At 35.4% G+C, this 133,605-nt stretch overlaps 2 protein-coding genes across 2 annotated transcripts; both read right to left on the reverse strand.

The window, feature by feature from the left end:
* Positions 1-34,584: 34,584 nt before the first annotated feature.
* On the reverse strand, positions 34,585-84,714 carry LOC138706206 (uncharacterized). Its single transcript, XM_069835232.1, has 4 exons — positions 84,556-84,714; positions 41,156-41,211; positions 36,985-37,149; positions 34,585-34,808 (listed from the first exon to the last, which is right to left on the reverse strand). Exons 1-4 carry the CDS (start codon positions 84,683-84,685, stop codon positions 34,626-34,628), a joined length of 534 nt encoding a protein of 177 aa, XP_069691333.1. The 5' UTR covers positions 84,686-84,714; the 3' UTR covers positions 34,585-34,625.
* Positions 84,715-110,583: 25,869 nt separating this feature from the next.
* Positions 110,584-124,659, reverse strand: LOC138706207 (uncharacterized). The gene is made up of 3 exons (XM_069835233.1): positions 124,564-124,659; positions 115,865-116,029; positions 110,584-111,594 (listed from the first exon to the last, which is right to left on the reverse strand). The coding sequence occupies exons 1-3, from the start codon at positions 124,645-124,647 to the stop codon at positions 111,040-111,042; spliced, it is 804 nt and encodes a 267-aa protein (XP_069691334.1). The 5' UTR covers positions 124,648-124,659; the 3' UTR covers positions 110,584-111,039.
* Between the last annotated feature and the right edge of the window lie 8,946 nt (positions 124,660-133,605).

Genomic DNA, 133,605 nt, shown 5'->3' on the forward strand with positions numbered 1-133,605 from the left:
GTCTAAAATTTATTTCACACACGTTTTAGATAAGTAAACATGATTTTAGGTAAAATGTTACAAGGTATTATCAACAGTAATCTCACTAGAGGTTTTGATTATCTGGAGAAAATCAAAACTTGAGTGGGATTTAATTGACTATTACAAGATTAGAAGAAAGTATATAAAGATTAGAAGTAACAAAGTACTCCAATACAATAAAATATTAATTGGCTTACGAAAATACAACTGTCTTCAAATGTATTATTGTACCATCTCAACATTACGCTAGATGGCAGTAGTGTGTTATGATTAGCTGTTTTCTTGTTATCAGGTGTGCCAACTATGGAAACTTCATTGAACTCTGTGGACGGTTACTAGTCAAGACGGCTTTGCTGATTCAGTTTCATTTTTATTAAAACATTCGCATTCCACTTCAATCATCCGGATCCCAGTAATCAACGTCACTTGACAGATGATTTTCAATAAATCTTAGTATTAAACAATCTCTGATACGTGACTATCCATAATATCATATAGCAGAAGCTATAGGCCCTAACAAACATAACCTAAATAATATAAACGAGTGTTAGAAAAGTTTTAATTAGGGATGATGAAATAAAGAAGAAACGTTTTAATTAACGATGATGAAATAAAAAATAAACATGCATAATTTTAAAAGAAACAATTATTGAAAGTATAATTTTCAAATTTGAATGTTTTAGTGGTTGGTGGTTCAGTTGATGTTGTATTGGACGTGTGCGTAAAAGAAGTGAACTCGTTGATGTACATGGTGTATCCCTCAACTTATTCAGGATTTCCAAATGGTGCTTTTCATTTATTTGTAAATAGGATTTCAGGGAAGATGCATAATCTTTATTAATTATTCTTGTTCTTGAATGCCAATGCGAGTCATATTTGAAAGTGCTGTGCATCGACTGGAGTGGTTTGTAATTTTCTGTTTTTTGACGTCCAGACCAGTGCAGTTTGAAATGTTGGCAAACAAAGAAACAAATGCTAGGGTAGTGATAAAAATAACAAATGCTAGGGACGCGATAAAATTAAACAAATGCTAGGGACGCGATAAAATTGTGCGATAAGCAGCCATGATTGGTTGCAAGACGTCCTTTCGTACAGTTTTATTGGTCAAAAGTAGTGTGACGTAATAAAAATGTAATAGTCACTACAAAAGTTTGAATTACATTTCATCTAATTACTCAAAAAACTTGGGTGATAGAAAAACAGCACAAAAAATGCTATAAGAATCACGTTATCTTTTAACAAAAAATATGTTTAATTTTGTTGACCAGTGTAATTAGCGCGCTGGTCTTCCATCCAGAAGGCCCAGGTTCGATCCCCCTCCAAGTCATGGTGGAATATGGTAGACACAGTGGACGTTGCAGTGGGTTTTTGTAGTAGTACACATGGATGTAAGTTCATGTATCCGTACCCGGGTTCGGTTGTCGAAAAGCATATCAAGTCTAATGTACTTGTAGGAGTACCTACGTCTACGAGTTCATATGATTTTACACGTCTTTATCACCTCCCTCGCATCTTATGTTTCTAGGGCGCTAATTTCAAATTCCCTGTTTGGTTACAAAGTGTCCTTGACATGGAGGTATAAAAGAATTCATTTGCAATATACGTACGTTAATGTGAGTTCCAAGCCCGCAAACAGATATGCATCATCATACCGCATGATACACATCTTATACAGTAGTAATCAATAAACAATTTACCGTTGAAAGAAACGAAGCTCTGTACAGACGTTGGACATTAACGTCTCCATTAAAGTAATGTATAAGTTTAGTATTCGTAAGTCGCTGTGTTGTTAGTCTCTTGGTCTCAGACTACGTGATATAAGGTGACACTTTTACAAAGCTTAATAGTCTTTGAGACTGAGAATATAATCTTACACCTACTTCTTACAAGAATTCCATCATGTTGAACTTTGTATTACAAATGAACAAGCCTCAAGACTTCAGTTTGAACAATTTTAAACAGTTTTAATTCTTCAACACTGGCACACTGTTTGCCATTTAAATATATATACTTCTCCTAATCGCAGCCATATTCATTTGATTGTTTTTATCTGAATGTTTTTAATTCAATACTATGCTTGACGTCATGATTTATACCCTTTTTTTTAAATGAGCAAGCAAGGTTAAATTTTACATGTGTTTTATATGTGTGTTTTTATCATTGTCAGTGGCGAAGCCAGTTTTTAAAGAGTGGGTAGGCAGCAAGTCTTATCTTAAATTTTTTGTACAATAGTTCCAAACGGCGAGTTTTCTTGGTGGCAAAATTGTCAATGACACGATCCTTGAACATCTGGTCACTCATCAGTTCTTTCACTAGCTTCTTCTCAATGGCAATGGTACTAAGACAGCTGAGTCTTTCATTGATCAAAATTACGCAAGTATGTTTTTATTCTTTTCAAAGTACTCATACTTCTTTCAGAAGACTGTGGTCACAGGAAACGTTAAAAACCAACGAATTAATTTGAACACTTCCACATATACACTTTCCAGGCCATTTAGGACAATATAATCTAAAAGTCTTTGAGGGGACAAATACACCTAATTCTCACAAAATAATACAAAAATGATCTTCACTCACTCATTATTTCGGGCACATTCTAGTAAATTCACACTTAATTCTAACAAAAAAAAATGGTCTTGAGTAACTTTTGCGCCGACTAAATCAAAAGGAGCATTTCCCACTAAAGCAGCGTTGCCAACAGTGTTTGTGATAAAGTCCTTAAACAGCAGTAAAAATTCACTATAAATATGCCATCAATGGAGAAAATTTGTATTCCTGTCGCTAAGAGGGCTTTAAAAACTCGCTAAATTAACAAAAAAAGATAAATAATACAATACAAGACTTTCATCCATATTGCCGCTGAAAATTTGTTAAAAATAGCTATATCTAGCTACCATAAATTGGCAAAACTATAACTGCAAGCGAGAGAAAGTCCGAATATTCTTTGTTGGTCACTGTGGTTGGTCGTGAGACATGCTCCTTGCGACATGGAGAGGGTTGCTAGAAATTCAAACAACCTCACGCTTTTTTCCGTCACCTCCAATCCCTGCCGTAAAGCCAAAGCCTGTTGAAGTGGCAGAAGAGGCAAGCGAGAAATTGTCTCACTCGCAGATGCCCATCACCCTGGCCGACCACAACAGATTTTGTCGTTGACATGTGCCGATGAGCGAAGAATCCTGTATAAACTGCTGATTTTCTCAATCACAACAATTATTACAGTCGAGAAATTTATGTTAGTAGGCTTATTTATAATTCTTTATCTTGAGGTTTTTTCTGGGTAGGCATTGCCTCAATTGCCTCCACGTAGCTTCGCCACTGATCATTGTATCTTTTCACCTATGTTCAATTGTATTTGTCAGCAAATCACATCACCTGAAGATGACTTACTTGAAAAGTCGAAAATATTCGTGATGCATAATTTGACATATTGTAATTGATGTAACAAATTCATTTCTGCTTCCATACCTTGATAAGTGATAAACTGAAAATTAAACAAACTATTTGATATTATAGTAGTCTTTGACTTGCTTGTGGAATAATGTTGGGTTCATTCAAAATTTTGGTGAATGTTACTTATGTCCCGCCCACTATAGGAGACATAGGTCAGTTTTACACTAATCCTAAACATATTTGTTGCTTGTGGGCCATCCCAAACCCCGACCTCCACCCGTAAGAGCGCCAGTCCTTATATACCCGTCAGCAACAAATTCCACAATTTGGGACATCTGGCCTAAATCTATGGCTGACCACTAGGATCCAGAATACAAAGCAGAGGTTAAATGAAAAATACAATATGATTGCGGAGAGAATACGGAACAATGATAAATTTAAAAATAAAGTACAATTTGAGTTCGGAGAAACATGAGATAAAAATACATTGAAGAGTAATGAAATGAAGTGAAAAAAATACGTACTATTATACAAGTGATTGTGTAAAATGGATAATGAATCTCTCAATACCATTAGACAAATTTTGTTAATGTCCTCATTAGAAAATTTAAGAGAAAGGAGAATGGTTTTGGTTAACTGAAATGAAGTTCCCCTAGCGCCAAAAAGAAGTCCTTTCACTTCCCATGTATTAATATTCATTTTGTATCTCTTACTGAAGTGAGGAATACATGGGTTGTAATAGACTTCTTTTCGTTGTTAACGTTATTGGCTTGTTGATCATCCTTCTCGAAACGGACAGTGGGGTCAAGAATGAGGCTTCTTTGATTCCGGCGATCGATGGCTATAATGTCTGCTCTTCTCGTTGACCCATTCTCAGCCAAGCAGTGCACTTCTTCGTAAACCTCCCACTTTGCCTTCCGAAGAGTGGTTGCGATGGAGCTTCTCACTTTATGGTGGCGATTGTTCCTCAGTAGTTCTCCTTTAGGGCAATAACCCAAAACATGCCCAAGGGCTTCTACTTCGCTGCATCCTGGATGACGACACTTTTGATCTTGAAAGGAACGACCTGGCACCGATCGTACTGCTGCAATGTTTGTGGACATCTTTATGGCATTGGTCCACTCTGAGGATGATATCCCTCTTCTATTACTAATCCAAGAGTTGTTTTTTTGGATCTTCACTGTAAGTTACCACTCCTTTGCCTTTTTGTGGAAGACGACACCAATTACTAAACGACCTCCGCCGTAACTCAGATCTTAAACTTCGGGTCTGTCATCGAATGAGCTTCTGCGTTGTTGGGAATGTTTAGTTGTGAAAGAGCTGCTTGTTTTTCAGTTTCAAGATTCCTGCAGAAATGGAGATGTTCGTCATTTATTTTTAAAAGACTTCTGGCAATGTTATAGTGTTGGATGTGTACTTCCCATTCAGCATTAAATAAACTAAGGCCAGGAAGATTCTTCGGAGCATATAGCATGTCATTCGGACAATCGTGCGGTAAACCCACAATTTCCTTAGCACCTGTCCGGACAATTTTATCAATATCGTGTAAGAAAGATTTTGGAATCTTATTCATTGGTGTACTTTAGAGCAAATAAATGATCTTAGGCCATATATACTGATTCATAATATTCAGTTTTTAGTTAATTGGTGGTGGTTAACTTGTCAATATCTTTACCAAAAGTTCGAATAATACTTGGTTGATCAAATACAATTTCTGCAGAAAATGTAATTCCCAAATATTTGACGATTTCACCCGGTCCAATAGAGTGAATTATATCTCCACAATTCAAAGTGATAGTGTCTTGGCTGAGTTTACCATGTTTAATGTTAATGAGACTACGTTTTTGGGGGTTAATATTCAAACCAATTTTTGATAAATTCTGAATCGTCAAATCCGTTAATATAGAAACTGACTCGAGGTCCTTACTAATAAGGGCCAAATCATCGGCGAAGGCAAGAATTGAGACAGGGCTAACAGTAGGAGATAACTGGTAACCGTATTCTTGGGCTATTTCAGGTTCAGTTAATTCTCTAAGAATATTATCAATAGCCAAGTTGAAGAGAACCGGGGATAAAGGAGAACCCTGAGCTACTCCTCTATTAAGGTGTATGTCACCACTTTTATTTAAGCCTGTTTCTATTTTGATAATGTTATCTTCCATTAAATTAGTAATTAAGTCTCTGAGATTGTTTGGCATATCCACATGGTAGAGAGATCGTTTTAAATGCTCATGTCCTATATTATCGTAGGCTTTACTTATATCAAGGAAAGCTACGCAACAGTTCTTCTTCTCCGATTTTGCATCCTGAAGACACTCGTTGATAACTGATGAATTTATATGAGTGCCAGGTATAGATATAAACCCCCGTTGCTGATTTGTCAAGTTAACAAAATTGCGGAGAAATTTATCAAGAACCTTCTCTATTATTCTTCTCATTAGTACTGAAAATATTGATATCGGCCTCCAGTTCGCCAATTGGTCTTCTTCACCACCTTTAAATAGTAAAATTGTCCTAGCTGTCTTAAGAACACGAGGACATCTTTTAAACTTCAACATGGCATTAGCAAGTAAACAAAGTACTTTACTCGTCTTTAGTTCCTTGATTGTTCTCATGATTACATGATCCGGACCAGCAGATGTGTCAACTTTAATTTTTGAGATTGCCATGTTTATATCATGTTCAGATATCTGAATATCCTCTTCTGAAGATATAGGATCAATAAGCGCTAGTGGTGTTAAATCATTTGTTTTACCAAACCTATTTGTAAAATATTCAGAAATATTACTAATAGGTATTTTACACATTTTATTATGTTGACTATTCATTATGTTTCTCACTACTTTACGCCGTTGATTAAAATACTGATACTGGGCCACTTCATATTGATATCGTTCTTTATGTTGTTTTCGTTTTCTTGCAGCTAATCTACCAGGATTTTTCGTGGATAAGTGGGAAATATGCCTTGTTTCTTTATGGGCTTTACGTTTGTTATAATAACGTACTGCAGGATGTCTAGGACCTGGCAAGGTGTTAATAGCATTTGCCAAATATTGAATGAAATCAACGACGATTTTCTCAAACTCTTCCACGTCACCATTATTAATAACAGCCGTAAACTTATTTTCAAAATCTACAATATCTCGAGATTTACCATTTGGTGGGCTTGTGTGTGAAGACTGTAACTCAGTATCCCGAAGATCATTTCCATTTTCCTCTCTCCCAGGACTAGATGCATAGGAATTTCCCTTTAACTGGTTAGGTGCTTTGTTCACATCATATTTAGATATAATGACCTTGCGATGAACTTCAGGGTGCGCTTTACTTACATGAATGGTTACACTTTTGAAGAGTTTACCACAATATTCACACCGTTGGATATTTTGACTATTATTGATTAGTACAGTATAAGTTACATGGCTGGTAATAAATAAGCGTAAATTGCTCACAAATAAATTGAAGATATCATTAATGAACTAAGTTATTAATAAAGCATGTTACACTACAAAATTTCACTTCCAGAATCTTGATAAGTACGCAAATATTGATTTATATAATTGAATATGTGGTAACTAAGTAAACAAACAACTAGTCCTGATAAGAACTATTATTCCTGTTGTAAATTCCGATAAAGATGTTAAATTTCCTTATACCAACACTAACACAGGTAGATAAGCGTTTATTCTAACTCTTGAAGCCATTATAGAAATATATTAGTTCCGGGAATGTTAATTATATCACAAAATTATATGCTTACGAACGTATTCCATCAAACTAATGTCAAGGCCTCCTCTAACAAAAAAAATAAAAATAAAAAAAAAAATAAATAAATAAAAGCAATTGCCAATAGATACTTCAGTCATGACAACCTCATAAAATATCCTATCAATTGAATAATCGATCTTGCTACGTACAACATAATTATATTATATTATTACCCATTTCAGCGAGTACTGACGACCACTGCAAAATACGACAATTTGGTCCAGGGAGCATTCTCTTTTGGCACAAGGATGATTTATGTAACATGTTTCTAAATTATTCTTTTAAATACCGGTACATTCTTTCATATAATTTGGTCCAGGGAACATTCTCTTTTGGCACAAGGATGATTTATGTAACATGTTTCTAAATTATTCTTTTAAATACCGGTACATTCTTTCATATAATTTGGTCCAGGGAACATTCTCTTTTGGCACAAGGATGATTTATGCAACATGTTTCTAAATTAGTCTTTTAAATACTGGTACATTCTTTAATATAATTTGGTCCAGGGAGCATTCTCTTTTGGCACAAGGATGATTTATGTAACATGTTTCTAAATTAGTCTTTTAAATACCGGTACACTCTTTAATATAATTTGGTCCAGGGAGCATTCTCTTTTGGCACAAGGATGATTTATGTAACATGTTTCTAAATTAGTCTTTTAAATACTGGTACATTCTTTAATATAATTTGGTCCATGGAGCATTCTCTTTTGGCACAAGGTTGATTTATGTAACATGTTTCTAAATTATTACTCTTTTAAATACCGGTACATTCTTTAATAAATCACTGAAAAACAAATGTGGATATAGTGATGTGGAGTGAGTACGAAATTATCATTATTTTTTGGCGCATCATTTTTACGTAAATAACGACAAATAAAAATTAAAATATTTTAATACATACATATTTAATACATATTTTAAGAAATACAGGAAACAAGCATGAATATTATTCACTATTCTTAATGATCTTGGGATAGGAAAAAAAAGTATGGAATAGAAATTACATACAATGGTGTAATAAACAATAAGCAAAGCATCTTCGATTAATCATTTCAAAACAACGTGAATATAGCGTGGATTGTGTAGGAAAATAATTTCTTATATGTTGCTCCCAATATGGATCATTGTTAACTTATGAAAACAAATGAAAATTAACATGGCATATAAACACTATTTGAAGAAAGATAGGAGATATTAAGTAATATTCAGCGTTCTTAATTATCTTTGGATGGAAAATAACAATGAAATATGTATAAAATAGAAATTACATACAGGTGAGCATATAAAAAAACAGTAAGTAGAATCATATCTGATTAATAAGCTTAAATTACTCCAGGTTTAGTGTAAGAGTGGTCTATATCTAACGATGTCTCCCAGCAAATTGCTTAATTCATAAAAACAAAAAAATCGTGTTAGAAGATTGGATTTGTGTATTTTCTCTGAAACTTTCCAAATATCTGTAGGCAGTCTTTTACATTAGATTTCCGAAAATTGGTTTATAACGCAGCATTGGCAGTGATAAAAGTGTGAAATATTCGTTCAGTGGGCAGTGGATACTCTACATTGACCTACAATAGAAATAGTGTAACAAGACATTTCTTTTCATCTCCCAATGAAAAAGATGAGTTTGGGAAATGGGCCAGAACGACTACGCGGAAAAATAGGCAGCTTTCGGTAAATAATCGTATTTGTGGTGTGCATTTTTCCGAATACATGATTATAAAATCAGATTGTCTTATTACAAAAAGTCATAAGTAGGGAGCAGATTTTTATGTGCTAAAAAATTTAAATATATTTATTTTTATGTGCTGAAAAGTACGAAAGTATTTGCTAAAAATAAAAAAATATATATATTTTTTAAATATAACAAAAATACCATACTTAGCTTGAAAAAAAATGTTACTAGGTACTCACCAACCAAACTTGAGTGCTAGTAGTTGGCCGAGAATTGCAGTGAACAACAAAGATCATCTCCAAATTCTCCATCACAAATGCATGCCGACTATCTCTAAACAACGACTTATACTGTGAAAACGATCTTTCCACATTACAGGACGTCAGACATGTATATTTAAAGAGAGGAATGTCACAAACACATACACTGTCAATTTCACCTACAGGCACATCCTCCAATACTTGAGCAACTTTACACTTTTTTTTTTATATCCAATGTTTTTTGCAAACACATTCTGGAATTTGTCCCTTAGTAATTGTACTTCTGAACCTGGTAGCGGGTCTAGTATAATTTCCACGGCACGCACCTCCCTGTTTCAGGCAACAGGTTTTTGGATGTTTCGAGTTTTTTTTATGGTGTCACACAAAAAGCTTAAATTTGCTAATAGGAAAGCCAAATCGTTTTTTAAATAACCATCTTTCAGTGTATCTTGAAGGATATCGATTGACGAAGCCCGATAACAGGGAATCACAAGATATATTGCCTTACTTGATAGACATGAGCGAGAGGCGAGAGTTTTGTTTAAATTAAATAATGTTCATACCCAGCTCTTGTCTGTTGTGCTTCACAAACAAAGCGTGGAATGAAATCATCTTCAGCAACAATAAACATTCCTAATTTTGTGTAACAAGATCTCTCCTACTTGTCCATGTTAATTTATTCTCTAATAACAACACTGATATGCTGCCTAATAGTTCTCAGAACTTGAGGCGATACTATTACGAAAATGGATCACTGATACAACACACAGCGCTTAGAAATACGAAGAAACCAAGAAATCTTAAAAAAGATAACGTACAGTACTTCTGACAATGAGTGATATAATTGATTTAGTTTTAAAATATTTAAAAGTTCTTGTAAAAAATTATTTAAGTCAAAAAACTCCAAGATTTATGTGTTTATAATAGATTGCCTGAAAATATGTATTTACATAATTTTTTTTGTGAAAATATGTCTTTTTATGTGAAATAAAATTCTGGTTTTAAACTTAAAACTTCATGTTCGGAATTTTTAACTTCGTTAATTGTGTTTTATCACACTCAAAAAGAATATTTAATTACATAGGAATCTGCTCCTTAGTCATAAGACATAAATACCGCGAGTGCATTGAAAATTATAACCAGGAGCTGTACCTCACATTTTCCCTAATTTACCGAAATGATGAAATAGATGAGAATAAATGTTACGGAGTGGTAATATTCGATGAGGTCAAACTCAGAGAAGAAATTCAATTTAATAATTATTCCCTTAATGTGGATGAATTCGTTGATTTCGGAGATCTCATGACTGATGTCCAAAAGAAACAATTAGCAAATCATGCATTAGTATTTATGTTTATGCCATTTATGCAAGATTGGATTCAACCAATTGCTATTTACGCTAGCAGAAACGCTACTCTAGGTGATACTCTCGCTAAAATTCTTATACGAGTTATACTACAATTAGAAGCAGGCAACTAATCATGGTGAGTAATTGAATTAATTTATAGACACGTAAAATATCATAAACTTTTTATATACTAACATTTTGTGGGTTTTGTTTTCTGTCCCTGAATTCGCAACTTGTTACGAAAAGGTTACTTAAATACTGAACTTGTAATTGCTTTCACAACGTTTCAGATCCCATTGTATTTTCTGTTATGAACGTTCATAATAGTATTACCTAATAGAAGACTATTAATTGTGAATAAGAGACTATAGAGGTATTTCTTAAGTTACGAATAGGCGCGTTAAATGGAAGAAATTTGCCTTTAAAAAGGACTACATTTTAGCGTAACAAGTACTGTGAACTCCTTCCGAGTCACACTCATAGCGTTAGCAGCGCCGCGTTGCGGCAGCTCCGTGTAAACTCACAGAGTGCGTACACTATTTCTTTTATTCGTCCTGATAATAGTAAGGTATTTGTTAATAATCTATTTAAAATTGTACATACATAACTTGGTAAAAGGTCAAGATTCAAAGTTTTTTAGTTAGCCATACTATTGATTTTATTTGTATAACATTATATTACAGAACTTGTTTATATAGGTTCTAACATCATACAAGAAGAAATGTGAGAAACAAAGCACCAAACAATTTCTAAACATCCAGGCAGTCCAACACGGCATCGACTGTGAACTCAATAACTGCTGTGATAAGACCGAAGGATCCAGCAGAGGGGCGGAGTTCGCGCGTCGATGATTCAAGGCCTGGATAATCTTTTGAATCTTCTATGAGGCACACTATGGGCAGACCAGCATATTCTGAAACAGATTAGCTAACTAGTGAGTGAGTGGCAGCATTAATTACGTCGATACTACAGTTCAAAAATTAATATTTGCATCTACGTTTTCCTTTATAAATACAGAATGTCCGGGCTAAAGGTAAACATAAGTAACAATGTACAATGTGCGTTGCGCGGCAGGTGACGCAACAATCACCTTACAAATGTAGCAGAACAAATCTTCGAGATATTTTCTATCGATTGCGCTTTACATTATACAAATGTAATGTACAGTTATCGTATTATATGCTGTTATTTATGTTTATCTTCAACCCGGACACACTGCAGTATATAAAGTGTGAACGTCAAAGTCCTTATCCAAGAAACTTACGATTATGAATTTGTTTCAGGGGTGAAGAAAAATAATTTTAGGATTTGCAGATGAAAAAAAAAATTAACGACGACGCTCCCAATTGCCTAGGTTATATCAGCGTCGCCGGTGTGCGGGAATTTTGTCCCTCAGGAGTTCTTTTACATGCCAGTAAATCTACTGACAGTCCAGCGCCGTGGCATCGTGGTCTGAGGCATCCTGCCTGGGACTCGCGTTACGGAATGCGCGCTGGTTCGAGTCCTTATGGGGTAAGAAATTTTCTCATGAAATTTCGGCCAGTGTATGGAACCGGTGCCCACCCAGCATCGTGATGCACTTGGGGAGCTACGATAGGTAGCAAAATCCGGTTACGCAAACCAGCTATTACGGCTGGGGGGCTCATCATGCTAACTACACGGTACCTCCATTCTGCTTGGATGATCGTCCACCTCTGCTTCGGCATGTGGCCGTGAGGCCAACAGCCGGCTGGTCGGTCTTGGCCTCTTGTGGGCTGTTGCGCCACGGATTATTATAAATCTACTGACATGAGTCTGTCACATTTAAGCACACTTAAATGTCATCGACCTGGCGCGGGATCGAACCCGCAACCTCGGGTATAGAAAACCAGCGCTATACTAACTGCGTCAACCAGGCCGAAATTTGCAGATGATATAGTCATTGTTGGGAAAACAGAGAAGCTGCCATTACCCTCACAAACATAGCATTCCAACGATTTCAAGAGATTAGTCTATGTGTAAATTGTAACAAATCTTTTTCCATCTCCACTGAAAATAACCATTTAGATGACAGGCCATTATGTATTAATTCATGTACAGTAAGAAAGACCTGTCCTGTGACCTTATCATGTACCATGGCTATATATCATCAATGAGTAGAAGGGAGATAGTTTTTAGTCTGAGATGAACTTCTGTGTCCGTAGATTCACCCCTAGCAAAGCTCACAAGACAGTTCTCACCACCTCATCTGTACTAATATACGCTCTCTCATTATTTTGGGATCGATTTTTCCGATAAAATAGTCTTGTGAAGGCGTTGAAGCGTGCATTAACACGATGGTGATAGCATTGTGGAAGGAAGGACTATGCAGTTGTTATGCATTGGGGGCGATTGACTTCTTGTGAAGACGTTGAAGCGTGCATTAAGGGGAGAGGATGGTATTTTTTTTAACTTTTTTCCTATTTGGTGTAAAACATTATATTTTGGTATGTAGAGAGATCATAGCTGTGGCAACTCAACCAAATAAAAATAGTTTGAAAAAAATATTTGGGGGTCCAAATTTGAAAAAAAAAATATACCCAATGCAGGATTGTACTAAAACCGATATATCTAAGCCGTTTTCAAAGACAGATTCAAACAGTTTTTTGCAATGTATTTGCAAAAGCATGTTCTACAAATTCTCTGTAACAAAATTTTGATATTAGTCTTTACGTTTGTAAAATAAACAATTAAAATTTAATAACAATTTTCTGATTTCCTTTCTTGCAAACAAACGGACGTATTTTAAAAATGAGATCAATTAACAAAATTCTGTTACAGAGAAAAGTTTCCTAATAGTCAAAAGGATGTGTTCTAAATTTAATGCATGTATCTTTAATAGTTCAGAAATTATATCCATTTTTGTCTGGCAATGTAGCAAAAAAAAAAAATGAAGTTACTGGAAACCGATAAAAGCGGGCGTGTCATTTAAAAATCCATAGCGCAGGAAGTTTAAAAATGACGTCTCAACATCCGATAAGGGCACAAATACCCACAAAATGTTATGCAATGCATTCCACACATATCAAAGGGTATTTTACAGAAAAAAATTGGAAATTTAATTTACCGGAAACAACAATAAAAATGGGCGTGTGATTTAAAAATCCATAACGCAGGAAGTTTAAAAATGACGACTCAACATCCGATAAGGGCACAAATACCCACAAAATGTTATGCTATGCATTCCACACATATCACAGATTATTTTAAAGATTTATTTTTGAAAATGTACTCATTTTTCACCAAAAACTACCATCCTCTCTCCTTAACACGATGGTGGTAGTATTGTGGAGTGTTGTCGACGTGGAGCTTAAAGGTGGAAGGACTATGCAGTTGTTATGCATTGGGGGCGATTGGCTTCTTCTTTGGAGTCTAATAGTAAAATCACAGTCTACTATATACAGTCGCGAAGCTTGAGGTGTTTTTTTTTTTGCAAATCTCGTGATAAAGCGCTCCAAGCGGTTAGCAACTAGAAACAATAGACTGTCCATGGTCGACTTTGGACTGTGTCGTATTTCTATCGAGTGCTAGCTCGTTGCGTATTTCACATTGATGCTTGTGAAATGTTCGTTATTGGTTATAATGAAAATGTTAATGGCTAAAACATAATAATTGGAATAATAATATGGGACAAGGAGGAGACGTTTGTAGTGCTATAAATTGTAGCAACAGTAAGAGAAAGAGGCCAGAGTTATCCTTTTTCCGATTTCCGAAAGATTCAGAAAGGTTCCTGGGTTTCCACAAGAATGCTGTGCAGAAACAAAACTGTTAATTTGAAGTTCTTTGTGACTGTTAGAATACATTATATCCTTAAATTTCACAATGAAATGTTTCAGTCTAACCGAAAGGACATTAGATACCGGTTAATGTTCTGTCACTTAGGCTGCTAAATTTCCAGAGAAATAAAGGTTAGGTCTACTTTTTTTCAGAGGATATATTTTTATCTGTAGCTATTAATTTTGTTATTATTTTTATGTGTTATTTTACTAAAGACGTAGAAAAATTACGTTTGTCTTAATGAAATTTATTGATCACGTTTTATTTTCAATTCTGGTGGGATTATTATTGCTTAGGCCTACTTTTTTCTTCAAAGGATATGTTTTTAATTATAGCTGTTAATTTTGTTGTTATTTTTATTTGTTGCTTTACTAGAGACGTAGAAAAAGTCTGTTACAATAAAATTTATTGATCACGTTTTATTTCCAATTCTGGTGTGATTATTATTGCTTAACCTCATCCCACTTTGTTAACTACGTAAGCCTACACTACAAGTACCGGTACACGTAAGTCATATTTCCATTATTATTGTTGTAAAGAGAAATGCAAATTAATATTTATTGGTTTCATAGTTAATTATCTCTATAATCTTGAATGCGTGAAGCTATTATAGTAATTTTCAGTTCGTTTTGCACAAACAAAAATTATATTAACTTATTTCTTGCAGGTATCTTCGAGTTTATGGTGGAATTTAATATACTTCATTAAAATAATAAATTAACTTTATGCATTTAATATTTCAATAATGGAAGGAAGGTGTTAATTTTTCCAAAAGAACACGACAACGAAAGTGTAACATATTTTGTCGACTGCTAGAGAGAGATCTGCGATGATTAGGCATAATAGCGATCCTAGTGGTGGGCAACTACCCATGTTTGCATTTTTACTACATATTGAGCTTCGCGACTGTATATAGTAGACTGTGGTAAAATGTCACAAATGCTACTGTGGCTTAAACTCTGTGTCATACATAAATTGACAAAGTAATAATTGTGAAGATGAGTAGGCCTACACTATCCTGAATGTAAGCGCGAGAATGTGCTGCTAACTTTGTCAAATGCAACGATCTCATGACGCTTAGCTACAATTTTCTGAAATTCACATCATAAGGTCATAACATTTAATAAGAAACTTGTGTTGTCTGTTAGGTAAAGTGAGAGTTAGCGTAGGACTAACGCATGGGTATGTATTCTGATTACAACATGTTTATCTTGAGGCCATAACTGCATAACGCTAATAACGACATTTGAAAAAATGAGTGTGTTTAGAAAAAAACAGTGGCACACCCTCTGGGGGACTACGAGGGATCAAGTTTCCTAAATAATAATAATAATAATAATAATAATAATAATAATAATAATAATAATAATAATAATAATAATAATAATAATAATTGTAATAATAATAATAATAATAATAATAATAATAATAATAATAATAATAATAATAAAACAGGAAAAGTATAAAAAAAAGAAAGAAGAGGAAAAGTTTTTAATAATGTATCTATTATTGTGGGAAATGTGTGATGTTTGAAACATTTTATTTTTAATACGCTTCTATGTGAAAAGATCTTTACAAAATACTGTTAGCCTATTTTAAAAAGCTCAAACTTTCGATAATGTCCGAAGTTCTGTAACTTTTATTTGAATAATGTCTCATAGCCCTAAACATTCCCAGCCAGCCAATCACATACAGCGACGCTGTCTGTACTTCTGAGTCCATCCACGCTTTGCGTAACGGTACAGTTTTACAGCTCTAATGTTCGTCTTTGGCATTGATTATGAATAGCCTCCCCACAAACCACATTTTTGGGTGTGCCACTGGAAGAAATCAAAAATGGTAAATATGAACTTACCATAAATGTTAAAGGCGGGGATGTCTCCTGTGCACCGTCCTGTAGAGGAAAGAAAAGACAAACTGTATTACAATTCAAGTCATTATATCATTTATTTAAAGCCAATAAGTAACACTAATTAGGTGAGTACTCTTTGTTAGGAGTGAGGTACCATACCGGGTATAATAATTTCCTCTTGAGCATCTGTAAAGAAATTAAGTGACAATCTGTAACATAATTAATTTGTTTAAAGCCAGCTAAGTGATAGGCCCTATTATTTAGTTGAGATGTCTTCGTTTAAGTGTTTGGGTGTCTTGTCCAGGTAGGTATATTTCTCCCGCTCCGATTGAAATAATGATCAGACCTTTTGCTCCCGTACGTTTCGTGTTTAGTTACGTAAACACGTTCACACAGTGAGGGTGTAGCTGTATACCGTACATTTGAAATGTGGATATGGAGAAGGATGGAGCGTGTGAAATGGACAGACAGAATAAGAAACGAAGCTGTGTTGGAAAGAGTGGGAGAAAAAGAATGATGCTGAAACTAATCAGGAAGAGAAAAAAAAATTGGCTGGGTCACTGGTAGAGAAGAAACTGCCTTCTGAAGGTTGCACTGAAATGAATGGTGAACGGGAGAAGAATTCGGGGCAGAAGAAGATATCAGTTGATAAACGACACTAAGATACATGGATCATATGCGGAGACTAAGAGGAAGGTAGAAAATAGGAAAGACTGGAGAATGCTGGGTTTGCAGTGAAAGACCTGTCCTTGGGCAGAACACTATGAATGAATAAATTAATCAAGTCATTTTGTTCTTGTTTGCTATGAATCAGAATTAGAAGTAATAATTCCAAAGCAGCTGTTGTGAACAATGTCTTGCGACGGGTTTCATTTTATAGAGGAAATGTGCCAACAAAGTGTTCAAGTTTGAGTAAATCGCTGTCTGATCGTCGTAAATTTTCACTGAGATGCCGATTTAAAGTGCGGCTCGACAAGGGATAGGCTCTCCTCAAAGACAATAAAAATATAGGCAAGATTCTCAGTGGTGAAAATGCAGAGTCTGTGAACATAGGCCAGTTGATCATTGCTTGTTTCAAGTATGCTAAAAATACGACATTTTTCTTTATGTCGAACGTTTTTTTTTTCTGTTCCGAAAACTGTATTATCTGACAAAAGACACAATTTCAGTGTTAATAATTTCAAGAAACGTCTTTTTTAAATATGTGCATACTTACTCACTAATTTACAAATGGCTTTTAGAGAACCCGGAGGTTCACTGCCGCCCTCACATAAGCTCGCAATCGGTTCCTATCCTCAGCAAGATTAATCGTCATCATATCCCACCTCCCTCAAATTCATTTTAATATTATCCTCCCATATACTGTACGTCTCGGCCTCCCCAAAAGTCTTTTTACCTCAGATTTCCCAACTAACACTCTAGGTATACGCTTTTCTGATTCAACCATACTTGCTACATGTCCTGCCCATCTCAAACGTCTGGATTTAATGTTCCTTGTAATTGTGTGCAACAAATGATAAACACCATTAAAAGAGTAAGTATAATATTTTTTTAGATTTTCCTTCGCAAACACTATTGTTTCTTAAAAATATAAACATAAAAATATAATTTTAAGTGCCTTATCTACAAAATTAAAAGAGAGCACAATGTTTTTTCATCACTGTACAGTACAGTGACATGTTCATTTTTCGAACATCCGAATTAGAACGCGCTGTTACAAAGTAACGTTTCCATGCCTGATACCGGCGTATAGGGGGACAGTGTCCGGTTTGTTCCTAATGTATGGTCCCGCGAATAATTCCAAAGAGGTCCGAAGAAACAAGGTATGTTTTCAAATGCTATTTCAATTAAATTTAACTATAACCTGTATTTGATCTTTCCAAACTTTTGTACTACAACAGAGTTTAACAGAAATGAGATCGCTTGAGGGATTTCTCTTGTCTTGCAAGTCTTGCCTAACAGAGAGCTGCAAAATAGCGCTTACAACCGGGTTAGATTCGGCCGGTTAGAGAACATCCGCCAAGGTCGGGCAACCGACCGAATATCCGATTTTCAACCTGTTACCCCTTATGTTTTGCAGGTAGACAGAACACTAGTCGCACATCATACATGAAACTGACATTTTCTGAGTACACAAACGGAGTAACAATTGAAGGAAATTTTCTTTGTCTTATTAAAAATGTTTGCTTGATATAGGTCTACAATTATTATTATTTGGACACTTTAATATCCTTATCTTCATAGCTAATACATAAATGAACAAGTGGACACTGTTAACAACAAAGGAAATAAGTGTAATACAGAATATGAAATCTGGTGCGAAAAGAAATGCAAGAATAAAATAAATTACAATTACTTACTAAAGAGAGGAACAAATAAGTACAAAGGCCTACATTCTAATGTAATATTCACATTTTAAACTCAAAATGCATACCTCTAAAACAGCAGTTATTAATATATAATGCTTTTTAATTACTCTAAAGAGCTGCATTATTATTTCATTAATGAATAATTTTTAAGAAGCCACCGGCGTGGCTCAGTCGGTTAACGCGCTTGCCTGCCGGTTGCGCTCGGGCGCGGGTTCGATCCCCGCTTTGGCTGATTACCTGGTTTTGTTTTTTCCGAGGTTTTCCCCAACCGTAAAGTGAATGCCAGGTAATCTATGGCGAATCCTTGGCCTCATCTCGCCAAATACCGTCTCGCTATCACCAATATCATCGACGCTAAATAACCTCGTAGTTGATACGGCGTCGTTAAATAACAACTTAAAAAAGACCTTTTTAAGAAGATAGAGTGTTATTAACAAAAAGAAAAGTACTCTGAAGCTCAAATGCGTGTACTTTCACGAATCATGTTGTTGCCCTTGAAGATGCCCAACTGGAATATCAGGACTGGATGAATAAATTAATCAATAAATCTATGAATGAATCGGTGAATTAATCTGTCAGTGAATCAATTAATGAATCAATGGATCGATGTATGAATGAATCAATGAGTTGATGGATAGATGAATTGAATTGATGGATGATTGATTGAATGTACTGAGAGAGGCAAAATTATCAATTAAATGGTAGGCTACACGATAAACTTGTCCTTGAAAGGGCTCTCGTAACTCCTACAGGGCTCAATGTGGTCTGCCTTTGCCGTCCATCCTCAAATAATGAGAAAGAACTCGAATATTCGATAAACCTAACCTGAGACACTCTGCGAGATGGGAGAGCTTTGGATAGTGACACTTTCATATTGTCTCACGATCTAGATATTAATGTAATAACTATTGTAAGCCAATTGCATTCAATTAGAATTGGAGTCTGGCTGGGCGGAAGAGAAGGCCTTCTGGCCTTAGCTTTGCCAGATTAAATAAAGAAATTATTATTATTATTATTATCATCACTATCACTATTATTATTATTATTATTATTATTATTATTATTATTATTATTATTATTATTATTATTATTATTATTGTAGTGTCAGGCGTTCAATAGCAATATATAATTTCTATTTTTGTAACCGGTTCGCACGACTCTATTGCCTACCTATCTGATATTTTCAGTTTTTGAATTCTCTAAATTCAGTTCTCAATGTCCAATGTTAACAGTGTTCGCCGTTCAGGATAAGATTGAAGCAACAATAAAGAAGTTAAACTTGTGGCCTCCCTAATCGATAATTCAATTAATTTCCCACTCTAAGTGACTTTTTAGCAACAAATGATGAATTCCTATTGAAAATATAAACAATATCTCTACTTTTTAACACTGAAATTAATGGTATATTTTCTTCATACAATTAAAGAAACAATTGGGTAAAAACCCTTTCTTGGTGATAAAAAATAGTTTGTTCGACAAAGAAGAAGAGAAGCTGTTAGATACTCTTCTTGAATAACAAATTGTTGTTTAGTCATCTGTCTGAAGACGGTCTGAACCTCATGAGTGATACCTACAAGGCACCACATAATGAAAGTAAGCCAGGAGATAATGGGATAGAGTGGCCAGTTCCTTTCCCCCTCCGTTGCATACATCGCCGACTAGCTACATATTACACTAATCAGACTTCAAATGTAAGCCTACAGGCTACAAACAATTGTTCTTCCTCTGGATAACAAATATAGGCCTAGAAGTAAATTTAATGTTGAACTAAACTTGCCTACAGTTCAACTAGACTTCTCAAAACTGACAGCTGTAAGGCAATGTCAACCATCCCATTAAAGGCTGGTTCACAATAAGCCGGGAACGGAAACGACAACGAGAACGAGAACAAAAATAATGTTAAAATAAATGTATTTAAATGTGATGCATTCACAATTAACTATTGTGAATGCTAATAGTTGATTGTGAATGCTTACATTTAAATACATTTATTTTAACAATATTTCGATTCTCGTTCTCGTTTCCGTTCTCGGTTTATTGTCAACCATCCCATTAACTACCTTATGGCAAATACGAGTATAAACAAACTTCATTTTTCTCAGAAAACGTCATACAACGTAAAATAAAGTTTTATATTAATTTCAAATTATAACCAAAGCTGAAATTAATTTCGCTACATAGTTATTAAGGATGCTTACTTCATTACACCATGCAAAAATTTAATGACTAGAAACGTCTGTGACCCTAAATTATGCAAAACATTTTAGAGGGCCCGCCAAAATGAAATATGAACCTTTAAGGGTCCTGACACCTCAAAAGGGTTGGAACCCGCTGGTCTACTGTAAGTAATAAGAGTACAGAAGCTACTACAAGATAGAGACAGGAGTACAATATTAGCTAAGTTTGATACATAATATCATACTTTTGCTTTCGGGTGCGTTTCTCCGGGGTGTTAGGAAGACTTTTGTCTTGTTTCTTTTGCGTCCCTTTTGCTGCCTCTGCAACTACTCTCTTCTTCTTCTTCTTCATCATCATCATCTTCGTCGTCGTCTATTATTACTGTTGGCGCAATCTCCTCGGGGTCTGGCAGCTCAAGCAAAGGGGGCTCATCTTTAAAAGCTTCTTCCCCCATTACTCTCTTGTAAAATTCCCTTATGTAAGCGAATTTCCCTGGCGGGACTTTAAGGGGTTTGTATTTGTCATAATCGGTCACTTTCACCACCTCTTCGGAAGGGGACTCTAGATTTTCTTCCTCTGGTGGATGCCGTCTCGTCCTGTGCTTAAACAGCACGTCTTCAGTCTCCATGTTTGACCTTTGCTGCTTACCGGCATACAAATTATAAATCATATAGCCAGTCAATCCCATGCTTCCGTAGCCAACAACTTGGCCGACATTGGCCAATTGGCTCGACGAAATAACGCTTTTACCCAACTTGCTCAGCAGGCGAAACATTTTCTCTCTTTACTAAACGAACAATGTCCGTAACACGGCAACGACACTGCTATTGTTGTCTTAACATTGTCTAGAGTCTCGCCACGCAGAATAGTTTCAGCGATCTTAGCTGTTGTTACGTAAGTATTGTTCATGTAGACGCTTCCTCTTTCTTTATAATATTCGTATTAGAGTCTATGTTTTGCTTGTGTAGTAAAATTAAATGTTATGGATCCATTAACACACGTAACGGCTTATATTCCAAGAGTAGGCCTACATATTAATGAGCAGTTTGCTACTTCGCGAACCTGAGTTGTTAAGATAAATGGATCTGTTATGAGTACAGTACTTGAGAATATCAATTTCAAGTTTATCATGCTTGAGACATTTGTAACTTGTTTCTAAATCCCGTTTTCTTCGTTCCACAACACTGGAATGAGTATATGTGTGTACGGGGTATACAATATGGCACATGTCCTTCAGTACTAGGTGACCAATTTGAATGTGGAACGTGAACAGCGGCGTTGCGATCTTATGATTTACTCTGTGGGTAAAAGAAAGATTTGGCCTGGTTGCAGAAACATTGATCAGATATGACCAATGATCAAAGAGGATTAGATTGGCCATCAGTTCTATTTTCGTTGCATAAAGAACAATCAGTATTTAATTATTGGAAAACAATCTTCCATCAGATTTGATAGACAGTTCTTTGCTGATCAGTGACTGATCATTGATCAAGAGTATAATTATAGTAATTTATAATAGGAAATAGTTAAAGTAGGAGCTGTATTGCTCTAAAATGACCTAATAGATTCTTATGATGAAGAAGAAATATTCGGTAAATATCCATAAGCGATGTCTGACGTCATATGGTGAATGAAGTTATGATTTCCGAGACCGGGATTTTTTTTTTTTTTTTTTTTTTTGCGTCACTCAAACACCATCCGTGTTATTTCTGTTACAGTCACAAAGCCCTCTACGACGTTTAATAAGACGGCTGTATTGTTATATGAAAAATTTGGTTTCTCAGATTTATAATTTTATTATTCTATAGTCTATACAGGTAGAATCCGCCTGTTTTACTTCTACAAAAAACAACAAAACAATAAAGCATTAATTTGTTTTCTTAATCAATGCCCACTCGATACATTCGTTTTCTCCTCTTAAAGAGCGATGTCTTGCTTATTTACCACATCTCATCTTTATGCTGGGGATGTGTCTGCCTTCATGATTATATTAATGAAATTCTTGCGGTTCTTGTACTGAGCAGCACAACCGTCTGAGAAGTATTCTACAGTTTTAACATGGGAAAAAGAGAGCTCTGTTTCAAGAAATTGATTATGATCTTTTGAGTTTGGTAAACAAAAGATACATCATGATCAGTGTCATCAGAAAGTAGACACGAGCACTTTGAATAAAGTCTTTCATCTTTCTTGTAATATACCAATGCATAATAAAGTGCACAGCAACCTGTGTTGCAATGAAACCCTTGGGCCTCGTCTTGAATTATATATAACTGTAGTTTTCACTGAAATCAATAAAATGATAGCTGATTCATTATCCGGGTTCTCTTTTAAAAATTTCAAGTAAGAAGACTGTGCTTTTGCTATAAAAGAATGTGCAATGAGTTACTAAATTTTCTGTAATAGTAAATCACAAAATTCAGTTAAAGGCAACTAGGAACAATAAGGCATGCGACCCCGACTTAATATTCACCGAGTACCTGAAAGACACGATCACAAAATCAGAGAAGAGTATAACCATGTTATTCAATGCATGCTTAAGACACAGGGGGGAAAACAACGGTAAAAATGATATGCAAAGGAAAGGGAGACAGTAGAGACCCAAACTCATATAGAGGGTTTGCCCTGGAGTCTGTGATGCTGTAACTATTAACTAGGTTGTTGTGCGACCGCCTGACAAAGATAGTAGAACCGCAGATACTATTTACTCCATTATTTTAATAGAAGTCTAAACACGAAAAAATGAATTAAAATGTGAAATGGTATTTCTATTGATTACCCAAGGGCATGTATCACACTAAATATAACTTATTATATTTACTTACACTTAGCTTACCTGACTCTAATCTTGAAATTGTAACCATAAAGCAACACATGCAATAACTATTATGTACAAATATTAATACTTACTTACTTACCTACTTACTTACTTACTGGCTTTTAAGGAACCCGGAGGTTCATTGCCGCCCTCACATAAGCCCGCCATTGGTCCCTATCCTGAGCAAAATTAATCCATTCTCTATCATCATATCCCACCTCCCTCAAATCCATTTTAATATTATCTTCCCATCTACGTCTCGGCCTCCCTAAAGGTCTTTTTCCCTCCGGCCTCCCAACTAACACTCTATATGCATTTCTGGATTCGTCCATACGTGCTACATGCCCTGCCCATCTCAAACGTCTGGATTTAATGTTCCTAATTATGCCAAGTGAAGAATACAATGCGTGCAGTTCTGTGTTGTGTAACTTTCTCCATTCTCCTGTAACTTCATCCCTCTTAGCCCCAAATATTTTCCTAAGCACATTATTCTCAAACACCCTTAACCTATGTTCCTCTCTCAAAGTGAGAGTCCAAGTTTCACAACCATACAGAACAACCGGTAATATAACTGTTTTATAAATTCTAACTTTCAGATTTTTTGACAGCAGACTGGATGATAAAAGTTTCTCAACCGAATAATAACAGGCATTTCCCATATTTATTCTGTGTTTAATTTCCTCCCGAGTATCATTTATATTTGTTACTGTTGCTCTCAGTTATTTGAACTTCTCCACCTCTTCAAAAGATAAATCTCCAATTTTTATATTTCCATTTCGTACAATATTCTGGACATAATCATATACTTTGTCTTTTCGGGATTTGCTTCCAAACCTATCTCTTTACTTGCTTCCAGTAAAATTCCCGTGTTTTCCCTAATCATTTGTGGATTTTCTCCTAACATATTCACGTCATCCGCATAGACAAGCAGCTGATGTAACCCGTTCAATTCCAAACCCTCTCTATTATCCTGGACTTTCCTAATGGCATATTAATACTGATATTAATTAAGTATTAGTATGTTCAAATTTCACTAGCTTCCAGTAATGGGCTCAGAAATCTAGAACAATTTGAATTTTTTGAATTTAAACTACCGAGACAACTTGTGTCACTGCTGCCAACATAACAGTTCGTCAAATAACTGTGTTATGTGATCCTTATGTAACGTTTGAGATTATCTTAATTTTAATCCTCCCAGACGGATCAAAATAACGGCAAACATTGTAGTATCTTAATATAGTTGGATGAGTCCTTCATAAAAGAGACTATGCGTATTCTCAAGAAAGAAGAAAAAAGCTAACCGGAAGTCAAAAGAATTAGTGTATTATTATTAAATTATGGTTTATTTAACGACGCTCGCAACTGCAGAGGTTATATCAGCGTCGCCGGTGTGCCGGAATTTTGTCCCACAGGAGTTCTCTTACATGCCAGTAAATCTACTGACATGAGCCTCTCGCATTTAAACACACTTAAATGCCATTGACATGGGCCGGGATCGAACCCGGAACCTCGAGCACAGAAGGTCAGCTCTATACCAACTACACTACCGTGGCCGACGAATTAGTGTATAGAACTTTTGTTTGCCCAATAAGGAAATATGGAGCGGTAGGTTAAGGTCCTTAAAGACAAACCCAAATTTATTCAGTAGAACAATAGAAAAGGTCCAACGCAGAGCAGTAAAATATGTCAAAATGAGGAAGGAAAATGGCGAAGAGATAATAAGTAATTGCTCGAATCAGGACGATGAAAAGTCAAACTTAGCGCATTGTTTAAGGCACAAATGGAACACAAAGCATGGACCGACATCAATACTAGATTAGTAAAACCATTAGTAAATTTAGATACAGGTGATCATAGTATGAAGTTTAAATGCAGAAAACAAAGAACAGACGTAAAATTTTCTTTTGTAACCATGTAATAGCTTACCTGCGGAAGTTTTTAAAGATGGGTCCTCTCAAAATCATCACATTTAAGGAAAGATTGAAAAGATTAGGCTGCAATTTAATATAGTAACGTAGGTGCAATGTAATTTTTTTAAGTTGATATAAAATTATTTAAGTTAACATGCAATTAATTTAACATGTGAGTAAGTTGACATGTACTTAATATAATTAGGGCGGCTTGTAATTATTAAGGTACTTGTGATTACTTAATTTGACAATAATTGGGTTAGTACAGGTTAATTTGTAAATTAGGTTTACTTTTGTTTATGTATGCTTTATAGTAAGCATTATTTTTAGTTTCGGCTTTACTTATAGCCCTAGATTTACTTGTACGTTTATTCTTCATTCATTCATCATTTCAGCTTCTTTAATATCCTCTTTTATTTGATTGTATGCCAATGGCGCAAGATTATTTACGACCTTTGCTTTCACCTCAGAGCAGAAGTGAAGCAGTCCACACCTGTGGAGTAAAGGCTGGTTCACAATAAACCGGGAACGGAAACGACAACGAGAACGAGAAGGGAAATATTGTTCAAATAAATGTATTTAAATATGAGTATTCACAATAGTTAATTGTGAATGCTTACATTTAAATACATTTATTTTAACACTATTTATGTTCTCGTTCTCGTTGTAGTTTCCGTTCCCGGCTTATTGTGAACCAGCCTTAACGGTTAGCGCGTCTGGCCGCGAAACCAGGTGGCCCGGGTTCGATTCCCACTTGGGGCAAGTTACCTAGTTCAGGTTTTTTCCGGGGTTTTCCCTCAACCCAATATGCTGGGTAACTTTCAGTGTTGGACCCCGGACTCATTTCACCAGCATTATCACCTTCATCTCATTCAGACGCTAAATAACCTAGATGTTGATAAAGAGTCGTAAAATAATCTACTAAAAAAATGTGGAGCTAAGTTCAAATAACTCCGTTATTGTCGAAGATATACAGTCCATTGACTTACACACATTGTGACATTGTGCTCTCTTTGGCAGCTAAAAGCATTTCACTGTTATCCATACTTTTGTTTGGGAAAGTGCGAGTTAATTATTTTACATGATACCCTGGCAAAATCTACTTCTTTATCTAGCTAATAATATAACATACTTTTGTATAAGATTATTTAAAAGTCAGAAAAAATTTGAAAGCCCTCTAACTGCGATAAGAAGTATGTTAAAAAAAACGATAATATAGTTTTCTTCATAAAGGAATATTGTTCGCATCGTATTCTATGGATTTTGGTCTATTACAACTTCCTTTATTTCTCACGGTCTCTTCAATTTTTCTTTTAACAAGCTTCCACAATAATTACCAATTATATGGTCCATATCTTAATCCTTAACCTAGGCGAAGAGAGAACCTTTTTCTTGGGGAGGGGGGGGGGCAAAGCAAAACCATAGAATCCCTGTATAAAGGGGTTATGGGGGATGTCATTTACCTCATCCTCCCATTATAATTTGACCGTGGTACAGTATATCGGAATACATACATACATAAGTGTTCGGCCTATTGGTAGGTCTTTCACTGCAAACCCAGCATTCTTTAATCTTTCCTATTTTCTGCCTTCCTCTTAGTCTCCGCATATGATCCACTTATTTTAATGTCGTCCATCATCTGATATCTTCTTCTGCCTCTAACGCTTCTCCCGTTCACCATTCCTTCTAATGCATCCTTCAGTAGGCAGTTACTTCTCAGCCATTGATCCAACCAATTCCTGTTTCTCTTTCTGATCAGATATTGGAATATGATCATTTAATAAAAGTATTTTCGGAGGCATGTTTCTTACAGTGTTACATCCATATCTGCGATGTTTCGGACCGAGTTGTATAGGGCTTGAACTGTAGGTCTACTACAAATTATAATAGGGCATAACTTAAAACAATCTCCCTCTTTTTCTCTCTCATACAGAAACACGTGCATACATCAATAAAACTACGTAACAGTGCTAACAGAAACTTTCATATCAAGCTCACCTTCCTGAAGATAACATATGAAAATGTAAACTCTATTTTATTTAATCTCATCTTTAAGTTTAAATATTATACCGGGATCACTTTCCTTTTTTCTGCATTGTTGTGCAATACGTTATTCATACGTCTTCAAGTTACGGCCTGAATACCTGCAGAATAAACAGGCAGTTACAAAAGAAAAATTGCAGTGCTTCCATTCCTCAAATGAGGTATATAAATACTTATACATTCCGGAATTTAAAATAATTAATATTATAGTATAGATACATGAGCTGAAAACATTAAATTTTTGTGCTTTAAGTGACGAATTAATCATGAAGAAAAGCAAATAAGATCTCTTGAATTCAATATTTTATAACGTTAATAGAAAAGAAGGAAGAGTTCAGACAAGTTTGGGGGGCAGTGCCCCCCATTCCTCCCCCCATAACTCAGCCTATGATCCTTAATCCATTTAGAACTCTGAATCTCTTCAGTACACAGGAACTGTCTCTTCTACATTCGTAGTAACACTGAATAAACCCAATTTGTATTTGTAGAAACAAAATCATTATCTTCTGATATGAATTGAAAAAAAAAAACATTAACTCCCTCAAGAATAACTTGAATAATTGTTGTTTATCATAAATATTTCGGTATATTAGGTTAGATCCTTATACTGCTTGTTTGAGGCTTGAAAGTAATGTAGTTTTCCCTAAGATAGGTTACTAGCCTTATCGTTAGGTAGTTCGACAAGGTTGTCCACTATCACCAACTTTATTTAATATTTATATAAATGAAATTATTTTAAAATGGAACCAAATCTACACATCAGGAATCAAAATAACCAGTGCTCTAACATTAAATACCTTACTCTATGCCGATGATCAAGTCATAATTTCCAATTCAGAGGATAATTTACAAAGAGGATTGTATACATTAAATGAAATATTAAAAGATTTTGGGATGGAAATTTCAGCACAAAAATCAAAAGTAATGGCATTTTTAGGACAAGACCCAGTGAGAAGTAAGATAATACACAATAACCAATGCCTCGAACAAGTGCAAAATTTCAATTATCTGGGTTGTGAAATATCTTATCAAAATGAAAAAGATGTGAACAAGAAAATTACCAAATTTACACAAATTCTAGGAATAATAAACAGTACATTAAAAGCTAAATTAGTACAAAAATCTACAAGAATAAAAATATATAATACACTAGCATTACCCACCCTTCTATACGGAAGCGAGATTTGGACATTAAAGAAAAAAGACATGAACAGAATCAAAGCAACGGAAATGAAATTTTTCAGGAGAACAGCAGGATATACTCTTTTAGACCGAAAAAGGAATGAAGAAATTTTAGAACAATTAGAAGTAGAGTCAGTAGAAGAAAAAATCACCAGATACAAATTCAATTGGCTAGATCATGTAAGAAGAATGGAAAATTCAAGAATCCCAAAAATTATGATGCAATATAAACCTAGAGGACATCGTCGACCAGGAAGACCGTTAAGAAGACTGCTAGATGGGGCCGAAACAGGTCTACAGAGGCCTAATTCGTGAAGGATGATGATGATGATGATTAGGTTAGATTGTAAGTCTGAATCCATATATTTTACCAATTGACATAGAATAGCCGACAATGAATTTTACAATTAACATTGAACAGATTACAATATGTTGGTATAACTTGTTCTATATACTCTTGTTACCATATAAATGATTCCGAAAAATCATGACTGAGTATTTGATTATAGTTGTAATTATGTCACTTTGGAGCTTTTATGAATCTTATACCTTTCCCTCTATTGCCTTTGGAAATCTGTTGACGTGATTTTGCAGTTTCCTTGATATCGCCAAATGTATTCCATCACTGGTTCAGCCTTGAGTTTCTCATTCCGCTTGTGGTCGAATTTAGTATATCCTGCAGTCCTCCTCATGAATCTCATGCTGTGATTCTGCTAATATCATGAGCTCTTAAGGTCTATGTCTTACTTCCATAAGAGAGAACTGGTCTTGCGAGAATATTATACAGCCATAAACGGATATATTTCTAAACACTATTAATTATTTTCATAGTTTTAATATATTTATTGATTTTCTGGGAGATATCTCTTTCAGATTGAAAAGATAGGTTGTATCCCAAGTAATTGAATTCATTCACTCTTTCCAGAATTTTGTTTTCTAAACATATATTACTTTGAATTGGGTGTTTGCAAGAAAATGCAATTATTTTTGTTTAATCAGGTGAAATTTCCATGTTATATTCACCAGAAATTATATGTAGACTATGAAGCGATCTTTGTAAATCATCTTTTGAAGATGTTAGTAGTGCCAGATCATCGGCGAAAAGTATAGCACTGATTTGAAAATTTCTGTTTATTGGTATTTTGCCACGAGGCTTCAGTTTCCATTCTTCCATAATTGCATTCATATAATAAATAACAGAGGTGATAGCCCATAACTTTGGCGAACTCCGGTATTAATTGGTCTCCAGTCAGATAATGAATTTTCAACATTAATTGATATTTCAGCGTTTTTATATATATTATAAATATTTGGAATTATTTGTTGTGAAATATTATCATGTGCTAGAATTTCAAGTAATTTATTTCTGTCAACTGTCGAATGCTTTTCTGAAACCCACAAAAGCTGCATATATGAGTCTCATATTAAATTCCCTGTTTCTCCACCAGAATTTTGAGTGTGAAATAGCCATCACAACAGGATCCGCCCTTGCGGAAACCATTCTGCTCTTCACTAATTTTGTCCGAATAATGTTTATTAAGTTTATTCTTGATTACATAGATAGCCGGCAGACATTTTCTTGTTTAAAGGGGAGTTCTAAAAAGGATTAAAGTAAATAAATCGAAAATATCTAGCTTATTATTGATTTTTAGGATAATATTACATAACAAAAGTTTCTTTAAAAATGTTTCCAACAAGTTTTTTTTCTAAGCAAAATTTTTAGAGGACCTATAGGCTATTTAACGAGATAAATGATTTTTAAAATAACAATGTGCTATATCTATGCCGCCTCAATAACACTGATATAATCAAATGAAAATAAATGACTCTCCAATTATTTAAAATAGATTCGTATAACAAGCGGAAGATATTCATTCAATACTTTTTTATTTATTTATTGAGTATGCTCGAATGAGTAAATCTCATATTCAGAGGCTGTACAAGAACAGATCATAATATGTTGCACAACATAATATAGCAAATCATAAAGCCGCAGTCTGTGGAAAAACAAGAAACATGACAGGTTTTAAATAAAGAAATTAAATAAGAACTGTAAGGTATCACTGAAATTTTAGGGAAAAAGAAGAAAAAGTTTGAAACCATGAAATAAATAACCAATCGAGAATTAAAATAAATAATCTTCTCAAAAACGTTTTTTCTTAAACATTTCTTAAAACATCGGAAATATGATAAAATTGTTACTCTAATTGAAGTTGATTATAAGTTAGAAGTCCATGAAGAAGTGCATTGTATCTCGGAAGATGATTCAACAAGGCGAGCAGATATTGTCATTGATAGAAAAAAGAACATAGGAACAATACTAGACAAGACTGTCAGGTTTGAAAGAGATGCACAACAGCCAAAACTTAATGATGATGAAAAGAACTTGCATTCCTTATTTAACATCATGGCTAATTGTTGGTCAGTACACGGACTTCTTTTTGGACTTCGTGGTATCACCTCCAAATACACCTAAAACCTTTTTGATGTTGAGGAAATCCATAGAGAAATTCTAAAGGTCTCAATTCAAATTTTGCAATTTCATATCTATTTCAAGTAATATGATTCACTTTAATTTTCTTTTGAAATTTATTGTATGTATTTTCATTGTAAACTTTTATATATGTGTTTGTTTTCTGAATCCTTGCGGTCACTCTTATTGAAGGGCAGATGGTTTTATTTTATAAATCCGATGTGTGTAAAAAATTCTTAGCCCCTTTCGTACCATAAGTTACTAAGCAGAGCTGAGGAAAAAATTATATTTGTCAGTGAAGTGCATGGGTATGGCTAGTTGAGTAATATGTATATTCCTTTTATTTTTGCATAGGCGTAGGGTTTCTTGAGTTATTGAATCTTACATGGTCTTTCAAACACAGTTGGAGTAAATGAAAGCTAAGATATCTTGTGAAATAACTCTACACAATCTAATGTAAAATTACAACAACTTTGAATAAACTTCCTATTTTTCAATACAACGTACTTTTCAAAATAAAGTATAAATATTATTATTTCCTTATGCACGTTGTACTGAGATTTCACTGTATTTAGAAGATAAAAAACTGCATTCTTCATAACTATAAAAAAAAACAAATGGATAATGCATTTACATCAGAAATCTCTTAATATTAAAGTGAGCTATTTTCTTTGTGTCTGTGTCATTGTAAAATGTAGGTCTATTACTGTTATAAAAAATAAAATACAATTAATCTTTCCGAAATCATCATTTTATTACTTTTTTTATACAAGATCAGAAGAGATTTTATTACTTATTGCAGAATCTTTCTCAAACTGTGAAACATTAATCTGACAAAAAGTAATGAACTCTGTGTATCATCAGAACAGGTACATAAATAATTCCAACATTTATCTTAAAAAATATACCCATTTTAATATAAAAATAATCTTACACAACATTGCTTGACATTATAAACTTAAAACTTTTATTACTAGAAACATCGCAGTTAGGAAATTGTGTATTCATATTTTGTATTCTATGAAGGCACTGTTCGAAACAGAAATCCATTAATACAAAGCACTGTTCTTAAATATTACCTGAATGCAATAATCTGATGTTCAAGATCAAAGCTTTCTTGATACGGTACATTAATTGACAGAGGCATCTGTAAATATACAAGAGTTGAAAATTATCCTTTGGTGTATTTGTAAAATGGTAAGTATGAATTGTACAATAGAAAAATATTAAATAAGAAAATTATATAAAAAAAGAATATCAGTATTAAAAACTGCAGATAGTAAATATGTACAAAAGTATTTAATTTATTGTTGCTATAAAATGCTTTCATAAATGCTTCAATTCTCAAGATATAATCCTTTCGGAAGAAACCTACATAAATGCTTTAATTTTAATGTAAAATATCTCTATCGAATGTAAAATTAATTAAAAGTATCGGTTTTTAATATGAAATTACTAACTACTGGTATCCTTTCCTTACATTAAACATTATCTTAACTCGTTCAAAAACATAATTAAAATGTCCTTTCTTTCACATATTAAAAATAGTTACTTTGTAAACTTCCTTTTAAAATTTTCCTTTGGAAAAAGCATTATTATTATTAGATATAATATTTTATAAAATATATAGCATCATAATTTTAGGAGATAAACATTTAATGTCAAGTTTTTCCATATTTGAAATACGAGTAGTTTTATGAAGACATTGAATATTTTAGCTACAAATATTTCAAATATTCAAGCGATTTCTAGAAATACATTTTGTTATCAATATACAGAGGAAGCCAAAAGTTAGGAACCACACAAATATATTTAAGGCGAAAAACTCGAAATTACTTGTAATTGTGTGTTAGACCTATGATAGTGAGTAACGATGATGCATAATACAATATGGCAGTGATGAGATAAATCTAAAGTCAACATTATTTTTCTATACGTGGTTGGTTCATAAATTTTAACTCACACTTTACTTACAAGTTTTGATAATAAAGAAGCATTGAAATTTTTTGCTCGTTTTCATTTACACTAAAATTTAAAGACTATGAAACAATTAAACATTTGGCAGATAAAAAACCGTAACAGTAGCATGTTTAAACAACTAACAATTATGCACATTTATAACGTAAAATTGACTTGAAATTTCAAATTCTTCTTGAAAAGAAAATTAATGTCTCTGAACACAGCTGCTTTCACAAAAAAACCATAACTGCCATGTGGGGCAAAACAAAACACCAACACACTTCGTTTTCATTGTCTTCATTGCAGAACAACAATTCTTTTCTTTGGGTATGCTTCTTGAACATATAAGAAAATTTGTAAAACACCAAAAAATTATCAAACACTATTAAGCAACGTATATATCACTGACAGCTGTTTATAAACTGTGTTATATAAGAAGTAAAGATTTGTTATTCCACAATTTCATTAAATTGACATTATGAACAGCTGAACAATTATATACTTTACAAAATGGACAAATGAATGAAAAATTTATTGTCATGCATCATGGAATTCTCGAATTCATGTTTGTTTGTTGTTTGATTTAAATAAATGAGTATCATATCACTATGAAATTTCGTCAGTTTTAAAGACGAAGACGATAGGAAAACGACAAATGGGGAATAGCTTTTATGTTTATTTGTTGATCGGATCACATAAAAGAATTAATATGGATATAGGCTAATTGGATTTTCAGAGAACTAAAGCCTAACTCTAAACATATGAAGAAAATTATTATAAACTAAGGAGTTATTATACGATCTTATTCTTAGATTTCACGTGCAATTTTGTCAACATATAAAAACTAAACATCACAGTTTACAGTATAATTTTCTCATAATCAAGAAAATAAGAAATAATGGACAAATGGAAAAAAATGATTACATAAAATTATGATTATGTTCAGTTTCTGTGAACGTTTTAACTTGAGATTACAGCAGATCTGGTAACGACAATAAAGGGTAAGGTAAGACAGAAAAGATATTTATTACCAATTATAAAATGCTTATATTTTATGAGTGTTTTCAAAGTGAATGCCATGTCGATATTACTGAATGCCTCAAATATTCAGGTACTTGAAAATGGAGTACCTAAACATCAGAAAACTATCATATTGATTCTTTTATAGTAAATTTTCAAAAACTGTTATTTTATTATTGTAAAAATTCCTCAAATTCGAACTTCATAAAATATTTAAAATTTCTTTATAGCTACATTATTAAAAATTACAATAGTTCAATATATTTAATTTTCCATACAAATAAATAGTGAACTATTTAGAAGATTTTTTATCAATTCCTGACAATTTCTGTTGCCTTTCACTTGTGAATATATGTGGGACATAATATTTAAACTACGTATTCACATAAATATGTTGTCGCATTTGAAACGTGTCCCATTCTGCGAGAACTTGATCTTTCTTCTTCGAAATGCCCTTGATGCATATAAAGACAAAGAGAAACATGATATTTTGCACGCGCTTAGAAAATGTCTTTACATAAACAAACGTTAGTAAACTCTGAGGTAAAGTGATCCTTCACTGCCCTCACTCTCCCCGGAAGCTAAGAAGTGCGTCCACGAAGAATACGACACCGTTGATGATGGCCATTGCTCCTTTGGACAGCCCTGTGTCGCGGGTCTTTCCCTTGGGGTAGTGGTCGTAATGTTCGATTACGAACGATCCAGCAGCAATGAACAGGGCGCAGCCCACAAGACTGTAGAAAATGTCCTGCACACAGAAAATATTTGGTTAATATACATTACACACTAGGCCTGTAGCTTGCCAGTGGGCACATGGAACACAAGGGATGAAATAATTGGTGTTGGTGGTAAATTTAAAAACATTGGCGTTTCAAATTTCCTCGTTATAACATACAGATGGCGGTAAATTTTTTTCGTTTTTCTCAGTCCCTATTTTTACAAAAAGAACAAAACATTAGGGGCCGGCACTCGTGCCATCTCTCGGCAATACAGACTGGCAAGCAGATTCTTGTCGTCTCACGGCACTACAGCCTGGCAAGTGAACTTTCATGTAACTAATGAATAATTTACGAATATTTACGGAAATGAAGAGAATCTCATCTGAATCTCGCAACAGTTGCTCAAAGCATCCTTCATGTTCTTCTATAGTCTATGCACATGTTGCAGTATGAAGTTCTGGGTCATTCTATGATACACGTACATGAGGTCGAGAAAACAAAACTAAACTGTCAAACAGAATTCTCGCAGCTCGTAATAATGCCGGCAACTTAGGTTTAAAGTCGGCAAAGGACACAGTTTTACTACTCATCAATAATTATTGCAGAACATTCGCTAGTTAACTGTCTGAGCTCTGATGAGAAATATGTAAGTACTGGAGATGAATAACGATCGAGAAAGCAAGACTAACAGCGCCCGCAAAGCCGAAAACCCGCACGACAATGTTCTATGAGTCGCGTCTTTGACGTAAAGACTGCTTGTGAGTGTTTCGAGACGTCGAGATTGATCACTCCCGAAGTCCCGAACGTCAAGCAGCCTTGAATCGCCACAGTTCTTTACACCTGACTGAACTTTTATCTACTTTGGCAACTGTTATATATGTATAAACAATCAAGTAGCCTATTTGAAACATCATCTCTACCTTTCAGTGTATAATAATCCGTTCCCCAGTCTTTATTTAATTACTAGGTCCTTATTAAAAGGCTAGGAATTTTCTTTTCATATGTTTGAGATAAAGTGTGCAATCTCAAGTAAAAAGATATTAACGTTATGTTTTATGTTTCTTAGAAATGCAAATTTATTTGAGAATTTTTTTTTTGTTTATATAACCATAGGTAATATCATATAATAGAACCAGAACATTTTGATAACTAAGATACTGTTCTGTTTTGTCTTTTTGTCGCATTTAAACATTGACAATGTTATTTATTTCAATGATGTATGTTATTCAAAGTTACGAAATCTTTCCACGCCGACCACATGCTATTTCGAGAATGATGAGTGAGACTCGAAGCGCACGAGAATGACGAGACGAGACTCGAAAGACAAATGCAACGAACACAGCGAGCGAGAGCGGCAGTTAGTTTTGTTCATCTCTAGTAAATACCTACTCGTATTTTTAAGCATGGTTAGACAGACAGTATAGCAACGTACTTTTTATCTTAATATCTACTGAAGAAGAAATCGTACGAGTTGTGTTTATGGAAGTTTCAACAGTGCTTTCCAGAGACTGCACAACCATCCAAACATTGTGTTGTTAAATTATTTAGTAAATGGCGGGAAACAGGTTCCGTTCTCGATAAGATAGAATGTTGTACACAACTAATACACAATATTAGTGAGGATGAACTCCAGCGAGTGTCAGAGAACTCCATACATCTGTCGTCCATATGTATAAAACGTAATGGAGGAGATTTCGACCAACTACTCTGAAATTCAGATAACTGATTATTTTACGATGCTTTTATCAACTGCTATAGTTATCTAGCGTCTGAAAGAGATGAAGGTGGTAAAGCCAGCGAAATGAGTCCAGGGTCCAGCGCCTAAAGTTACCCAGCATTGGCTCTTAATGGAGCGAGGAAAAACCCCCGAAAAACCTCTACCACCAGGATTTCAACCCGGACCCGCTCGTTTCATGGTAAGACATGCTAACTGTTACTCCACAAGGGTAGACAAATTAAGGTAAGATTTTCTCATTTACTTAAATAAATAATTTGTTGGTTACACGAAAGGTCACTTGCCAGACTGTAGTGCCGTGAGACGACAAGAATGTTATCCACAAGAGCTGGCGATCTGCTTGTCAGATTGTAGTGCTGAGATACGGTCCTTCAGATTTTACTCGTATTTCTTGCATACAAGAATTATTCGTGAAACTCACTGACACATTACAGAAATATACTCACTATCCTCTACAGAAATATACTCACTATCCTCTTGTTGATTGGTGTGCTGGTAAAGATGCCCACAAGAACACCGATCAGAATAACAAGGTAGCCGCCGAAAGCAGCACACGTGATCATAAATTCGTAGAACTCAAAGCTCCTTCCCTCGTTGCTGTGGTAATGCAGTGCCACACAGATGACAGTGAGTGCCTGTAAAAACACATCACCATAGATGAATATATTTATCCATGACATCACGATTCGATCATATTATGTTCTGTTCCCAATATGTTTAATAGTTGTGTGTAACATAGTTTACTATAGCCTACATATGGATTCAACATGGAAAATCTATTATTTGCAGTATTTGTAAATACTATTTTCCCTGTATGCCTCACAGGAAAATGGTACAAGCAGAGTGCGAATTAAGATTTCTGATGAGGGGGGATAGAATATTAGATAGACAATACCATACGTAACATTATTATTACCCTCATTCGATACGGCTCAACGCTTGGTCGCACTGAGGTGCTTGTCTTGCATCTTGATCATAATAATAATAATTATATCCATGAACAGGCTTAAGGTAAGATGTGTAATTCCTAAGTTATTGATTGTTGTCAGCTTGCCGGTGATGATAATACATCAATATTATTTTCTTTGCTTACTTTATACTGTACTTCATAAAGTATACTCGAATTAAAACAATTATATTTTGTGAGAGGGGATAGAAGTTATCCCTGGCAAAGATTTTAATATGAATTTATGAGAGGGGGTTGACTTTCCAACAGGGGAGGGGGGGAAATCCCTGCCATCCCCTCCGTTAATTCGCACCCTATGTACAGAAAAAATGTTAAGGGAATAAAAATACATCGAAATGTATTATTAACAAGGTTTCACTCCAGCCTGTTTTTAATAGGCTGTTGCGAATGATAAATGAAATGAAAGCCAGGTGGAGAGAGTAGCTGAAAAGAAAGGGGGGAAATGGAAGTACCCCGAGAAAAGTCCCTCTGTAACCTCTGCTTTGTCGGAATGAAAGTTAGCGCTGAGTCACAGACACTTTCATTTCTATTTTAACGAGAAATTTTCACTCCTGCATGATCCATTTTGATTACAGTTGCCATGCATCTCTATTTCATACAATACTATCACTTACATAGGGTTCTATTGCTGCAAAAACCTGCACAAATTAATGTAGATTACATAATTATTACTTCAATTTAACTTAAGCAAGTGCGTGACATTTCTAATCTGTAACTTCGAGTATTTAGAGGCGACTTCACCATCTGTTTAGATCAAGAACAGCGTTAAGTCACGTCACGGATTTGTGTGCTAATGTACAAGTATGCGTGCTCTTGTAGTGTCTTTGTGTTTTTGTAAAAATGTATAGGTTACACTGTGAATTTGAAATGGGCGGAACAATGTTATAGGCTCACCAACTTATTATCAATTGCTACAAACAGGAAACATGCAACCAGCTCATTAGTTCGGAATCCTACCGTCGGCAATCGGAACTTGGCTGGCCTATATGCACGATTTTTAAGGTGAAGTCATAACCGACAGAAATTTCACAATAAATGTTCATTGGCCACATAAGATTCTATGAGTATGAATTAGATTTTTTTTCCTTAACCGTCTTAGCCTTTATCAGTTGATTCTAATGGTCGTTCCTCTCGATAGAAGGGAGCCCACTCGGCCATTGTAAGCATTTCATAACGAAAGTAAGGAAATATAACCAATTTAAAAGATTCGAATGATCGTGGGAAACGAAATTACTTATATTGTTCTGGTTCACTTATTTAATCTTGCCCAAGGTTGCAGGTTCGATCCCGGGCCAGGCCGATGGCATTTAAGTGTGCTTAAATGCGACAGGCTCACGTCAGTAGATTTACTGGCATGTAAAAGAACTCCTGCGGGACAAAATTCCGGTACGTCCGGCGACGCTGATATAACCTCTGCAGTTGCGAGCGTCGTTAAATAAAACATAACATTTTAATCTTGCCGCCGCTACCTGAGCTGCGGCGGTCGGTAGTTAGCTATTACATAGCGAGTCTAATGTTGTTGTAACTAAAAAGTAACTAGTTCATGTTTCACATTTTTCATAGACACACTAGAAATTAAGAACAGGGCTATTCAAAAAGAAAGAGCAGATTTCAAATATTTATTTTAAACAAACTATAAACACTAGAAACATTTGCCACACATCATTGGCTAGAGAAAGGTTCAAAGTTTTATGGGCCAAGAGATTGTAGGTACTCAACATGCGCGCCATGTATTGCGCGCTAAACATCAAAACAGTGGTCCATTTCGTACCACACATGAATCAACTGGTCCCTCACGGCTTCAACAATTCGATGTCGCAGATATTGAAGGCTAGCTGGCAGGGATGTTACAAACACCGTCTTTTATGTACCCCCACAGATAAAAATCACAGGAGGTAATGTCAGGGAACACGATGTTATTCTCCTCCTCTTCCAATCCAACGTCCCAGAATGGTGTCTTTCAGATAATGACGGACTGCATGGTGAAAATGAGATGGAGTGCCTTCTTGCATGAAGTTGAAGTCATCCGAATAAACATTCACCTTCGGTGAGTCTCTTGCATGTTTGATTATGCAACGATTTTCAGTTCCCAAATTCGAACACTGTGGCGAGTAACTGCGGCAGACAGGTTGTTGCTGTTTCCGCTATGCTTAGGGCCCAGGATTGAACATCCCGTGTAACCAAACGATTTAAAAAAAACTTCAAACCTGCCTCTATCCAATGGTGTGCGGCAAATGGTTCTAGTGTATATAGTTTCTTTAAAATAAATATTTCAAATTTGCTCTTTCTTTTTGAATAGCCCTGTGTTATACGAGGGTTGTACATAAAGTAGTGGCAACGTAGACAGTACGAACATATTAAAATTACATGGAATATACATTTACATCCCTTCAATATAATCACCAGAGTGTTCCTGTATCTTTTGCCAAATCCGTGGTAACCGTTGAATGCTGTTAGTGAGGTTGTTTCTGTTGATCTGTGTGATGGACTGCCCTACTACATGAAGCACTGATGCAATATCTGGAAACCTCTTGCATCTAAGTGGTTCTTTCAACCGTGGAAACAAATCGTAGTCACAAGGACTCATGTCAGGTGAATATGGAGGATGTTCCAGAACTTCCCAATTCCCTCTCTGTAGCAATTCAGCCACTGCTCCTGCGACATGACAACGAGCATTATCATGCAAGATGAAAGATTGTCTCTCAGGAAATGTAAACGTTTGCGCCCCATAGCTGGATGTAGATTGTGTTCGAGATATGTTGGTAGTACGCTGCATTAACATATGGTCTTGAGGTACTGCATGGCTAATGATAACACCTTCACTGTCGTATGCCATTATCAGCATGACTTTCACCCTAGAGGGTTCATATTGCACTTTTTTTGACGTGGTGGTCTTTTGTGGTGCCATTCATTAGACTGACGCTTTAGTTCAGGCTCGTATGCCCGTGCCCATGTCTCGTCAATGGGAACAATACGTTACAGGAATACGTCCCCTTCGTTGTGGTATCTCTGTAGGTGGAGTTGAGCTATTGCGTATCGGTGGCATTTCTGTGCTTCTGTCAGGTTATGAAGAACCTAGCGTGCTGCAATTTTTATCATGTAGAGATTTTTGTTCAGGATGTGCCACACACTTTGATGACAGAGTCCAACCTGGATAGGTAATTCTCTTACAGTCCAGCGATGGTCAACAGCAAAGAGACCTCGCACTAACTCCACTTGTTCGTCACAAATGGACGAACGACTTGTGCGAGTCACATGTGCCTTCTCATTCCGACCCGTACGAAATGCAGAGCCCCATCTTAAAGCCGTCCGATACAGTAGTGCATCGTTGCCACTTGCTTATAGTAACCCTTGAAGACATTGGCGTGCATTTCTATCATGGGCTACCTCAATTTTTATCCACGATCGCTGCTCAAGTTTAGTAAACATACTTTAGAGCAATTAAAATAGTGCTCTACATTTAACCACGCAAAATAACATCTGTTGCCATAGCAACCGGTTTTATCATTCATCGAAAATATCTCCAACTACGACCAAGTTGTCTCGTATCGCATGCGAATGCGATCCCGGCAGTGTTGCCCCTACTTTATTTACAACCCATGTACGAGTATAATATAAAAATCAGTTTCTGCTAATATTACAATCACATTCCGTAGCTTGCTGGTATCACTTACAAGTTCGACGAACTTGAGCATATGAACTCTGCTCATCGCCATGGTGACGTCAGGATCTGAAACAAAAGAAAGACACAGATTTATCAACTTGTTATCTTTATGTTATTGACTTAATGTGCAAACATTCTTACTTCATTTTCTATAAATGATGAAGATGAAATTCTCAATGTAAATAAATATAAATGATTCACGAAGTCACACCACCATATTCTCGGAATTATCTGTGTAAAAGTCACCTTAATCTTCATTTCGATTCTCAATTTCGTTATGGGAAAACCCAAGGAAGTGTTTATTTTACTAATATACTTTCAAGTTTCCATCCGTTTATATATTGAGACTGATAACTTAATATTTTATGAAGTTTAAACTGGTTAAGGAAATTTGTACAGTACATAAATTCGAACTCTACATACCACATCAAGATATGGTAATATCAGATGCTCTCGCAATAAAAAGGAGCGGCTTCATTTTCTGTGGAAATAAAGTTAATATGTACTATATATACTGAATTTTCAAGAAATGATCTGTTTATACAAGAAGACAGAGGACCGAAAAAGTGGGAAATTAAACATGTTTTGCATTTGCCCCTTTCATTGTTTGGCGCAAGAGTACAGCTCCAAATTTGTAATCCTCGCCCATAATTTAATTCAGGTAAGGAAGTATTAGGTGGAAAGTTACTGGCATTTAGACCTAAATGTACATAAGTTACCTTTCCGTTTGCGATATTTCTTTTTATCTTCAGTTATAAAATTAAATTATGTTTTATTTAACGACGCTCGCAACTGCCGAGCTTATATCAGCATCGCCGGTGTGCCGAAATTTCGTTCCGCAGGAGTTCTTTTACATGCCAGTATAAAAAAAGTCGATGACTCATGAGAAGAAGAGCGCGGAGTGAGGAGAAATGATGATTAATAGATAACGTTACGACAACACGTGTAATACTTTGTACTACTAGTAAGTGGAAACATTATTTCCGCTTACTATTAGTACAAGTATTGCACTATTGTCGTAACATTATCTATTAATCATCATCCTCCTTACTCCGCGCTCGTCTTCTCCTGAGTCACCGACGTAAATATACTGAAATGAGCCTGGTCGCTTTTAAGCACTCTTAAATGCCATCGACCTGGGCTGAAATCGAACCCGCAACTTCAGGCACAGAAGGTCAGCACTCTACCGACTGTGCAACTCAGGCCGACTCTTCAATTAGAAGTTGATTTTTCAGTTAAAATATGGTTTTTCTAAAGCTTTATGTTTCTCAAAAGTTGACAAAAATGAAGCCAGAGTTCTTTTTAATATGCAGTCATACACAATTTGTGCAGTAACAAACCAATATATGCAGTAATAAAACAAATTTTGTGCAGTAATAAAAGTTAATGTTCGAATCCCGGTCGGGGCAAGTTACCTGGTTGAGGTTTTTTCCGGGGTTTTCCCTCAACCCAATACGAGCAAATGCTGGGTAACTTTCGGTGCTGGACCCCGGACTCATTTCACCGGCATTATCACCTTCATTTCATTCAGATGCTAAATAACCTAGATGTTGATACAGCGTCGTAAAATAACGCAGAAAAAATGGGAGTATAAGGGTACAGTACATCAGTTATTCATAGATTTCAAAAAGGCATATGACTCGGTTAAGAGGGAAGTATTATATGATATTCTTATTGAATTTGGTATTCCCAAGAAACTAGTTCGATTAATTAAAATGTGTTTCAGTGAAGCATACAGCAGAGCCCGTATAGGTCAGTTTCTATCTGATGCTTTTCCAATTCACTGCGGGCTAAAGCAGCGAGATGCACTATCACCTTTACTTTTTAACTTCGCTTTAGAATATGCCATTAGGAAAGTTCAGGATAACAGGCAGGATTTGGAATTGAACGGGTTACATCAGCTTCTTGTCTATGCGGATGACGTGAATATGTTAGGAGAAAATCCACAAATGATTAGGGAAAACACAGAAATTTTACTTGAAGCAGGTAAACCGTTTGGTTTGGAAGTAAATCCCGAAAAGACTAAGTATATGATTATGTCTCGTGACCAGAATATTGTACGAAATGGAAATATAAAAATTGGAGATTTATCCTTCGAAGGGGTGGAAAAATTCAAATATCATGGAGCAACAGTAACAAATATAAATGACACTCGGGAGGAAATTAAACGCAGAATAAATATGCGAAATGCGTGTTATTATTCGGTTGAGAAGCTTTTATCATCTAGTCTGCTGTCAAAAAATCTGAAAGTTAGAATTTATAAAACAGTTATATTACCGGTTCTTCTGTATGATTGTGAAACTTGGACTCTCACTCTGAGAGAGGAACATAGGTTAAGGGTGTTTGAGAATAAGGTGCTTAGGAAAATATTTGGGGCTAAGCGGGATGAAGTTACAGGAGAATGGAGAAAGTTACATAACGCAGAACTGCACGCATTGTATTCTTCACCTGACATAATTAGGAACATTAAATCCAGACGTTTGAGATGGGCAGGGCATGTAGCACGTATGGGCGAATCCAGAAATGCATATAGTGTGTTAGTTGGGAGACCGGAGGGAAAAAGACCTTTGAGAAGGCCGAGACGTAGATGGGAGGATAATATTAAAATGGATTTGAGGGAGGTAGGATATGATGATAGAGACTGGATTAATCTGGGACCGATGGCGGGCTTATGTGAGGGCGGCAATGAACCTTCGGGTTCCTAAAAACCCTTTTGTAAGTAAGTAAGTAAAAAAAAAAAATAAAAGTTAATAGACAACAGATACCAAGTGAAAGCAATAGCCTTGTGTACATGAAAATTTCCATTGTACGAGTGTAAGTTATACACCGTTACAATAAACAGAAAAGTAGGCCTACAAATAATGTAAACAATTGCAGCATAATTATGCAAAAGTGATGTAAGAAATTAACTCGTAACAGCAACAGTATCTTAGAATTTTGGTGCCTATTTGTGCAGTAATAGAAATTGCTTTAAAAAACTCTGAATGAAGCTACCCCTTTCTTGTTGCAAAGCACTCAATCGTAGATTGATTGAGAAATAAAAAGTCTGTTAACTCGGAGAAAACTTCTGTCATAACCACTTTTTAATTCTCGAGTATCGAAGTTCAAATTCTAGTCCGATGACTGAGAAATTACTTTACTGTGGTAAATGGTATAAAATCGATCTCGTAGATTCTTTTTTCTCCGAATTTATCACGCGGGACACGCAAAGAGCCATGTGATGGATTCTTCATAAACAATTAGAGTTGGTGGGCTGTCGGAAGTTTACTTGGAGAAAACCTGTATTGTAACTTCGTTTTTTTCTATAAAAGCATCCCAGGACATGCTAGAGGCATATTATGACCCCCTTCACTGAAAAACCATCAGATGACTGAGCTACGGACAGTATATTTATTCCAAGAAATCTTATTATAACCTCTTCTTTTTCCGTACAAACCAATTTCGGTCCCTTTACTGAGATAACTTCATGTAACTGGCGATATTAAGCAGATATTTTTTTTCCACTGTTCCATAGGTACTTCTACAGGGACATCATTTTATTTTTACTTCAATTTTAATTGTACCTGAGTTTTTTAATGTACTTCACTCCCACCTCCTCTACTAGTAAACTTCCAACCGTACTCCACACAGAACCAAGGCCGCGTATGCAATCAAAGTAAGCAGTACTGAGTTAGTGAGTATAGTACGTTCCAGAAATATGTTCGCGTTTTCCAATGACGAAAGAATTTTCAATATTGAATCATATTTTCGAACAGGTACTGTCGTCCGTTTGCCTACGTCGCATCCCGGTTTCCCTCACCCACTTCTGCTCGCCCCTCTGTAAAGGCTAGTAACTGGACTGTCTTTGTTCTTTTCTGAAAACATTAATTTCTGTTAGGAATTGGATGTCTACGTAATATTATACAACTGTTTGAAATAACTTAAATAAAAGGGCCTCGTTAAGTAATTAACTGTCACGTGATTTTCCCCCTTTCTACGGCCCTACGGCAAAACCACTTGGACGGACAGTAGATAGCATATCTGAGTAATTTTATCTTTTCGGATCGGGCAGAAGTGAAGATTGAATTTACAGTACGTAAAGTACTCTTTTATAGAGTAGGTACAGAATTATTTCAACATGAGTTACTAGTACGAAGGTCGAAACTGGTAGGCCTAATTGGAATTAGGTACAATAGTCTGTAATGCGATAATATGCACAAAAGAACTGAAGTCTGTATCGAAATGAACTGCTGCCATTTTCAAAAGTGTGTTTAAATATCGATATTATGATTATTTTTCAATTTAACTTCATTCTCTATATTGTACGCTAATGTGCTGTAGACAGTATAATATCCACAGCATAATGAATAAGTTCGCATGGATCGCTCAGTTCGTGAGTAAAAACACTTATTGTTAATACGGTATTGTATTTTGATTAAAGAAAAACCTAATGAAAATTATCAAGCTCAAAATCGCGATATTTCCTAGTTTATGTAAATGGATGAACTACTTTTCTTCCTTCCTATAAGTGATTTGTTTGTATCATCGAACTCCAGTCGTGGAAGGGGGTAGCAAACGGTGTTTCCTGTTCTTAACCTTAATCCAATGGTACAGCCAGGTTAATATCAGAAATGTTAGTAAAAATAAAATGATGTCCCTGTATAATTTGTACAGTTGTCAGGAATCGAAGCAAATGTACAGTAAGCTGTGGCGGTTTAGCCTATACGCTGCGACACTTTCTATTCTCTATTGGGACTGTCCGCGTTCCCACTCCGCTTGCAGTTGTAGTTGTCTCGCCTACTGCAGTCTGTGGGCGTAGGCAAGTTTGCTTCTCTGCCCATTTTGGTCACTTCCTCTACGGCCTTAGCTTTCATGTTACGAGTGTTGCATTTAGATGTTTCAAATCTGTTCTTTGACCTAAAATAACACAGAATAATGCATACACAACTAACAAATATGGGCTACAATCTTTAAGAGTAGTTATTTCTAACCCACAACCGTGGTTCCTACGCAGCACTTAAGCCCTTATACAGTAGGCTGACCAGATTTTTTATGCTCCAGCAGGGGACATCGGCAATTTCAAGAAAAACCACAAACGCTTTTCTACTTCCTCTCCGTTGAAATGTTGCATAAAATACATGTAACAGTAGTCTAGATATAATGACAGTACTTCGCACACTACATTTTTAGAGTATCTTAACTGTTTTAATTAAATGCATAAACATACGTAACTCCTATACATAATTTTAGTTACTCAGAATTCAATTTTGTCCCGCGCCGTGGCGTCGTGGTCTAAGACATCCTGCCTATGACTCGCGTTACGGAATGCGCGCTGGTTCGAGTCCTCATGGGGGAAGAAATTTTCTCATGAAATTTCGGCCAGTGTATGGGACCGGTGCCCACCCAGCATCGTGATGCACTTGGGGAGCTACTATAGGTAGCGAAATCCGGTTGCGAATGCCAGCTATAACGGCTGGGGGGATCATCGTGCTAACCACACAATACCTCCAATCTGGTTGGATGATCGTCCACCCCTGCTTCGGCATGTAAGCGTGAGGCCAGCAGCCGGCTGGTCGGTCTAGGCCCTTCACGGGCTGTAGCGCCACGGATTTATATATATATTTATATATAAGAATTCAATTTTATTACTGACGCATGCATGGAAGTCTTTCACATAATATTCTACACACTGAACTCTTAACATACACACAATTTACATGTAGGCCTACTTGTCTGAAGAATGTATCTTTTTAAGGATCTGTTCATTCCCATACAGCTTCACACTAAGTTCTTCACATGAGAAATGAAAGTTTGTTTTCACTTGTAAGAGAGCCTTAACTGTTTCAGTTTTCATTCTCGAATTTTCATGAGTCCAGATTGAGTTCATTTTGTGGTGAAAAGTTTTTCAAATGATGAATTACTGACTGAAAGACACATGATTAATGACACTATTTTGAGAAGATTTTCAAATGGAATTGAATTTTTTTTCAAATGTTGAAAGAGATCATACCACTTTTCACCTGTTGGTTTGTCACAAAATTCCTCATTTTTTGAACTATTTAAAAATTGACACTGCGGCAGTTCTAACACTTCCGCCCAACGCTAATGAATGAAGACGAAGATGCTATGTTCTTCTCAAAGAGTGCAGAATATCTCGTACTGAGCTCTCTGGTTCTTCTGTCTCGTACTGAGAACTGTTCAGAAATGTGCACGAATCGCAGGAGTTTCATCACGATACGTATATATTTAACGTGTAAAATGTTATTGAAACAAAATCAAAACTTCTGAGGACAAAATTTATTTCCGGGGACAAAAACGGGGACATATGCTCCCAGGGGACAACAAGTCAAAATCGGGGACGTCTGGTCAGTCTAATATACAGTATATACACCACGGCTGATACCATACTGTACAGACTATATGGAATTAAAGCTCTCGACAAAAAAAAAACTTTATCTGCATCCATCTTGTTTTTCACCATAAATCTCGCAGGATCTGCCGTGATTCGACCTCTGTTATGTTGATTGAAAATTACTGTAATTCTCTGACTGACCTACTGTGTTGTGAAATGGATTTATTCTCGAGGTCCTGTGAAATGTGCACAATTTTTTTAAAGGCTGTACCGCTCCATTCGACAAGCTCATGAAATCACCCACTGCGCCATTTCCGCCTCTTAACTCATGAGCGGTGACAATGAATTAATTTTAAGAACGCACTCACGAGCGAGTAGCGTGCAACTGAATACGCCCACCATGCAGTAGCAATTCGCTATTGTTTGACAATTGAAAGCTGTCGTCCGTCACAATCGTGCTAAACATCGGCAGTTGAACCTCAAGGACGAAGAAGATTGTGCAACAGACCATCACTTATCAAGTTATCACTCCGCCGATGTAAAATAATGCATATAATTATACATAATGCATACCGGGTTCGAATAAAAAATGTAAAAGTCGTACAGGCCTGGCTTGACTTTACGACGCGGACCGGGTCCGTACACTTGGGAACGCTTTGGCCCTTGTATTCTATGATTGTACTGTAGAAGTCCGACAGGTGGCAGGTAGATGAATAAGCCCTAGGGACCCGGAGCTCAAGTCCTTCCTGTTATCTCCGGCTGACAGGTGGGCTATCCAGTCACTCAAGCAGACATATTAAACAGTTAACCTCGCATATCAAGATAACACTGATGAACAACATGTATTCGAATTTTCTTCTGAAAATGTAATCATACCGAAGATATACAATTTCCCAACATTTTAACTTTCTGCTCTAGGCCTTTTTGCATAGTGATCCTATTATTATTATTATTATTATTATTATTATTATTATTATTATTATTATTTACAATTCTTTTATTTTTTGCAACTTGAACACACCTGTTAAGATAGGCCTATATTAAGGAAGAAATACAATATGAGGGACACCAACTCAGTTCAAATAAGGGAATTACTGTCAATTGTCACGTTCCTGTCTATAATCGAACTCGTGGCTCCAAATTGAAAAGTTGCAGCATATGACCATACTAAATAAGACAGATTTCTCAACCGCGTCTTGGGAAAGAGAAACTAAGAAACATTCTCAAATTTCTTTTCTTCCTACCAAGCTCTTTATGTAACGCCAAAAGAAAAAATCAAGGGGTGTTAAATCTGGAGACCTGCCCGGCCATTCTACTGGTCCACGTCGACCAATCCAATGTCCAGAGAACTGTTCGTTCAGCCTGCTGCAACATTTCTGTGGCTTAACCTACCAGAATGAAGAATGATATCAATTCTCTCCTCCTTCTATAATGTCATCACGAAAATCAAGAAATTTGTTATAGGAAAGCTTCAAATAAGCACAACAATGCAATGAAACTGTCACAGGTTAACCAAACAGTAAAGCAGGAAAAGTTAATTACCAGAATTGCATAAAAATACCTTTTCCAAAGCCTCCTTAGTACAGTACCATGTTACAAAATATCTCTAGATACAGTAATTAATGTGTGTCATTATGACAGTTTATCTTTAAATAACTTGAAAACGATGAGAGATATCTCAAAACGGATTGCACCATTGTTTTTCTCAAAAAATTTCACATGCTTTTGAGTACCTACATGACCCCTTTTCCATTTAAAATTTCAAAGTTGCATTCAGAATGGCTTTTGAGGTAGCTGAGGGCTAGAATGGACTGTGTCAACTAGTAGAGCATTTGGTCTTACAAATACTGGTAACACGAATAGTAATCGAAAATCAGGCATATAGAAGATATTTATATGGTTTCAGACTTTTGATTCACCCTGTAGTTTAAAAAATTGTGAATTCAGTGTGTTGATTTCTGCAATTATGGTTCTCACAACAGATGAGTTGGTGTTTATTGTAGAGCATTATTTCCGATCATACGGAGTACTGAAATTATTACAAACATACTCTGAAAATCAAGATAGGCCTAAGTCATTATAACATGCAAGGCGACAAAATATTGATCCCTTACGATGGAATTTCTCGACGACAGAATGTGTTATTTGGTGCCACATTGTTAAATCGCTCCTGGTACTGCTCTCTAACGTGGCGCTAGCTCGGCCCATTCTGACGCCACACTCCGTATGACCGAAAATAATGCTACACGATAAACACCTTCTCCTCTGTTGTGAGAACCATAATTGCAGCAACAATATATTAAACTATCATATAAAATAAATAAATATTTGGTTGCTAGGGAAACATGGACAGCAGATGAGCGATAATTTCAGTATTGTTTTGGCGCATACTGTATTATAATATACTGTACCTATGTTTGTGGTGGACACCTGCAAAGAATTAGCAGACGACCTTACACCTCGATGCAGAGGCCACTACCCTGAAACCATCGTGGATGTATTGTAATATTCTGTTCGTATGACGTAATCGTGCGCTCTCCTTTCGGAAGGTGCGTCGAGGCCAGGAGTAAACAGGCACGCAATGACGTCACTACTATGCAAAAATGGAGGGAAAAATTGAAACTAGTTGATGTAATGAATTTTGATGCCAAGGAGAGACATACTACATCTGCAGAAACAATTTCACACGTGAGATTAATGTCCGACTGTCACATGTTTACATCTGGCAACCTCGGGACTGGCGTTGCTAAGGTTATTTATGAGTTTATGACCAACTCCTTCAAATAATGAACGATAAAAATAAACGGTACTAAACAAGTCTAAACGAATGATAAACAGTCACTAAGTGTCGAATTCATAGTCGTCACTTATAAAATGAGGAAACACTTAAGCGTTTCCTTAGCACTTATTTTAGTTCGTATTGCAGAGACGCTATTCTTTCATACGCACTGAGCATTCCCTTGACATCGAAAGAAATATGACAACATGGCTAGACATGAGCGCTTTCGTACATTCAATTGTTTTCCAGCACATTCAAATTGTTAAATCGACATTTTCGTAGAGAAGTAAATACTATTGTGCTCAAAATTATACAAAATGTCGAGAAAACATTTTACAGAATAAGAAAGATGTGAGCTAAGAGAACTAGTTATGAAGTATAAATAAACATAATTATAAATCTGCACAAATCAATTGCAAAATAATAACAACAACCAGAATAGCTTTATGTGTTGCCAAAAATAGGATAATAGTGTGTTTTAGCTTCAGCGAAGTGTTTTTATTGCTTAAATATCGATTTTATGGCGTCTAAAACAAATAGGGGTGTGGACTGTTTAATTTCATTAGGTTTTAAGTTTAGAAAAGAAAAACATATGGTATAAAGTGGATATAAGAGGGTATAAACGATATAAACTCCCAAAATTATATAGACAGTACGTATCGGTTTCGTTATACTGAACAAAATGTCTAGTAAAATTTAACTATTTCTTATAATTGTATTTTTAATTTGTAAAATACTATGTTTTTATGATTGATAGTAGTCTAATTATTTGTTTACAATCAGACTGAACGTGAATGTCATTGCCAATGACCTTTCGCCCAACACATACCAATACACAACAGAGTAACAAACGATTGCTTCAGCGTACTATTGGGCAAAGTAAATAATGACTGACTATTCTCATTTTTAAAAAAGTTAGACTCATAAAACACTTTTTTATATTGACAGTTATAGGTAAACGTCATTTGACTTTTTTTCTGCAGTTATTTATGCTGTACCATCAATATTTTTGGCAGTTTATTTTGCTTACACCCTAAGTCAGAGGTCTCCAAAAAGCGTATCGTCGTTCGTGCTCTCGATGCTGCCCGCCGAACACAGTGTGCTAGAGAAGGGGGAGAGACTCGTACCTCAACAGATGGGAGCGATCAGTGGGGGATCGCGGTAACGGTCTGCTTATGTTTACAAATAATATCATCAAAAGAATAAGAAATATCTTACGTTTGTATATTATTTTGAAATACTATGAAGCTGGAGCCCCGTCGTTGATACTGACACAACCATTGCAAATTCAACCTCTTCTGTTCTATGGTGCCTTTCAGTGCCTGGAAAAGATCTTCTCCAGTTGTATTTTGTAATTACATCTAGAAGACATTCAGACACAGTAAAATGTTCATTAACTCCTCGGATGAAAATGGCTAGGTGAGCTTTGTCATTTCTATTTGTGCTTTCGTCCAATGCAAGTGAGTAAGCTACAAACTGGTTAATTGTGGTCTCGACTTCAGATTTAATTACATTTACAATCCTGAAATTCCTTCTCTGAACTGTAATTGGAAACAATTTAATTTTCCTAAACTTTTACTTTGTTCTGGACACAGTATTATAGTAACGTCCTGTATGCAAATGATGCTTCTGTAAAGGGCTTCATTGATTTTCCAATCTTCCAAGCTAGAACATAGCTAGCAAGAAGCTTTTTCTGTTTAAGACTGAGGACACGTGTGTGATTTGTGTTTGTATTTTCTTGTTTTATATTTATCAAAATATTTGTGGGCCTACGCATTTCACCCAAAATGAAACGAAAAACATATGTTTGTCATGCGGAAATGAGAATAAACGTATTGTTATACCGATTATTATGTATAACCAACAGTTATACAGATAGCCCCAAAATAAATTATTTTCACATGTCCAACATGCCTGTAATTGTATGATATTCTTTCTGAAGAGTCGAGTATTGTCGTTGCATGTTGAATTTTAACACACCGTTAAGAATTTTCAAACAAATTAAGCATTTCACATTCTCCCCACTAACACAAAAAATTTCTCTTTCTGTTCATCCTTGAATGTACTACGTCCATGATTAGAAGACATTGTGAAACGGTGGAACACTCCGACCAACACAATGATAATGGCAGTCCGCCACTGCTCTTCCTTTGCGCATAAACATTGAGTACAGTACAGGTGGAGATGGGTGAGGCGGAACGCGCTCATTACGTACTGGCTTCGGTTCCGTTCCGGGGCTTACTCGCGAGTAGGCTTTTGAAGAGATCTGCCCTAAGTATATAAAGTATACTTAGTGGAGATGTATAAAAAGATAAGGCGTTTCTTCATACAAATGCAGCCGATTCATATAAGCATTTGAAAGACGTATTTTGTTTGTGTGGCACATCTCTTTATACAAATAACTTACTTGCAAGCACATTAAACGAATTACAGTCAGGAACTTCTTTAAAGATTAAATTATCATCGATCAGAAATCGAAAGGAGGCAACAAAAGGCAGAAGAATAGTTCGCGAAGAAGACGTGGAATGATTACACAGCGAAACCTTTACAATGGAGTTTCTAGAAGATGGTGTACCACAAGTTTCGAGCAAATCATAGGCTATATACATTTCACAAAAAAAAATGAGTACCTTGTTTTTATTACAACTTATGGGTTCCGGCTACACCTAAAGTTTTTGTGCGTTTACCCTGTTGTTTTCGTGCTATTGGATTGTCATTAACTGATTTTCGCGCTTATACACTGCAGTCGGGAAAAGGGAGGTGTCCCGAGAGAACCTGTCACGTCTCACAAAAAAAAAAAATCGTCTGAATTTAAACTTACGTCTCCAGGGTGATAAACCTATGATCTAACCGTCAGATCAACAATATGTCGCAGTTTATTATAAAATTGAAAGACGACTCAATAGTACAATTTTACTTCATATGAATTTCCCCAGCCGTGGGACTGAAGCCGGATGGTCTATGGCGAGTCCTCGGCCTCACTTCATTTCACCCCTTTGGTCTGATTACCTGGTTGAGTTTTTTCCGAGGTTTTCCCCAAACACAAGGTAAATGCCGGGTAATCTTTCGGCGAATCCTCGGGCCTCACCTCATCTCACTACATCTCGCCAAAATATTGTAAAAAATTGTAGAAAATTGTAAAAACTGTAAAAATGATAAAATATTGTAAAAATTGTAAAAATTTGTAGAAATGTAACTGTTATATTGTAAAATTTTGACTTGTTCCACATCTTAAACCTTCATTGCTCGTGTAAGATCTATGGAATATAATACATTAAATGAAAAAGCCCCTCCCCCTTTTTTTTTCACGATCCATAAGGTAAAGGTTGGTAATATTGTCATACGAGTAATATTGTGATAGTTATTTTTGAGAATTTATTACAATTTCACTGAGCGAGAGAAGGACCGGTATTGTGCACGAACATTCCCTTAATACGTTGACGCAAAAAACCGATCTTCCTCTTGCTCAGTATAATTGTAATAAATTTTCAAAAATAACTATCACAATATTACCAATCTTTACCATACATTGCCCCAAGAACCGAGCGAAGTAACACACTAGACTTATATTTGGAAAGTCCCAGGTTTAAACCCCGTGACTGACCAAACTGAAATTTACATATCACTATAATAGAAACAATCATATCAATCGCCCACAGCCTACTAATATACTCACAGATCTTACACCAGCAAAATGGCCTAGATGTTAAAGCATGTGTAAAAAAAATCTTAACAAACAAGCCTCAAGATTCAGAGCAAAAAGTTCAAGGGGAACAATTCGCCATTCTCTCTTCGGCGAGGTTTCCTCCTTTCAAACATACTTTTCACCGGTCGTGTCATTTATGTCAGTAAACTTGGCAATAAATTCCCACAAATGTACGTACAGCTCCCTTCAGGTGGCTTTTGGTTTGGGGCGGCGGATACGACATTGTTTCCGTCTAGACGTAGTGCGAACATCAGTTGTTACCATGACCCACTATAAAATGATTTCTCTGACAAGCTACGACCTTCTTACTAATGGTATTTAGCAAAGTTACTCAATACTTTCTCTATTAACATTGAAGCATATAGACACTCCATTGTTTATAAATGTGAAATGAATTTAATTGGATAATTATTACTTCCTCTTGTATAATAATTAATGTGTCAGTCACTATGGCTTAATGGATAGCGCAAGCGAGGCTCGATTCTCGGAGTGGTCGAAATTCTATCTCCATTTGATGGGACTTGATATTTGTATCTTATTTTGCAAGTCTACTTGTCCTGTAACGATTCCGCGATGGTCTTGAATCTTGTTAACCACACGGTCGCGGAGGCATGCATTGTGAGAGAATCTAGTGTTTGTACAAAGACACTCTCTCCTGTATCAATTGGATTGAAAGTCAGTATAAAAGAGGTGATTAATTAATATGTCAATGAAGAAGAAATAAAATAAAATTAATGTAACCTCTATGCGAACTGTAGACAGCCTCTTATAGCGCACCTGGGCAACGACTGTGTCGGTAAATTGGCCGTCTACTCTACACAACTGACTTCATATGGGTGGATAACGAACAGTCAAGTATCCGCCATTAGTTAAAAAAAAATGTATCCTATCTAGTTTTCAAACGATATTATTATTATTATTATTATTATTATTATTATTATTATTATTATTGTTGTTGTTGTTGTTCAGTGATTCAACTGCACCAGAATGACACAACTCTATCAGTATCAAATATACATAAGAACCAAAATTCATTGCCATGTGGTCAATATGACACAAGGTCACAGCTAAAAATGTCATATCTAGCATATACTTTGTTCTTATAGACTTCAAAAATATTTTACGTAATTCCGACAGAACGGCTTCAAATAATCCTATGTTTTTGGAACAAAAATATATCATCTTCATATTTCTGTGATGAAATCACCCATGAAAAATGGCCAACAGGGATATAACAAAATCCGTTAGTTGTTTAGAAGAAAAGGTTGTGCACAGATATGTCCAAAAGTTTTCGCTACCAGGAGTACTGAATACTTATTTCCGTGAAAATTTCTATTTTTATACGTCTCTGCAATACTAGCTCTATATACTGCATAAAAGTAGTATAATTTTAAACGGTCAAAAACTATATTTATACAGGATTATTCAGTAAAAGCGTGCAAAAATTAAACAGGAAATGGGGGAAGCTCTACAGAACACTTTAAGATAGCCTACCTAAATAACTTAGGGCCGTATTCATAGACATTCTTAGTGCAGGCTTCCGGTGGATGGTCGTTGAACTAACATTTTTCATATTCATAAACCAGTGTTAGCGATATGATATGAATCCCATACAAGTAACTAGCCGGGGCTAGTTTAGCACGCTCGTAGCGCAGGCTAGCGCAATGTTTATGAATAGCAGCCTTAGGAGATACGAGCTTAAACATGTCCATAGCTGCCTTTGCTCCTCGGTTAAACTTAATCGATAGAATGTCGGAAATGTTCTTTTTTCTTTCTTTTATTTGATATACCATTTTCTTTAGTGCTATACAAGCTTTCCTAAAAATTGAAAAGTGTCAAAACGTAAGTTATTCAGTAACACAATACTACAATATTAAAAATAATGACAAATCTCTAAAAAAATTTTTCACAAAGCTCTTATTGCCATGGAAACAAAAACACTAGGAACTTATGTGTCAACGTGCTATTACAGACTAGTATATACAGTCACGAAGCTTGAGTAGTTGAGGGTACGAGGAACAATAGACTGTGCCGGTACTAATTCGCATTGTCTGTGATAAGGCGATAGTAGCGATCCTAGTGATTAGCAACTATCTATGGATGCATATTCCCTACGTATTGAGCTTCGTGACTGTATGTACTAGACTGTGGTGCTACTTAATATTTTTATTGTTGATACTACATTACTTCAAGAGCCGCAGACTGCGAGCATAATTCGAACTTTTCCTTTATCTATCACTCCAGACAGAAGCATGACAGATCTTGTGTAACGTTGGGATTCTATTTAAAACACAGGACAACTAGTAGTAACGGACATCCATGCCTGATTGAATTCCACGCATAATTAATGTCGAATCTTAGCCATTTTGTAAGCCTATACGGTTGCTTGCAGCTAGAATTTTCGGTATGTAAGATCAAATACTATCGCTAAATGATAAGGTTTCCGGTCAATTCAGTGACTAGTGTTTATCGCTTACGAATTTCCTGCTTTGTTTGTAGATATTTTCTTCACACAAACGTCCTGGAAAGGTCTTAAAATGTCTGGTATTTTGTGAGTAACGGTATGTCGTGTAAAAACAGCATCAGTAGCAGTAATGTAGGCTATTTGAAGTTTGTCAAATTTCATATTACCAGCTCTGACATATTAAGAATGTAAGCATTTTAAGTACACTTAACTCATACAATTGGAAAGATGTGCTTCCCACCTTAAATTGATTTTTATTGTCTATTAATAATTTTATTGAAGTTTTAGCATTTAGAGGAGCAGATACATTAAGAGCCCAAATCGTCTTGGAAGGAAAAATTATTGAACAGATAAATTGTTTCAATTATCTTGGGTGCAACATTTCTTATATGAAGAACGATTATATTCAAAACAAGATTAATAAATTCAGCTATGTATGTGGTGTCATTAATAGATCCCTAAAAAGTATTAGAAAAGAAACGAAAATTAAATTTTATAAGGTAATGCCAGTACCAATGTTGCTTTATAGGTCTGAATTTTGGATCCTTACTAAAAAAGAAGAAAGAAGAATAGAAGCAGCAGAGATGAAATTTCTGAGATCTGTAGCAGGTTACACCTTATTGGATAGGAAAAGAAGTTAAGATGTAAGGGGGGAACTATGCACTTTTAAATTAATAGACAGAACAAAACAATATAGAAACGATTGGAAACAACATATACAGAGAATGGAAGCAGACTGCATACCAAAACTGATGATGAACTGTAACCTAATAGGTAGAAGAAATGTTGGTAGACCTAAAACAAGATGGGCTCAACAGTGTTAAAAAAAATTAGACTGGAACGAGCCTTATAAGGCTTAATCCATGATGCTGCTGCTGCTGCTGATGATGATGATGATGATGATGATCATGATGATGATGATGATGATGAATAATTTTATTTCTAAGAGTAGGTAATTGAAAATCTGCGTGCTTTAACAGTATAGGTACACCCTTCTGCGAACACGATGAAGCAGCTGATGGATGGGTTATGAAGATAATTTTTTATGCAGTATTGCTGTTATGCCTTTCTTTATTTCTTGACAGTATAATGTGATTTATCTGTGTAGAACATCTTCAGGAATGTATATATTGTATAATTATTATTGAGGAAGTGTCAGTATTTGATACTTCTGAAATAAAGGTTTAAGAGAGTATTAAACGAATACCAGTATGTTTTTAAACAATGTATTATTTTCACTACCCGAGGAATTACTTAACAATTAAACCATATTTCATAATAGAATGAAAATAATCAAAATACTGTATATTAAATTTAGTGTATTAGTATCAGCGAGTCCACCGCTGTTGAGTAAGGTTAGCACGTTTGACAGTGAACGGGCCAGGATTCAATTCCCGGTTGGGACAAGTTACCTGGTTGAGGTTTTTCCAGGAGTTTTCCTCGACTTATTTTAAGAGTAAATGCTAGGTAACTTTTGGCGCTGGACCCTGGACTCATTTCGCTGTCATTATCACCTTCATCTCAGACGCTACGTAACCATAGTAGCTGATAAAGCATCGTAAAATACGAGGGAGAGTCAAAAAGTAACCTTAATAATTGTTTTATTAATTGAATATGTACAATAAGACTACAAACACTTCATCACTTTTAACATAATATAACAGGAACACTTGCATTGAATATAGTGGGGACTATGTTGAAAAGTTATGAAGTGTTTGTAGTCTTATTGTACATATTCAATTAATAAAACAATTATTAAGGTTACTTTTTGACTCTGCCTCGTAAACCAAAATATATAAAATGGAAAGAAAGAAAGAAAGAAAAAAAGAAAGCAAGAAAGAAAGAAAGAAAGAAAGAAAGAAAACTTCAATATTGTAATTTGTATGTACGACTGCCAACTGTACTGATTTTTTCGATTATTGGAGCGGGTTGCCAACCCGCCTGTGCAAAACTGGGCAAGGCCGCCTGCGATTCGTGGGCCATCATTTCAGTCCCATAAAGTCGCCCGCGCTGTCCCGATGACGTAATGAGGCAGAGGCGTGCGTGTTTGCAAAGCAACGTAATCCGTGTGTGAGGTCATTCCTACGTTTGGATAAACGAATCGACTACTGTAAGCAACGCACCAAGCTGATGAGTACATAACTTTCCGTTCTTCATCAATCATCACAACACTACAAAATTAATTCATAGGGTATAGCGAATTTGTACAGGCACGAAGACATTAATTGTGAATGTAAAATACATTACAGGTTGCAAACGAGATATGCTATACTGTTACAGGTTATACGACACTAGGATTGCCAACCCTCCAGTATTTGCCCCTAATTTTAACAGTCTTCCGGCTCCCGTATTAAGGCTGGTTCACAATAAACCTGGAACGGAAACGAGAACGAGAACGGAAATAATGTTAAAATAAATGTGCAGTGGAAGCTCTTAAGTTCGACAGAAATCAAGTTCGACATTCTTTAGTTCGACTGCTTACGTAGGAGAATTAGACACGCCCCTATACGGGCACAAAGAAATGGGTTTACCATTTGAATGGAAACTGGTCCTGTGTTTTGTAGCGATACTTTTGTTAAAGGAAAACAGAATATTTTATTGATTAGGACATCCATATTGATAACTGATTTTAAATTAACAAACTCTTCTTTTTCTATTTGAGAATTATGCCGTTTGTGAGACGAAACTGTCGAAACCCACCTTGGTACCAGAAGGGCAGCGGGGCGGGCAGGAAATGCAAGTGCAGTACTGTATTCGTTGATGGATAACCAATAATAATTTGTATTTATTTCACCTGCCACACCCACTACCCTTATTGGTCAGAACTTTCAATTCTGTTGTGTCGAACTTAGGAGAGTCCACTGTATTTAAATGTGAGCATTCACAATAGTTAATTGTGAATGCTCACATTTAAATACATTTATTTTAACAATATTTCCGTTCTCGTTCTCGTTGTCGTTTCCGTTCCCGGTTTATTGTGAACCAGCCTTAATTCTTCTTCTCTTCCAGCATTTTTCTCCCTTATTTTTGCATAATGTAAAAATTGTTATTCGAAACATTTGATTTTGCCGTGAATGATGATCGTTTATGTGATGAATTTTGTTAAGAAATGCATTAAAATGTGCGGTCTTTATAGAAAGTAATGCTTGCCAGAAATGGGTTTTAGTTCTCACCTATCTAAAATCAAACCGTGTTAATGTTATAAATTTGAAGAAAAAGTGGCTAGTTTTGTTCTAAGCATATGAAGTAGTAGGGCCCATACAAGGAGGGTGTTTCATCTCATGAACAATAATTGGACAGATGTTCGAAACATGAGCACGACACATTTAATCAAATCAGAGCTGAAAACTGCAGTCGACTTCAACTATTACGCGAGACAAAAACTGTCTCAAAATATTCTTAATTTAAGCCTAGCTTCCGAAGTACTTACTTACTGGCTTTTAAGGAACCTGGAGGTTCATTGCCACCCTCACATAAGCCCGCCATTGGTCCCTATCCTGAGCAAGATTAATCCAGTCTCTATCATCGTATTTCACCTTCCTCAGATCCATTTTAATATTATCTTCCCATCTACGTCTCGGCCTCCCCAAAGGTCTTTTTCCCTCCAGCCTCCCAACTAACACACTATATGCATTCTGGATTCGCCCATAACATGCTACATGCCTAGCTTCCGAAGTGTAGAATAATTTTTTTTTTTTTTTAGTAATTTAACCGAATAATTTGTCTATTTTCTATGTGAAATTTTGTCGATTTAATCTCCCGTATTTTCTTCAAAAAAAAAAAAAAGTTGACAACCTTATACAGCACAGCGCAGTAAAGTTTAATAAAATACTCTTCTACTGTATTTCGATCTTTGATTTTGATTTCAGTGCAGTAACTTGTATGTTTTGTAAGATGGGTAATAGTCACTAATAAAATAACCGGTTTCATCTTTCTTCTTTGAGCAATAACAAACATTCAAAGTGAAGGAAGCCGACATTGAGGGCAAGTGTTCTTAATAAAGTTCAACTTTCCCTCGCGACACACCTCGCGTCTCCAAAGTGTTACAAAGCTCGAGGACTTGTCTACTACACTCGCAAACGACTTAAATGATTTTATTTAATTCACTGTTACTCTCCGATATCAGCTGTTTTAAACTGCCCGTTCTGCTGGCTATTGGATTCTGGATCCAGGGTGCGAATTAAGATTTCTGATGAGAATACCACACATAAAATTATTATCCTCATTCAATACGGCTCAACGCTTAGCCGCTTATCTTGCATCTTGATCATAATAATAATTATATCAATGAGCAGGCTTAAGATAAGATGTGTAACTCCTAAGTTATTGATAGTTGTCAGCTTGCCGGTGATGATAATACATCAATATTATTTTCTTTGCTTACTTTGTACTTTATAAAGTACATCCTACTCGTATTAAAACAATTATATTTTGTGAGGGGGGATAGAAGTTATCCTTGGCAGGGATGTTAATATGAATTTATGAGAGGGGGATAACTTTCCAACGGGGAGGGGGAATCCCCCATCCTCCCGTTAATTCGCACCCTGTCTGGAACCCACAATGCTATTCACTTTTACAATAATACGGGATGACCAGGAGTGTAGTCACGCCAGGGCGCCGAGCCGGTACTTTTTCTGCAACTTGGGAGCGCCCTGCTTGTTTATTTTTATTTAAAAAAAATAATAGTTTTGCTTCGTACTCAACTTTGTATTTTATAAGTATACTGTTCTCCAACCAGGAGATAAACCGTGAAAGGAATCTGCTTACTATTGCGTCATCTATTGGAGCGAAGTAGATAGATGATAATATTAGAGTTATAACGTCAGTTTAAAAATCATGCAATCTCTTGCATATGTTATTTCCTGTATGGAGGGATTAAAAGACCACGAGATTAACCGTGATCTAATTTTGTAACTAGGGTAGTATAAAAATGTGTATATCAGTGTTATTGTTTGTGCTGTGAGAGCTAGCCAAAAGAGATACGAGTAGCCACGTGTGTGACCTTATGACATCAACATTCATTCACAGCATCACCCCGCTCCCTCTAATTCCCTGGAGACTTTCTCGTGGTTGGAGTACAGTAGGAGCATGTGCAATATCAGCGGCATTACTAATAAGTAGTAGTAGTAGTAGTAGTAGTAGTAGTAGTAGTAATCATCATCAGCATCATCTTTTCCTGGTACTGTTTTATTTACGACTACACCCATGGGGATGACCCATAATTCAGTTGACAGTGTTTACCCCATTAGTTCCTGGAGTACGAGGCTTTTAGTCGCCCAGAACAACTCGAGCCATTCGCGATTAAACAGCGACGCTTTGTTAGAATGTTAAGACTCAGTCGCTGTTTATATGGTAAGTTAAACATTACATGCGCCAAGGAAAAATATTACATGAAGAAGATAAAACGTATGAACCAATAAGAATGAAAGGCATAGCAGTTATTCACATGTTCAGTGACTATTTTTATAGCATAATAGCTACTTTGTGTTGTCGTTAGTGAGTGGTAGATGAAGAGTCCACTGCAAGAATGATGGATGTCATTTGGAATACATTTTGCAGGAGAAGCAATTGAAAGTTTGAAATGTTTATCGCTCAAAGCTTGTGATTTTCCGTTCATTACTGGACAATGATTACCAGTGTTAATGCCATATAACTCTGTATGTACATTCTATATGTCTTAAGCTATGCATTGACAGTCTTGGTTCATTTTCGACAATAAAGTGACATCCATCATTCTTGCAGTGGACTCTTCAGATATTAAAAAGCAATTGTGCACCCCGGAAAAATCTTCAGCCAGAAACTTGGCGCAACCAGGATTTGAACACGGGCCCGTTGGTTTCACGGTTAGACATGCTAACCGTTACTTCACAGCGGTAGATGGAAGATTTTCTTCAAGTACTTCAGTGTCTCTTGTTATATTCATTTCGACATTACTCCACTATCGCCGTATATCCTCAAGTGTTCGTTTGTAGGTTTAAATAGATGTCACTTAAAAAATGGGACACATCAAATTCGACGACAGGTTCCAATATTATCTTCGGTCATAAAACTCGAGTCTCGGATAAAAAAAAAATCTGAAGCATTATCAGTCGGTTAAAGGTACGGGTTATGAGGGTGTGAAATCGATTGAATTTTGTGATGATTAGACCATGTTAAGGAATCTTCTCTTTGATTTAATTCGTTCCAAGTGACCGAGTTTCTGATATACACGTATAGTAGCTCATTCGTTGCCAGGATGCGAGTGTCGTAATTCGTAATTTTATTGTATATACGCGCGCATGCTTGAACAGATGAGCCAGATGTTTGTTGTACGTAATGGAAGCATATGCACAGTCTGTGGGACCGGTTCCGGCTCCTCTGACAGGAGGAGAACGTGATCAAACAAGTGAAGGTGAAAAACATCTGAAGTGTACGAAAGTGGTAATCTCTGATCATGAAAAACTGGTTTGGTAGTTTGTTTTAGATAAGCAAACAAGAATAAAAATATCGCAATACGGCGGTTACCATTGATATTAATACTAAATTTAATGCATTTTTCACTACATTTACGAATTATTTCAATGAATGTTTTCCAGTCAAGGTGGTGAAAAAATGTAAAAGTAAAAACATGTGGATAACTCAAGGAATTAAAATATCATGTGCTAGAAAAAGGAATCTACATTTAATGAGTAGGAATAGTGATGATCCTCATGTTCTTAATTACTACAAGAATTACTGTAAAACTTTGACAAAAGTTATAAAAGATGCAAAGAAAATGTATCTGAATGAAAAAATAAAAAATTCAGATAATAAGATTAAAACTATTTGGGATATTATTAAAAATGAAACTAATCGATATTCAAAGAGTGAAAGTATTACTTGCATTAAAATCAATGATAGTAAAATAGATAACCCAAAATCAATTGCAAATCATTTTAATGACTTCTATATAAATATTATTCAGAACTTAAACATTCAAGATTGTCCAGAAGATGCTGCACTTGGTTACCTAACTGATGCATTTAACACTGAGTTTTTAGGTCTCAAATTTATTCCCACTACCGCAGCAGAAATCATGCATGTGATAAAACAACCAAAAACAAAATATTCCTCTGGATATGATGAAATTCCAAGTAAAGTTCTGAAAGCTTGTTCTGAAATATTATCCCCTCCGTTAAGCTATCTATGCAATTTGTCAATGCAATGTGGTATTTTTCCAGAAAGACTCAAATATTCAATAGTAAAACCAATATACAAAAAGGGAGATAAATGTACTATTGCTAATTACAGACCCATATCATTATTAACAACATTTTCAAAAGTGTTTGAGAAAGTTATGTTTAATAGATTATATCATTACCTGGAGTCCAACAATATATTAGTTTTAGAACAGTTTGGATTTAGAAAACAAAAATCGACAGAGAATGCTGCTTTTAGTTTGGTGGATGAAATACTAAATTCATTAAATTCGAAACTACATGTAGGTGGGATTTTTTGTGACTTGGCTAAAGCATTTGATTGTGTAGACCATAGTATATTAGTAAAAAAATTGAAGTTTTATGGTATTAAAGATGAGATGTTGGGTTGGTTTACATCGTACTTATCAAATAGAAAACAAAAAGTAGAAATAAATGTACCAAATAGTCATAAAGTTACTTATTCAGAATTTAGAAATATTAAACATGGTGTTCCGCAGGGGTCAATTTTAGGTCCATTGTTGTTTCTAGTTTATATTAATGATTTAGCCTTGACCATAAACAATTCATCCCATGTAATTTTATTTGCAGATGATACAAGTGTAATTATTTCAAGCAAACAATACGATCATTTTATAAACACTTCTAATACAGTGCTGAATCTAATGAATGAATGGTTCCATGCAAATAAACTAGCACTTAATGTTGATAAAACCAGTGCAGTCAAATTTAGTACACACAATAGTGCTCAGGTTTCCTACAGTATTCGATTAAATGGAACTCATCTCAAAGAATCTATAAGCACAAAGTTTCTTGGTTTAGAATTGGATAATCACTTGAACTGGAAAACGCATATAGAATGTATTACTCGTAAATTGAGCTCTGCCTGTTATGCATTAAGATCCTTATCTACTATTGGTGATATAAACTTACTTAAAATGTCATACTTTGCATATTTTCACTCTGTAATGAAATATGGATTAATATTCTGGGGTAACTCGTCTGAAGCTAAACACGTTTTTGTTTTACAAAAGAAAGCTATAAGAATAATGGCCGGTGTGCATAAAAGGACCTCATGTAAAAATATTTTCCGAAACTTAGAAATCTTGACTTTACCTTGTGAATACATTCTTTCCCTAATGATGCTGTATATTAAGAACCAAGATAAATTCAGTACTAATCAAGACATTCATCATTTTAATACAAGACATAAATCAGATCTTCATCTACCCTCTGTTAGTCTAAGCTGTTTTAAAAAAGGAGTTCGCTATTCATGTATAACAGTCTTCAATGCACTGCCTAATTATCTTAAAGATTTGAAGAACAACGAGAAAAGGTTCAGAAAAGAATTAACCAAATTTCTACATACTCATACCTTCTACACAATTGATGAATTGTTTATGCTTGTGAATTGAATTATTCTACTTAAATGACATGTACAATTTTATATAGGTCAACTACAATATGTTTTTATATTGACTTAATCTGTTTACTATGTATTGTATTTTTTGTTTAGCATAACTGATGAATTGTATGTACTGTATACGTCAACTGATGAATTGTTTAAGCTTATAAATTGAATTAATCTACTTCATATGAATTGTATAGCTTAACGAAAATAAGTTTGTAAATTGAACTAATTTGATTGTATATGTTTGTATAGTTTGGCTGATGAATTGTATATGTTCTTAAAATGATTACTAGTCTGTGTAGCTCTACTGATGAATTGTATATAGACCTACTGTAAATTGAATGGTAATATGTATAGCTCAACTGATGAATTGTTTGATTATAAATTGAATTAATCTACTTGATATTAATTGCACAAATTTGTATAGCTTAATGAAAGTATGCTACTTTGTATTGTATATATTTGTATAGTTTTGGCCGATGAATTGTATATGCTTTAAATTGAATAGTAATCTATATAGCTCTACTGATAAATTGTTTGTGTTTGTAATTTGAAGTAGTTTGCATGATATGTATTATCAATTTCTGTATATCACAACTGGTTGAATTGTTTATACCTTAAATTTAATTAAATTGTTTTGTATTATAATATAGCTCAACTTATGAATGATCGTTTGCGTTTGTAAATTTAATAATCTGATTGGCTATGTATTGTATACTTTTAGTAGAGCCATCGATGTAGCTCAGTCGGCAGACTCGCTGGGCTGCTGTTCCGGAGCTGCGTTCGGGCTTGGGTTGGATCCCCCTTTGGACTTTGGTTTCTTCCGAGGTTTTCCACAGCCGTGGGACTGAAGCCGGATGGTCTATGGCGAGTCCTTGGCATCAACACCTTTGAGTTGATTACCCCCTTTGATTTGATTACCTGGTTGGGTTTTTCCGAGGTTTCCCCCACCGAAAAGGCAAATGCCGGGTAATATTTTGGCGAATCCTCGGACCTCATTTCATCTCACTACATCTCGCCAAAATGTAAAAAAAAATTGTACAACATTGTAAAAATTGTAGAAAATTACTAAATTGTAAAACTAAAAAAATTTGTAAAAATTGTAATTGTAATATTGTAAAATGTTGACATGTTCCACATCTTAAAGCTTCATTGCTCATGTAAGATCTATGGAATAAAATAAATGAATGAATGAATGAATGAATGTTGTCTAGCAAAACTTTTGCTGAGGCTAATGGCCAGTTCCTCCAAATATTGTTAGAACACTTAACGACTGTTAAACTTTAAATAGTTTCTTAAACATGGTTTTTTTCAGGTCTTCAACACTAGTTTGGCTTAACAGACTGTTAACTGTTTGTTGACTTTAAATGTAGGATTTCAAGCAGTTAACTCATTTAATAAATAGTTAAATATGGTGGATGACATCACAGCTGTTCAGACAGAAGTTGTGAAAATAATATGTTCTCTCTCTTTAAGGAATGTTTAGTGTATCACTGATAATATAACATTTAAAAGATACTTTGGAATGTTAATATAGGGAAGATAATCTTTTAAAGTCAACCGATTATCATACTGACTGCTTATTTCAGTGCTGAGCTATTATCCATTTAATATTTAGAAAATGTGGGATCTCAATGTGGCAAGAAATTGAAGTCAGATTTGAATATCCTACAAACAGAAATAGGCCTTTGCTCCAATTCACCAGCTACTATTAACTCTAGATTCTATGCTACTGGCTCCTTTCAAATTATAGCCGATTTCGCAGTGAGTAAATATATCAAAAAGATTTCAGCAGCAATTGCTTCTTCAAGACGACATTACATAAAATAATTTTCACGTGGACCTGAAGCAGTGAGAGTGATTGAAGTATTTTATATGATACGGTACGGAATTCTCCTCGGATTCTGTGTACAGCTGACTACACACACATTCCTATATTGTCACCTGGTGGTCACAATACTGAGATTTTTCTAAACAGAAAGTCATATTTTAGCAATATAACTATAACCTTACTTTATAATAATTATTATTCAATACTAATCACTACAACTTTCATTTATCAACTCTCTGTACTAACTTATATGAATCATGGCCTACTGTAACAGTTTATGATTTTATAGGCCTACATGTTTCATGACTTCCTCTACAGAATTTAAATAATAATTAAAATCAATAAAAAAATTGCCTTACATGTGCAAAATCATTACCAATTGCTGTTGAGTAGTTAAAATAGTGTTAACGACTGTTAAAGTTAAATGTTGGTTGTTTTAAACAAAATTATGTTGAAGAAATGGTAACCATGTTAACAAAACGTTAAAAAATAAGCAAGCTGTTAATTTAAAATTTAAGCCAAATTAAACATAACTTGGAGAAACTGGTCATAAGTCAAATAATTGAGTATTTAACTTTCTCTTACTGTCTATTTACAGTTGGGATGTTCATTTTTAGCCGGTGGAGTAAGATGCGCAGTAGCTTAAATAATGTAGGCCTACACTCAACATGGGCGTAATTTGCTTGGGGTGTGGGGGTAAGAATTTAAAGGTTATATCGCGTGGCGTACGCTCTATTTCGTCTGAAATGAACTATTTTCCATGCCGTAAATTGAGGTAAACTTGATCGCTGAGATAAACTTGACCATAAAAGAAAAAGGATTTAAACCATGATATCAGATGTACTGAACACATTTTTAAAATTCATCATCTTTTCTCTATATCTTAGGTTTTTTACTTTAAGTAACAAATACGGTTGATATCATGGTTTAATTTTTGTGCTATGGCCAACTTTGCCACACTTTACAGCACATTTTCTTTTTCTACACACAAACCTAGTTTTAACACGATACGTAATTTGAATGCACTTCCTGTTAATATGACGAAGGTGCAAAAAAAAATGAATACACACACTTTTATTGACGAAGAAAATTTAATTTCAGTCAACAAAAAACAAAATAATGCTCTTATATTCATAATAGGTAACCACCAATGTAGCAAAGGGTAACGCCTTAGTCTCACTTGAGCAAAGTCATTAACTAGCTCGTCTTTTATTTCTTAAGAATTTATAAACGTGGAATATATTAATACTCAAAGTACAACTGTCACATTTTTTCACCAATACAACTCTGTTTTTTAACTTAAACTCCCTAAATGGTGCCTTTGAGAGTCGATGAGCCTACCTCCACACAATGGGCACTACCAAATAAATTGTATTATCTAATAACTTTTCGGCTCTTCAATAATAGAATGTATTCTCTGTGCTAGCATTAAAGAATCCTTATTTACAAATAACAATATATAGTTTTCAATACCAACGGCTCTTAAGATAGCAACGTCACTGTAACGCAGAACTGCACGCATTGTATTCTTCGCGTGACATGATTAGAAACATTAAATCCAGACGTTTGAGATGGGCAGGGGATGTAGCACGTATGGGTGAATCCAGAAATGCATATAGAGTTTTAGTTGGGAGGCCGGAGGAAAAAAGACCTTTGGTGGACGCCGAGACGTAGATGGGAGGATAATATTAAAATGGATTTGAGGGAGGTGGGATATGATGGTAGAGACTGGATTAATCTTGCACAGAATAAGGACCGATGACGGGCTTATGTGAGGGCGGCAGTGAACCTTTGGGTTCCTTAAAAGCCATTTGTAAGTAAGTCATTAAGTATGATAGAGTACAGTTCGTGTCACAAATATTTCTTGATGAACTTCGCTGCAATTAGGTTAATTGCATATGCTTTCCGCTTCTCGCTGGCCGATAACATTGGTGTCGCAAGCTGCTATTTCTGAACAGTGCCTCATGACTGATAAACTCTGGACCAGCGACAACCAGTTGTTATGCAGCTTATTACATTCCGCCCAACTCGGAATGTCTTGGACAGGCGGCGATGACGCCATTACCGTGATGTAGCAATTGAAGACTTCCTTCGAGTTTTGTATGCAAACCTCCCAACCCGCCTTGCGCGGCGCGGCCATCACGCTCGTGACCCAGTTCCGGTTCCTTCCCCCTCACAACGATCCTTCAAGCTTGTCTTTTGTTTCTGCTCGCGATCCGCTTCGCTGCTTTTTCCATGCCGCGTTCATAAACCGGCTTACGTAGAAATTTATACGAAGATAATTTCAAGCTTCGGTCTTCAGATGTCTAGAAAACTCAATTTTTTTTCGTTGTATGTCTTAGGATTGTATTTTTTTTATAATTCTAGTTGGAATTTTATTAATGGTTTATATAAAAAGAGAAGTTTTCAGCCATGTGTCAAGTAATTTTACCTTTTTTATATAATATAATAAAAACTAACTAAAGCAACCAGAAAATAATTTGCCGCGTAGTCCACATGGCCAAAAATGCAGCATACTGTATTTTTAAGATGGCTGTGACTGTACGTGTCCTTTCTCGGCAACAATGCAGTTAAGCACATGCACAATGCGTTATCACGACATGTCAATAGGCCTACTGTCAAAAAATTATGAGATTATCTTTCACACCGCGTATCACTTATTGTGCTGTTGCGTAAACATGAAATATTATTAATGTTTCTTTTATTACACTATTAAGCCGGACGCAGTGTATTTCAACCTTCCAAGTTTTTTTAGCTATTCCTCGATCACCTCATTTTCATTCACAGAGCCGGCCTGAGTAGCGTAGTCGGTATAGCGGTGGCCTTCTCTGCTCGAGATTGTGGGTTCGATTCCGGCCTAGGTCGATGACATTTGTTTTTAAATGCGACATGCTCATGTCAGTAGATTTACTGGCATGTAAAAGAACTCGTGCTGGACAAAATTCTGGCACACCGGCGACGCTGATACAACCACTGCAGTTGCGAACGTCGTTAAATAAACCATAATTTAAATTTTTTCATTCACAGAAACTTGTTCATGTATGTATCAGTGCCCTTAATGATGAAGAGGGCCTTTCAGGAATACATGTATTTACACAGAGAGTTAGCAATATTGGGATCAGGTTGTGTACTACCAGAAGCAAGTCACTAGGGTGCACTTCGTAGCTGCTAGCGGGTATGCTCTCTATCTCTCTCTGTTGCACGACGGTGCACACGGGACAGCACCGCGTACCCTTTGCACATTTCAGCGAGTGCTGACGACCACTGTTGTAGAGCTTCAACAGCGTTTCGTTTTTCTATTATTTTTTTTCTGTGGCACTTTGGAAAACTCCTCCCCTCTCTGTGCCAGTGGCCTAACGCTCTTCTTGCACAACAGTTTGAAAATATTCACCTTTTTGTTACAGAGCTCTTTTCTTCAATGAATACTTTGTTCACCGGAACTTGAAACTTAGAGAAAAGTTGTAATTTCAAGATAACACTAGACTGTAAGTGTAAGAGTAAAATTAAATGAAAAGCCTGCTTAGAACACAATAAATAATTAATGACAATAGCAATATCATCGAGAATTATGCAGCCCTATGTGCTTGCTGCCTTTACCCATCGAAAAAATTCTCTGGTACTCATTTCAGTTTTGTAGAAGGAGAGTCTATCGCCAAGAGTCTCCAAACGCCTATAGAACCAGAAGATGTTGTACGTCAAACATGCTGTGCTAAGGTCAATAACTTTCCATATAAAATAGAAAAAAACGACCTTAAAGAATATGCGCTGCGGATTGCTTACGCCAGGGGTTACCTCCTACGAGTTACAATTGGACATCTATGGCACTCCATCGCAAGGGAACAGTGCAGTCAGAATAGTTAGGTCAATCGAAAGTATCCATGATCCAGACTGGAATCGAACCTACAACCTTTGGCTTTTTAAGGGTAACACCTTAATGTAGGATTACTGTACTTTTTTTAAGATACCATAAACTTACAAATACGTTACTTCATTAATGACTCATTGATGCCGAAGAAACTGATCTTGCATACTGATAGAGGATAAGCTTATTACAACTGCACACTGCCAATTAACGTATGACCGTAATTCGATGGTTTTTATGGTCGTATTGTGAATCATAACCTGTGGCCTTCGAGGTTCCCTGACTTGAATTTAAGCAGATTCGCAAAGACGGACTACAAGTAGGTACAACGACGGCTCTTCGTCTCACACACAGAAATCTGTATGACATGCTTAGGGAAGATAGATTCAGTGATTCGCCGGATATTGTTTACTTGTAAATGTTACCTGATATTTGATCTACATATGAACACAATAAGTGACAACAAACCGGTCATGCAAATGAGCAACAAAAACACTACCCATGATGCCGTTCAGAGCTTAGATCACACTGAAAACATGCCGACAGGAGAAACACACGCAATGCCAATTTTCTTTATCACTTTTCATAAACGACATAATACATTTTAATACAATTTAATATCTGTAGCAAGAATTACATTACAGTGTACCTGTTGTATTTATCTTTGAGCGGTAGGTTTACTTACTTCCGCAGCTGTATTGAGTTTCCCTTACGCGCCTCACTCCAGACCTAAGATAATAATGTAGCACAAGGTAATTGAATCCATGCAGTCTCCATGGAAAAAAATTAAGTTTCGTATTGAGCCTCACAATCAGTAAGAGAGAGAATTTCTTTTGTCGTGACCGTGTGATTGGAATGGATTTTTCTCGGTCTGCTATGCAAAATCGAGCATTTATGTTTCTCATGTAGACTACTCACAAACTCTGACCAACAAGTGCAAGAAAGGTTTGCAGAAGATTTTCCAGATGTCAAAATTCTTAATCTACCTGCATAATCTTTAGATGGTAGGCGAGTTTGTCTCCTCTACTGATACGGAGCTGTGTTCGGGCGTAGGTTCAATTCCCACTTGAGCTGATTAGCCCTACCTAGATGTGTTTTTTTTTGCCTTTTTTTTCCTAAACTGTAAAGCAAATGTTAGGTAACCCCATGACATTCTCTGCCTCATTTCAACAAATACTATCGCAATACTACCAATTCCGTCGATAATAAGCAGCCTAGTATCGCTACATAATCGTTAAATAACACACTAAAAATGTTTAACTTCTGTACTGTGTGCCGGCCGCAGTAGAAGTAACGCTTATAAATAAAAAAAACTCGTTTTCACAATTATATTGTTAAATAATGATTATTATCCATACGCTGCTCCAGCCTAGTATTATTGCAAATCAGAGATCACAAGAACGGAAGAAATTAAAGCTTGTTTTTGTTAGCGTTCGCTGACGACACTAAGGAATATTGATACATACACCGTGTCCCGCTTAGAGGGATCGAGAAGTAAGTGATAATTTCAAGTGTAAACAATGGTTTATTAAAAATACCTTTTTACATAACTTGATGTAAAAACCCTCCGAGTTTCGGAGAATAAGTGTTAATTTCAAAAGTAAATAACGGTTTATTAAATACCTTTTTTACACAGCTTGATGTAAAAACCCTCCGAGTTTCGGAGAATAAGTGATAATTTCAAATGTAAATAACGGTTTATTAAATACATTTTTACACAGCTTGATGTAAAAACTCTCCGAGTTTCGGAGAATGCTCAATGCAACTCGATGTGTGCGCCTTGAGTTGCTCTGCAGAAATCTAAACGGTATTCAACCTCCCGCCAATTGTTCTGTGGCATTATGGAGTCACTAGCGCAGCTGCAGTTTGTGACGCGTTGCCTCACTTCCTCCAAAGTGTTAGCTCTGCCTCTTTGGTACACAGCATCCTTCACAAAGCCCCAGAAAAAAAAGTCAAAAGGAGTCAGATCGGGTGACCTGAGGGGTCAGGCAAGGGGTCCTCGTCTTCCAATCCACCTAACGGGGAATTTTTCATCCAAGAACTCTCGCACCCGTTGATGATCCAGGGATGGGGCCTCATCCTGCTGAAAACCGATCCTGGGGGAAGTTGGTGAACAAAGTTCTGCAACATGTCCAGATACACATTTCCTGTGACTCTAGCCTCTACGAAAAAGAGGAATAGTCAAATGACGGATTCTTCTGCTAGCCATAGCGTGCACTGAACTTTCTGTTGTGGTGCCCACATGTTCACCATAGCGTGTTTTCCTACAACATGGCACCAGGCTTGTTTTATTGTCCTAGCAAAAATAAACGAAAGTTACGCATGCAGCTGTTTTCAAACTTTATTACATAAAGTTGGACAGTTTCTCTATCTTGCCAGATGTAAATCACAACTATATCTTTATCTGATTTTAAGTGGTAAGCATTTATTTCTCGATCCCTCTAAGTGGGACACGGTGTATGTAGTTGGCCTTGAATCTTCTTTACAAACAAAAGCGAAAGCAGTTACCATAGAAAAGAGTGTGTTGTTTGATATATAGTTAAGCTTTGTTTGGTGATAAACAGTTCAGCAGATTCTGCTGTATACTGTGAATTTGAATAGCCTCTTGGTCTAGTGGTTACAGCTTTTGACTACAGTTCATGAGGACTCGAGTCTATCTTCGATTCCCGGTCAGAGCACAGGAATTCCTGTGTTCTTCCATGATATGAAATTAGGTGAAGTTTATATATAAGACCTCTTCTTTCGCCACATATTCATACAGAGATTCATTCATAGTTTTCTGCCAAAACAGATTTTTCACTGCAAATCCAGTATTCCCCAATATTCCCTCGTCCGATAAAAAATCCAATTTGATAAAATTGAGTAATGGTCGGTGTTTTTAAAAAATTGTCCGGGAAGGGGAATATAGTGGACACATAGTGGCGTCATTATAAGTTGCTTCGTACGGCACCATGAAAATTTGCTTGCGAAATTTAAGAGAGGAAGAACGAAGATCAAAGATTGATAGTGTTGTAAGAAAATATGGAAGCCGTGCATGACATGATTTTGGAAGATCGACGAATAGACTCAAAAATATGTGAGGTACTTTGAAAATGTCCTATGAACATGATTTACGTATGTAAAAATTATCTACTAAATGGATCTCTAAATGATCCTTGAATGCTGAACAGAAACGACTCAGAGTAACAATTTCAAAGTCACTTTGCCGCTGTTTGACGAAAGTTCTTCTAACTTTTTGATCGTATCGTGATAGACTGTGGACGAAACATGAATCTATCATTATGAACCAGAAAGAAAAAGAAAAATCAAAACTATCATTATGAACCAGAGAAAAGAACAATCAAGAGAATGAAAATACTCTGGTTCTTCCCTCCCAAAGAAATTCTGTAACCAGAAATCGGCAGGAAAGGTCCTTGCATCAGTATTTAGTCATAGACGAAATAATTATGACACGTTACTTAGAACAAGATAAAATCACAGTCCAGTATACACAGTCACGAAGTTCAATACGTAGTAAATATGCATCCATAGATAGTTGCTAACCACTAGGATCGCTACTATCGCCTCATTACAGACAATGCGAAATAGTACCGGCACAGTCTATTGTTTCTAGCACCGTCACAACTCAAGTTTCGTGACTGTATATACTAGATTGTGATAATACGCTTCCATTACAATTTAATCACAGTCTATTGTTCCTAGCACCCTCACAACTCAAGCTTCGTAACTGTATATACTGGACTGTGATTAAATTGTAACGGAAGCGTATTATCACAGTCTAGTATATACAGTCACGAAACTTGAGTTGTGAGGGTGCTAGGAACAATAGACTGTGCCGGTACTATTTTGCATTGTCTGTAATGAGGCGATAGTAGCGATCCTAGTGGTAAGCAACAATCTATGGATGCATATTTACTACGTATTGAACTTCGTGACTGTATATACTAGACTGTGATATTATCAACTAAGCTGAGGAAAAAAGAGATTGTGGAGAAACGTAGTGATCGAATTTTCAAAGGTGTGCTTGCTGTTGCAAGATAATGCACACGCTCACGAGTTTCTGATTGCTTGCAGAAAAATTGATGAAGTTGACTTAGAATTCATTGATAATTCCCTATATTTGCCAAATGTATTCCCCTCAGACTATCACCAATTTCCTAAACTTGATTAAAAAAACACTGAAAACAAAATAATAAATACTGTAGAAGACTGGTTTGTAGACCAAGACAATTTTTTAAGGCTTAGAATTGCATTGTGATCATTATACTAAGTATATAAAGGGTGCGTCAGAAAGAACGGATGGATTTCAAACTATCGATACGCAACGAGGAGAGAGATATAGTGAGGGGGACCACGACTGTTGGGTCAGCCATAGAATGCAGTTTCAGTTGAGAATATGGTGTTGGTCTGGTGTACAACGTGCTTTCATCGTAGAGACATTTTTGAAAAATGAAGAGTCTGTGATCGCCACACAGGACTCATTTCGACATCGGACGTCACGCTAGGATTCCAACTCGGAATACAATTTTGCGGTGGGTGGCTTCATTTCGTATCACAGGTTCAACATTAAAGAAGAAATCACCTGGACGAAATTCTATTGCACTGAGATTGTCCGAGGCTACGGTAAGATCTCGCGCCCTGCGACTTCTTTCTTTGAGACCATTTGAAGGCGTAGGTTTGTAAACATCGATCACATACACTGGACGAACTGAAGACAGCGATTCGTGAAGAAATCGTGGCAATTGCACCAGCTATGACTGTGAAAGTGATGGCGAACATCAGAAAACGCCTCGATGCCTGTATTGAAAGCCAAGGACATCATATGGATAATGTTGTTTTCCATAAATAAACTGCATGTATTGGTGAATATGTTGGTAACAATAAATTTTTGATTTGATGAATCTTTACAATTTTCTTGCCATGTGAAATCCATCCGTTCTTTCTGACGCACCCTGTACAGTTAAAAGGTGATTGTGCTGAATAAATATTTTGTTTTGTGATATCGTAGTACCTTTCTTCATGTTAGAATAGGCTAAGAACTTATCAATACTGCTTCGTATAATATTGTCTGACTATCCCACACTCTGGAGTGTTTCTGAAAATAAATCCCATGCGTACTAAAATAAATCTCCGCAAATTGGCAATTATTTTTGTCATAATGTGAATAAGGGCGTTGCAGTAATCCATTTTTAAAAGAGTACGCATTCCAGAAGAACAGAAATATCCGGATTTAGTTTACCACAAACATCCTGATGTTATTGTAAGATAGCGAATTGTGCTCGGAAATAACCCAGCCTTCTAGAACCCTGAGTGGGGGAATTCTTGCATGAATAAAAAAGGAGAGAGAACAAAAGAGGATCGGCGGCCAGTGTTGTTTCTGAAAGATCCAAAAGAGTCGACCAACGATGAGCGTCTTGTTGGATATAAAGGAACTTTTATATCGAAGAGACAGAAATCGAGACTAAATAATCGATAGATTGGCAATCCAAAAGCAATTACAGAAAGATAAATAAGATTCTGAGGGTGATGAAAGATATTTATAGCTGCACGCAGTGAATTCTACAGCACTTCAACGTCTTACATTACTTCTGCCTACGTGGCTTTATTGATGTGTTTAAAGGCTCTTGTGCAACCACTATACGCGTAGCTCAATAGTTTTTAATGTCCGGTAGCTGTAGTCAGAACTGCCCTGAATACTTTATTTGTGTTTCTTCCAGTTATACCCGGTTGCTACAAAGTCCTATGGCTTCACACCAAACATAAATGAGTTCGATGCCAGTTATGAAGTTAGCGTGTTATTTTAGAGTCTAATGAATGACTCAAAATAAGATTAACATGTCCTGTGACACTTTATCCCATAAACTTCTTAGTTATAGTATAAAGTTACATGCGGAACAGTAAGCAGATCGCCATTTTTAAAATGCCACACCCACTAAAAATTGTGTTTTCTCAGAACTATTTTTTGGAAAATAATAAAGTTTCTAGCGGCTTACATTTGTTCCCATTTACATGAAACTTTGCAAGAATCCTAGCATATTGCAATACACAAAGTTCTTCACTGAAAGCTTTTCATGATATTACTTTTTAACTTCTAGAAATTAAAGAAAAGTATCACGCAAAAATTATGCTTTGTCAGAAAATATTTATCTCATGAACCAATTATCAAATTTAAAAATCCATTAGCAGTTTTCTTTATCATGAAATGCAATTCCTTCACAGAAGGTTTTTAAAAGCAAAAACAATTCCGAAGCCGTCAGGGATGTTTTGAATTTACGCATAATTTAATATTAATCAAATACGTGAAAATTAATATCTAAGGAACTAATAAATGAAACTTGATGGAATTTGGTACTGTTATTTAAACGTGCAGACACAACAAACCCGCCGAATTTGAAAAAAAAAATAAATAAATAATCAACACTTTTTAAGTTTCAAAACCCAGTCCCAGTGTCCCTTAAATCGAATTTCTGCATTCGGCAGTTGGTTTCATGTAGTTGGAAGAACAATAGTAGGCCTAATCATGGTAAGAATGTATATGTCATTAGACTGGGCGAAGAAAGACAGCTAAATTGATTAAATTAAACGGGATGTAAAAAGCCGGAAGAAGAGAGGAAAAGAAAAGATGAAACAAATAAGGACTTCATGAGTCATATTCATAGACAGTGGATGATCAGCGAACTAACGTCTTTCGTATTCATAAACCAGTGTTAGCAATATGATATGATATGAATCATGTACAAGTAATCAGTCGATAGTCGGGGCTAGTTTAGCACGCTCGTAGCGCGGGCTAGCGAAATGTCTATGCATAGCCCCCTATGTATCTATCAGCAGTGATTTGGATATAATTAATAAGAAAACACAATTCAGTATGTAGCATCTTAGAGAGATCTGCTGTTAAAAACCCTGGTTTGCGAGATTTCTACCAAGTACCGGTAATTCTTATCTACAAGGGTAATGATCTTCCCCCAAGCTAGGAGTATGTATGTATGTATGTATGTATGTATGTATGTATGTATGTATGTATGTATGTATGCATGCATGTCTGCCTGTAACGGCCAAGTAAAGTAAAAATTGCGCCTTAACCCTTGCCTTTGCCTTGATGATCCCCGTTTGAACACCGCAACTTCCGTAATGTAATAGGGTTGTTAAATACATACCATTTTCGCACCACGCTTTCAATCTCTGCAGACATTACAGTCACTAATTTTGGGCATACAACAACTTCCGCGATTATAAATGTCAAGCGTCTTGCAACACGCTCCGTGTGCCACGCCCACACCGAGAATTGATCGGTTCGCAAAGCCGCCTGAGATGGGCTGGCCTCAGGAGGCCGTGCGACGCCACAAGCATCGTTCACCTAATTTTGAGCCAAGAGTCCTCATTAAAGAGTAACTGCGGATATATATTCAAGAGAAGGAATAATAGGCCCAAGAAATGTTCTCCTACTCTATGGTTTCCCAAATAAAAAAAGGGACATTTCCAGTCTTTACTTAGAAACCTGGGACATTTTGTAAAAACGCGAACATATTAAAAATTAAGAAACCCGAAAATTAATTACCACATACGTATAATGCATGCAATAACATAAATTCTACTTAAAAAATAAGTATAAATCACAAACATCACTTAAAAAATTGCACCTTTTTTATAAATACTGACAACAGAAGCGTGGTGGGGGGGGGGGAAGAACAGAGACATAAGTATTGCCAACATCGTAATATAAATTGATCAACAACGTTTCATGGCTTGACCACCAGGGGTGCCACCTACGTGGTTATGTTTAAAAACGGAATAAAAAGTTATGTAATCTACAGTTACTTCTCAGGAAAGACGCTTACAGTGAGGGACAGTTGGAATAAATTCGGTACATTTTACCAAAAAACAGGACTGTCTCGGGAAAAACGGGACGAATGGAAATCTGAAAAGGAAAAGAGAGCAGAATCGAGTCAGTTATGGTAGCTTTGTTGATTGAATTGTTTACCTGGCCAACTGTTGAACAAATTAACATTATTTTAAGTGATCGTCTTTAGTACAAATCATTATGGCGGCCGGCAAACAGCTATCCGTCTAGGGGAACTACAAATTTCAAATAGTGAAGGAATTATCCAAATAGGTTAATTAGCTTCTGAGATTACTTCATACAAACACACAAACATTCTCTGTACTTATATTAATATTGATAAACATCAAGGCCGCCTTAAATAGACGGAGTCATTTGTTTTAATTTCATTATAGCCATCGTCGTTGTTCCTGCAATAATTCCTATGTGACATATTTATCAATTTTCAGATTTTTACTCTATTAAATAAGTTAAATTGTGATACAGAAAATAATAAAATATCCTATATGTAGCTTAATCACAGTCTAGTATATAGTCACGAAGCTCAATATGTAGGGAATATGCATCCATACATAGTTGCTAACCACTAGGATCGCTACTATCGCCTCATAACAGACAATGCGAAATAGTACCGGCACAGTCTATTGTTCCTAGTACCCTCAACATCTCAAGCTTCGTGACTGTATATACTAGACTGTGGCTTAATTATATTTCTTTCTTTCGAAAATGTAAGAATTCACGATCTCCTATGTACTCCTGCCATAGAATGAATAAATTTGTTTTTTCTTCCTACTGAAAAATGTTATATTTTGCACATAGGAGTTACGGAACAATGACGCTATAATCTAAGGCGGCGGTGGAAATGTATTGTATTGCTATTTTGAAACTCTTGTACATCCTTAAATATCAGTCCTTTCAAAATGTTGCATAGAATAAAACTTATCGGAAATCATTTTTAAAGAAACGTTTGTTATGTAACATTTTTCACAAAAATCAATAATAATCGAGATATTTCGATTTATTTAATTCAGGCCTCCTTATAACCCCCCCCTTTTAAATAAAGTATTTTGAATTCCATATAGCCTAAAATCTAAGTTACAACGAACTTAATTTATATTCCAATTTTCAACGAAATCCGTTCAGTCATTATCGCGTGAAAAAGTAACAAACATCCAGACAGACATAGGGCTACAAACAAAAATTTCAAAAGAGCGATTTTCGGTCTCAGGATGATTAATGATACATGTTAACACCAATTATTTTTGGAAAAGCGAAAATTAACCAGAGAAATTTCGGTTACAGATTTATTATTAGTATAGATTATAATGTAGTATTCAAAGTCATAAGACAAATTATGTGAAGTTAAAATTAAATTTTATTGCGTGTTACAGCGAACAAAATGCGTACAATTCAAACTCAGTTTTTAAAAATACTACTTGGAGAAGAGAATTACGTAGAAATCAGTTCCGTACAATTTAGATTGAATTTATAATTAAATGTAATTTTGTCAGGACCTGTGCACAATAATTACGTACAAACCACAACTATACTCTATTGAAGAAAGAAAAAAATGCAGAATCGAAGAGAAACAAGGGTGAAAGGAAGAAAAGAACACCAAAGAGGAAGAAAAAAGTATGTGGTCATATTATAGGTTTAACGTGCTTAATTGAATTAGTCACTAATAGATGAGCTGTTGGTTTTTTATACCAATGTTTCTCAACCTCCGGGCCGCGGTCCAGTACCGGGTCCTGGCATCAATTATGCCGAGTTGCGAGATATTCTCCAGGAATTTGTCACGTTACTCTTTTAAGCATTTTTGACTAATGAGTGTTTTGTAGTGAGAATATTCTTAGGAGAATAATTTTCGTCATTGTGTCGAAAAGTGCATGTCCAGATCGTCTCTGAACTCTAAATTCTAAAATCTAACTAAATAATATCTGTATAGTAAATGTCTGTGGCCAAGCCACTTTTTTTTAATGATCGGAATTTTTCTGACTTAGAAATAGGCCTATTTAAACATTCGGAAAGGGAATACCGCTGTTTATGACGAGTCATAAAAATTTTCTGCAAGCCGATTACAATACAACAGTGGAAGGCGAATCCTCTGTTCTCAAAACTGAACGAAATAATTTGTGTTGCAAATGTCAGTGGCCAATTAGCTGGGAAGTATAAACAAAATTGTTTCACTTAAATTGAAAATTAAAGCAATCTATATCCGGTTCTCGATACTGAATAGTTTTACTGAATACTCCTTCGAAAGTTCGCTTTGCAGTGTATAAGTGCTTATTTCAAAATCTGAGTGTCGTGATTTTTTTAAAAGTAATAGGCATGCAGATTTAAACATTAATATGAATAAAAGACTAGGGACTTTGAGTATTTGAGTATTAAGAAATTTCGTACTGGTGTTTGTGACGCAACAACTAGTGATACATCTACCCCAAGTCCACAGAGAGCTCTCCAGAATAAACAAAAGAACGGAAAAACTACTAACACAGAAGAAGTTTGTGTTCACTCTTAAGGGGTTAGGTACAGCTTACAGCAGTAAAATTTTGTAAATATTCAACATTTTTTTCCTCCATTTCTGTATCTTGTACAATAATGAAAATTGATATGTGTAAAACACTGTCCTTCTGCTATATGAAAAAAAAAATATATTTTTACGATTTAAAAAATTATTTACTTTTTTTAAAATTCATTTCACTGTGTAGTGATGAAGCGTTTCCCACATAACTAAAAAACTATCCAACATTCTGTGATGAAATTTTTTGTACGTATTTATGCATGTCATATCTACAATATGATAAAAGATCACTTCTCTAATTTTATTAGATTGTCTGATAAAAAAATTAATTCATTTAAAAAATGGTCAAATATCAGTAATTTCTTCTAACACAAAATAAAAAATGTATTTGAAAGAGCATGATATTGTAAACATGAGTTTCAGCAATAAAATAAAAGAGAGAAAACATGAAAAAGTTAACAAGGTTATGAGTTATGAGGGGAACGCTTCATAACTGCACAGTGAATTGCCACCATTTTGAATTTTAAAAATATACAAATAATTTTTTTTAAATCGTAAAAATATTTTTTTCATATAGCAGAAGGACAGTGTTTTACACATACCAATTTTCATTTTTGTACAAGATACAGTAACTTAATTGAGGAAAAAAATGTTGAATATTTCCAAAAATTTTACTGCTGTAAGCTGTACACGGACAACTACTTAAAATTTGATTTCGTACAATGTCCCGACACTGACCAATTTCCACGACCGAAATGTGTAATTTGTGCTACTGTTCTGGGAAATGAAGCTATGAAGCCACAAAACATTCCGATTTATCAACAAGCCCATTGAATTCTTCTTGCGTACTTAAAATGGAAAAGAAAATTATTTCCCAAGTTTCAGCCACTGCTACTCTTTAAGTCTGAAGATTGCGTACGCCATACTTCATTATTAATACTTACGTTAGTTAAACGTTTGAACTTTAAAAAAAAAAAATTTTGAAAAATATTTACGAGTAAATTTGTTGGGATCGGGCCCTCATCGTGAAGAAAAATAATTTACCGGGCCGCGGTCCCTAAAAGGTTGAGAATCACTGTTTTATTCACATCTTCCCAGCAATACCAAATCTCGTTCAGCACCAAGCTGTTATCTGTAAACCATGTGTCACTATATGTTGCATAAGAACTTGTTCAAACTACATCGCAGTGATTCATTCACGAAAATAACTCAATAAAATTATAGCCTACAGCGATGACTTCGTATCAGGTGTCTTGGAGACCGTGAGAAACAAATGAAGTGTCACGTCCGCTCACTAACAGACGATGTCTAGTATTTGCATATCAGCACACATTAACTTTTCCGTACAAAAGGTGCTTACATTAACAACAGACAATGGAAAATAACATAAAACTTTTCAAGTAAAACAATTTTCATTAAAATCAGATTTCGTAACTTTTTTTACACCGCTCCTTGTTAGATAGCAGTAAGTGAGAAAAACGTAATGAAAATGTCGACTATTTGTTTTGTCAGAGTTAGATGGAATTCGAAAAAAAAAAAAAAAAAAAAAAGCAAGAAAATTTATAGTATAGTATTTTATATCCTGGAGTGCGCTTACTGTATACAGATCACAAAATGGTCCACTGAGTGAAAGATTGGTCACTAGAGGGGCAAGAGAAAGAAGTACTACAATAAGGAATTTTAATAGTAGGCTTGCAGGTGGGCGGAAGCAACGCAGTCGTGTTAACGGATATTAATCTGCCTGAAAATATTGTTTGTCTCTGCATCGAGTTTTTAATGGTTTGAAAATTATTCTAACCTCAACTATGATCAGCAATGATCGTATTGAAACTAATTTCAAACTAATTCTGCTAGATCACTCATGTACGTACTGTAAAACAATTTACTAATGTAGGCCTATTATGACGACGTAATTAAATCTGATTGCATATTTTAATAATCAATATAGATAAGCATGGAAACAAAATATTAATGCAAAAGGTGTGCCAGTCCAGTGGATAAAGGTGAATTAACAACTCACTGCGCATGCGTCAATATGATTTAAGATTGGTTTGCGCTTAATCCACAAACCTTTCTGACTACCTGACTATAGCTGTTATGAAGTATGAGCTCAAAGTGACCGGATTGAAGCCCAGAAGGAAGAGATTTTTTGTTTCACCAAAACAACCAAAACATCTTCGAACTAAGTTCAGCATTCTATGTTAATGTTACGTTTTAATTAGCGACGCTCGCAACTGCCGCCAAGGTTATATCAGCGTCGCCGGTGTGCCGGAATTTTGTCCCGCAGGAGCTCTTTCACATGCCAGTAAATCTACTGACATGAGCCTGTCGCATGCCATCGACCTGGCCCGGAATCGAACCCGCAATCTCGGGCATAGAAGCGCTATACCAATTACGCCAACCAGGCCGACTCAGCATTCTATGAGATGACCAATCCATAAAGTAGATATTTCCTACCGGTGATAGGAAAGTGTTGCAGTTTTTAAGTGATTTATAGAACACATTTATATGAAACATAAACTGATTTAATGTTTCACTTGTACCAACAGTGAAAGTGATAATTTTTGAAGTTAATGAAATTTTCTGTGTACCTACAAAAAATAATAAATAAACGACTACATTTGAAGGGTTGATAGGAAAAACAACCCATGTCAAAAAAAAAACATTTTTTTCAGGGGAGCGAAAAAACATTATATTTCGTTATGTAAAAGGATAGGAAACTTAAAGTATAGGTGTAAATACCCCAATGCTTTATAAATATATTGCTTGTATTTTAAGCATACACAGACGCCACATGATTTTAGCTTTCCATTAGTACCAATATCTCATTTTCGGCTAAAACTGACATGGGTTGTTTTTCCTATCAACCCTTCATTTTCAAAGGACTGTGACATCGATGGCTTTGCCTAACATGGAATATGTAGGTCAGTACACTCACCATAAAGAAGAAAAGTACAGTCAGCTATGTTACTAGGCCTACTTTATCAGCACACCACAAAAATCCACAAAATATTAATTTCTCTGGAACGTATATAAATAAACTATGATGGCACTTGTGAAAAATTAATTAATAAATAATATTTGTACTATTCATAGCCTATATAAGACTTGTCTATAATTTTGTGGAACATGAAAATACAGTAGAATTCCATCTTGTGAAGTACGAATGAGGGCTACCTCGAGTAATCGAAGTCTAACGGAACGTGCTGGTAACCACGCCATTATCCTTCTATAAATCAGAAACACTGGTGTCTCTACCACCCTATTCCATGTACGTCTGTCTGGTGTGTGCACTGACACTTTACAGGGTACAAGACGGACGGAGTGTGGTGCACATCACACTCTCCTACTGCAGAGGTCCAGAGTTCAGACAAGATAGGATCTCTGCCGCCTGTACGCCCGAGTAGTACTTCACTGTGTAGTAGTTTCTACAGTTTCTCACGCTAACTTGCATAAAAAGAAACAGATGTGATGACTGACACTTCCTTACCTTGGTGCAAGCTGGAAAGTACTCCAACGGTCTTCCGACTCCAAGAACACGCGCGAACAATAACAGTGTTCCGACGCCCAACCCCACTTTTATAAAAACTCAAGCTGCGTGGACCCGGCCTGACACACATCCAGCGCGCATGCGCGTCTACTGGGTGATTCACAAGTAAGAATACATAAACAAGTGCAGAGATACGGGCAAGTTTTTTCAATCAGCACCAATTCATCGGACTTTACATCGATGAATGCTAGTGACGTCACAGTTTGTTCCTCTGACTTAGCCATGACTGTTGAGTTTAAGATCGACTGAATGAAATAAATTTTATTGAGAGAGAGGGAGGGAAAGATTCATATAGCCTACCTTACTTCTAGACATTAAAATATGAGTTTCCAGACGTTTCGTTCTGGTCAACACTAATCTTTCCTTCATTATAAATATGCCCACGAATTCTGTGTCCAACTCTTTCCATCCACCTATATCGTAGGTTTTTCGAGGTACTCCCATTTCCCCTACCAGTTTTCCAACATCCCTCCATTAATCATCATATGGTGTTATATAGTTCGTCTTCTATGGTGATCCAAAGGCAACGCCTCCGTGACGGCTTGAAGAACTTCAAATTTCGGCGTGTCGCACAGCAAATGGGAATTCTTGAGTGAATGAATGACGAAAGTCAAGTGCCAGGTGCATTGGTACAGTAATTAACATACAGGCCTGAGACAATTATTCTGCCTGCCATTATAATTTTACTTTGATTCATATCTCCCTACTTAAAATACATACATACATACATACATACATACATACATACATACATACATAAATTATTATTATTATTATTATTATTATTATCATTATTATTATTATTATTATTATTATTATTATTATTATTATTCTTCTTCTTTTGGCAGAGTGGATTGGAATAAAGTGATGGGGATCCTAAAGAAAATAGGTGTAGATTGAAAAAAGAGAAGGCTGTTCATTAATCTTTATATGAAACAACGAATGAAAGTCAGGATAGTAGAAGAAATGTCATAAGAAAGTGAAATTTGGAGAGAAGTACGTCAAGGATTCCCTTTATCACCTATCCTGTTCAACATCTACTTGAAGGATTTAGTAAAGAACTGTTTTCAGAACATGGGAGGAGTGATAGTAGGAGGAAAAAGAATAAAGTGCATAAGATTTGCTGTTGATATGGCGTTCTTAACAGAAGAGATGATGATACTAAGGAATATGTTACTGGAGCTAAATGATAGCTGTGAGTAGTATGGGATGAAGATAAATGCAAATAAGACGAAGACCATGGTCATAGGAAGAAAAATAAAAAAGGTAAATTGCAAATTCTAAATGAGGTAGTAGAGCAAGTGGACAGTTTCAAATACTGTACTTGGTGTGTACTATAAGCAGTAACGTGAGCTGCAGCCAGGAAGTCAAAAGGAGAATAGCAATGGCAAATGAATCTTTTAATGGAAAAAGGAGCATCTTCTGCGCACCTCTGGAAAAATAACTAAATAAGACATTAGTGAAGTGTTTTGTATGGAGTGTGGCGTTGTATTGGAGCAGAAACATGGACATTACGACGAAGTGAAGAGAAACGAATAGAAGCATTTGAAATGTGGATATGGAGAAGAATGGAACGTGTGAAGTGGACAGACAGACTAAGAAATGAAGCTGTTTTGGAAAGAATGGGTGAAGAAAGAATGATGCTGAAACTGATCAGGAAGAGGAAAGGGAATTGGTTGGTTCATTGGCTGAGAAGAAACTGCTTACTGAAGGATGCACTGCAAGGAATGGTGAACGGGAGAAGAATTAGGGACAGAAGAATATATCAGATGATAGAGGACATCAAGATATGTGGATCATATGAGGAGACAAAGAGGAAGGCAGAAAATAGGAAATAATGGAGAAAGCTGGGTTTGCAGTGATATTATTATTATTATTATTATTATTATTATTATTATTATTATTATTATTATTATTATTATTATTTTAGCGTATTCTTCTTCTCATTTCAGGCCATTAGAGACCACGTAAAGCAACCCACTGTATTTATTTGCGTCTCTTCTTTTCCACTTCCTTTCTCGATTTACAATACAGCATCGGTCTTACTAATAAAAACTCTATATACAGACGTTTAACTGTCTTATACTTATACAGAGTGATTTATATAGAACTGACACATTTCTTTCTTTAATTATTCCGTTGGAAATTCATTCAATGACCCAATTTTAGCACCAAATTAAGCAGAATGTTCTGGAGTTTCGATTCCTTGTCACTAGATGCGCAGATGTTTATGTTTTATTCCCAATGTTGGCAGCTGTTTTCGACATTTTGTGTCAACGTGAAAATGCAGTACACATTAAATCAACGACTCTTCCTTGTGAAGCAATACTGGATTACGAATTCAATTACAGCTACTCAAAGGGCATACCAGAGAGAATTTGGTGTTCGCAATCCTCCCAAAAGAAACACAATACTGGGACTGGTAAACAAATTGGAAACAACTGGATCTCTAGTGAGTGAAAAGGGCAAGCATCTTTCATCTAGGCTTCCCACGGTTGTTGTTGACGTAAGAGCACGACTGGAGCAGTCATCCAAAAAATCATTAAGACGTTTGTCACAGGAGACAGGGTACATCTACTCAATGTGTCAGAGAGCCTAAAGCCATATAGGGTTACGGTTGTTCATCAGCTACAGGAACCAGATAAAGATAAAAGATTGAATTATTGTCGTTGGTTTCAGTCGTTCATTGTGCAAAATCCTGCCATATTGTCCATCACATGGTTCACAGATGAAGCATGGTTCCATTTATCCGGTTATGTGACGACCGAATAATTTCCAGGAACCTGTGGCCACCGAGATCTCCGGATTTGACAACGCCGGACTTCTTTCTATGGGGTTACTTAAAAGACAGGGTTTACGCCACACGTCCCCAGACATTGGATGATCTGAAGCACAATATCACACAGGAGATTCAAGCTAACAACAGAGTTCTCCAACAAGTGGCCAGTAACATGGAACGACGTGTTGAGTTGTGCCTTGTGCAGGATGGAGGACATTTTCAACATTTGCTATAGAGGTAACTAATCTCCCAAAATTCCTCTACCTTTTAGGTACCTATAATAAGTTGTCGCTAGCACAATTCGTTTTGAAACAATTAATGAAAGAAATGTGTCAGTTCTATATAAATCACTCTGTACAATGAGTAGCTCGTTTATAAGCCGTGTGTTAATTCCTTACTAATAATCACTACATACGTCGTATAACAATATAACTGTTACACAGCTACGTCATAGTTTCGTCATTACTTAATTACGAAAGGTAATAGAATATCTGAGGTTCTATATTGCATCCGGTAGAGCGCTCTAGTGTGCCGTGATAAGTATCGATAGTACAACTGGCTCTGATCGATTACCACACTATGTTTTGGTCAAAGCGTACAAGCTACAGCAATATTATTCTAATTATTCTATGCTCTTTGGTTTGTTCTTCTGTGGTTACAAGGCAACCATCATCATTATTAATGATTCATTAATGACAGTCGATACGAACAGCTGTTAGAGGGACGGCCATTTTTTCTCTATATACAACGCTTAAAGAAGGGATTTCGTGTATATAACTACTGCAAAGCAATTCCCATTGTATAGTTACAGACTGTTTATACATCCATCGCTTATGCATGATTTATTAGTAACGTTTTCTGTCTCAACTCTGCATAAGTCTCATATAAAAACTATACATGGTTTATTATATACATTATATATATATATATATATATATATATATATATATATATATATATATATATATATGTCTGTTTTCTTGATGTATGCAATTTTAGGGTAATGATTTTTATTTGCCCATTTCTCATTTCAAATACATTTAAAAAATACATTATCTTCGTTTTCAGAAACCGTTTATGATATTGATACGAACAGTTTAACACAGTCCATTACCAATAACATTTGAACAAACTATTCTGCATTAACCTCATTAACGCGGTCGTCGCTCCACGCTACACGTAGCAAACAATCACAAATACCGCATCTATAATCCGTCAGACTTCATTATTATCTGATGAGTCCGAAGAACATCAATGAATTTAAAAATGGCTTTCGATGAGTTCCTGCTGTATATAACGACTTGAAAGTGCGATGACATCCACGATTAAAAGACATCCTATAATATATTTATCCTCTATAATAGAGAGCCAAATTTTTTATCACTACCACACAATATTGAATGTTTTAATTACAATCATTATGCTATCATTATTATTATTATTATTATTATTATTATTATTATTATTATTATTATTATTAATTTACTCTATATCATACATATCAATTGATGGGTTATCCTAGACAACCTACTCAAACAATTACTCCCTCAACTTCTTATGCTGCAGCTCCCGCACCACCACAACGTCTTCCGACTCAAGAGTGTTCTCAAGCTGACCTTTCAATGACAAACCTCCAACTCCATTCTTACTACTCTACACCCTGTCACTTTCGGATTTGAATCAAACTCTCTTGGCTCTGTTCAACATCATCCAGCCAAAACTCCGTCCCCATAATGTTCATCACATAGGCTACTCCGATAGTCAAAACCAGCACATTTAATATATTCTGTTCCTTCTCATTATTTTTAATGTATTGAATAACAATTTTTGTAGTATATTTTGTTGTATATATTTTGCATTCCTATGTTTTATTTTAAATTTTTCTTTGTCTGATTTAAAATACTCGTTTTGACTGTAGAATTACACTTACATTAAAAACATCATTTGGCAATCAAATTTGTATTACTCAGAAAAATAAAATGTTTGTAGTTTTATTTTACGTGTTTCTTTATTAAAATACGACTTCGAAATATTATTTATTTTTCTTGGTGTGATATTTCGAATTTTTTAACTGTAATTCTCTCAATGTTTCATTATTTATATTGCAATTAAAATATCCCCATTTAAGAAGCACATTAACACATTATGTTGGTACTATGGTTTAACTAATTTTGATATTCTCCTTTATTACGTTGACAATTGCTAGGCAAACTTCTGGGATTATTTCTCCGATAACTTGTTTTGAAATCCGCAAAAGGTATTGAAGAGTTGTAAACGAATTTCCTGAAACCAAGAATCATGTCAGTGCGAACCTGGACTATTGACATATATAGATAGTCAATAAAAAAATAGTGCTTTACACTCGTACTTTGTTAAGCAAAAATATTATTCGAAGGATGAATTAACTTTAGTATAATAAATATTGTCCTATCTTGACTTGAGATTGGTTATCGCATGCTGGTGGCTGATTTTTTAGAGTTTGGCCCAATTTTCATCAATAATTCTCCAGAATTGATGGAAATCAGCCAAGTAGTCCTAAGGTTTTTATACTGGCCGCTGATTTCATGAAACTTTATAGCACTTAACAAATTATTCCCTAGCCGCTTCTTGTACAGCTCCGTAGGTCTTACGTTTCTTTCTGTTGAAAATGTATCCTATTACTACCAAAGCGCAAATAGCAGTTAGCAACGCTTCCTCGTTTTCCATGGTCGTGCATGGTGCGAGATAGAATCCTAGATCACATATATATATATAAAACAGATTGCTCATTCCTATGTTAAAATCGGTTGCACTTTGAAGAGAACAACCGCCAGGATCGCCACCCGTCCGCCGTAAACGAACACGAGATGGCAGTACAGTCGCTAATGCAATTCAAATGGGACTTATGACGTGACTCCTTATGTAACAACTAGATGGCAGTATAGAAAACCTGACAAAAGTTGTTACCGTCAAACTCTATAAGGCCGAGCAATCTGCGTATATATGATCTATGATAGAATGGAACTAGAAAGGTGTTCGAGGCTTGCGCGCTGCTCAGATGGTCCGTATCGTGCGCACCGCTTGTTCGAGAGTGCACAATTTACTCCGCACATTATGTTTGTTAAAGGGGACGACAAATGAAGAGTCCAGTGCAAGAATGATGGATGTCACTTTCTTGTAGAAAATGAACCAAGACTGTCATTGCATAGCTTAAGACTTATAGAATGTACATACAGAGTTATATGGCATTAACACTGATCGTCATTGTCCAGTAATGATCGGAAAATCACAGTTAAGCTTTGAGCGCTAAGCATTTTAAACTTTCAATTGCTTCTCCTGCAAAATGTATTCCAAATGACATCCATCATTCTTGCAGTGGACTCTTCAAATACAAATTCGCAACATGTGTAGGCCTATGTCTCATGGGTTACGCCTCTCTCTGAGTTGCGTGTTGCACTTCTGCCAGGCACGTCGTAAACGCGTGCCAGTGCGTCCTACTCCTACTGCAAAGGGCTGATGTCACACTTTGTGATCTGGGTCAGAATAACTTCATTGTATTATCCGTCACTTTACTGTCTGGACACGCGTCCAATGCAATGTTCAGAAACAAGGATCTTCTATGGACGGTTATCATTTCAGCAATGATAATAATTTCTCAATTGACTCAAACTTGACACACTTGTCTTTCATCCAAGAGGCCAGGGTTCGATCTCCGGTCTAGTCGTAATGGAATTTGTGGTAGACAAAGCAGACGTTGTGAATGGGTTTTCTCGGTACTTCCGTTTCCCTCTGTAATTGCACCAAAACACTCCGCCTTCCCCGCATTATGTCATATGCATTTCACACAGTTTTACAAAATATACCACACCGAGTATGATCGAAGTACCTGCAATCAGTCTTATTTTAGTTTCCCATCATTTCTTATATTTGATTTCTGGTCTAACCTATTTATTCATTGACTCGCTACCAACAGCACTAGACTGAGGTAACACAGAATTACTTACTGGTTCACCTTTCTAAGCCAAATCAGAATTTTCTTCATTCAATTCATCGGATATACTTTCCATTGACTCCTCAATCCGTATTTTCTTTTAAGAAAAGTAAAAATTGTCTGTTGTTTTGCCATCGCATACTGCAATATTTATGCCTATATTTACCGTATATGCTGCACCTTTTCCACATGTATTTCAGAACTGGTCAATTTAAATTCAGAAAAAGTGATATGTATTTAAGATTAATCAACTCAATTTCAGAAAGCGTCATTTGTATTTCAAATCAGCCAATTTAATTTCAGATCAGTCAATTTAATTTCAGAAATCGTCATTTATATTTCAGGTCATTCAATTTAATTTCAGAAATCGTCATTTTTACTTGAGATCAGTCAATTTAATTTCAGAAAGTGTCATTTTTACTTTAGATCAGTCAATTTAATTTTTATAAATCGTAATTTGTATTTCAGATCAGTCAATTTAATTTTCAGAAATCGTCATTTGTACTTTAGATCAGTCAATTTAATTTCAAAAAGTGTCATTTGTACTTTAGATCAATCAATTTAATTTTCATAAATCGTAATTTGTGTTTTAGATCAGTCAATTTAATTTGTCAGAAATCGTCATTTGTACTTTAGATCAGTCAATTTAATTTCAGAAAGCGTCATTTGTACTTTAGGTCAGTCAATTTAATTTTCAGAAATCGTAATTTGTATTTTAGATCAGTCAATTTAATTTTCAGAAATCGTCATTTGTACTTTAGATCAGTCAATTTAATTTCAGAAAGTGTCATTTGTACTTTAGATCAATCAATTTAATTTTCATAAATCGTAATTTGTGTTTTAGATCAGTCAATTTAATTTGTCAGAAATCGTCATTTGTACTTTAGATCAGTCAATTTGATTTTCAGAAATCGTCATTTGTACTTTAGATCAGTCAATTTAATTTCAAAAAGTGTCATCTGTACTTTAGATCAGTCAATCTAATTTTCAGAAATCGTCATTTGTACTTTAGATCAGTCAATTTAATTTCAAAAAGTGTCATCTGTACTTTAGATCAGTCAATCTAATTTTCAGAAATCTTTAGATCAGTCAATTTAATTTCACAAAGTATCATTTGTATAGTACATTGCATTTCAGAAAATACCATTTGTATAGTACATTGCATTTCAGAAAATACCATTTATATTTTAAAATAAAAGTAAATTGTATTTTAGAAAGCGTCATTTGTATTTCAGAAAAATTAAATTGCATTTCAGAAGTATGAATCCAATCTTATAATAGTTTTTCGTAACATAGACGTAGGCTACGACGTATTTCACAGTTTTCTTGAAGCTCCATTTCACTTGTGTAGCAAATGTGTAAGGTAGCCTAATATAAATTAAAAACTGCAGGAAAATCATATATAAAACGAGATCTTATGATGCAGGTCTACACTATCAGACAATATAAATAAAATGATTTCCATGCCAACGCCTTGTAATATAATCCCTACATAGGTTACACTTTTTCCAGATGTATTTCAGTTATCACTGGATCACAAAGTACCAGGTATTTCAATACAGAAATTGTATAAACTCTGAAGTTTTTTTCTCTTGGATGAGGTGTCATTGTTAAAAACATACAGTATTTGGAAGTGCCAAGAGGACAAATTTTAAATATCAAAGTGTTAAGAAATCTGTGTTATTTAATTTTGTAACTATTTGAAATACAAATGATGATTTCTAAAAAATACAATTGACGCTCTCTGAAATACAATTGACTTAACTAATATACAAATGATGTTTTCTGAAATACATTTGACTTACCTGATAGGCAAATTATGCTTTCTGAAATACATTTGATTTCGGAATATAAAGCAATAGCCTATGGTTTCACGTATTAATTAACTAGGTTACCTTGTTCACTAGTTTCGGTCGGTGGGCCATCATCAAATCTGGGTGGTCTCCGCGCCTTCTCATTGCATTTCCTGTGGGGGTGTGTTTGTGTAGTGTAATGTGGAGTCAAAAGGTGTGTGTGTTCTGAAATTGAGTTGTGTATTGAGGATATGATGCGAGTGTGTTTTTGTGTGCCGGTATATTTCGTATTATTCTAGTGTGTTTAGTTTCTGGTCTTTCGGTTGGAGATGTAGAATTTCCATGTCTGTGTTTATGTTGCTGTAGGTGTGGTTAGCGTTTGTGATGTGTTCTGCTTATGTGGAAGTGTTGTGTGATTTGGTTATGGCTGTGATGTGTTCTTTGTAACGTGTTTAAAATGTAGAAGTTGTTGCAGGTATTGCATTTGAGTTTGTATTCACCTGTGTAGTTGTGTTTGTTCGTTTGTGTGTTGAGATACTTTTGTAGAGTGTTTTGTGTTCTGGTACAAATGTGATGTAATTTAATTTCTTGAATGAGGTTGCAATCTTGTGTGTGTTTTTGTTTTCGTATTTTAGTGTGATGTGTTTTTTGTGTTCTTGTGTTTGTGTTGTATTCCTATGTTTTTGTAATTCTGTTTTGTCTTTTTTATTATATTGTCTATTATGTTAGGGTTGTATCCGTTTTCTTATGCTATGTATTTGATTGTGTTTAACTCTCCTTTGTAGTCTTGTTGGCTCATTGGTATGTATGAGTAGTCTGTGTACCATTGCTCGAAATGCAGCCCGTTTGTGTTGTGTTGGGTAATTGGATATGTTGAGTATGTGCGTTGTTGTGGGTTTTCTGCAGATTTTTAATGTGTGTTTGTTGTCAACTTTTGTTATTGTGATGTCTAGAAAGCTTATGGATTTGTTGCTTTCGATTTCTAATGTGTAGTGTAGCCTTGGGTGTATTTTGTTTATGTGTTGATGTAGATTTTGAACCTGTCTTTTGTTTCCTTTGTATAATATCACACTAGGATGCCACGGCAGCTCTGCCAATAACAAAACATAGTTAACTATTGTCGCATCTCACACTTCGCGTCGCTGCCAGTCCGGACTCCGAAACAACTTGAGTACTGGCAGCGCTGCACGCCTGGCAGCGATCCCATCTAAACATATGAAATTAGATAAAGGGGTCTCACATTCCGATGCAAGCAGAGTTGCCAGTCGTTACAACAATTGCCTCGCTAATGCCTTGTTCCATTATTGTGGGTTTCTTTTTGCAAAATAGACAATTTTATAAATTTTTTATTTTGCATATTTAAATGCAGATATTAACATCTTTTCTTATTTTGTTCGATGTACTATTTAATTTCAAAATTTCTCCCTGATAAAAATAAGAATAAATTCCAAGAAATACAAAAATTACATCAGAAATAAAACCAATAATTATTTAATTACTGTTGAAGCCATGAAATTGCTGCGACAACAATGGATCTTGTCCCTAGTGTATAAGCTGTGTCATTTTTCACTTTAACATAAGGCTAGCTGCTGCTCTGTGTATTATCATCGCTCTCTCATGGTTAACATGTCGGCATCATACAATAACGTGCGGTGTGCTTTTAAAACATAATTTTGCCGACCGATTGCTGCTCTGTAGGTTTCACTCTAAGCGTCACGTTGTCACGTCTACTTCCTCGATAAGAATAAGCACTAGTTTGTTATATTGTTAAATGGCTATTGTTATTATTATTATTATTGTTGTTGTTATTATTATTATGACTATTATTATTATTATTATTTCATATACGAGTACGTTGAGATTCTTAACTCTTAATAATAACTCTTTAATAATAATTTTTAATCACATACCTTAATGTTCGTCCTCAGCACAAGACATTGCAACCTCGGTTTTAGTCCACGTGGATTAGACGAGTAGGTGTCATTTAATAATGGAAGCAGCTTATTGGTTGCAATATTGAAATTGAGGTGAGTGATTGGAGCGGCGACATAAGAAATTGAAAACAATAATGCAATTAAATTTCAAAGACCTGCCGGATGTTATGCACGAGGCCGCTCAAAGACCTGCCGAACGTTAACCATGAGAGCGCGGCGATAATACATATTAGCCGTGTAAATGTAATTTTTTAGAATCCAGGGCGAAAATACGTGTCGCCTAGATGTCGTTCAGACTTTGGCCACCTTTTACGGTGATTTCGTAGAACCAAAAATTAATATAGGCTATTTAGACATCTGCGACAATAAAGTCTCGTATTGTTGACGTCATGGAACTGGTTCGAAGAAGTGCTGCTAGTGCTTCTGATTTCATAGAAACAAAACTGAATGTGTTTAAACACCTGCGGCAATGAAGTCACGTGGAGTGTAAATTTTCATATCAACAAGTTTTACTGCACAATCAAACGAAGAACCAGAACATGATTGCTCTGCTTACGAGTTTAACCGCCGATGTTCCGAAAGAAAAAAGTAGCAGAAAAAATATTTATTGAAGAAATGGGTTTCTGAAGACAAATGTTTTTCTACTGATGGGAAAATCGTTGTGTGCAATCTGAATTTTTACACTTATTATTACTTTAAATTATTTTCATTTATATCGTATTATTAAAATTGTAAAATGTTTTTACTGCATATATTTCAATTTTTAGCGCATATTTCAGCAGTTTTTACTGCATAGTTGCATGTATATTTTCAGGCTCTTTAGTGGTATAACAATGACGATAATGACAGTATAGTAGTAGTAGTAGTAGTAGTAGTAGTGCTACAATGTGGCATGACACGCCAGCGCATGATCTTCTGACGCATTACGTCACCCCAATGATGTCATCGCTATAACATAAATACAGGACGACTCACAGAACTCGTGACGACACAAACAAAAACAAGAATCCATGACGTAATGTAGCATAGGTGGGCGATGAAAAAAAATGACGCACACATAAGAACAAGAGAGAAAATGTCACGGTCCAAAGTTGAAGACCCTGAAAGTATGAAAGTTACGGATCCAACAAGCAGTGAGCGGATGAGGTTAGAGAGATAGAAAGCCGGGTAGAGGCTCTGCAGGGAAAATTAAGGCACAGAAATAAGCAAGGAAAAAGAGAAGATAATCAGAGAAGAAAGGAAAGGAGGGAAAGACATGGAATATATATAATTATATATACATATATATATATATATATATATATATATATATATATATATATATATATACTTAAGTCCCTACCTATGGACCGCGGGCCGGACCTCCGGGAGGGGGGGATCCGCGAGTGATTCGAAAGGGGTCCGTGCAAACAAGATATGGAAATACATTCACATAAAGCGTTTTTTTTTTCTATATGTGAAACAGATCTTCAGCCGGGGGAAGTAAAATTAGGTTTTATGCTCGATGCGAAGCCGAAAGTGATGATAATTTTCACGAGCGCATAAAATCTGTTTACTCTCGCGTGCATTATTTTATCCTTTATTGGTGTCCAAATTTCATTACTGGTATCAAAATTTAATTTTAAATTGTAAGCCTTTTCTTACGTTTGAGATGGACAGGGCATGTAGCACGTATGGGCGAATCCAGAAATGCATATAGAGTGTTAGCTGGAAGGCCGAAGGGAATAAGATCTTTCGGGAGGTCGAGACATAGATTTAAGAATAGGTCTCAATAAGGAAAGTAAAAAGATTTGTTAAGTAAGTTACTGATCTCCTGATTCATTGTAGTGTCTAAAGTTCACTGTCAGTACATGTGTTCCTATTTATCCTTACTGAAACCTGGCAACGCAACGCTCCAAAGATATTTAATTTGACTTAGCCACAAAGTAGGCCTAAGACTTTTGCAACATTTCCCCATTTCTAAAGTTGATGTTTATTATGACTTTGTCCTGTGCCTTCTGTTGATTTAACTTCTACTTCCTTAGTAAACGTTTTGCGACATGGGGCTACACTTCTACATTTAAGATGATTAATTGATGACAGTGTTTGTGACTTTTAAGGGGAGAGGATGATATTTTTTAAAACTCTTTTCCTATTTGGTGTAAATTATTAATTTTTTGTATCTAGAGAGCTCATAGCTGTGGCAACTCAACCAAATAAAAATATAAAAAAAAATTATTTGGGGGCCCAAATTGGAAAAAAATATACCCAATGCAGGATTGTACTAAAACCGATATATCTAAACCGTTTTTAAAGATGGATTCAAACATTTTTTGCAATGTATTTGCAAAAGTATGTTCTACAAACTGTCTGTAACAGAATTTTGATATTAGTCCCTACGTTTGTAAAATAAACAATTAAAATTTAGTAACAATTTTCTGATTTCTTTTCTTGCAAACAAACGGACGTATTTTTAAAATGAAATCAATTAACAAAATTCTGTTACAGAGAAAAGTTTCCTAATAGTCTAAAGAATGTAAGTTCTAAATTTCATGCATGTATCTGTAATAGTTGAGAAATTATATCCATTTTGTCTGGCAATGTAGCAAAAAAAAATTAAGTTACTGGAAACCGATAAAAGCGGGCGTGTGATTTAAAAATCCATAGCGCAGGAAGTTTAAAAATGACGTCTCAACATCCGATAAGGGCACAAATACCCACAAAATGTTATGCAATGCATTCCACACATATCAAAGGGTATTTTAAAGAAAAAAAAATTGAAAATTTAATTTACCGGAAACAACAATAAAAGTGGGCGAGTGATTTAAAAATCCATAACGCAGGAAGTTTAAAAATGGACATGCACACATATCACAGAGTATTTTAAAGATTTCTTTTTGAAAATTTAGTCATTTTTCATCAAAAATACCATCCTCTCCCCTTAACTGTTTTTCGGCAACATTTTTTTTTTAACTTTTATATTATTTAAACTAGGGATTTAGCGACTTTTTTGAGCACCCTCTAGCGACAAAAATAAAACTTTCTCTATTGATAATAAGCAGGGCCCGGATTTTGATGACGTAAAAATAGCTAAAAAAATCTATAAAATGACCTAAAAATCAATAAATGATCTAAAAATGACTTAAAAATTGTTGTCTTCATTTTAGGGTAAGGCAGTACAGCACAGTTCTTACTTCTGTAACGTTAGAACTGAAATTAAAAACTAATATTAATTTAAACTCGCGAATTTGTATGTTCTAGGAAAGAACACGTATAAAAATATTACCTTATTCATAATTATTGCAGTAGGTAACCACCAGCATGCGCAGGTTCTCGAAGGTTAGGGAACGTCTGTTGTCGGAAAGCACATTTTTGTACTGTGAGAAACTCCTTTCCACATCCGCTGATATAGCTGAAGCATACTTGAAATGCGCTAAATCACTGGCAGTGAGATCTTCTTCAATGCAGGAAGTATCAAATGCTTCACAAAAGTGTCTGTAAAAATCTGACGATTTATTCTCCTTCATGGATACACTTTGTTGCAGTAAAAGTTCCGTGGATTTCTTCTTACTTGCGAATTGCACTGCCCGTATATGCTTATCGCGACCCACATGTTGTTGAACAGTGAATTTTCTTTCTGCTAATACCTTTGTTTCGCACAACTTACAAAATAATACTTCACCGTCCTTAGAGAAAACATCATCTCCAAATTTAGATACAGTCTGTCTTAAATGACAAGATTTAGATGGCTTTATTTTAGGCATGACTGAATGAAACTATGAAAACTGAACACTAAACATACACTAAACATTAGTCTCTGAAAATCTGTAATTAACTAAATCTGTGACAGTGAAAATAACGAATCAAACGCTTGCCGCGACAGGAAGTAGCTAAAACAACTACTTTCAACATGTGTGTGTACATTGTCGAGCGGCATGTTTTTTTTTTTTTTTTTTTTTTTTTTTTTTTTTTTTTTTTTTTTTTTTTTTAACTGTACAGGGAGATTGGAAATAAGAGAATTTGTTGCAGCGACAACAATAAGTATAGCTAAGACACAGACTCTCAAAATATGCATTGTCGAGCCAGTGATCAGACTTCCATTTATTTCGATAGATTAAAAATGAAATTTAAATAATTTAATAATTTAAATTAATTTAATATTTTACAAAAAAAAAAAAAAAAAAAAAAAGAAACAAAAAAGAAAGAGAAGGATCAGAAAAGGAAGTAAAATGCAGAACCAATTTTGATGACATAAAACTTGAAAAAATAACCTAAAACTTACAAAAATGGATAATAATTATGGCGAAAAAATGTACAATAGAATTAATATATTTATAACCAGAGGTTCGTGTTCAGGATTTCAATATTTGAGAGCAATGCGTACTGCATGAGGAAAAAAAAGATGACATGTCATCCAAGGGCACCCGCAGGATCCAGTCTCAGTGGTAGCAAGATGGTTAGAAAATTAGAGAAAACGGGTGCACGAGGAGAGAGAAAATTGAACATAAAAATAGCCAGTTCTGAAATCTAAATTACCCTGTGCACGCATTCGTAGTTTAAAGCTCTCACTTTTGTTGAATTGTTTACCGTGGAGTTCACACCTGTGGAGTAACGGTTAGCGCGTCTGGCCTCAAACCAGGTGGTCCGTGTTCGATTCTCGGTCGGGGCAAGTTACCTGGTTGAGTTTTTCCGGGGTTTTCCCTCAACCCAATATGAGCAAATGTTGGATGACTATCGGTGCTGGACCCCGGACTCATTTCACCGACGTTATCACCATCTCATTCAGACGCTAAATAACCTAAGATGTTGATCAAGCATCGTAAAATAACCTACTAAAAATTACCGAGGGTTTGAGAAAAAATGTATCGAATACATAGAGAAGAATAAACAAACGCGTAAAAAATAAAAATCTCAGTGGTAGCAATGCTCCCACTGGCTACGCCCTGTGGGCGCCCTTGATGTCATTAAAATCTCGGCCCTGGTAGTAAGGAATCTAGCGACTTTTGAATTACTGTTTCGCGACTTTCCGCACACTTTAGTTGACAACACTGGTTAATTTAATGACGTGGCAGCAGTGTTGCCAACAGGACGAAAATTCCGTCAAAATTGACGGAATTTCAACGTAGCGGAGGGGAAAAAAATGGCTTTGACGGGTGATGGATTTTCTGGCGGAAATTACGATTTACATCATCTTTTGACATTTTTAGCTGCTGTCATTTTAATTGTTTAATTTTTGGGAGATTTCACTTTTTATTTGAACAGCCCTGCCTGTTCCGTACTTTGTTTAAGAACCCCCTGTTTCAGATTTCCTCGTAATCAAGTCATGTCTAGGAATGATTATTGTAATCAGAATTGGTAAGTAAGTTGTGTTAAAATTTGCTTATATATATTGGGTCATTATTATTTTTTAATTTTGACGGATTCTGACGGATTTCCAGTGTTATACTGACGGGGATACAATTTATGTGTTGGCAACACTGCGTGGCAGTAGGTCATATTTGCTTCCACGCTGACTAGATACCATTACGACTGTTTCTTCACGCTTCTGAAAACCGCGTATTAGCAAGTAAACAGTGTGCAGTGTTTGATATGTTATTCATACATTAAAATCACTGCATCTCGTGACATCTCCCCCTATTACAGTCCCAAGGAAACGTGTAGGTGCGCTGCATGGTGTGAGTCATCCGTTTAATCACAATCGCCAGAACGATGAGATACGATGTGGTTTGACTTTTTGTGGGCCGTGAGGAAGTGTTTCCTGTGCTCATACATCCGTACTTATTAACGTAACATCTATCTCACGATCAGGTTCGGTTCCTGACAGACGTACTATTAGTGATGAATGGATGATGTGGCTATTGTATTGGTTTTCCTAGAGTACTTCTGTTTTCCTTGCGTTCCTAATTCATCGCTGCTATTGCTGTCATGTTTCCAGGCACATAGTTTTGTTCAGGGTTTAATCCACAGTCGCATTTGTCGCATTTTGCTACTCGACTTCTAAAAATTCAAGAAACTTTCAATGTAAATGTGCAAAAATGCGACAACCACATTGGACTTCAGAAACGAAGATGGTAATGGAGAAAATGAAATCAGAGACGTGTATGAACTAATCTGAATTTAAATGAAATGCTAATGGCATGGACAATGTTGAAAAAGGTATTAAGCAAGAGGGGCCGTATTCATAGACATTTTTAGCGCGGGCTTTCGGTGGATGATCAGCGTTTTTCGTATTCATAAACCAGTGTTAGCGATAGGATATGATTTGAATTCTGTACTAGTAACCAGTGGATAGCCGAGGCTAGCTTAGTACGCTCGTAGCGCGTGCTGCGAAATGTCTATGAATAGCACCCTAGATGTTCAGGAATGGATTTCAAAAAGTTGGTGCAATTCAAGTGAACAATATTATTTTCTTCTAATTGATTTATATAATTCCATCGCATACTGTAAATTTTGAGCGAGAGTTTAGTTACATGAATCTTGTAAAAACTGGAATTAGAAACCGCCTTTCAGTAAATAGAGTTAGCACTCTGCTAACAATAAATCTTGAAGGACCTACTCGTAAATAATTTCAATGTTTAGAGTGCTCATAAAATAACGCACTTTAATGTGATGTAAATTCAGCAGTAATTGATTCTAAACATACCTACATGTAATGATTTACTTACATAAGTATATCTAATTCTAGGGTGTGGTAAGATGGAGTGAAAGTAATAAAACCCCAAGAAAAAATTACAAAACTTTTTGTTTTTCCACACTTCATTAATTCTATCTTTCTGTAGAAGTATTTATAATATTGCACAAGCTTTTCGCAGTTTGCACAAATATAATTTTACGTTTTGCGACAATTATTATTTATTTTCTAGCATAAACCGTAGTTTTGATGCCTTATTGCCCAAACGTGAACAGAAACTGGTTTGCACCGACTACATAAAAAATCAGTCCTCAAAACAATTCTAGAAGTAGACATTGCCACGAGGAAAGGGCAAGGTATGTAAGCTTCTGAGGTGGCGGATTGTGGGTGATTTGATTTATATGCTGGCGTAATTTCTAAAGTGTTGTTCATTTTATCTTCCTTTTTTTTCTGATATAATTATATGAAAGAAAAAAAACGAATTCCCACTTTAACATTCTCTTTTTCTTCTTCTTCTTCTTCTTCTTCTTCTTCTTCTTCTTCTTCTTTTCTTCTTCCTCTGCTTCTACAAATCTCTTGAGAATACTTTCAAAATCTGGTGTAACACCTGTAACTGATATGTTACTAATTGAGCTGTATCTAAGATATCTGTGCTCTCGTCTAATGCAAGGGAGAAAGCAACAACTATTTTTGCTTTCTTTAAGTTGATTTTCTATGTTTTTTTTTTTTTTAGTTTTTCCACTCTTATTACGGTGATTCTTCGTGATAAATTTGTGCTATCACAATTGGAAATTTCACGAGGGCTCAAAATTTCCATAGCTTTTGTTAGACGCATTTTCAGAAATTTACCCTCTTGGAAAGATTTGAAGGACCGAGCGATCTTCCAGCTAGTACGTACCTAGCATATTATTTAATTTCGAAATCATCAGGGATGTTGATTTTTACAATTATTTGTAATCAGAAATTTATCATTAACCTTGGCCTAGCAAAGTGCTAGGTATATTCAAAGACGTGTTCAAGTGTTTTAAAATATCAGCAAAATAGGCTACTAGAAATGATGTTCATGTAATATTTCGTGTTATTGTTGCACTGTTTTCTTCTGTTTTGGTCGTTTTTTTGGTGGTATGCACTAAATTTGTGTAAAATCATCGTTGTCTTCGATTTTACAGGGATTTGTATTTTTCGAATGGGGTTAAGTACCCTACCAGTTCGGTCGCATATAGAAGTCTCGCCCAAAAGTGGATCACACCTTTAAAGAGTTTGGGAACCACGATCTAGGCAAACATATTCATTGAACCTCAAAACATGCATTTGTTTGTAAATCTGTATTACTATCTTACGGTTTCTCCATTGATGAAGCAAGAACAAAAATAGATGGCATTCAGTTTCTTGTTGACATATTATGAACGTATATGAGAGTGTTATCTGTTGCTTTGCTGCTTGCAGAAATTAAAATACACTGTGATTCTCAATGATTACCCTGATTTAGAGATTGTTTATAGGCGTACCACGAATGATATAACAGTGGTACGAATATTACATCAAGAATATTCCTCAAAGTTTAATTTGCAATTTCCCGCGCGGCGTAGTTCCACTTTTTACCAGTAGAGAACTTGAGATCATAGAAATGGCGATCGGCGCTCAGCGTTCATTTGCAGTGTTGGATTTCATCTATCAACAAGATGGCGCTTCGCCTCATTTCACAATGACGTCCGGACATTTCTGAACGCTCGATTGCCAAACAGATTGATTGGTCACGCGGGGAGAGACGACATGCAGCTCTTGTCTTGGCCTCTACGTTCCCCTGACTTACCGTGCAACTTCTACCTGGGGGGGGTATGTTGTAGATTCTCTTCTTGTACGCCTATTACAGGAAAATCTGTCAGCGTTACAAGTCCTTGTCATCATCGCCATAGCTCTAATCGATATGGATTCACTTCATCGTGTATGGGATGAAATTGGACCACCGACTTGATATTTGTAGGGTTATAAGAGAAGCCCATATCGAGAACTTGAGCTCATTTTCAAAACGTCTCTTGTCCACCTGATAACGAAGATGAGTTTTTGTGACCATGCATTCTTCAAATATAACTTTACATACAACTGTCATGATTTGTCTTCAGAACGCCCTCTAAACCACTAAAATCTGGCGTTAAAAGTGACTATTGAAATCAAACTTACCTCTGTTCACAGCAAAATAACGACAAAATATTAGTTCCAGCTTTGCAATCGAAGTCTCGTGCTCTCATTTGATTCTAAATGCTGACAACAACTTTGGTTTCATAATATCTCTTGCTTAACTGGTAAGAAATTTTAGACCTAAAAACATTTTTCGGGTTTTTCCACGAAGTCTTGGGAATGGACAAGGGTCGTTTTGAAAATAAGCTCCTCACTTGTAAGGTACTATGTAAAAAAAAACTGAATAATTTCCCCATATACCTGTATGCGTAATTTTTTTTAAAGTTACGTAAAAAACTTGAAGAGTTTCCCCATATATTACCTATGTGCGTAATATTTTTAAGTTCAATACACTGTCTGCAATTTTTTTTTCTTTCCCCCCCCCCCCCCAGAAATAGGCAATCATTTAAGAATCACACTGTATGTTGTTGATATGGGTGCTGGAATGCAAGTACATTGCACAATATTGACGTTGTCAAGGTTACGGAGAGGCTGTGGCTAAAAAGAGAATTAGAGAATCTGCGCGGAATGATTCTGCCATCGTTATTGCTTGATCAGCTGATCACGTTTAAGTGTCTACCCCCGCTCAGAAATGTGAATTTATTCAAGTACCAGGTCGCAAAATGGACCCCTGCTTTTTACAATACGTATAATGTAATATTGTACATTATTTAGTATAACAAAAATATAATTTACATTCAAACATTTTCACCAAAACGAAGTGTTTTACAAGAAATCATTAATTAATTCATTCATTTATCTTTTCTTGTATGAAGTTTAGAGAAAGTGTTATATTAGAGAGAAAATACGTTTTAATAATTTCTGAAACTAAAAAACAGAGCTTTTCCTAATTAGTACATCAACTACTTTGTTCACAATTTTAGTATTTATTATTATTATTATTATTATTATTATTATTATTATTATTATTATTATTATTATTATCGTTATTTTATCGTCGTCATCATCATCATCATCATCATCATCATCATCATCATCACAATCATCTTCAACCTCATCCTAGAGGCCACAGATTTTCGCAGAACGATGAATTTGATGAATCCTGGCTTAAAACGGGAAGTGAGTTTCTTTTTAATTATGTTGCAATAAAACGGAAATACAAATATTTTTGCCTAGAATTTCCGCAAAAGAAAAGTTTTGCAGCGAGATAGTTGATAATGGTGCCATGAAATGTGCTCTTCATCTTGTGAGCTCAAAAAAATTTATTTGTGACATGTGTCTGAATGGGTGACACATCAAATTGAAACATTTTAGTTCTATTGGACGCATCTTAGGTTGAAGTGTTAAAGTACGTAATTTTGTTTTGAAAGTGCTAAGAAACTTGAGAAAATAACATAAGACGGAGTTTTTTGTTTTGCAAAATGTCATTTAAATAATTTTCTGAATGCTCTCTTACATACTTTCTATAATTATTAGTTGTTAATAAACATTCTTGATGTTCTATGTTTTTATTTCACTGTACTATTGAAATAATTGTCATTCAATATGTTGAAAAGTATAGGGCACGACATTTAGACTGCTTCATTGAAATGTAAAAAATTGCATAATTTCATTCTTCATGTTTTATATATTTCATTTGATTCCAGATTTATGAATTTCGACTTCTGTGGTTAGTATTTTAGGGTGCTATTCATAGACATTTCGCAGCACGCGCTACGAGCGTACTAAGCTAGCCCCGGCTATCCAATGGTTACTAGTACAGAATTCAAATCATATCCTATCGCTAACACTGGTTTATGAATACGAAAAACGCTGATCATCCACCGGAAACCCGCGCCAAAAATGTCTATGAATACAGCCCTAAATGTTGAAAATTCTTAACTAGATTAGTTTCAAGTCTTCAACTTGAATGGTCTATGAATGGTGAGACAAAACTAAACGGGGGACGTAAATGGGCACCCTACCTTATGTCTGATTGGTTCATGCCCGAGAGATAGGGAAAGGTGGTGTGAATAATTTTCAAACACTTATTAATTATTGAGGAGAGAGAGGTTAGAAGTATGATAAAAAGAAAGTATTCATTTATGTTTTTTTTTTTTTTTTTCAAAATAAGCAATGTACTTCAAAATATGTAAAATATTATTTAATATACATCAAAATATATAACTTAAAACTTTGAAATATGAAGACTCTTTTAGTGTGGTTCGCTGATTTTTGTTTTTCTCTTAGCTATTTATACAGAAATAGAAAATGCAGGCTAATTACATAAAATCCGGGCTCTAGTAATCAGGCGGTGTCAGTTTTTTTTTTAATTGTATAGAAAATAACAACGGTATTAATTAAAATTATTTGTTTCTTTGGAAAATCCCTACGTGACGATGCTTTAATGTTTTGTGGTTGCGTTAGTAATTTCGTGGAATCGATAGAGAATTTCACAATAACAAATAATTGACTTAACTTATAGTTCAAATGTTATCAATGAAGGACTGATTAACGGACAGGAAAATGACTTCATAACTCAAACATCTCCATCCTTTTGTGAGAAAATAGGCTAATAATATGGTTGACAGGACGTTGTGTGATGCCAATGAAATCAGAACCGATTACGCAATATCCGAAGGAAACTGTGAAGTAGTGAGTTGGGCCTTCGGACTCGTTTCTTGACAGTTCGTTGAGCTTTACGCACATGGCGCTGCAAGCAAAAGCATGGACATCTGTTGGCGAGAGTTGGAATTATGTTGAGTGCAATCGACTTCTCTTATCGACGTTCACGAAGTAAGTCGTTCGCTTTTGTTGTAGCGACGGAAATAGTTCTATTTCGAAAAAATGTGAAGAAATATACAGAATGGAAATGAAATAAACCTGCAGATTTTCAGAACGAATAGCTCATGTTGTATGTAACAAAGAAATGTAATTCCATATTGTTGGAAGTCCATTGTTTCCTCAGAAAAAAAAATGTTTTCTTCAAATGTTTAACAGCCTCTTATTCGGTAACTATTGAGAGTAAGACCTTGATTTTTATCTATATCGATAGAAAATCTAAGAAATAATAATTTATCCCTCTCGCGTATTTCAATAGCATGGACGGTTTTCGCGTAAATATAACTTAAAAACCACTAAATTGAAGCCACTGACCGATGCGTCCAGCTTGCAACATTGTAGCCAGAAGGGGAGATGGGAGGTAGTTCACTAAGGCAGACAGACCTGAGTTCGTTGGCCTCTTACATCTGTATTACGAGAAGAAAGAGACGGCGATGTTACCAGACTGCTGAAACTGCCAACTTAATTTTCTAATTAACCGTGTATTTAATCACAAAACGTAATGTAAGTTTTATATTCATTTAAGTGTATTCTATCGTCTCTTTCAATCTGCAAGGTTATTTCACTTCCATCCTGTATTCGTATATATTTAATAAAATAAAAGTTAGTTCATTTATACAGCAGTAAGCCTAACGCAGAATAAGACCAATTCACATTTATAGAGACAAAATCATTGTTTTCTGCTATTCATTTGCAAGAAAGCACACATTAACTCAATAAAGAATTCTGTGGTTTCAAAGTAAAAGGTGATAATGCCAATTTTTTGGCGAAAGTGATATTTTACGATACGTTGTGTATCCTGATGGTTGGTTTCTCTACCGTGGCAAAAGATGGCCTGCATATTTCCATTAATCTTCTCTCTAACTCGTTGTTATGAAACATGATCAGGCTAGTATAGTTTTATACGGTCGCTCATACTGTAAATGCTCGCTCTTTAAAAACAGCAAGAAAAGACATACCATATTTTGCTTTGGAGCCACAGATTTTCTATTTATGTACTTCATTTGTCATGGCAATAGAAACTGACGTTTCTGTGAAAATATAACCCATATTTTTACGAATAAAACTGTACTGTATCTCATCTTATCAACAGAGTTACAGGATTTTCAAATCTTTCGAGACTCTTGAGTAATCTTATTATACAATATTCATAAATGGTGTCGTTTGACATATTACATCTTGTCTACACACAATTGACGTACGAGTCATTGACATACTAGTTATTTGACATACTACTTCTTACCTACAGACAATTGACATGCTATAATTATATTCCCTACAGACACATGACACCTTCAAAGAGCCACTACCAATTATGACATAAAGTAGCTGTTTACTGTAGGATGGCAATTATCACGACGGTGCATTTCCATTTGCATAATGTCTACTACCCTCAAAGGAAGAAACTATATATATAGAAGAGTTCTTGCAGAAATTCAGAGCTATTGCCGAGGATATCATATTCCTCTACACCGGCGACAGTTAAGTCGAATTGGCCATCGTTAATGCACATACAACTGTCTTTCATGAAGCTAGTACAAGACTGTATTTGCTCCACCTCAGACTGTATACAGAGCCGTTCAGAATGGAGATTTGCACAGAAATTACGATAATATAGAAAAGAGAGCGTTTAGGAATATTGTCCATGAGCTCTCGAGTCTTGCGTTTGTACCAGTATATACGTAAGGATTATTTTTTTAGCCTCGGCGTAGCTCAGTGGTTAGAGTACCCAGTGGGTATAACCGGGGACCCCGGGTTCGATCCCGGCGACGCACATTGGTCCAGAATGAAAATTTAGCGGGACAAACTAATAATTTTTCAGCTACCTAGCAAATTTTTATGAAATTTTACACAGTAGTTACAGGTAGCATATATATTTTGTATACCAGCTCTCGTTACGTTGGTATAAAGGGAACTACCCCTTATATGGGGGCGCAATTAGACAAAATTAGTAATTTTACTCCTATAAAACAGATTTTTACGAAATTTTATACAGTAGTTACACGTAGTACATTTGTTTTGTGTACAAACTCTGATTACGTTGGTATAAGAGGAATTGCCCCTTATAGGGGGATGCATTTAGACAAAATTAGTAACTTTTCTTGTCTAACAGATTTTCATTAAACGGTATACAGTAGTTACAGGTAGTAAACTTGTTTTCTGGTTGGATGATCGTCCACCTCTGCTTCGACATGTGGGCGTGAGGTCAGCAGCCGGCTGGTAGGTCTAGGCCCTTCACGGGCTGTAGCGCCACGGATAAAAAAACTTGTTTTGTATACAAGCTCTAATTCTCTGGATTGTTTTTGTTTCGACGTCATACTTGCTGTAATGGAAAAGCTTTCTTGGGCAGCCACGTCTTTTTCCAGGGATAAGTTTTCTCTAAATTTTCATTACTATCACGATGAGAACCTAATTTAATGTTCATTTCGTTAAAAATAGAAATCATATTCTTTATCCTCTTGCTCTCCAACGATAAATTATCTTATGGGTAAAATGTAACATTTTAGGTACTATTGCACCTTTCGGGCACTCGGGAAGCTTATTTGATTCATAATTAACAAGCTGTCACCTTGAATTCTCTGAATTGTACTTCGGGAGCAGATCCGGTTCACAGATATTTAAAGAACTGTGATCTTGAAAAATTGCACTACTGCACCTGGAAAGAATAGTGCGCATAATTTATTACTTCCGCAAATCTGCGCACCTTAAGACTTCATTTAAAATAGAGTTAAATACTCGAGGAAGTGAAAAAAAAATCATTTTGGGACGGAACAAAGGTTTTTTTTCTCTACCTTAGTCAAGTCTGCACTCAATTCTTATATGTCTATTTTGTCCCTTGTCCAGTCATGCTAATTTGACACACTATAATAACATTAAATGTAACAAAAACAAACGGTGTTACATACCTAAAGAACTACTTGACATGTTGATACAAAATATGAATGGAATCGACCACTTACAACAAAGTTACAGCACAAAGAAAACGGCAGACTCGCGGCACTTGCTGAGTAAGAATGCTGGGTGGCGAAATGTGGCATGTTACCGGCTTCTTGTTTCGCAATATATTGTAAGTTCACAGGGCTAACGACTTCGAAGCTGGGTACCTGGTTCTAATGAAGTGCACTGGTAGCAATTTAACATGGGGGCATGAGATAGATACTCTGCCTGCCATTAAAAATTCACTTCGCTAAATCCCCAAGGTAATAAAAAAAAAAAAAAATTGTTTCGCTCTGCAGCCACCTCCGCTGATTAAGATTATCAGTTCAGTGTTACTCAGTTATATAGGAAACATAATGTAAGGGTTTTATTTAATTTTTTTTACATATAATTTTTCTACTTTTGTCCTCCTAAATAAGTTATGGATTTTAGACCACTGTGCGGCGAAGCGAATTTTTCTTCATTAACAACCAATTTGTACCAGTAGCTGATGTACATGCTGCATACGAAAAAAATGTATGGCAGAGTCCCAGAGTAACTAATTGATTTTCTTGAGTCCCAGAGTAACTAATTGATTTTCTTGAGTATTTTGATGTAACCTACATTAGCAGAAGAGCAGCCCGTGGTAGAAGGAGAGTTGTCCTTCCCAGGTATTTGCCTGAGCTATGGAACCAGTTTAATGCTGCAATCCAAAATGTACCATTGACGAACAACTTAACTGAAGCGTGGCATCGTAGATACGCTCTGTATTCTCTTATAAAACATATTATAAAGGGTCAGGAGGACAAAATGATGTTGGCGTTAGCTGCGGGAAGGCAAATTCGACGTAAACGTGGAGCAGAATATGAAAGGATAAACTGACGACTTATATCTCTGCATATCTCTCTGGCTGAAGATCGCGGTGCTATTGTACAGAATTTAAGAACTTGTGGCCACAATTTTCATTATAGTAATGTGAAGTAGGTACTGTTGTAGGATTTCTTAATAACTTATGTAAAAAATATAATTTAATATAAATTTGCGTTACCAGTATGCGTATTCAATTGTAATATATTTTATATTGCAGCATATTATAAAGTGGTATGTAAAGAGTACTATGTGAAAATTTCGGAACTATATTTTCAATATGTCAGATGTCGCATTGATGAAATGCCGTAGGTCAGTTGTCTGCCTCCGATTCATAACATACCAAAATCCAAGCCACAGGCAGACGGAATTGGAATACGTGTCTGCGACTTCCAAGCATTATTAAAATCTGTAAGGTTTAATTTCACATGGCTGGTGGGTCGTCGTCATTTTCATATTATAATGATCGAAAGGAAAAGTCAAATAGATTTTTACTGAGGATTAATGAATCCATTAATGGATTACAAGAACAAAGCGAGCAGATGATAACACAGAGAGGGAAATCAGATTTATTGTCGCTCTTCAAGTCCAGGGGATCACATACTGATGGTGACTTTTTTCGCACGAGGTGTTTTGCGTGTGTCGTCTTCCTCTGCTGCTTTTCCGCTGGGCTGACTACCCCCCGCAGGCTCTTGCTGTTCCTGCTCTCTGCTCAGCTTCTGGTAGTAGAGGCGCACAAACTCCTCGGTTTCGAATTCCACGCCGTGCAACTGCATCGTCCGTTGCAAGAGACGGGGCGTCTTCCACCGGCAGCGAAGGGTGCGAGCCCAGTTGTACAGGTCGAGGCACACGAAGCGGAATCGAGGGATCTCTCCCCGCTCGATGAACATCCCTAGACCGCGCCTGGCGTCGGGGGACGGCCGTCGCAGCGACAGCCACATGTCGAAGGCCAGGAAGAAGTCGATCCAGAAACAGAGCGCCGTCACGGTGGACATGACGGACTGCGCACGGGCGAAGTGGAAGAAGGTGTAGTCGACGTGCAGCGGGTGCGATGGGCTGTGCTGCAAATAGGCGTATGTCTGCACGAACACCATGGCCACTATGCCGCACGTGCTGCACAGCAAGCCGCTCACCAGCGAACATGCCGCTTCCTGCGACAGCAGCATAAAGGAAGTATGTAAATAATGTTGAATTCCATAGAAAGAATGGGGAAACCGAAAGATGGATGGATGGATGGATGGATGGATGGATGGATGGATGGATGGATGGATGGATGGGCAGGCAGGCAGGCAAAGGGGGAGACAGACCTACAGGCAGAGAGACAGACGGACAGGCAGATCGGTGGGTGGGTGAGTGAGTGAGTGAGTGAGTGAGTGAGTGAGTGAGTGAGTGAGTGAGTGAGTGAGTGAGTGAGTGAGTGAGTGAGTGAGTGAATGAGTGAGTGGGTTGATGGCTAGGCAGGTACGTACGTACAGTAAGTAGGTAGGTTAAATAGATGGATGGATGGCTGGATGGATGGATGGATGGATGGATGGATGGATGGATGGATGGATGGATGGATGGATGGATGGATGGATGGATGGGTAGGCAGACAAAAAATGACTGGCTGCCATACGCTAAGTCCCATTCGGAAGACTTTGGTTGATTCCATGTGTAAATCTCATTACAAGTGAAGGAATTTCTTAAAGGGACTGGGTAGTAAGAGAGTGTGGCTGTTGTGTATAAATTAAATTTTGCTATTACTCTTCAACTTTTGAACCTATCAATTTACAATTTTTACAGTAAACGCACAATATTCGCAGACATATTGTGGTTTTTATGTTGTCTTTCTACCTCATACACTTGATTTTATAAAAAACTTTAAACCTGAAAAATATTAATTAACTTCCAGTTAAAAACATAGGCATTTTAGGAACATTTTAATAAACTCTTGCACTACAGGTTTCTAAAAATTCAAGCATATTTCCAATGCAGTTGACTATGTTTTCTGTCATTTTCATCATATTATGAATATTCGTTCAATAGAAAAAAAGTTGTTTTACATTATGAAAAAAAAAATTAAATTGTTTCATACTTTTCTGGCTGTAAAATCTATAATAATTTTGATAACTATGTGAAAGTAGCCATGCATCCTTACCACCATATGAAATAGGAGTATGCAAAATTTCAGGCTTCTGTTTAATTTGTGTGTATATGTGAACGGAATGCTGTTAGTAGTAATAAATCAAACTGAACGGCATGCGATGGGTTGACTCAGCTGACTCGTGAGTAACGCTCTTCGTGATGAGAGAGGGAAGCCTTCCCGCCTAATAGAGTACGCCGTGCTCAGACGGTAGCGCGTTGGACACGAATCTGGGCAGTGCATGAAGTTCGGGTTCGAATCCCTTTTTTCCATTTTTTTTTATGTTTTTATTTTATGCGCATATTCGTAGCTTCCTAAGGTTATATCATTTTGCAATGCGTGCGAAAATTAATGGTTTGAAGAACAAATTTCCATCTTATATTGCGTCGTGTTACATTGCATTGACACAAAATATTTTTCAGATGATTCACATTACCACAATTCAGTGATTAATTGTTGTTGTTGTTTTCTAATGCCAGGTTTTTGACAATAAAGTCATTTGACCTCTTGCACTCCAATATTTTTCAAAGATATTATCATGACCAGCCACTGAAGCACAGATTTTGAGGTGTTCCGAATCCATTTCTTGGTTTGAGTTGCACAATGGGCAGTTAGGGGACTGATATATTCCAATTCTATGCAGGTGTTTGGCCAAACAATCATGGCCTGTTGCCAATCTAAATGCAGCTACAGACGATTTTCGTGGTAAATCGGGAATTAACTGTGGATTTTGATGAAGAGAGTTCCATTTTTTCCCTTGGGATTGAGTTATCAAATTTTGTTTGTTGAAGTCTAAGTATGTAGATTTAATAAATCTCTTCACAGAGTAATATGTAGATTTAGTAACAGGTCTGTAAGTAGCAGTGCTGCCCTTCTTTGCTAAAGCATCCGCATTCTCGTTTCCCAGGATTCCACAATGGGATGGTATCCATTGGAATACAATTCTTTTATTGAGTGATGTTAATTGAGAGAGCATTTTAGTTATTTCTGCTGTTTGAGATGAAGGTGTGTATTTAGAGACGATTGATAGAATAGCTGCTTTGGAGTCTGACAATATAATTGCATTCCTAAATTTATTTATGTAGCATAGAAGATTCCTAAGACATTCACTTATTGCAATGATTTCACCATCAAAACTTGTTGTCCCATATCCAAGAGATCTATAAAGTGAGAAGAGACAGCACGTAACACCTGCACCGGCACCTTGTTCTCTGGAGATCAAGGATCCGTCGGTGTATAAATGAAGCCAGTTTTGTGGAGGGTACCTAATATTAATTGTCTCTAAAGACAAGTGTTTCATTATTTCAGTGTTTACTTCTGATTTCAGTATTTCTTCTGTTAAATTTAGATTATATTCTATATTTAATAGAGTTAAAGGGTTTGGTTTAATTTGTAAGTTTTCTTTTAAATTCGGGATATTGATTTTCTGTTTTAATTCTTGAACAATGGATATGAAACTTTTTTGAGTTTTCAATCTACAGAGAGGACTATATGAATGCCAATTGTTTCCTGGTAATCTGATAAATTTTTCATATTGAATCAGTGCTTTTTCTTCTATTGTCATTTTGATGCTCTTAATATTAGTGAACATGATGGACTGCGCACGGGCGAAGTGGATTAATTGTAAACATAGTATACCGAATACAAAATGCTAATACTCTGTGTTGATAACTTATGAATTCGAAACAAATTCTTAAAACTTTCAATTCTTGTAACTTACAATATTTTATTTCATATATGTCAGATTTCATTATTATAATAAATGAATATTTTACTATTGACACCCCTAAAATGTGCTCAGAATGAATTGGCCCGTATGTGTTGGGCCATTCCTGCAGAAACAATTCATAGACGGAAAATCATGGAGGGAGATTTGGATGGATATTTTGAAGTTCGAAAAGGAGGAGACCTATTAGATAAATCATAACCATATTAAATTAACAAGTAATGTTCTTACGCTTGGCAACGTTGTTACACCAGCATATTAAGATCCGTTTTTAGAAAGCATAGCAGACGACACATTTACGAAATATGTTTAAAATTTCGTTTTTAATGACTTCGTAATAATTATCGAAAAGCTTAGGAACGATTTGAGTATGAAAGTGATTAATTATTTTCGGGACATCAGTGGACTGAATCTGAATTTTAATACACTATTGAAGCCACTTTGAATCATTTTAATTAGTTTGTTGATGTTCTGTTGATTTTTACACAACCTATTTTTCAAACTTGGTGAAAATTAAAAGGTTCGATTAGATCTTACCTTACTTTTGATGATCTGAGAGACCGTGGAGAGGTAAGAGAACTTTTTCTCACAATAAGTATAGAGATTTTGTTATATCTGCCTGAATCTTTCAACACTTCAAACAGATCCAAGCTCGTCACCTTAGACAAGCCACCTGGGAGGAGGAGGAGGAGGAGGAGGAGGAGGAGGAGAAGGGAAAGGAGGAGGAGAAGAAGAAGAAGCATAGGTATCTCTCAAAACTGTGAACAGATGTGAATGAAACTTATACCATCAATTACATAAATCATTGTATAATCAGAAAAGCTTAGTTGTAATGCGTACGTTTTTTATAACTCAAGTTAAAGCTTGGATTCGTTCGACAATAAATATATTTAAAAGCAACCGTAAAGGGTTTTATACACCCACAAATAATATGTTAGTTATCGTATTTTATAAACAGAAAATACATACCTTCATCTTCATTTTTCATTATAAGTTACCCAAAAATATCGACACAAAGCTGCTTAATATAGCGAACAAGCACGGCTGTTTAGAAGCAACTGGGCATTGCGCGAGTCACAATAAAACATTCTCGCACTTTGTTCGGCAGAATAAACACATGAAGAGAAGGAAGACGGTTTCCATAGACTTTCATTTTACTCGTAGCCTGATTTTATAACAAATTGTGATAATTCAAACCATCTATTATTTATGATGAAAAAACATATTTTTGGCGCCATAAATGCTCATGCCATGAATTTAGCCCACTGTGAGACAGCATTAACGAAAACTAGTTTCTCGGCATCAAGGTGGTATATTTTTGTGAAAATATTGAATTTAATTTTTTTCATTATCAGAATACCGTACATTTTCGTCGTACCTTTTCGTATTATTGCGAAAGAAAAATGGGAGATTGAAAGGAAATTAGAAAGAAATGAAAGAAAAGTGAAAGAGCGAAAGAAAGAAGGAAGAGGCGAAAAAAAAAGATAAAAAGGAACGAGTGCAATGCTAAGTTAATAGGACAACAAGTATTAAAAGAAAAATATGCAAAACGCGTGAAGAAGCGTGTACGCACCACGTGGGAGCTTACGAGCGATTCTGTGCAGTAAGCGACGAAGAGGGCGGTGGAGACGAAGAAGGAGCCGCAGAAAGTGCCACAGAAGAGTGTCACGTGTGGGAACGGGTTGGGTTGATCCACGTACGACAGCACGTGCACCACGGCGCACGCCAGGCACAGCAACTGAAATCAGTAGTGACAGGCAAACATGAAACTTCATTTTCTAAACTCTAAACCAGGGCTGGGCACGTTACGTGATTCTGAGAAATGAGCGCTGTGTGCTTTAAAGAGCGGATCTCGCGAGCGGTGTGACTTATGCATACTGTACGTCATTCAGTGTCGGTGCAGTGGTGACTCTGCAGTATGAAGGCGAACTTTGAAGACGGAGCTTCCGCTCATACACTAAAGCGTCCCGCTACTCCCAATGCTTTTAATGTATCATGGGAGGAGGAGTTCTTTTTGGTAGAGAACAGTGGATTAGCAAAGTGTTTAATTTGGCATAAAACACTCCAACTGATTGAGAGGTTCAATATCCAACGACATTATTCTTTACAACATGCTACTGAATATGACAAATATGTTGGTAATTAACACCATAAATTAATACAACTTAAAGAAAATGTTTCTCAGGTACATTATATTAGAGTATCTATTTGATATTTGCATTGCATTATAAGTTATTGTACACTTAGTAATATATAATTTTAAATTATACATGTATTATGATATATAATATTATATATCATGAACTGTAATATATTACACTATGATATATCATAATATTTGTGTAATTTAAAATTGTATATTACTAAATGTACTATAATAACTTATAATGCAATATAAATATCGAATAAATATTCTAATATAGTGTACCTGAGAAACATTTTCTTTAAGTTGTATTATTATATTATATTATATTATATTATATTATATTATATTATATTATATTATATTATATTATATTATATTATATTATATTATATTATATTATATTATATTATATTATATTATATTATATTATATATTAACAGGATGACAATAATGCACTTAGTGAATCGGCCATGAGAATTAGCTACAAAATTTGCCACGAAATTGCAAAGGAATTGAAAACATTCAACGAAGGTGAATTCATCAAGCGATGTTTAATTATATTGGCAGATGAACTCTGTCCAAAGCAAGTAGGGGAAGTGGAAGCCATATGCCTGTCTTGTAGAACCGTGGTGAGGAGGTTGCAGTATGTGCGTATGGGTTATGTAAATAAGCGTAATGATTTGTGTGTGCATAGAGCGAAGTTTATTTCATTAAATTAATAAGAGTGTTATAAATTCTGTAAACACTTTCTTCCCGATAAATTAAAATTAATCCATGTACAAACACTCGTGATGCCACACTTTGACTACTGCGATATTATATTAAGTAACCTAAATGCAAATTTGAGCAGCAGGCTACAACGTGTGCATAATGCGTGCGTCCGTTATATTTGTAATATTCGTAAGTATGATCATGTTTCCCCGTCTTTCCAAACTCTGTCTTGGCTAAGGCTAAGCGATCGACGAGCCCTGCATTCTCTTGTTCTCTTATTTCGAATTCTGCGCACCGCTACCCCAATCTATTTGGCTTCTCGTTTTCAAAATTTATCTGCATATCATCAGCTAAGTACAAGATCTCAGCATAACAATTTATTCATTATACCCTACCACAAGACATCTTTATATTCTTCATCTTATACAGTTTCAGTTGCTAGAAATTGGAACTCGCTTGCGAGTGATCTAAGGGGTTGTTGGACAATAACTTCATTTAGGTCAAAATTACATAAATTCTTACTTAACAGATTAATTGCTGATTAATATTTGTTACTTATAATGAAACTAACATCTGTCCATTCTTATTATTATCATTAATTTCTCTAAATAGATTTACAATATCTCTAATGTCAATTACATTAATATTCTCATTATAGAAATATATTTTAGATTTATATATATATTTTTTCTCCCTGTAACATAGTCCTAGTAAGATTATATTAAATTAATTTTCATCATTTTACTAGCTATCTCAAATCTTAAATTAATTATAATTGATTGAATTAAATTAGCTCATAAATTAAGTTACTACTTTACCTTATAGGTTTATCTAAATTTAAATAAATATGTAGTCTACTAGTCTTTAAAACTTAACTGAAGAATATAGCTGGAGAACCTTTTAAGTGTAGTGTAAATATTTGTAATTTAAATATGTATTGTATTGATTAAGGCTGGTTGAGCGGAAGAGAAGGCCTTATGGCCTTAACTCTGCCAGCGAAAATAAAACATTATTATTATTATTATTATTATTATTATTATTATTATTATTAATGTACAATGGATTGATGTAATATCCTTATAAACTATTATGTACTGACAGACTGAATGACTAGAACAACCGTGGCTCTTGTTACATTAATGCAGGGAAGGTAGGCCTAGCTGTAATGTGAGTCCGCCACTGCGTGAACGTTCTGCTCTGGCTTGGAATTGAAGTGCCTTGCGGAGCGAGAGCAGCTCTGGCCGACTAGACTGAGCCGCTCTCATGCCCGGCCCTGCTCTAAGCCGTTCCTGCTGGGAACAAATATTTCCACGTTTCACGATGTGTAAAATGCAATTACCGTCAAAAAGTTTGCATGTTTTATAATATCTTGGTAAAATTTTTATATTTCATAAAAAATCTTCGTAAGTTTGCATATTTTCCCCTCCCCCTCCATTAATATTTTTTATAACAACCACAGAACCGAACTTTCCAGAAAACACTAAACATCCAAGCCACCTATTCCACCAATAATTCTGGGATTTCCAAGGACAAGCGAAATCTCGAATTTTCTTTCTAGAATCATTGAACTAGTAGTGTCGATGAATTTGAAAAGCCAAAACAAAACAAGTGGTTACTATTCCACCTTTGTTCATCCTTTCTAGTCCAGTGAATTTCTTCGGTGTTGTCATGTATACTGATATACTTGTAAAGTAATATTTTAAACGGGTTTCAACTATCAATTTTGTTGTCTACTACATTTCTTCTCTTTTTGCAGTGCCATGATGGCTTTTTCGTCATACAAAACAATATTAACTGACAGAAGGTGTACCTAATCATTTACCAGAAAATACAGTAATGTTTTTGTGTTGTATCGTAACCAGTGTTGAGTTCAATGAATGTAGGCCTAACAGCGGTGTAAAAAATTGGGTTACGTACTGTAGTTCTTGCATTCAGACAACGATTTGATTATGCTGAAAAACTGTTTAATTATTCACATAGAGCCGTCCGAGATCAAAATGGACTATGTTATCCAAAGTAAATTTTAAGAAAAGGTGCAAACATTTCCTACATATGATCTATGTACTGTTTTTTCTATGTATTTTACATGTCTGAAATAAACCATTTTGAAACTAAACCTTTCACTGTGTAAAGTTTTCAACCCAAACTTGCCAACGACGTCAATAACTCATGTCCTAAAAAAGAGACACATAGCCCATTTTGATCTAGGGCGCCTTTATATTACAATATTTAATTTGATGGCATACCGCTACTAAAAGTAGACGAAACTATTAATCATTAAAGGCTTATATTGATGCGAATCTTCTCCAAATGGCTTAGGAATGAAGATATTTTAGCATTGAAATATGTATTTAATATTTTCATATTTTGCACAGAGTGCAAATCCCATGGGTTGTATCAAATGTCACTGGATTTTTCTTGGATCATTACAGCTCATGCATTTTGTCAAGACACTCGCGATGTGCAGTACGGGAACAAATTTCTGTGGCGAGGGTAGGAATAGAAGGGAAGGTGAAGTGTGTGTCTACCGAGAGACCGAGTTCAAGGCAAAGACAAACCCATTCCCCTATAAATCGTAAGTAGACTCATCCGATCGTTACTGCTGTTGGACAATATGAATTGTACCAAATGTCCGATAATCAAAATCGCGTTGTTTTAACACTTAACATCAGATTGCGTCATAGTTAACGAGTAGTAACTAAGTTGGTAGAATATTGCATAACTGCTCTCTTGCAGACGTTAGTAAAGTTGTATTTCATTTCATATTATTCATTATTGAGAGTGTTGTGTCATTTGAACCGAACAAGTGAGCTTGGCAGTGTTGCCAATTCATAGGTTTTCCCGCTAGAAATGGGTTTTCAGTTTTAGTTATTGAGTAAATTTTATAAATTGTATGAACTGATATAGGGATTTAGCGGTTTTTTAAAGACTCATAGCTGCAAAATAATCTTTTTTTTTTCTTGACAATATAGCAATTTAACGACTTCTGCACTGTTTCATAGCGGGTTTTTAAGAATCGAGTTGGCAACACTGGAACTTAGTACAGATTCTACATTAGAGAATAGCATGTAAGCCGATAAAAATAGCAAAGCATTGTCGAAGAGAATTTTGCTCAAAAAACGGTTAATAGATTATTGAAATGATCCTAATTTGACAACAAACGGCAAGGTCATCTTCTGCCAATTTTGCAAAGAGGTAGTAAGTTATGAGATTTTGATGTTTTGTTTTGATGTTTTTTACATCTAAACTCTCTTACTTAGAACATGAATTCAAGATTCTTGGATTTTTTATATTCAAGTTAAATATGAGAAAAATATCATCTGCAACAACAGCAAATACAAGGCATCAAAGCAACACATCCATTTTTTTTTTCAACTTACGTCTGACCATTTACTTTATTTATTTGTTTACTTATTCATGTACTTATTTATGTGTAATGGTAGAGTTATGGCTACAGGGTCTTTTCTTAACAGGTCACATCTAGAAAGAATCCATATTGGTACTGCAAAGTTTTTAGCAAATATTTCTTTCAATAAGCTGGAAAATAAAACACTGAATGAATTTCTTGGGAAATTGACAAAAATGCAAGTCCCTATCCAATTCATAGAAAGGGAACATTAAGTTAACGAAAGATTGGAGCTGCTGATATGACAAAGATGCAAAAGATCTCAAAACGGAATCCTGGATGGAATACAATAGTGAAAATAGTATACTTGAAAAGATATAGGAAATGGAGCTACAGCAGGTTACTTACTTTAAATATACTCCATTCACGTCTTGTGAGATTAAAGGAACATTTTCTACATTTCAGAACATTCTTAGTGCTAGAACGTCCTTTGTAACGGAGAACTTAGAAATTTTTATTTTATTGGGTTATTTTAAGACGCTGTATCAACATCTAGGTTATTTAGCATCTGAATGAAATGAAGGTGATAATGCCGGTGAAATGAGTCCGGGGTCCAGCACCGAAAGTTACCCAGCATTTGCTCGTATATGGGTTGAGGGAAAACCGCGGAAAAAACCTCAATCAGGTAACTTGCCCCGACCGGGATTCGAACCCGGGCCACGCGCTGACCGTTACTCCACAAGTGTGGACGAAGAACTTAGAAAAATATATTATTGTTACATACTGATTTCACGAATCACGACAAAAGTAGCATTGTACAGCTGTCAAAAGAAAAAGTGGCCGCTCTCGTGAAACAAAGTCCCTTCGGGTATCTTCGCTACAATTCGGAGACAGGCGATGTTACATGTTGTTGGACCACGTTGCCTGATATCTACAGTTATAATTGAAGTATTCTGTGTGTTATTCGATAGCGTAATGGTAGCGTTCAGGCCTCTTAATCATGAGGTCCTGCGTTCGACTACAACCTCGTGCTTTTTATGTTCTTTTTTGTTCTGTTTTTGAGAGAGACAAACTATACATAAAAGCTCCTTTCTCTTTTATGATTATTTTAGTAATTAGCATCAGGTTCATTAATATATTATGCCATGACTTTATCATTATGATATTGTGGCTGCAAATGGAAAGAAAAAAGATTTTATTCTCAATAAAAATATCTTTCGTGGCATAAACAAAACAAATTTACTGGCGTCGGCCTTAAAATATTCAAACAGTTAAGCGTTCAAAAAACAAAACAAAAAGCCACAATTCAATATTTAGTCTATCTTCCTCTTATCTCGATCATCTTGCAGTCGAGTGGGCATGGAATTGACTAGTCTTTGCAAATAGCGACTGCTCTTAGACACGATATTCCAGGCATTCTGAACATACATACATAAGTGTTCTGTCCATGGGCAGGTCTTTCATTGCAAACCCAGCAATCTCCAATCTTTCTTATTTTCTGCCTTCCTCTTAGTCTCCGCATATGATCCACATATCCTAATGTCGTCTATTATTCTTTTCAACCAGAGACCCAACCAATTCCTTTTTCTCTTTCTAATCAGTTTCAGCATCATTCTTTCTTCACTCACTTTTTCAAACACAATTTTATTTCTTATTCTGTCTGTCCACTTCACACGCACCGCTATTCTCCACATCCACATTTCAAATGTTTCAATTCGTTTCTCTTCATTTCGTCGTAATGTCCATGTTCCTTCCCCATACAATGCCACACTCCACACAAAGCACTTCACTAGTCTCTTCCTTAGTTCTTTTTCCAAAGGTCCGCAGAAGATCCTTCTTCTTCTATTAAAAGCTTCCTTTGTTCATGTTTGCAGTTTTTCTTGGGAAGGATAGGCCTAAATGCGGTAACATCCCGTTGCTTTCCGCACACCACTATCTCTTTCGCATCTTATTAAATTCCAGGGGGCCCAAGCGTGGAGATGAGGAGAGTGAATTTGATTAATTGGGCCCTCCGGACTTCACCGAAAGTCACGGCAAGGGTTAAATATTAATTCTATCAGGATGCTTTACTCAATCAGAGACCGGGAAATTTCAATTAGCCTTTGCCCCCCGCATCCTGGACTAGCTTCTACGAATCATCAGAAAATCTTAAAGTGTGATTGGGCCAATTTTTCCGAAAATGTTTCCACACTTTTGCCCTCGTAGCTCAGCGGACGAACGTCGGAATTTAGATGTCAACGTCTCAGGTTCAATTCCTCGTTACTCCTTTTCATTTTATTGTGGTTCAAGATAGTAAAATGTAATAATACAAAAAGAAAAACTAATACCAGTATTATGCAACTGGATTTTTCCAAACCTAATATTAAATTTATGTTATTTATATCGCTAAAGAACGATTACAATATAAATAACTTGAATATTATTTATACAGTATCACTAAAGAATGATAACAATATAAATGATAAATATCGGTTTGTTTAGTTAATATAAGATATTATATAATACGTATTTAATTATCTAAATAAAATAACCTATTTTACAAAGAAAGATGGTTATTTGTGTTATAATAATTACTTACATAAAATACAGATTATTTATATTGCGAAAGAACAATAACAATATAAATAATTTGAATATTATTTTATAATGCTAATGAAGTAAAACAGAATATAAATGATAACTTGAATATTATTTATATCGCTAAAGAACGATAACAATATAAAAAACGTGAATATTATTCATATCGGAATTTCACAGATTTATTACAGATGTATTTAAGAAATTGTAGAAGAATAGTAATTAGTAACAGTGTCCTGTTTATTCTTCTTGGAGCCAAATTTGTAACTTTTAAAAGTGTGGTTACTGTGTTGAAGTGTATATGTTGCAACGGATGCTTGATTTGTTGTGTATGTGAGTCAGTTATGGGATGCTTGATGTCGTCGCAATGTCGTAATTATAGTTTGATTGTGTTTGTGTGACTATTGTGTATTAATTTATGATGTATGGTACGGAAAGCTGCATATTTGTGTTATAAAAGTGTTACGTATGTGTGTTGTTAATGTTTTTGTATGGTTCAAATTGATAACTGATATTTGTTTTGCAATCGCAATGCCTAATTTACGGTTTGTTTATGTTTTGTTTACATCGCGTAAGCTAATTTAATTTTCTTTTCCATTTCTCTTTATGCTTATCTTTTTTGTGTATAAAACTATAGCCCTAACATACATATGTAAAATAGGGCTAACCCCCATTGGAGATACAATAATAATAATTATTATTCATAACGTTATAAAACGATAACAGAATATAAATGATGACATGAATTTTATTCATATCTCTAAAGAACGATAACAAAATATAAGTAACGTGATATCCATAAAGAACGATAACTGGATGTAAATGATAATTTGAATATCATTTACATCGCTAAAGAACGATTAAAAAATAAAATGAAAACTTGAAGAAGGCCCGAACCCACAACCTTTGAATCATTAAACAAGCACTCTATCGCTGGTCTATGAGGCGCAGATATGGAACACTTTCATAGTTCCGGAACTGCTTGTACAAGCACATGCATCGTGTAACATCGCCGCGACCCGAAGTGGACTTTGAAAATATTCGCTGTTCACGAGTGCGGCCACTTTTTTTTTTTTTTTTACAACTGTACATTGCAAAGAGCATGACAACGATTAACTTTAAAATAGCCTAATAATTTTATTGAATTGTAATAAGTGCCTATTAGATACATTTAGTGCTTATGTGAATGCCTATTTCAAGCATTTTTACTACATTCTTGCCTGTTATTTTTCATTTTTAGTGCCTCCATGTTATAGCTTTACTAATAATATAAAATTATATATTTTTTAAATGTTAACAGTGACAACTGATGTTTCTGGAAATGCGATAGAGTGCCAGGAGTACTGTGTGTCTATCATACTCCTCTCGCGCATAACGCACAGTAAATCAGAACTCTACCTCATGAAGTCATGAAAGCATGGAGCTCAACTACCATGCCATGCCCATTCAGTCAGAGAGTGTTACCTCTATTTTTTTCTTTATCTTTTCTTACCATTTGTATAAACCTGATAACTCCAAAGAAATTGTTGCCTGATCGTTGTTCTTCTTCGTCGCGTTCTCTGAACTCTACTGGCATTGTTCAACTTCAACATCCTGTTCAAGAATAGCAAAAATTAATACATTTGACGATGACTATGATGATGATGATGATGACGACGACGACGACGACGTTATTATGTTCGTATAGAGTTCAGTAATTCGTATTTAAGGAATTGATCATGATCGATTTCCTTGATATTTCATAATAAGTATTTTTAATCCTACACGACATAATATTTGCTGCAATATTGCTAAATTTGTTGACCTAAAGAATATAAAACATATACTTGCCCTGTTGTTTTCTGTGTCTTGGCTTATTGATATCTATAAGACCCATCATTCTTTCTTCTTATCCGTGAAAGTGAACTTATTCACTGCTCAAATTAAATTGTATTTCAAAATCTATTAAAATATGTCACGTAATACGGCTATATTGGAATTTATATTACTCATATAAAGTTAGGCCTTCGAATATCTGTATAAAGGTCAATTACTTTAAGTCTATTGTTGAGTTATCAATCTACACGTCCACAAAATAAATATGCTTCTATTGTATTTGAATGGTGGTGAGATTGAGTAGGTCATGGAAAGAACTATATTATCGTTTGATATTCACAGCACTTTAATTTTAATGTATTATTGATATTCACAGTAATTTAATTTAATGTATTTGACAGTTTTCTGAATAGTGGTTTCAAAACTTATATTTCTGATTTTGACTGTATTGTGCCTGAAACCTGTGCAGATATTAGCAGACTTTTAGTAAGTGTTTTTTTTTATGTATTTGTTGGTCGCCCAGCAAACTTGCTATGCAGACCACTGTTAAATTATGGCATATCTCATACAAAATAGCATGATGAGGTTGGCCAGAACCACCTACATACAAGCCGGAGCCTTGGATCGGCAACATTGTAATAATAAATTGGCAGTACTTAATGATGTATTTCGTTAAATATTATGTTAAATGTATGTTTCTGTACTTTTTCATAGATTTTCATACTTTGCGTAACTATTTAGGCCTACACCTTTATACTTTATTATTATATGTCAAAAGTTTTCTTTGTTTATAATTTTTGCACGGTTTACATTCTTAGTTAGTTTTTATGGTTACATTTATTTAAAATTATATTTGAAAAAGTTTATAACGTATAATTCAGGATAACTTGACATTGGAATTCAAAATAATATGCATTTACTAACTTATGTTTCATTATTAACAGCACTTGATTCAGATCACTGTTCAATGTTGATTACTTTCCACTTACTCCTAACATAACACATCATGTGCAACGCTTATTATTTTGTTGATTGGAATAAATTTCAATTGACGCTAGACTCAATGTTAGTCTTGAGTCTTCGTCGCACAGTACTGATGTCGACAAATTGATCACGGTAAACAACAACCTTCAATCTCTGATGAATGTTTATCGGAGGAACATTTTCTGTTGTTTAAAACGCGATCACAGCACGCGCTTCAGACGCACCGACACAGTGCTGGTACACGCCGCCTCATCTCAGGCTGTAACCCAGTCTAGTATATATAGTCACGACGCTTGAGTTGTGAGGGTGCTAGGAACAATAGACTGTGCCAGTACTATTTCGCATTGTCTGTAATGAGGCGATATTAGCGATCCTAGTGGTTAGCAACTATCTATGGATGCATATTTACTACGTATTGAGCTTCGTGACTGTATGTACTAGAAACTAGACTGTGCTATAACTCAGAGCTCTCTACTGGCAGAGACATCACTGAAAGCAGAAAGTTCACTGAATACAATGTACTATCACTAATATTTTAACTATATTCACAGAGACAAAAAAAATAGGAGGCATTACTTTTCTGCACGCCCTCGTACTTATCCATAATCCCATCTATGAGCTCAATATTCCCCACACCATTTACAGACTTCCCCACAACATTATGCATTCATCCCCATGTAGGTAATGTGTTGCTTCTGTGTTGGGCTTCTTTTATATCCTATGAATGCCATCTGAACCATAAAGATTTATCTTCGTCTCATCTGACCAAATCACCCTGTTCCAAAATTCCTCATCCTTACCAACATGTTCTTTAGCGAAGTCTAATCCTCGAGCTCGATTTGTCTCACTAATGTATGGCCTCTTTCATGTCTTCTGCCATGGTAACCATTTTTCCACAAACACGCCGGATAGTTTGATTACTGCTCTTCGTGTTCGAAGACTCTTTAATCATGACTCGAATTTATGGAACACGTCTTATTCTTGAATTTTTGACAACTTGATTAACTATGAATCTCTCGTCAAGTGCATTTAGCAATGTTTGCTTCTTTTTTTCTTGCCACGTTATTCCGAGTTCCATGATTTCGAAATATTTCTACGATGTGTTGTACTGTAGAATGTGTTTTATGCACTACTTTACGTATTTTCCTATAGGAATATCCTTCCAGGGCCAAGCGAACAATGACTTTCTTTAAATCGGAACTGAGTACCTTACGACGCTTCATTGTACACAATTCTCAATGACAGACAAACACTAACAGCAAGTGACCTCTACTGAAAGACAACCCTGTGCGCACTGCATGCTTGTTTACTATGCATCTAAACGTAACTACCCCCCCCCTCCTTGGAGTAAGTGTACGAACAACAGTGTTACATGAATTTCACGGAATATGTAGTTTTAAATTTTTATGTAATAGATGTACGTAAATTAATTTTTTTCATGTCACTGTGTTCGTGTATAACTCATGAAATACAATGAATTTATTTTTATTAATATATTTTGAATTTTAAGGCCATTTCGAAGGTTAGTTTAGTATGTATGTATGTATGTATGTATGTATGTATGTATGTATGTATGTATGTAGTACAGAAAAAATAGCAAAAAATTTATATTTCTGTTAATTGTGTTCATGCTGAGGTTGCATTTTTGTCCCATCCATTACACACCCCAAATTCAACGTGTCTCTTTTTCTGATCGAAATAGCCTATGTTATTTTTTTATGTCAGAAGCAGTTTTGATGAAAATCTTTTGAAAAATTGTAGAAAAATGAATATAATTCAATTATTAACAGAATAACAACACTTTTAATTAAATGTTCAGATGTCCCACCTGTTACACATGGAATGGCTGACTAATTGTACTTTGTTCATAATAAATAAAATTAATAATACAGTATTATTAATAGTACAACTTGCCATGGTAATGCAATCATAGAGATTTCCTCCTAATCTGCGTCACTTTTTATCCAATGGTAAGTACTTGACTAGGCTTTTAAAAAGTCATTGAAATTCCAAAGAGGGGAAATAATTTAATTAATACATTATTATAATAAAAAAGTTATTCCACGGTGGTGTTAAAACATACAATTTCTTACAACATCTTGCCTGCCATCTGTTGCAGAACCACCACACTACTACTACTACTACACTGGCGATCCGTGTCAACTATCAGAACTCCGTTGTATACTGTAGTTTAATCACATTCGTCCTAGAGGTCACGCGATGTCGATTCCATTCAGGAAATTTTTTATTCAAGTAAAAAAATGTTAAAAAAAAAACTTCAAACTCTTTTTGAGACTGGAGTTTATTTACAAGACCAACAAAGAGCTCAATGATTCCATTACCATGGAAAGTTGTACTATTAATACTGTATTATCAATATGGAAATAAATGGATATTTTAATTAAATTGTATTATTCGCCTAGTTTATATTCTTCACCTACTTAAAATGATTACTTTTTATACATATAAATTACCTTTGTTTATTGAGATTCATTTTCTATGATAATATAGGGATGACATTGTCTCACTATTTTCTGTAAAGATTTATTCAATGGTTTTTGAGATTCAGAACAAAGTCACCCCAGGTAGATGTGAGATTGTCCCATTTTTTTTTTTGAAGAAAATGTGTGGATTTAGGAAATTTCAATAAGTTTGCAAAATGGCTTTAAATTATTCATTAGACACTAAACAGTTTGGGAAAATATTCTGAAAATTAAAAAAAAAAAAAATACTTTTCACACAATAAAAATGTTTTAAAGGGTAAAAGGTGCTTAAAATGAGACAAAGCTATCGCAGTTGATGGTACTGTATTTAATATGGACACTAGATATAATTTATTTACTATAGACACCACATCAGTATCACTTATTTACTTAATATGGACAAGGGTTGGACATTTCAGTAATACGCTTTGTTCTATCGATTACATTATTAGTGTTACCGTTTATTTTAGCGGCAGACCATACATGTCTGTGTATCACCACCATACACGTCTGTTACTCATACTTCTCAGAAATATGAACAGAAGGAAGGAACTTTGTTTCTGAATGACGTTGTGAAGTGCAATATAACTTAATTTACATTTTCCATATTATACTGTATCTGCAGAACTGCATTTACTGATTTAAGTGATAGTCTGTTCATTTCTTCTGACCATTGAGCATTCATTAGAGAAAATACTCTTTTAACGTTCGCAATTCTGAGTATTTCTGCACAGCTGTGATAAAAATTGATCCAGATTTTGCGTGAAAGTATACAGTATATCTTTAGATCTTTCCTCTTTGTTGTCTGGTAGGAATTTCAATTTGATTACCTGGTCAAAGAGCAGGCTCTCATTCACCTCGCAAGATGTTTTATCTTGCATCCACCTGAGTGCCATTTTGACTCTATCCAACAAATTATTGCAATTTTCCAAATTTCTGTCCGACTGCATTCAAAATCGTGGACTTCCGCCTTTTCGGCCAGGACTTTCTTCTTATACTATAAATCCGGACTGTCCACGGAATCCATGGCATACGACAATCCTGCATGTGCAGAAACTTTGGAAAATGGACGGCTTTACAAAATGGCAGGCATTATCTCAGACTATCAAAAAGAAGATAGGAAAGGAAGAGAAGAAGAAAGGAAGGGGGAAAAAATATCAACGTCTGCAACTTAATTACAGTGAGCTATTTATTGTTAAAGTTTCAATTCATGACAATAAACACCAATTAATATACACCGTGTCTCGCTTAGAGGGATCGAGAAATAAATGCTCACCATTTAAAATCAGACGACGATAGTGTTTTGATTTACATCTGACAAGATGCAGAAACTGTACAAGTTTATGCACCAGTGGTTTAAAAAACAGTTGCATGTTCATGCGCATGTGCACTAACGTTTATCGTGGAAACGAGCCTGGCGCCATTCAGTAGAACATTTCGTCATTGGACCATTCTTCTTTATCGATGCGACAATCAAAGGGAATGTATATCTGGACATGTGTAGAACTTTTATTGTTGATCAACTCCCCCAGGATCGGTTTTTCAACAACATGGGGCTCCACTCCATTACTGTGAAGCAGTGCGTGACTTCTTGAATGCAAAGTTTCACAATAGGTTGTTCGGAAAAGGAGAACCCTTGCCTGGCCACTTAGGTCACCCGACTTGACGCCCATTGACCTTTTTCTGGGGCTTTATGACGAATGTTGTGTACCAACGTGGTACAGTTGACACTTTGGAAAACTGAGACAACGCATTATAAATGCAGGTGCGCTAATCACTCCACAAATGTTATGGAACACTTGGCAGAAAGTTGAGTACCATTTGAATGTCTTCAGGGTAGCTCGAGGCGCACACATCGAGTTGCACTGACCATTCTCCGAAACTCGGAGAATTATTACATCAAGTTGTACAAAATCATTATTTATAATTTAAATTAGCACTTATTCCTCGATCCCTTTAAGCGGGACACGGTGTATAAATGAACGCATGCATGTAATTGTCTGAGATATTAATATAACTTTTATCGATTGTATAAACTGCTCTTTGTTTTTAACACACATGTTCTGAATTCAGAATTTTGAGCACTCATAAATTATTCAGATCTTTTCTTTATGTGTGTGCATTTTAATGACACCGCTTATAGAAAATGAGAGGGTGGCTCGATGTTTCGAAACTGTCTAGACCTTGAGTAAAGAAAGGAAGAGGAAAGTAGGAATAGTGCTTAATGGCAAAGGACGTAAATTACGATATGTTTGACGTCATTGTAGAACGGTTGGCAACGTCTGGCCATAACTCCATTATGCTTCCAAGAAGTTGTTTCCGAAAGACCGAGAAGCTAAATCACTTTTATGACGGACACTTTAGTGCCCCACATAAATTCAGTCCCTATAATGAAGCGTGACAAAGCGGCATCCACTTCCCAAATATGACGTCAGCTTGCAAGAATTTCAAATGTTTCCCCGATGGTTGTGCAAAAACTATGCCTCTGAGATCTCAACTCCTTTTGCGTGGAATGCGAAGATTTAATTTCTTTATCATATAATGTGCAAAACTGATCTGCAGTAATCTTCATTTCAACCTCAAGCTAAAACGTAAAGAAGGCTACAGGCCTAAATTGTATAGATGAGTTCACGGTCATTTTTCAAAATAGACTTTGATTTAAAAAACAAATTGCCGAAATATAACGTATCTGAAGTGTTTTTATTTTTCAAAATCACTCGATCTTTTCATTGGTTTACCAAATCTGTAAAATGTTTGTCTACCTTTCTGTGTCATAAATGAGAAAGCAAAATTTAAATTATGTTAATTTGGACACTTTTGTTGAAGGATACCAAGTTTCTGCGTTGTTCACGTAACATTGTTCACAACTTTTAGGATAATTTTATTAGAAAAAAAACGAATTCTACGCTGATGATACATACGACAGGCAAGTTTACCAGCGAAAAAGGCTACACCTACAAAGAATTATAATTCAAACCCCATGCCAAAATTGTCATAGAAGTATCATTCAGTAGGAAAGAGAGACGTAGTTCTACCGTCACAAAGATTGAGAGCTCAGGCACATATTTTTTAGTTGGTTATTTTACGACTCTTTATCAACTGCTATGGTTATCTAGCGTCTGAATGAGATGAAGGTGATAATCCTGGTGATATGAGTCCAGGGTTCAGCGCAGAAAGTTGCCAAGCATTTGTTCTTAAGGGTTTGAGGGAAAAAAATCAAGCAGGTCACTTGTCCCCTTGCTGTTTATTTTATATGGATTATTACTCTTACTATTACTATCATCATCATCATAAACTTCCCTGTTTTGGACTGAGATATTTGACGATAATCTTAAAAAGACGACCTTAATCCTCCATCGATGTCTTGGTCTTCCACGGTCTCTGTCTCTTAATCTGTATGCTGAAGCTTCTTTTGGAAGTTTGTCTTTTCCCATGCTTTGTAGTGTTTATGGTTGTTACACTGTTGTTGATAGCCTAAGTTTGGATTTTTTCGGTAAAGCAAGGAATTTGTATTATTATTATTATTATTATTATTATTATTATTATTATTATTATTATTATTATTATTATTATTATTACTCTGTTATTATTTCGTTGAAAATGCACAACAGCTTTATATGCTGTTCATTTTAGGCCTATATGTTTTACTGATACGAAATGTGATTATTATTATTATTATTATTATTATTATTATTATTATTATTACTCTGTTATTATTTCGTTGAAAATGCACAATAGCTTTATATGCTGTTCAGTTTAGGCCTATATGGTTTACTAATACGAAATGTGATTATTATTATTATTGTTATTATTATTATTATTATTATTATTATTATTATTATTATTATTATTACCCTGTTATTATTTCGTTGAAAATGCACAACAGCTTTATATGCTGTTCATTTTAGGCCTATATGTTTTACTGATACGAAATGTGATTATTATTATTATTATTATTATTATTATTATTATTACTCTGTTATTATTTCGTTGAAAATGCACAATAGCTTTATATGCTGTTCAGTTTAGGCCTATATGGTTTACTAATACGAAATGTGATTATTATTATTATTGTTATTATTATTATTATTATTATTATTATTATTATTATTATTATTATTATTACTACTACTCTGTTATTATTTCGTTGAAAATGCACAACAGCTTTATATGCTGTTCATTTTAGGCCTATATGGTTTACTAATACGAAATGTGATTATTATTATTATTATTATTATTATTATTATTATTATTATTATTATCATCATCATCATTATTATTATTATTATTATTATTATTATTATTATTACGACTACTACTACTACTATTACTATTATTAATATTACTCGTGATTTTGAAAGGCTATTTTTATTCAATATTACTAAACGCGTTGCAAATATTTAATGCAATGTATTCCACTGTATTTATTTATATTTCTTGTTTCTTGTTTTTATTGTGTAACCATGTAAATTGTGTTTATTTATCACTTAACATCAATATGTATTGCACTGTGTTGTTTTTTATTATTTTTTTATTATTAGTCTATTTTGTATTGTGTACATTTTATTCAATTGTTCTGGTTGAATTATGTGAATCCTACTTACAAGTAATCTAATACTGACATGTACTCCAATGTATTTTATTTTTATTTTCACTGTGTACATTTTTAATTGAATTATCGGCTTCTATTTTTGTGTGATTCGCATTTGATTCTAACAACTATGTTTATTTTTATTTTATGAGGTACATTTTTATGTAACTACCTCTTTTGATCTCGTTATGTATCTAAATCGTATCAGTAGACTATGTAATTGCTTAATTCCGATCCAATTGTTTGTTCAACTATGTAAGCAAGTTTTAATCCTGGTTGAGTGTAAGAGAAGGCCTTACGGCCTTAACTCTGCCAGGTTAAATAAAGCCATTATTATTATTATTATTATTATTATTATTATTATTATTATTATTATTATAAAGGGGATATTATCTGTGAATAGTTTATAAACAACCTTAGTTTCCATGTTCCTATGTAAGTAAGAGAACTCACAAGCTTATCTACCGTAGAAATTCTAAATATTTCTCACTGTCGCCAGATGCATTAAAACTGTCAACATTTACAAGAGTGGGCTATATTTGATCCATTCAGTTTATCAACTTAGAATTTTCGTAGTTGTAAAATATTGACAATAATAATATTATAGTTACTTGTATAATTTTCATTAATATTGTATTATTATTGTAACTTAAACCTTTTC

Source organism: Periplaneta americana, chromosome 9, assembly GCF_040183065.1.
Source record: "Periplaneta americana isolate PAMFEO1 chromosome 9, P.americana_PAMFEO1_priV1, whole genome shotgun sequence".
Taxonomy (NCBI): Eukaryota; Metazoa; Arthropoda; class Insecta; order Blattodea; family Blattidae; genus Periplaneta; species Periplaneta americana.

What these genes read in the sequence shown, in the direction of transcription:
- LOC138706206 (XM_069835232.1), bottom strand. Translation starts at nt 84,685, where the DNA reads ATGTGTGTCAGGCCGGGTCCACGCAGCTTGAGTTTTTATAAAAGTGGG. An exon ending in TGCTCAAGTTCGTCGAACTT is followed by an intron (nt 37,150 to 41,155) that starts GTAAGTGATACC and finishes GTGTTTTTACAG; the next exon opens with GCACTCACTGTCATCTGTGT. An exon ending in CACCAATCAACAAGAGGATA is followed by an intron (nt 34,809 to 36,984) that starts GTGAGTATATTT and finishes TTCTGTGTGCAG; the next exon opens with GACATTTTCTACAGTCTTGT.
- LOC138706207 (XM_069835233.1), bottom strand. Translation starts at nt 124,647, where the DNA reads ATGCCAGTAGAGTTCAGAGAACGCGACGAAGAAGAACAACGATCAGGC. An exon ending in TTATCAGGTTTATACAAATG is followed by an intron (nt 116,030 to 124,563) that starts GTAAGAAAAGAT and finishes TACTGATTTCAG; the next exon opens with TTGCTGTGCCTGGCGTGCGC. An exon ending in CGCTCGTAAGCTCCCACGTG is followed by an intron (nt 111,595 to 115,864) that starts GTGCGTACACGC and finishes CTGCTGTCGCAG; the next exon opens with GAAGCGGCATGTTCGCTGGT.